The 143,434-nt window shown below is 51.6% G+C and overlaps 1 protein-coding gene across 1 annotated transcript; it reads right to left on the bottom strand.

Annotated features, from left to right (window-relative positions):
• Positions 1-37,140: 37,140 nt before the first annotated feature.
• Positions 37,141-127,645, bottom strand: BMP7 (bone morphogenetic protein 7). Its single transcript, XM_081257177.1, has 7 exons — positions 126,708-127,645; positions 94,317-94,509; positions 65,893-66,041; positions 48,667-48,864; positions 43,780-43,856; positions 42,293-42,403; positions 37,141-39,130 (listed from the first exon to the last, which is right to left on the bottom strand). The coding sequence occupies exons 1-7, from the start codon at positions 127,123-127,125 to the stop codon at positions 38,981-38,983; spliced, it is 1,296 nt and encodes a 431-aa protein (XP_081113303.1). The 5' UTR covers positions 127,126-127,645; the 3' UTR covers positions 37,141-38,980.
• Between the last annotated feature and the right edge of the window lie 15,789 nt (positions 127,646-143,434).

Here is a 143,434-nt window from a genome sequence, read left to right as displayed (position 1 = left end):
AGGTGGGGGAGATGTATGAGCTTGGTGTGTTTGCAAGCGGGGAGGTGAGAGGCTCCGGAGCAGCTGCCTGGGGAGCCAGCAGGTCGGGAGGGGAGAAACGAGCATTTGAGAAATGAGGCTGAGGACTGTGAACTGGATCCTCAGGGATGTAATTTTTGAGAGGCTGATGAATGCCAATTCCTTTTTAATAACTTCCCTGGACTGTGCTTCTTTGTAAGATACTCTGTTCTGAGACTGGGCCATGGTGGGGCCCAGCTGTTATTAGGGCTACATGGCTGATTCCTCTCAGGGTACAGAGGTCACCCCAGATGATAGGCGTCTGTTTTCTGGGTACTCACGGAAGTGAGAAGAGAAGAGAACAGTCTTACGAGCCAAGTATCACCGAGTAAGAAGCTTATTTAGGGTTCCAGATAAGTCTAGGGTCCTAGTTATACTGGTTCCCACATAGAAATGGGCTTGTTGTGTCCTTACTCTAAGGGGACACCATTGTGAGTCAACCACAGACTCCTCTTTTGAAGACTCCTTGTTTGAACTCCCTGAAATGACCTGGTTTTTTGGCCATCACCAACAGCACTGCGTGTCCCTGGAGGGCGTAGCTGTCCTGCCACCGACAGCTTCTGTTGAGATAATTGTTTAGGCCTGTAGTGGATGCCAGGATGTGCCACTGAGAGCCTCCCTTTAGGGCTGTTGAGGGTATTGGTGGCTGATTATTCTTAGCTGAGTCCCAATCCAGGAACTGCCTTCAGCCTCTGACAGTCACAGACCCCCAAGGTCAGGCCCCTTCTTGGGTCGCCTGCTTCCAATGACTGGCCAAAGAGAAAGAATGAAAGTCCAGACCCATTGTCCATGTCCATGACCATTCTATAGGGCACCCCAACTCCAGAGCTCCCCGGGGGGTCAGTGGGGCCTTTGTTGTGACCGCACCACAACCGAACTTCTCCCACACAAGTGTCCATCCCCAAAGCTCCCCCAGCGAACTTCCTGCACACGAATGCTGTTTCAGGGTCTGTTCCTCAGGACCCCGATCTGTAACAATCCCTAGTCTGGCTACTGAGAGAGGAGTGGGCTCTAGGGTTGCCAGACTTAGTAAATAAAAATTCAGGATTCCACTTAACTGTGAATTTCAGATCAACAGCGAATAATGTTTTAGTATAAATATGTCCCATGTGACATTTGGGATGTTATTTGTTGTTGATCTGAAGTTCAAATCTAACTGCGAGTTCTGCATTTTATCTGGCAACCCTAGCAGGATCATAGAGTATAGGATACGGGGTCAAGGTCCGAATGGGTTGGGGGCCAAGGCACATTCAGAGCATCACACACTCACATCCTACATGCAGACCAGCTTGGGTTTCTCTTGTAAGAAATGTAACAACTCATATGTGACCCTGATTTTGCTTAAAAGAATAATAAGAGTAGTAACTACCATATATTGACGGCAAACTTTGTCCTGGACCATGTATTATGCATTTTAAAGCTGTTAACCCATCTCTTAACCTATTTAATTTCCCAAACAACCTTTTGAGGTAAATGTATTTGTTAAGATCAAGTCCAATATAAGTGACAGAAAATCCAAACTATCAGTGGTTTGAAGAAAATTCAAAAATTCAGAAGTAAGCAAGGCAAGGCTGGGATTGGTGGACCCCTCACCCCTTCCCTCTTGTTCTACCTTGTGTGACCTCCATTCCTCAGGTCACAACCCCCCAACCATGGTCCAAGATGGCTGCTAGAGATCCAGCCATTACATAAAATTCCAGCCAGCAGAGGAAGAAGCAACAAAGAAGGGCACATCCCTCCATCAGGACACTTTCTAGAAGTTGCACAAACATATCAGTTTATGCCCCTTTTAGCCTAACTCAGTCACGTGACTTTGGTGTAAGAAAAGATTCAACAGACAGTTTTTATTCCAGCTGGTTACACGACCAGGTAATCATCAGGGTTTTTCTTGCTAAGAGAGAAGGGGAGAAGCATAGTGAGAAATAATTAGCAGATTTTGCCACGAATAAGTACTATTAATATCCTCATTTTTGAATGAAATTGAGGCTCAGGAAGATTAAGTAACTTACCCAAGGTCACTCAACTTACAGCCTGCCCCTGAGCCTGTGTCTGTAATAACCACTATCGTGTAATTCAACTTAATTAGACTTCATAAATGCCAAATTATGTAAGGAGGATCTGATGATTGTCAAACCCTGTTTTTTAAAAATATAACATTCAGACAAATCACGGACATTCAAATATCAGCACTTCATAAAACACTCTAATGATTATAGCAAATACAGAAAAACTTAGGCAAAAAAAAAATGTTTAAATGACACACACAGAGATATGAAAGAGAAAAGACCAGTTTTCACACAGATCAGCAGTCCTGCGAGGGAAGAGAAGCCCATCCCATGTCCCAGAAGTCAGTTTAACTGGTATCATCCAAAAGAAGAAACAAATGTATAAAGCTGTAAAGTGTCTGTGAGGGAGGGGAGGGAATGCTTGAAATCAGCGAGAATACAAGTTTGAGCACGTGGGTGTGAATGAATATGCAGTGGGCTCTGTGGGTTTAAGAAATGCAGTTGAACAACACCCTGCAATGTCTTTGAACTCCTGGAGCCCAGCAAAATGGCCATGGAAATGAGAAAATTCTCCAAGAGAAATATTATTTGTATTCCATGGTTGAAAAGTGAATAGCCCTCCCCCACCCGAAACCAGAGGAAGGGAAGTTTGGAACATGAAATTGAGAAGCTGGGCTGCGAGCTGCGGGGCCTGTCTCCCAGGTAAAGTTGCCTGGGGCCTTCCTCAGGCAGGTCTAGAGGCTGAGCCGCTCTAACTGTTGGGAGAAAGTTTCTGCTATTTCACAGCTTGGTTGACCTCTTTCCTGCTAAGATTAGTTCCTCTCAAAATCATGGTTTCATAGAAAGCAAAAAATAAAATAGAGCTTCAAGGCCATCTAGGCCTCTGAATTCAGCTGGGTCTCACCTTGGGGGCCGATATGGCTGCCTGGAGTGCTGTTCTGAGCAAGTGTGTGAGCTGAACTGAATTCAATGAGATGGAGTGCTTTGCTGTGATTGATTGGTTATGTCTGCTGTAGGCACAGAAGGGTACAGGGGAAGTCCATGTGCCATGTTTTCTGACTCTGAACTTGGGGAAGCCCTTCATGTTACAGAGGAGGTAAATGAGGCTCTCTGAGGGAAAGTAAATTGCTCTGAGCCTTTTGGTAGCTGAGTGGGAATAGGAGGTCAGTTCCCCTGAATTTTAGTCCTGTCTTCCTTTTACTATTAACATCTGAGGTTGGCAACTGGAATTTTCTCCAGAGCAATTCCTAATGGGCATTCTCATTCCACTCAAAGAGAAATCTCTGTCCTTCCAAGGAAATCCATTTCACTTTCCCTTGATTTTCGTTCAGGTCTGAGCATGGCACAATTGGAAGATGGAGATATTTGATGTTGGGAGTCAACCTTCCTTCCTGGGCAATAGTGAGAGTAACCCTGTGTGCTGCTGTAACAAATAATCCCTAAACCACGGTGGCTTAACAAAGGGTGGCAGGCTGAATGAGGGCCCCTCAAAGATCACCATGCCCTAATTTCCAGAACCTGTGAGTAAAGATACTTTACATGGCAAAAGGGATCTTATAGATGTGATTAAATTAAAGATCTTGAGATGGGGAGATTACCCTAGATTATCTGGGTGGGTCCGAGGGTCCTTATAAGAGGAAGGCAGCAGGGTCAGAGTCAATAAAGAAAAGTGACGATGAAAGACATGAGAGAGATTGGAAGATGCTACGTTCCCGGCTTTGCAAATGGAGGAAGGAGCCAAGCAATCCAGGCACCTCTAGAAGCTGGCAAGAGAAGGAAAAAGAGTCTCCTCGAGAGCCTCTAGGAGGCATGCAGGCCAAAAAACACCGTGCTATTCAGACTTCTGACCTCCAGAACTGTAGCACAGTAAATGTGTGTTAACTGGGGCCCTTGAGTTTTGGGTAGTTTGTTGCTGCAGCCATCGGAATCTAATACACACAGGGAAAGTTTACTTCTTATTCTTTTTTTCTTTTTTTCGGCACGCGGGCCTCTCACTGTTGTGGCCTCTCCCGTTGCGGAGCACAGGCTCCAGACGCGCAGGCTCAGCGGCCATGGCTCACGGGCCCAGCCGCTCCGCGGCATGTGGGATCTTCCCGGACCGGGGCACGAACCCGTGTCCCCTGCATCGGCAGACGGACTCTCAACCACTGCACCACCAGGGAAGCCCAGTTTACTTCTTATTCTTATCTCAGTCTATGAGGGGAGGCTTTCCTCCAAGTTGTGATCAGGACTTTTGTATCGTGAGGCTCTGTGACCCCTGGGTCTCCAGCCGGCCATGCACCAGCCAAGAGAGAGGGTGAGGGCAGGCGTCCTACAGGAGGCCAAGGCTTCCCATTTTCATAGCCTCTTCACCCTGCAGTTCAAGGCTTCCCATCACCTGGCTTTTGCCCACCGTTTGGCTTCATTTCTTGTCATTCTTCTCCTTGTCCACAATCTTACAGCCTTACTGGTCTTCTCAGTCCTCAGATATGCCGAGCACGCCCAGCACCTGAAGGGCATCGAGTGTGTAATCCCCCAGCTTCTTGCAGGAAGGCTCCTTCCCCAACGAACCACGCCCCTAAGATAAAACCTGTCCCCCTCCTGGTCACTCCTGCCACCCAGGCTCTAGTTACTTGCTGCAAGGCCCTTCCTACCCTGCAAATGTCCCTTCTTTGCTTGTTTGCTTATTCTGTTTGTTCTGTGTCTCATCAACGGGAGAGTCACCACCACGATGCAGAGTTTGTCTCTGCTTCACTCTGAGCCCCCAGCTTGCCAGAGGTCAGCGCACAGTAGATACTCAATCAATAATAGTCTGTGGATCCAGTGAATAAATGAGCCAACAGGACAACTTCTACACTGGACTTGGGATGCCCAAGACTACCGGTGAGCTTGACATCACCGAAGTTCAAGACTAATGGAAGGAAGGAAGGATCTGCCTGCTGGACGCCATTGGTAACAAGAGCTCAGGTAGATAATCTTCTGGGAGGCTCATCCGCACATGCTCTGGAGCTGTAAGCGGAGCCGCTCCTCTGGGCTGTGCAGAGGGGTGGAAAGAGGGAAGGCGGGAAGACAGAGGGAGGACCAGCATTTTGCACAGGAAGGTTCAAGGTGGAGCACATGCAGGATGTGTTTTCGCAGCGAGATGTCAGCTCCACCTCCTCCCCCCCCACCACCCCGTGTCAAAGGCCTCTTGATTCCATGGCCAAAAACAAGGCTCCTGCTAGCCTGTGACCCCAGAGGCGTTTATACTTCCCTCAAACACCCTCTTTTGATCATCCCCCTAGGGTCACAGGTCTTCCAAGGCCTGAAGATAAACTGTTAGTTTTATGGGGTCAATTTTACTCCCACCAGAAAACAAAACAAATGCATGACATTGTGCTTTGGGAAATCTGCTGGCATTTCTCATAGACGTGACTCCTTTCTGCCTGGAGCCGAGGCGCCCCGTGAGGATCTGCCCGCCGCCACTTCCTCGCGGAGCACAGGCTTCCGCTCCCACCCGCACGAGCTGCCTGAGCTGCCTTGCTCGCCGCTGCACTGCTTCTCCTCCAGGATTCCCTCGGGAGCCAGAAGAAGCAGGCGGGATGTGCGCACACGCACCCTCACCCGCGTGCGCGGGGCAGAGAACGCTGCTTTATTTATTTATTTACTTATTTATTTATTTATTTATTTATTTATTTATTTATTTATTTTTATTAGTTTCTGCTTTATAACAACGTGAATCAGTCATACATATACATCTGTTCCCACATCCCTTCCCTGCTTTTTGAACTGACGAGGAACTTTCAGAACTCCGTAAGTCACGGCTCTCAAAAAAGCTATTATTGGGAATCTCTTCATCACAGAGAGAAAACTGAGTGAGTCAGATGTTGAACGGCGTGGGACTGCAGCCTTCCTGAGGCCACTCTCTGCAGCCCTGAAATGGCTGTGGACGATATTCACTGACCTGGAAAGACATTTGTTTTGTGGTAGAGGGATTAAGGACGACCCTCGCAAATGCTGCCGTGGCCCCGCCCATACGCCCTTGGCTTTCACGCTTCCCGGGCAGGTGACCCCCACAGCTTCTGACGCCAGCACCCGCAGGCACTCCCCAGATGTGCCAGGGTGACACCCCGGGGGCGACCCTCATGCAACGACCGAGGGGAGCAGCGGGGCGGGCTCCCTCTCTGGAGAGCCCGAAGGCATGTCTGACGCTGTCTCCTGGGGGCCCCCGGCGGGAAGGACCCCCCACGTGCCCACCGCAAGAACCTGCTCACTGCCGTCTGCCCAGCTACGCTGGCCCGGGATCAACTCCCAAGTCAGTCACTTGCCAGGCCGGGCCCAGCAGTGGGAGAAAGCAGGGTTTGCAGCTGAAAGCTGAGGGGTCCACTGGCACGCGGGGAGAGCCCAGAGGGGCAGCGGGACACGTGCCTGTCTGCTGTGGGCACATGTTGGAAGGCAGGACCCTGTGCCCATGAATCTGAATTTCAGAGCTGCATCCCTGCCTCCGGGGGATTCAGAGCTCAGCTCGGGTGGAGCCCCCACCTACCAAGGCCACAGGGCTCGGCTGCAGTCGGCCCCAGAGTGTGGGGAGCTGGGGGCTTGCACACAGCCCCACCCGGAGAGTCGGATTGGCAGGTGTGCGGTGGGCCCAGAAGTGAGCACATCACACGATCATCCCAAGCAGTTCTGAGTGCAGCATGCAGAGACCACATCCTGAGAAACGCTGGGCTGCAGAGCAGACAGAGCCGCTGGACAGAGGCCACTCTCTAAAGAGAATGTGAGCTGCGTCCCTCCTCGCAGCGGCCATGGGTCACACCTGTACTCTCCCCTTGGCCACCCTGGACGTGGGAGGGAGAAATGCCATCTGTATTCTTTTGCTGCTGCTCCCCAGACAAATTCACACGAACTGAACAGCTACGGCAACAATCGCTTGTTGCTGGCAAGCTGCTGCTCTTCCAGCAGGTCAGGGTCAGGCAGGCGCCTCTCTGCCAGCAGGTCTCAAAAGGCTGAAATCCAGGTGTCAGCTGGGCCGGGCTGTGCTCCGTCCTAGAGGCTCCGGGGAAGCATCTGCGTCCAGCCCATCAGGCTGTGGCCCGGATTCAGCTTCTGGTGGCCGTCAGGCTGAGGTCCCCGTTCCCTCGTGGCTGACAGTGGGGGGGGGGCAGGTGTCTGCTCCTCGAGGCTGCCCACGCTCCTTCTCTTGCCTTCCCGGTGGCCCCTCCAGCAACGGTGGGTCAAGTTCCTCTCCTGCTTCAAATCTCTGTCTTCCCACCTGCCACACGTCTGACTCCAGCCAGAGAAAGTTCTCTGCTTTTAAGGGCTCATGGGATTAGAGTGAGCCTACCAGAGAAGCCAGGATAATCCCTCTGTCTTAATGTCCGTAACCTTAATCAGGCCTGCAACGTGCTGTTTGCCGTGGAGCATACCAACTCACAGGTTCTGGGGAATGGGTGTTGGCATCAACAATGCTATATGACACACAAAAGCTGATGCAATTCCTGGTCTCCTTTCTCATCTTAAATGATTCTCTACTCAGAGACTCCGTAATTGCAGACCTGAGACAAAGGCATCAGGAGGCAGGGGGAGTCGGGACTGCATGGAATTGAGAGCAAAGGTTTTCCTCCCTGACAAGAGCAAGGTGTGAGGGAGGAGAGCTTGCCGTGTTCTCCTGCTCGGAGTGCCATCCTGTAAGGATACTTGACTCGGAAGCTTGGCAGCCATACTGCCACCATGAAGCAGCACCAAGCACAGGGGTGGCGGGCCCAGGCGGAGGCTACTGCTAATGTTAAGGCACCAAACCGATCCTGGAAGCTTCCATCTCCACACGATTGGTGGGATTACTAAACCTATTACTTAAGCTACGTTGAGATGGGTTCTGTTCTTTGCTGATGAAAACATTTCTAACAGATATGCATGATGGTTGTGATCATTTGGATTATTGTTCAGCAGCAATCACTCCCCTCTCCTTCACACTATGGGCAGAGCATCCCTCCCCACCCAGCTGACTGTGGACTTCGCCATATGACTCGCTTTAGCCAGTGAACATTAGTGGATGTGTCACAAGCAACAGCCTTCAAAGCACGTGCATGCTTTGGCTTGGCTCTTATGCCCCGGTGACCCACCAGAAGACTATCCCCAGGATCGGCTGCCATCCCTTCAGTCTGGGCCCCAGAGCAAACACACGTGGAGCCGAGTGAGCCCGGCCTGAGTCCTGTAACCCAGCCCAGCAGACCCTCAGCCTGAAGCAGACCCCAGCAGATCCCAGCCAAGGGCAGCTGAGCCGCATTCAACCAGCTATGAGCCACTGAGTTTAGGGATGGTGTGTTATGTGGTGTTATTGTGTCAGTAGCTGACTGACACAAAGACGACTGTGTCACACGCCGGTCTGCACTCTCCCCTTCCCCAGGACTCCCAAAGTTAGGTAGAGGTGAGCGAGAGAACCTTCTGTTACTTGGAGGATCCAAGAGCACAGGAAGCCTCTGCCACCCATTTGTAGAAGAGGATCCAGGGAACGGGCCAGCTTCTGGCGTCCTCCTGAGACACACCAGGGGCAGCTGCACAGGCAACATCTGTTGGTGCGCTTGGCAGCCTCACAGAGTTTCCTCAGCTCCGAACCCCACAGCATCCAAAGAAACCTTGCTGTGGGCCCTCGGGCCCCTCTGCTAGATGTGGCCCAGGGACCCAGGACCCCTGGAGAGGCTTCACTCTCAAGATGCAGAGGGCACAGGTGCAGCTGTTGAGAACTGAGGAAGGGAGCTGGCTCAGCAGGTGCCCAGGGCACTTGGGACAGCCCGGGCCAGATACCACTCACTCACCTGGGGCTAGACGGGCCCCGTAAGCCATGCTGCAGGGAAAGGAAGACCCCATATCCCTCAAATTAAGTTTCTGCCCCCGGCACAAGGGGCTTGAAAGAGAAATTAAGTTAGAGTTACAGTGCCTGCACACCATAGACAGTAGACTCAAATTCACGTTCATTAGAGACAGAGAATTTACTTAGTCTCTGGGTGAAGTGGTCAGCTTGCTTCAATTTTATGCATCTCAGTTCCCATTGAGCTAAACCACGGTTGACAAACTAGGGCTTGTGGGCCAAATCCAACCCACCACCTGCTTTTGTAAATAAAGTTTTATTGGAACAGCCTTACCCATTTGTTTACATATTTTCCAGGGCTGCAAAGGCTGGTTGAGTAGATGCAAGAGGGTCTGGCCTGCAAAGCTGAAAATGTTTATTATCTGGCCCTTTGCAGCAAAACCTATCAACCCCCGCACCAAACTGTCACTGACTTCCTTACCAGCTCCAAATTCTAAACCCCCACCTACTGAACTCTGCTTCCATTAAAGTAATTCCACAACCGCTTGAGAACAGTGCATTAACAGGAATAAAATTGGCTTTATAAAAGCATTTATTAACAGCATTAACAGGAATAAAATTGGCTTTATAAAAGGAAACCAAACCCTTGAGTGGGCCAGGGAGCTATTTCCCGCATACCACAAAATTCTTCAGACGTCCCCCTCCAATTAGCCAACAGGATGTGTCAGGGACCCGCCTGGACCACACGGCTTTGGTACGCACTCCTGTCCAAGAAAAATGACTTTTGCTCTTAGAGTTCACATCCCCTGCCACCCAGCACTTCTTACGATCCTCCCTCAGCCCTGGGGTTTGCAGGAGAGGCAGCAATGAGAAGGGAAATCTGCTCCAGCCAGACTCCACCCAGCACCGTGGATGCCAGCAGAAATCCGATGTTTGTGTCTATTAATCACAGGCGGAATCTGCAACTCGAGCCCGTGTACCAGAAATGAATGGAAAAAGTGCAACCTGACCACAAAAGTATTATTTTATAAATAAGGCCCTTCAATAGTGGTTAATTGGATACACATTTTGCAAGATTTGGGGAACATTAAAACTATCATATACTCAAATTGACAGGCTAGGGTCGTGTTACAGCAGTGGCCATTTTCTAGACCTTGTCAGGCCCCAGGTTGCAATTCCTAGCTCCGAGACTTTATTTTTCCCTGAAAGATGTCACTTCTCCACCTCTACCCTTAAAAAAAAGATCAAGATTGGGGCTTCCCTGGTGGCGCAGTGGTTGAGAGTCTGCCTGCCGATGCAGGGGACGCGGGTTCGTGTCCCGGTCTGGGAGGATCCCATATGCCGCGGAGCGGCTGGGCCCGTGAGCCATGGCCGCTGGGCCTGCGCGTCCAGAGCCTGTGCTCCGTGGCGGGAGAGGCCACAGCAGTGAGAGGCCCGCGTGCCGCAGGAAAAAAAAAAAAAAGATCAAGATTAATTTAGTGTATGTTTAACAGCTCCATAAATCACTCAACATACTCGAATCTCATCAAAATTCTGCCAGAAATGATTTTCACTAAGGCAGATGGCCTGATTGGGAAACTAATTTGGCATATGCTTTATTTTCCACCAAATCTCAGTGAGTTCCTACTGTGTGTCAGCCCACACCGAGCATTGGAAGCAACCAAGGGAAGTTGTGTCTAATACCTGGCTCTACAGCTAAGAGAAAGAGAAAATTGCGGGAGCTGGAAGTAGGAGACGATGTTCAGGAGTACTGGAAACCTGTTACGAAGGTCGTGAGATGTGGTCGTGCCCCTGTTTGTTCTGAGGCAGTTTAAAATTCACAAATTTCTCATGGGGACAGAAGGTCAAATCCAAGATAAGCTTCGAGTACCGTCTCCTGCTCTGCTTGTCCTCTGTGGCTGCTGTGGGGACAGTGAAGGGACTCAACCACGTCTAGAGGGACAGCTAGAAGGTACGTGACAACTTGGGAGGCCAGAAACTTCATATGCTTTATTGCTGGTTCCTCAAAGTGACCCCAAAAGGCAGGTCCAGTTATTAGACCCAGTCCTCAGATGAGCAAACCAAGCTTCTTGAGTTTCTCAATGTTTCCATCAAAATGCTCCTGACGGTAGAAGAAAATAGCATGTAAGGTGGGGACTTGGAGGGGCTTCCCAAATCTATCCGCCGCAAAATCAAAATTTCTTTGACGTTCTGGTTTTTAATGTTGAGTTGTTTTTTATATTCTACTCTATAACATTGCTCAGTCTGTTTTCATATAAAAATAATGCTCCTAATTGTCTATCAGTAATTCCACAAATCGCCCCCCCTAAAAAAAAACTTCTAATAAAATTCAGTTTCCCAGAGGATGTACCTCATTTCTCCGGGGGCTTTTCCAAATCCTTCACCACTGACTTGTACCTGGAGAGCAAACACGCTCACGCCTGAGAAGTTTGGTCAGAGAGTGAGCAGGGCTTGTAAACTGGTGGCCTTTGGCCCTCTGGTTTTGTTTGGCCTGTGTAGTATTTTTAAGTTTTCACACACACACACACACACACACACACACACATATACACACAAATCCAGATTTCCAGGTTCTCTTAAAAAACGGTCTCAAAATAGCCCTTGTGTGGCTCTGAGTGGTGGCAGCCCCTTCAGGCTGGGCATGGGATCTGCACTCTTCCCCAGTCCCCACCACTCCAGTGTCTTATACCTAGACAACGTCACTGACTTATATACTCATTTGGACTTTGGGGGTATTGAGTATGGGTTCTTGTCTTGAAACTATTGGTATTTGGAGTTCAATTGTGCTGAAAAGCCATGGGTCCTCCTTGGGAAGACAGAGGGCCACAAGAGAAAGAAAGAAAAGTCCATTCACGAAAAAGCCCTGCAGGGCCTTGTCAACATGGAGCGGGGGAAAAAGCCTCAATGATGTTCAAAGAAGCTGTTTTATTTTCCACTCTACCTCTGATGCTGCTCAGGGTGATGGATTAAAGAAGCTCATTTCCTTTGGTTGGAAAAGCAAAAAAAAAAAAAAAAAACCAGAACGCAAAAGAAAAAGCCAGTGTTAAATAAAATGTGGAGGAATGACGCAATGGTGCTTGGAACCCGCGGAATGGAGCTGTTAATTGCTTCCTTCCCCGGGGCCAGGACGCTGGTTCGCCCTCTCTTGTGGACTGGGATGTGTTTGTCAAAGAAAGTATCGACCTCCCATAACTCTCTGAAATGATACAATACATCACTTGAAAGTAAGCTAGGATCAACACGTTGTTAACCGTTTGATCTCACAAGTCAGAATTAATGACAGGTATTTTGCACAAAGAGAAAAAAATGAATGTTAAAAGCCTATTTACGTTAACGAAAGACATCCCTGCAGCATCAGGGTTGAGTTGGAGGCGATTTCCTGCGGCACAGCTGTTCCACGTTTGTTAGTCTGCGGGTGGGTGGCAGCAACCGGTAATCAGAGCCAGACAGAGGGTGCGGGAGCTGGAATGATGGGGGGACACGAATGTTCAAATGGAAAATCCCAGGGACTCCCTGGAAAAAGGGGGTCCCAGGTTAGAGCTCAGAGCAAACTCCTTCAGAGCTTTGGGGAGAGTCAGGAATCAGTTTCTTCATCCGAAAAATGGACTCCATTCATTCGTTCTGAAAATACTCAAAGAGGTTGGGCTGGGCACAGGGGATACAGTGGGGAACAGACCAGGTCCCTGCCTTTGTGGATCTTACACTCTGGACAAATCTACTTTAACTAATAAGGAAACAAGTAGATTTAGAAATAATAATAATAATAATAATAATAATAATAATAATAATAAAACCTCTAGGGGCGGGAAGGATAAATTGGGAGATTGGGATTGACACATATACACGACTATATATAAAATAGGTAACTAATAAGGACCTACTGTATAGCACGGGGAACTCACTCAATACTCTGTAATGGCCTATATGGGAATAGAATCTAAAAAAGAGTGGATATATGTACATGTATAACTGATACACTTTGCCGTTCAGACGAAACGAACACAACACTGTAAATCAACTCTACGCCAATAAAAATTAATTATTTAAAACAACCCTCTAGGTCATGATGATGCTAATGAGAGAACAAGCAGGCTGAGATCTAAAGGGATCAAGATTGATGGGCAGGGAAGGCCGCTCTGAGGAGCTGATACTGGAGCTGAGCCCTGAATGATGTGAGGATGGAATGAGCCAGGCAAACACTCAGGGGCAGAATGTTCCAGCAGAGGCCGAAGCCCGTGCAAAGGCCCTGAGGCAGGACTAGGCTTGGGGGGGCGGTGTTCAAGCTACAGCAAGACGCTGGAAGGTGCTGGAAGCAAGCGGGGGAGCAGAGTGGTGGAAGAAGAGGCTGGAGAAACAAGGACAGCAATGTGGAAAGCTCTGGAGGCCAAGAGCCCGGCTGCTGTTCTGAGTGTGGAGGCTCCATTAGAGGAGTCTAAATGGAGAGTAGTGAGATTTGATTTTCCTTTCGAAAAGCTCTCCAGCTCTGGTTGGAGATGAGACTGTGGGCCCCAGTGGGGGCAGTGGAATCGGGGAGACCAGGTCCAGGCCATTGGAGGGGCACTCCCCATGTCTGCTTTGTACAACAGCATTCCCTGCTTCTGGGGAGTTGGAGGTTAGGATTTAGGGAAGGCTGGGGAAGTTTAGAAAAAGCCATAGCTGCGGGGCGGCGGGCGATGCAGAAGAGGCTCTGAGCACACACGGAGCTGCCTCGTTGGACAAGCAAGCCCACTTCTCGTGCTTCTTCCTCCCTCCGACCACGAGGGAGCTTGATTGGGGACCCTTTAATTTCTCGGATTCATCAAATTTGCTGTCCTTGTCCAGAAAAATGAGAGGTTTTCTGGAGAGGATCAGGGAGCATCAGAGAGGGTTTCAAAGCTGGCTCAGCTCCCCTGTGTGGGGTGAGTCTCTTGTCCACCGGAGAGCTTCTGGGGTGTGAAGCCTAGGAAAGGTGGGTCACGGCGGTCCCAGCCCCGGACAGACACCCTATCAGAGCTCCACGTCCCGGTGGGAGCTAGGAATGGCCGCAGAGCAGAACAGGAAGCAGCCGCTCTCATTTCAAATGTTCCAAGTCAATTCTGTTAGCGCATATTGGTTTGAATTAAGTCATATCTTGCATTTAAAATAATATTTTTATTATTTTTATTTATTCATTCATTTTTAAAAGTCTTTATTTAATTTGTTACAATATCGCTTCTGTTTTATGTTTTGGGTTTTGGGCCAGGAGGCAGGTGGGATCTTAGCTCCCCGACCGGGGATCGAACCCGCACCCCCTGCATTGGAAGGCGAAGTCTTAACCACTGGACCACCAGGGAAGTCCCATAAAATAAAATTTTTATATTGCAAAGAATTTTCACCTGTACAAGTTTATGTCCAGGTTTCACAAAGGCTGTTCTGAACACCCCAGGTGATGAGATGGTTTTAGGTAGGACACAGACTTTTAAAATTTTATGTATTTGCTTTTAACTGTATTGGCAAAAATATAACAAGTACATCAAATATATGAATTGCTTAAGTCAAGACTAAAGTGGGTACTTACATGATAAAAATAAAAGAGAGGGTGCAGTTGATTTATATAAAGTGCTGAATAATAATTTGGTTATTTTATGGGTACAGGTAAACATCGTGAAGTGGCTGAGTTTGGGGAGCACTTGCTCACAGATGGCTACGAATCCAGAGAAAGAACTTGACATGTGCAGTTGTCTCCAGGTGACAGGTGACGAAACAGAGGGAGGGCAGCAAGACATACACGTCTCAAGTTGCACATCTGGTGATGAGGAAGCAGGACCCAGATGCTGGATTTTTTAAGTCTCGGTTCAACAGTCTGTCACCTCCACTGGGCTAAGACGTCTCTATTGCTAAAATGTGATTTTTGCAAACTTGCCCCAATATAGCGCTTCTCAAGACTTCTCTAGAAGCAGAGAAAACATGATAACATGTGAGAAGCATCACTTGGTTCTTATTTTTCCTTCTATAGCAGTGGTTCTCAACCAGGGCGACTTGGCCCCCAGACGACATGTGACAACGTCTGGAGACATTTTAGGTGTCACGGATGGGGGTGGGGGGGGTGGGCGTGCAGGGGGTGGAGGCCAGGGGTGCTGCTTAGCATCCTGCCAAGCACAATCAGCCCCACAGCAAAGAAGGATTCAGCCCCAAACGTCAATAGTGCCCGGGCTGAGAACCCCGCTCGATCCTAGTGATGCCCCATTTCACATCACGAAATCAAATCTCAGACTGAAGGATTGGAAAACTGTCTCTCTCTTGTATTCCTAAAGATCCCCCAGAAATTAACACTTTGTTGGCTAAAACGTGGGGACTGTTTTCTCATGAATAGCCATCCTATCACAATATCGTTACTAAGAACAAACGTTTATAGAGCCTTCATGTTGTGCCAGACATACGCCTGACGACTTCGCATGTAATCCTCACCACCGTCTGACCAGGTAGGTACAGAAGAGGACTCTGGGGCACAGAGAGGTTAAGCCACTCGCCTGAGGCTTCACAGCCTCTGCCTTGGAGGCAGGATTTGACCCCAGGCATTCTGGTTCCCGAGCCTGTGCTCTTGACTACAATGTTGTTCAAAACAGAATAGGGCTTCCCTGGTGGTGCAGTGGTTGAGAGTCCACCTGCCGATGCAGGGGACACGGGTTCGAGCCCCGGTCCGGGAAGATCCCACGTGCCGCAGAGCGGCTGGGCCTGTGAGCCATGGCCACCGAGCCCGCGCGTCCGGAGCCTGTGCTCCGCAACGGGAGAAGCCACAACAGTGAGAGGCCCATGAACCGCAAAAAACAAAAACAAAAAAACCCCCCCAAAACAGTATATAGTCCAAGTTGTCAGAGTATATATTTTCTATGGGACACAGTTTAACGATGTTTATCATTGGATGAGGGAAAATGCCATGCACAAGACTTTTATTTTCCCTGAGCTGGTCTTCATGAAGAAGGAGGACACACCACTGTTCCAGGTTGTCCGCCTTTATTGCGGTTACTTCCCCTGCAGTTGCCCTGTTTGGCCTTAATTTCCTTTTAATCCTCGGGTGCCATGTGAACTGGATTGGAGGGGTTCATGGAGTGGGCTTTTGTTCGGCTTCCCAGGACAGATCATTGGCTTGTTTGAGCAGGATTTTCAGGCTGGGTGGTGAGAATGGAAGGTTCTAGAACTGTACAAGTCTTACCATTTACTTCCAGCGAGCTAAGTTCAGCTAGTTCTGGTTATATGGCAGGCACTGTGCACATGCTTCAGGGGTGTTATTTTATGCCAGTTTCAGCCCTTTGGGGGTAGATATTGTTTGTTTTTGTTTTTTATTGAGGTAAAGTTCATTTAACAAAATTCAGCACTTTAACCATCTTAAAATGTGCAATTCAGTGGCTTTTCATGCATTCACGATTTTGTGCAACCCTCACCACTATCTAATGCCAGACATCTTCATCTCTCCAAAAAGAGACCTCATACCCTTTAAGAAGTTATTCCTCATTTCCCCTCCCCCAGCCCCTGACAACCACTAATCTACTTTCTGCCTCTATGGATTCGCCGGTTTTGGACAATTCCTACAAATGGGATCATACAATATGTGGCCTTTTGTGTCTAGCTTCTTTCACTTAGCGTCTTAGCTTCAAGGTTCATCCATGTTGTAGCAGGTGTCAATACTTTCCTCATTTCTACAACTGAATAATATTCCACGGATATACCACATTTTGTTTATCCATTCATCAGTTGATGGCTGCTTGGGTTGTTTTCCCTTTTTGGCTCTTGTGAATAATGCTGCTATGAACACTCATGTACATGCTTTTGTTTGAACACCTGCTTTCAGTTCTCTTGGTTATATTATCTAGGAGTGGAATTTCTGGGTCGTATGGTAACACTATGTTAGATACAGTTGTTTTTTTTTTTTAAGAAATTTACTTATTTTATTTATTTATTTTTGGCTGCATTGGGTCTTCGTTGCTGCGCGCAGGCTTTCTCTAGTAGCGGCGAGCGGGGGCTACTCTTCGTTGTGGTGCGCGGGCTTCGCATTGCGGTGGCTTCTCTTGTTACGGAGCACGGGCTCTAGGCACGCGGGCTTCAGTAGTTGCGGCTCGTGGGCTCAGTAGTTGTGGTTCACGGGCTCTAGAGCGCAGGCTCAGTATCTGTGGCTCACGGGCTTAGCTGCTCTGTGGCATGTGGGATCTTCCCGGGCCAGGGCTCAAACCCGTGTCCCCTGCATTGACAGGCGGATTCTTAATCACTGCACCACCAGGGAAGCCCTGTTAGACACAGTTTTAAGCTCACTTGACAAATGAGAAATCTGAGTCACGGTGTAAACTTGCTCAAGATCACTCAGTAGTAAGTGTTAGGTCTGGGATTTGAATCCAGGCCATGAGGCCATAACCACTGGTGTCCCCTGCCGGTCATAAAGGAGGCTTGGGAGAAATTGCAGACAGATCATATGACACAAACCCTCATTTATTTATGTTAACTTTTATATTCTCTTCATTTAATTTTATCTCATTATAAAAGTAATGTGTGTTCTTTGTGACATGCCAAATGATTTTTAAAAGCAAGTATATTTTAAAAAACCCACACGATTAATGGTTCACATGCTTTAAACAGCTCTTACTTTCCAGGTTATTTTTAACATCAGTGAACACAGTGATGGCATGACACCCCAACGGAGCAGCGCTTAGCTTTAATCAGTTTAACCTTGGGGGGAGGGGCTGAGCCTCAGCAGCCAAGGGCTGTGCCGTCCCAGGGACCGGAGTGATGGGGACTCCGAGGGCCTCAGCTGAGCCATCCTGGGAAGCTGCCATGCCCTCCGCAGCCCCTGAGGTCTGGCCGACAGTGACAGTGACCCTCAGCCGACGGCATCAGATACCAGGTTAGCACATCATCATCTGACCTACGTTTGAGTCTCAGGAAAATCGTTGTTTTCCCTCGCGTTTTTTAGGTAAGGGAACTGAGGCTTGGACAGGTGGGCTGACTTGGTAAGTAGCAAGGAAGAGGCTGGTCTGGGAGCCAGTCCAGCTCTTTGTGACCTTAAAGCCAGAGAGGTTTATTTATTCTCTGCCTTTATATTCATTACTGCATTTCATTCACAGGTTCATAGGTTTATGAGTAGATACTTTCATTACCTCCATTTTGTAGAGCGGGAAGCTGAGGCACAGAGAAAGGGCATGATTTTTTTTTAAATTTTATTGAAGGGCATGATTCAACTGAGATCATCTGGCTAAAGGTAGAGTCAGGCTTGAACTCAGATGCCAAGTCTGACCTCTTTCTATAACAAGAAAGCATTTCCTTGCAATTCAGGTGTCTATGCAGTGCATTTGGCTCTCCTTCCCAATGTCAAAAGCTTCTAGGCTTCCACCTTGATTCACTCGATGGGCTTTGGTATCATACAGACAGGTCTTGGCTTCAAATCCCAGCTCGGGCAAGTTGCTTAATGAGAAGTCAAACTAAATACATGAAAGGCATATCTATTCCATGGAGAAATAATTTTTAAAAATCCAACTGGTCCAAAGAGCTGATTTCATGCCAGAAACTGGGCAAAGCATTTTCTATGTATTAATTTAATTCTCACAACAATCCTTTGATCTGGGTAGTGTTTTTATTCCCATTTCAATAGAATTCATAGATGTGGAAACTGAGGCACAGAGAGGTTAAGTGACTTGTCCAAGGTCACCCAGCTCCCATCTGCCAAGGCTGGAATTTGCAATCACACAGCTTGGTCACAAAGCCTGTGCTCTCAGCCACCACGGCTTAAAATCATGCTGTGGAACTACATCCACTAGCATGGAAAACTCCATGAGCTCAGTTTACAAAGTAGGTTACAAATCAGCACAGATGCCCCTATTTATTTGAAGTTCGTATGTAACGCTACAGTTTTTTTTTTTTTTGATTAAAGTTTTTTATTTATTTATTTATTTCTTTTAAAATTTTTTGCTTTATAACAAATTTAATCAGTTATACATATACATATGTTTCCATATCCCCTCCCTTTTGCGCCTCCCTCCCAACGCTACAGTTTTTGAGTGCTGACTATATGCTGGGTGCTACTAGAGTATACTGTTTAACTTAATCTTTCAAGCAGCCCTGCTAGGAGAGCGCTACCACGAACAGATTTAGATGCATAATTGAAGACTCAGAGGGGTTCTGTCACCGGCTATGGTCACAGAGTCCTGAGAGTAGGAACTGGATTCAAACCCAGACACTCAGCCCCAGAATGCATCCACGTGGAGGCCACCACTGACTGATGCCCACAGAGCTCCTTCACCGTGGCCCGTGGCTGGTGGCTGTGGCCTGTGGGTGCACGTGTGGCTCTGTATTGTCCCTAGAGACTCATGCCCCTCCCCCACCCTGCTCCCACTTTTGCAAAGTGCTTTTCAAAATATTTATCAACACACAGTAGGAAGATGGTGCTGGCCGCCCCACTGGGCTGATGCCAGGCTGGGGGCAGTGAGGAAGAATCTGGGGCAAAGGGAGGGATGCTCGGAGGGTTCAAAGCAATGCTCTTTGCCCACCTGCAGCTTTTCACTGCAGCCGTAGTTCTTCTCCCCCGAAAGCAGGCAGGTGCCAGGGTTTCCTGTATCTCCCCAGGAGCTGCCTCCAAGCTCTGATTCCCAAGCCCCTCCAGATGCAAAGCCCCAGGTGGGAAGACAGAATCTGGAAGATGCTGGGATCATGAACAGCTTCGGAGAAGCAGCAGAGGGGACATGGGGTGGGGGGGCGCGTAGGCCAGCTCAGATGCCCGGCCCTCCATGTGCAGGCCAGATGCAGGACGGGAAACAGGAACCACATCAAAGTGGCAGGAGCCCCAGCCAGAGTGGGAGGGGGCCAAGGAAGTGTACAGCACGGCGATAAAAACCCAGGCCCTACAGAGCCACCACCGTCTGCGGGCACGGAGCCCAGGCCAGCAAAAGGGACAGCAGTGATGTTGGCAGGTCCAGGACGGCACTGAGAACCTGGGCTCGTTGGTCAGCGGGTTCAGCACTGCAGCAAAGGGACCTGAGGGGCCATGCCCTGCAGACGTTAGGAGCACGGGCTCTGGACCCAGAGGGCCTGGATGCAAATCACAGGTTGACCAGTCTCTAGGATTGTGGTGGTGATTGCACAACTCTGTGAATATATCAATACTAAAAATACTAAATTGTGTACTTTAAGTGGGTGACTTGTATGGATGTTATATTTAAAAGCTGCTTCATAAATTCCAAAGGGCTGGACGATGTCTATTACGATGACGATCACAGCACAGTGCTCACATGCATGCGCACACACACTCACACCCACATGGACAGATGGGCTGCCTGTGTGCCAGACCTGCGTTACTCCTCTGCTGGGTTCTCCTTATTTATTCTTCACCTTTGGGAAAACACATCTGCTGCCGGTCCTCCAGGGAGAGGTCCCGAATAAATACACCAACCAGGAGGAATCCCTCCTTCCCACTGAGGCTCTGGTGGGTCACAGGATGTGGACTCTCTGGACCCTCCCCAGGGCAGGGACGGCTTTCCGACCTTATCAGGAGGTGAACAGCTTTCTCGCCTTGGTTCAGGCTGCAGATGACAGAGGGCTGAGGACAGTGGTGCCCAGATGGGGGACTCCCCAGAGCAGTCAACATTCAAATAACGTTGTGGTGACTTAGGTGGGGCCATCTCCTCCTCTCTCTCTCTTTCTCCCTCTCTCTTCCCCAGTTTTTGTGTATGTCCATCTCTGACCTTCTGATTCTCTCCCTATCTCTCCCCGGTTCTCCCTTCGTTAGCATGTTGATCACCTCATAGCTGTAAGATGGCAGCTGTGCGTCCAGACATCACATCCACGTTCCAGGCAGGAAGGAAAGGCAGAAGGAACATTAAGCAATGCCTCAAACTATTTTCCAGATATTTGTGACAGAGACACAAATCAATAAATATTTGAGTGCTCCTTCTTTTACCAAAGAATCCCAGAACCACCACAACTAAAGAGGATTATATATTTTGCTTGCTCCATTTTCTCCTTTTTTTCCTGCTCTAAATGGAGCGCCCAACCTGTTCCTGGGCTTCTGTGAAATAGACGTGGGAGAATAGTTAGAGGTAGAGGGATTGGCGAGGCAGGAGGCACAGGAAGGGGAGAGGGAGGGACTCATTCAGCTTGGGAAGTCTTGGCAGTTGTGACAGTCCCGGTCCTTCAGCCCTGTGTTTCCACCAAACCTGCACTTAGGCCACTCACAACTAGCATTTTAGTTCATTCATTCATTCTCTCACTCCCCCACTGCTTCCCTCCCTCATTTCAGCAAGAACTAAGGGGCTCCTCAGATGGTGATGTGACTGCCTTGGACTTGTCAGCCTCCCTGTGAGACTGTGGGCTCTTTGAGTTTCTTTAAGACTGGGGGGTCCAGGGGACTTCCCTGGCGGTCCGGTGGTTAAGAATCCGTGCTTCTAAAGCAGGGGGCATGGGTTCGATCCCTGGCCAGGGAACTAAGATCCCATGTGCCGCACAGCGTGGCCTAAAAAAAAACCAAAATTGGGAATCTAGTGGGCTGCCTGTTCTTTAGACAAATGAAAGAATGCAGGGCTGTGCCATGATGCTTTCCAGAGAAGGATCTTGGGTAAGAAAAGCTCAAATAATCAGAAATCTCTGGGCCAGAGGTGATGGAGATAATGAACATTGCTTTCTCCATGACCCCTTGATGTTGGAATCTTGCTGTGATACCCTGGTCTAGTTCTCCTCCACGGTCAGGACCCATGAAGCCTGACTGGACCTCCCCATAGCACCTGTGCTGTTATAGAGCCTTGAGTGATGGAGGCTGGTGGACATGCTTCCACATTGGCCGGGCTCCGCCCTCCCCCAGGATCTGCTGAGCAAGTCCTTGCTTGTTCCCCATTTGTTAATTCCCACCTTCAGAGTCAGGTGCGTCCCTCGAGAATGGCAAAATAAGCTTGATAATTACAGTAACAGCAATAATAACACCAGTCATTGTGCACTTATCATGTTCCAAACTATCATAACATGGTATTTATTTTTCTTTTTAATCTTCACACCAGCGTTATGCAGTACATGCTATAATTATACCCATTTTGCAGATAAGGAAACCGAGGCTCAGGGAGACCAGATAATACAGCCAATAAGTGGGTGGCACTGGGACTTAGCCACAGTGGTATCCACCATCAAGACACACACCTTGGTCCGCACGCTCCACCAGCCACCCTCCTACCTGCCCTCTAGCGTCTGCCTTGTGCTGGGCTTCCCTCCCTCTTTGTGTAAATTAACTTACTCGAATGTGTGGATGACTGCTAAGCTCAACTCATCATAAAAATATTTGCCTTTTAATTTTAAATGCTAGTTCATCCAAATGCATGCTTAGTTGGTGGAGTATAGCGTAGCACCGACCAAACAAAAAGGCACCTCCCGTATGCCTGTTCCCAGGGGACAGACTGGGGGTGCTGAGGAAGATCCGCCGACTCCCCTTCCATCTACAACCCCTGTTGCTGTAGAGACGGTGAGAACATCACCTCCAGCCCTGCCCTGTGTTGTGAGTAAGCCCTTCCAGGCTCTTCCAGGGAGACTGTTCCTTTCCAGCCCTAACGACCAGCCTGCTCTCTGCATTTCCAGGTCTTGTTTGGACTGGAACAATTTAAAATCCTCTCTCATAATTATAGAGGTTGCGCAGGCGGGGGCTGCACCTCCGGGCGGCCACCAGACCTGCACGTCTCCACTGCAGCCGGCAATTTCAGTAATGATAGTCATGCCTGCCGTTTATCTTTGGGGTTTCCAGAAATACAGGGACTTTTCCAGACACTTGTGAGTGTCTGTAACATGAGTGATTCGGTCCACGTCATTCTCTGAGGCTGTGAGGACCACCCCCTGGATGAGCCAGGGCACTTTCAGTGGCTGTTCAGGGAATACCAAACTCAGATGGGTTCAGACAATCGATGGGGTAAAGGAGACTCAGAAGCTACAGCTGGAGAAATTAGTTTTCCCAGGACTCAGGAATTTCCTGAGATGCAGGACTTTCAGTTTTATTTATTGATATTTAGTTTTAAATTTTTATTATCGAAGTATAGTTGATTTACAATGTTGGTTTACAATCTCTGCTGTACAGCAAGGTGACTCAGTAGGACTTTCAGTTTTTTTTTTTTTTTTTTTTTTTTGCGGTACGCAACGCGCAGGCTCAGCGGCCATGGCTCACGGGCCCATCCGCTCCGCGGCACGTGGGATCCTCCCGGACCGGGGCACGAACCTGCGTCCCCTGCATCGGAAGGCGGACTCTCAACCACTGCGCCACCAGGGAAGCCCGGACTTTCAGTTTTAAAACCAAGAAATTCCTGGACAAACCAGGATAAGTTGGTTACCCTATTCCTGGTGAACCCAGGGAATTGAACATGTGTGTTTGTCTTTGCTCCATCCAGAGACCATGCTAAAAAGGTTAACAAATGAAGTTTTTTGGTGTTTTTTTTTTAAAAATTTTATTTATTTATTTTTGGCTGCATTGGGTCTCCATTACTGCACGTGGGCTTTCTCTAGTTGTAGTGAGCAGGGGCTACTCTTCGTTGCGGTGCGCAGGCTTCTCTTGTTGCGGAGCATGGGCTCTAGGCACGCAGGCTTCAGTAGTTGTGGCTTGCGGGCTCTAGAGCGGGGGCTCAGTAGTTGTGGCACGTGGGCTGCTTAGTTGCTCCGCGGCATGTGGGATCTTCCCGGACCAGGGCTTGAACCCGTGTCTCCTGCATTGGCAGGCGGATTCTTAACCACTGTGCCACCAGGGAAGCCCACAGATGAAGTTTTAAATAAAGGTATAAACCTAAAGAACAGTATGAATAGACGAGAGGACAACAGCAGTTGAAGGACACCCACAAAATATTTGAAAATGGAAGTCAAATGGATGGGGATGACCCATGTAGGCCAGCAGAAAAGCTGAACTCTAAGAAGCATGGCCCAGAAAATTAGGCTCCCTAATTCTAGCCCCTCTCTGGAAGGAGATGGGAGATCAACCCTGCAGAGATTAAACCTGAGACTCCAAAACCAGGGATGCCAGCACAGAGAAAGAGGGGCAACCCTGTTGTGAAAATGGTATTCTTAAGTGCAAGTCAGTGTGAGAAATGGTGAGCCTCACGCTCCTCCCATCACGGGGACCACCTCCACATCAAAACCAGAAACCGCAACACACAAGCAGAAAACAACAGAACATAAAGAAACAAAGACAATGCAGAGAGAAGAAACATGCCTAAGAAAAAACCAAAAAACATGGCTAATATTATCACAGAGAGAAAAGATTGAATGGGTGAAACAAGAAGAAAGTGCTATCTAAAAATTTTTTTTCAGAGAAGGAAGAATGCACTCTTGTAAAGCTGTAAAAAGAGTGTCAGTAGAATAATTGAGAAATAAAGGTGAAGAAATACCCCCAAAACTTGGCATAAAAATATGGAGATGGAAAACTAGAAGTAAGAGATAAGAAAATTAGAGGCTCCATCCTGGGACCCAAATTCCAACTATACTTCCATAAAAAGAAATTATCATAGCATTAAAATTTTTCAGAAAATTGGAGATTAAAAAAGACACTTTGGGCTTCCCTGGTGGCGCAGTGGTCGAGAGTCCACCTGCCGATGCAGGGGACACGGGTTCGTGCCCCGGTCCAGGAGGATCCCACGTGCCGCGGAGTGGCTGGGCCCGTGAGCCATGGCCGCTGAGCCTGTGCGTCTGGAGTCTGTGCTCCACAACAGGAGAGGCCAGAACAGTAAGAGGCCCGCGTACCTCAAAAAAAAAAAAAAAAAAAAAAGTTGCCTCCCTTGTATGTCATACCAGGCATCTCCTAGAGAACCTGTTGCAATCACACAGGAGTATAAACCATGAAGGAGGAAAGCGCAGGATCCAGGAATTGGCGGCCCATCGCAGAAGGGAGGTGAGGGCAAGTCCCAGGATGTTGTGAGGGGAAGTCCCAGTGCTGCAGCAGGCCTGGAAGCCATTGACTGGGAACCAGGAGGAATAACTGAAAAATAACGAACAAACAAAAATCACCCAATAGATTACCTGATATGTTTGTGCTGAGAAAAGTTTTAGAATTCTTTTGGAGGGTTGGAGAAAGACACAGGATGGATACAAAGAAAACTAAGCAGATTATTTTCTTAAGGCAATTATAAACTCCAGGAAAAACAAAAGGTTGTGTCAGAAAGGAAATGAAGTCATACCATACTACACTGGGTAGAGGTAAACAGTATTTACAAGGCCAGAATCACATAAACACAATGTTCATTTTGCCAAACATTTGGATCAATAGATCAAGAGGATGTGGGATGTCTATATATGGAAGTGGTGTTAGGTTTTCAATTGTCGTTTTCCATGAGAGGTCAATGGTTAATGTCTAAAATAGGAAATCAAGAAAGAACAGGGTGAGCATATTATTTAGAAATACAGAGGTTTATATGAGAAGAAAGGGCTAAAAGAGTAGAAAGAAAAGGTAGTTTCTTCTAGAAGGTACTAATGTCCAGATTTAAGGTGCCCATCAAGTACCCAGGACAATAAATTTCAAAATGATGAATATTGATGTGACTCCCCACTGGGAGTTGGAGTCAGTGCTGAAGAGGCGGGTAGAGCACAGCTGCTCTTTACTATAAACCTTGTGTTAGAGTTTAACTCTTTATGTACCTCTGCACAAATAGAAATTAAACTTAATGAGTAACAAAAGGATCGTTTTCTATGGGTAAAAAGAGGGATAAGAGGAATTGACGGGTATATACATCGGCAAAGCAAGGGGTGGTGGTAGGGTGCTCAGCTTTCAAGCACAGCTGGATTTAGCAGCTCAAGTGACGTCACCAAGGGCTAGAGCAGCCAACTCAACCCACTTTGGGACGATCTCAGTTTTAGCACAGGGATGTCCACATTCCAGGGAAAGCTGTCTGTCCCAAGGACACCAGCACGGTTGGTCACCTTAGCAAGAGCCCAGTTTTTCTGTCTCTCTTCTCTGCCTTCCTCGGGGTCAGCATCTCGCTCAGATTCCCCAAGGTGGCCCCTCGAACATTTGTGTGGTCATCCCATGCCAGGGGCCCACCACTGTTAACTTCATTGTTTTTCTAAAAAAACCCTCTTACTCCAATTTTATTTTAAATCTTCCTATTTTTTCATGTGTTTAAGTTTTTTGTTAAGCCTCCCACAAAACGTTTTTGGGAAGCAGTGCATCTATAAATCCTAAATAAATAATCACTCTCCTTCCCACAGCTGTCCTGGCGAGAGCAGCGTTCCCGGCAGAGCTGCCAGCCTTCCCGATGGGTCAGGACTGATGGAGCAAGTGAATTCTTTAGCCTGAATGATCGGGTTTGTTCCTCTAGACTGGTCAGTGAGCAGGACATTGCCAAGTCCCCTCTTCCTGCTGTGCCTGGTAAATGACCAAGGAGGTCACTTGTTTTGGTTTTAATTCACCCACATACAGGTTTGGGCAATAAGCTGTCTCCCCGGATTCTGGTTCAAGTTCTCACATGGTGGCCCCCACATTTGTGACGTTCAAGGCTTGGGGCAGACGCCAAAAGGAAGAAGAAACAATCTTTGGTCTGTGGGAGTAGAATCATCTTGGTCTCCCCTTTCTTGGGCAGGGCGAGTGCCTTCACGGGTGGAATAGTGCCGGGAATGGGAGCAGGGTTTGGAGCAGGACAAGCCTGAGTTCAAATCTCTGCCCTTAGCTGTGTGACAGTGGCAAGTCACTTAGTATCTCTGGGCCAGAATCCTTTTCTCTAGTCCCCAAAGTGCAGGGACCGTCACAGCACCTCCCTTACAGCATGGACTGGAACAGTGGGTGCAATTGCCCAGACCAGCTCCTGGCTCACAGGAGGTTTGCAGTTCACGAAGCAGCAGCTAGGAGAGACCTTTTCTCTTTTCCATCCCTGGTCCTGCCCCTGCCCTTAAATACTTTTGAGTGACTGTGAATCCCCCTCAAAAAATTAATTCAAACTAGCAAACTCAAAATTCAATTGAATGGCTCACCAGCATCCGTAAAGTGAAAACAAACAAAAAAACCCAGATATATCAAATGTAGGCGAGGATGGGGACTTCCCTGGTGGTGCAGGGGTTAAGAATCCGCCTGCCAATGCAGGGGACATGGGTTCGAGCCCTGGTCCGGGAAGATCCCACATGCCATGGAGCAACTAAGCCCATGAGCCACAACTACTAAGCCCTCATGCCACAACTACTGAAGCCCACATACCTAGAGCCCATGCTCCACAACAAGAGAAGCCACTGCAATGAGAAGCCTGCACACCACAATGAAGAGTAGTCCCCGCTCACCGCAACTAGAGAAAGCCCGTGTGTAGCAACAAAGACCCAACGCAGCCAAAAAAAAAAAAAAAAAAATGTTGGTGAGGATGTAGCTTCAATCACCTTGGAAAGCAGTCTGGAAGAATAAGCTAGAACAGACATTTCACAGATCCTGTGACCCAGCTCCACTAGTCCATTCCTAGGAGGAAACCCAGCAGAGACATGCATGGACATATGCAAGAGTGTTCACAGCAGCATTTTCTTATTAGACAGAAACTACCAAATGCCCATCAACAGTAGAACGAAAAAACAAATTTGCTATGTTCACATAATGGAATATTATACAGCAATGAAGAGGAAACAAACTACAACTAAACACAGCAAGATGGGTAAGTCTTATACTGTTTTGTTTGTATAACTTGCTAAAATAGGCAAAACCAACCTATGGAGTGAGAGTTGCATGCAGTGGTTACTCTGGGGGGCAGGGGTGATGACTAGAAGGGCAACTCTGGGGACCATGATGCTATTTTTTGATTTATTCCAGGTGCAGAAACTGTCACTCTGTGTTCACATTTTGCACATCCTGCATATATATCATAGTTCAGTATAAAACTGAAAGTAATTACAGTCACATAATCTTGATCGTGTTTCCCGCATCTAAGGGCTGTGGGGACCAGGCTGACGGTGGCTCACCAGCATCCTGTTTCAGCTGAAATGTCACCTCCTCTGAAAACCTGTCCCAAAGCGGCCATTGGCACCACCACAGCCCTGTGAATTCTCTACTGACCCTGTCACTGTCTCTCTCAAGGCTGCTTTCTCTGGCTGGTGGATGGTCACTTGCCGGTCTGGTGCCGATGGTTGATGGTGTCGTGCCTGCCTCGCCTCCCAGCCTGTGAGTGCAGGAGAGCGGGATCCTGTCCATCTTCCTCCTGCTCTATGTCATTTCCGGAACAGCGGCTGGCACAGAGGCAGAGCTGCAGGAGCCTTTGTGAGTGTTAGATGCTGAACGGACTAGTCAGATATCCGTCCACAGAACAGAGGAATGGAACGTGCGTCATGGTTACATCCAGTGAGGGGGAGAACATTGGATGGATGGGTCATTTGTTACCTTTTCCCATGTGCTGTTCTTTATTTACAAATCTCTGATCAGGAATGACCAATGTTAGCCAAAGCAGCATTCTGAGGATGAGCCATAGGCGGCCAGAGACAGGCTTAAGGAATGACGCTGAAGACAACCACCCCGAAGCCGATGGTGGGGACGGAAGGTCACGGCTGGGAAAAGGCTGGGAAGAAATGCTGCCCAGATGAGTCTGCCCCGCACCCCACTGCTCACAGGCCCCGCCTGGCTGAGGACACACGGGCAGGAGCAGCAGCAGGTCTGCGCACACATGTGACTCCCGGCGGGTGTCATGAACCAGGCGTGCCAGGCTGTGCCACCACCGTCACGCCCGCGCACACAGGCCTCCAGCCTGCCGGACTATTTATACCCCTGGAATGTCACCAGGCCGCCAGGAAGCAAAGACCCTTGTAATGCATCAAGGCCACGGCCGCCGCCCAGTCTCAGCCCAGGGCATCTGAGAAGCCCCACTTGGTGTTATCAGCAGACCCCTCTGAAGATAAGGAGCCTCCGCTTGGCCCACTAATGGTGTTATTTTAGGGACCACTCAGAAGGACAGGATGAGATAGAGGCCCGGGTCATCTGTCATCCTTCCCTTCATCAACACTCGAAACAAGAATGGAACAAAGACCAGTGCTTGTTTGGAGAGCTGGAGAGGCCACCGAGCCAGAAATCATCCTCCCCAAAGACACCCGGGAAGGAATTTGCTCAGAGCGACTCTCCATCCCCCTCAGAGCACCTCTGGGCGGCCCACCCACTCCCAGGCCAAGTGGGTTGCCAGGTGGAGGCGCAAAGCCGTTGCTCCCCAACTCTGGGCTGGACAAAAAGGGTAAGATGATTTCTGCTAAGACGTCCTGAAATAGAGAGATCTGGATCTGGATTTGGTTAGGAAGGGTCAGAGCTCAGATATGCAGTTTCTCTGTTGGCTTTAGCAACTGAAACCATTTTTATCCAGCATTTCTATAGCGTGATTAGGTTCTATGTGCACCATCAAGGGTCAAGGGCAAGGATGTGGGCCTCTGAGCAAATGGTGGCCACGTCTCCCCGCCCCACCCCGCCCCTCCCGCCGGACCTCCACCTTCACCGCCACCATCCCAGACCCCCACCCCAGCTCACACGCACAAACTTTTCTCGGGAATTATTCAGTCTGTTGCTCAGCGGCTTGTTTGTGCCATTAAATAATGACATGAGTTTGGGAGAACATGGATCTCAGGCCAGAGTCATCATTCCTAAACTCCCCCAGCCCCTTCCTTTCCTAGAGCAGGAAAAGCAGAAAAGACCACAGGGTTTGGGATGCAACTCAGAGGGTCACTTCACGGCTCCATTAAAGCACACTCCTGGGTACACAGATGATCCCGAAACGCTCCCAGATGCCAACGGGGCCAATCAGGTGGAGCCAGCAGACACCCCGATCTAACCTTGATCTGAAAGGGCGAGGCCTGTGGGGCCAGGGTTAAAGCCCTCTCCAAGGCCCTTCAGCTACCAGGAGCAGAGCCCAAGCCTCCTGATTCCGGGCTTGTTAATAGCAATACAGGCATTTATTCATCAAACCGTGTCAAGGAAGCCCCGCTGTGCGCCAAGACTTGGGTTGGGCATGGGGACACCACAGCGACCAACAGAGACAAAATCCCTTGTCCTCTGGAGACCAAGACAGACAACAGCCACATAAATAAGTAAAAACATTCAGTTTGTCAGGTGGCAATGAGCTTTACGGAGGGAAAGCAAGCAAGGAAGAAGACAGGGAGGGTGCGATGGGGGTGGAGTCACCAGCAGGCAGCAAAGGAAGGCTCTGACGAGGTGACTTGGGGGAAAAGATCAGAGCTTAGGGAACAGCCTGCAGCCATCTGGAGGAACTGCATTCCTGGCTGGGGGGCGCGGCAAGTGCAAAGGCCCTGAGGCAGGAGCGCACACCTGGGATGTGGAGACCAGCAAGGGGGGTGCTGCAGCTGGAACAGAGTGTGTGAGGGGAGGGGTGGTAGAGTGGGGTGATGGAAGCTGATGCTGGCCCCCCCAAAGATGGCCATGTCCTAATCCCTGGAACCTGCGAATGTTACCTTACAGAAGGTGACGTACGTTGGTCTGTATCAACCATTTTCATTCACAACACTTCTGGCACCAAATATTGGCGGGGTGGGGGGTGGTTTCTCCCCACACCAACCAGTTCTCCAAATCTCTGGATACCAACTGGGTGTCCTACAATTCAATTCAGTTCTGACACTATCCTCCTGTAGTTAGCACAGACCCTGAGTTTAAGGGCTCAGGCACCAATTGCAAATCCCAGGTGGTCACCTGCACTTTTGGGGTTTCCACACACCCCTCCTCAGGTTTGATAATTTGCTAGAACAGCTTACAGAACTCAAGAAGTCACTTTACTTACTGTTACCCGTTTATTATAAAGGATACAACTCAGGATCGGCCACGTGAAAGAGATGCTCAGGGAAAAGTGCAGTGGGAGAAGGAGCCCGCGGCCCCCAGGCCTTCCCAACCGCCACCGTCCCTCACCTCCATGCGGTCACCAACCTGGAAGCTCTCCAAACCCTCCTTCAGGTCAGGGGTGGGCCTGAAGGTTTCGACCCTCCAATCACAGAGTTTCTTGGCTCAGTCAAGAGTCACCTCATTAGCATAAACTCAGGTAGGGTTGAAAGGAGCTAGTTATGAAAACTAGACAGTCCTAAAACTCCTATTCTTCCCAGCACTCAGGAAATTCCAAGGCGTCTAGCAGCTCTGTGCCAGGAATCAGAGACCAAAGACCAAATATTTATTTTTTATCATGTCCCGCCTTGCAAAAGGGACTTTGCAGATGGGATTGAGGATGTTGAGATGGGGAGATTTTCCTGGGTTGTGTGGGGGAGCCCGATGTAACCACAGGGTCCCTGGAAGACAGAGGAGGAGGGCTGGACAGAGGGATGTGAAGAGACCTAAAGATGCTCCCCTGCGGGCCTTGGAGATGGTGAAGGGGCCAGCCCTCTTTAGACTTCAGACCTCTAGAACTATAAATTTGTGTTGCTTTAAGGCACTAAGTTTGTGGTACACTCAGCCCTCTGTATCCATGGGTTCAACCAGCCACAGATCAAAAATAGTCGGAAAAAAATTCCAGAAAGTTCCAAAAAGCAAAACTTGAACTTGCTGGATGCGGATAGCATGTACATTGTATTAGGTATTTTAAGTAATCTAGAGATGATTTAAAGTGTACGGAGGATGTGTGCAGGTTACACGCAAATACAGAGAGGGGTCCTGGACCCAATCCCCTGTAGAAAATGAGGCACGGCTGTAGTTTGTTACCGCGGTCACTGGTTACGGGGAACTTGGTCGGGGGCGAGGGTCAGATCCTGTAGGTTCTTTTTGGTTCTTTTACTCTGAGCAGGGTGGGAGCCCGCGGGGGACTTTGAGCAGAGAATCCTTGTTTAACAGCATCACTCTGGCTGCCAAGGTGTGCTCTGCTTACATCATCTCATTTAATGCTCCCAACAACCCTAAGAGGTTATTATTGTTGTGCCCACTTTATAGAAGAGAAAACTGAGGCTTGCGGAGCTATGCCGTGTGCCCAAGGTCAATCAGCTCATAAGAGGCTCCAAGTTCATTCTTTAATGGGGCATACAAGGTTCTTTGTTTAGTGGCCCCGCTCGCTGTAGGAGTTTCCCCTCAACTGTCCCTAAAATAAACGCCCAGCTCTCTTCCCTCCCCCGTCACTGTCTCCTGCAGTTGCCTTTCCCAAGAGGCAGACACCACCAGAGGTCAGACTCCTGAGCGCCAATCCAGGGGCTGGACATCACTGGGGGGGTCGGGGGGGGTGGTCTCTAGGAGGCCGGATGTGGGTGCTCCAACCCCATTTCCTTCCCTTCCTCAGCTGTGAGTTCTTAAGTAAGTGGACCCCACCCCTCAAAATCTCCCCATAGCTCCCAGGCTTCCGTTGGCTTGATTTCAGTTTCCGTAATTCGGTGGTTCTCAACTGGGAGCGATTGTGCCTCTCAGGGGACATTTAGCAATATCTGGGGACATTAGTGGTTGTCACAAGAGGGGGATGCTACTGGAGGCTAGAGGGTGGCGGTCTACAATGCACAGGACGGCCCAACGGCAGAGAATGCCCGGCCCCAAACGCCGGTGGTGCCAAGGCTGAGAACCCCCTCACTTAGCCTCTTCCCATCACAGGTCTCCCGCTGGCCTTGGCTTTCTCCCCTGGGGTCTGTCCTCAGCTCCGTGGGCTCAGGGCCTCCTACCTGGGGTTTCTGCACACTTGGACCGCACACCTGGCTAACATCTCTTCGGCTGGTGCTAATCCTCCCCCCAGTGCTGGCCAGCGTCTGGTCTCTCCCTTGACCGTGCATTTGCTCGCCAGCTCTCTTTGCCATTGCACGCATGCGCCATCCAAGAGAGGGGGGCCTCATCCCCCCACCCCCGTTCACAGCATACCCTCGGTGCCCAGAACACTGTCCGCAGCCCGTATATGTCCCACATGTCCTTGTTGAACAGGGAATGCAGCAGAGGACGTATCGGACCCTGGGCCTGACACCAAAGTTCTTGTTCTGTCCACTGGGCACAGGACTGGCTACAGAAGCTTCAGGACCTGGAGGAAACGCAGGGCCTTCTGGAGCACAGAGCCCCGGGTGACTGCCCAGGCCACATGCCCTCGTGGCGGGGGGGCGGGGGCGGGTAGCTGGCACCATTTTACAGCACTGGCTGCTGATGCTGGGACATGACTTGTGGCCACACTGCAGTGCTCACAGCACTAAAGTAGGACCAGCCCAGGGCCTGCGTTCGTAGAGTGGGGGGCTTGAGACCCTGCCCCACTCGGCCACCTCCTCCGTCACCAGAGAGCCGTGGCTGGGAGAGAGCTGTGGTGGGAAGGACTGAGTGCCAGGGAAGGCAGCGCTGTCCTCCTGGGCCAGGTGCACTTTGTCTTTGTCCCAACAGCTGTCGCAAATCCATAGTCTTTGGAGAGTTCTGTGTTTTTCCTCTTCTATTTTTATTTCCTCAAATCTAAGACCAAGAGAGGCTGGGGCCAGAGTCTCGAAGGGGTCTGAGCCAGGAGGACCCGATCCACAGGCAGCAGGGAAGCATGTCTAGGTCACGGTCAGTATCCCTAGAAGGGGTGGACGGGCTCCAACCTGAGTGCAGGGCTGGGGCCCCGAGAAGGACTGGGTCCTGGGAGGGAGGGTAGGAAGTTGCCCAAGGTCCCACAGCTAACAAAATAAGTTAGTTAGGCTTTGAGCTGGCGCTGATCCCAGGCCCCTTTGCCCAGCATGCGCTCCCTCTGTGGCACGAGGATTCACCTCCATCTCAAATAAATATGTGTAAGAGGGCGGCAGAGGTCTTCTCCCAGGGGAAGCGAGCGTGCTCTCAGCTGCCTCCGTGTGTGACCTTGACCGGGTGCCACTTCCCATCCCAAACACCAGGTAGAGGGGTTTGAGTGCTCACCCCACCTCCAGCCTCTGCAGATGGGAGACGGGGAAGGCTTATCTGGGGCAGGAAGACTAAAATGCCACGTCCTCCTTGAAGCCCTCCCTTATTCCCTTACCCACCCCCCAGCTCTTCCCATCAAGGCCTCTCCTGCTCTTAGCACGTCCCCTGACCCCACTGCAAAGTCCCTCTGGGGCCCTCAAAGCCTTTGCCTCGCTGACTTCATTCCTGCCTGACTCACTCTGCTCTGGCCACAAGGGCGGGCTTCCTTGCTGTTCCTCCAACCTGGCAAGCAAGTCCCACCTCAGGGCCTTTGCACATGCAAATCCTTCAGGCAGAAATGCTCTTCCCCATGGGGACCCCTATCGCTCCCCACTCAGAGCCCTTCCCTGACCATGCTTTCCAAGAGCCTCTCTGCGGACACCACCCACCCTTCCCTGGCTCACTCTTTCTTCCCAGCACTCATCACTAAATGGGTCACCCCTAGTCGGCTTGTCCATCAGGCACAGCAGACACCGTGCTCGGGAACCACGGTCCTTTTAGGAGCCCACAAAAAATATTTTAATATCTTTTGAAATAAGAAGATAAAAAAATATGATGAAGCCTGGTTAATATTCATCTCTATACCAATGCAATCATGAAGGAAAATCTGTATTATTTTATATGGAGGAAGAAGCCCACGCAGCTGTGGTGTGGTACCAGATACTACTTGTTTCCTGTGCCCTTGAACATGTGCTTCCCTGAGCGGATGCTTTGCTCCTGTATCTCTGGCGCCCACAGCCTGGCACACAGAGGACGCACAAGGAACTAGTGAATGGGCAAATGAATGAATGAAGGCTTCTGGCCAAAGAGGAAGCCTGTGCAGCCCTCAGAGACACCTTTGCACCTGCGAAGGTCACTGTGGTTCAGCCATCCTTGTTTATGGTCTGCCCACTCCTCCAGAGCTGACACGGCCCGGCACTCTGTGCTGCACCTGGCTGCAGCATAACTAGGTGAAGGCTCAGAATTGGGGGGAAGCTGGGCTGGGCTTCCAAGCCCCTTTCTAGTCGTGGCATGAGACAAGGAGCTGCAGTGCTCACACAGCAGCACGGACGGCAGCCAGGGGCATTGTGAGGGCCGACAATGCTCTACGAGGTCCCCAAACTCTGCAGCAGGAAAGTGGGGGCAAGGCCTCAGGAGCGGAATGTGTAGCTTCATGAGAGTGGGCTGAATGGTGGTGCCCCAAAAGATATGTCCACATCCTAATCCCTGGTACCTGGGAATGTGAACTTATTTGGAAAAAAGGTCTTTGCAGATGTAATTAAGGATCTCAAGGTGAGGAGATCATCCTGGATTATCTGGGTGAACCCTAAATCTAGGGACAAGTGTCCTTTTAAGAGACATGCAGAGGAAGGACATAGAAAAATGGAGAAGCCATGTGAAGGCAGTGGCAGAGATTGGAGAGGTGCAGCCACAAGCCAAGGCTGCCAGCAGCCACCAAAGGATGGAAGAGACATGGAAGGTCCCTCCCCTGAAGCATCTGTAGGAAGTATGGCACCAATGACACCTTGAGTTTGGACTTACAGCCTCCAGAACTGTGAGGATAAATTTCTAGTTTTTTTAAATCACTAGTTTGTACTTTGTGATGGCAGCCTCAGGAAATTAATACACTCAGCTTCTCCAAAAGATCTGGACAGAGAGAAGGACTCAGATTGTACATGTGAGAATTTTCCAAGCAGATGGCCCCAGTGACCACTGCTGACCCTCCCAGGCTCCCAGCAAGGTCCACACACTACCGTCACCAAGCAATGAGGCAGAAATCAGAGGTCAGGCAAGCTATACTGTACAGCAGGCAGGGCTGGCGGGCCCAGCCAGTGGGGAAGCTACAAGTTCGGCAACACACTCACAGATGAAGGCCCTCGAGCTGCTTGGAAGCAGGAGGGAGACCAAAAGCCTGAGCCTGTGGTCCAGGAACTTGGCATGGATTCAGGGATGGACGTAGGGAATTGGGGAAGGTCGTTTGGAGAGGAAGGGCTGGGGGCCAGGCATCCCCACATTTCGTGAGCAGACCCAGGAGACTCTAACTCAGGGGAGCGTGGGATCGAGCCCAGGCTTTGGGTCCCAGTTCCAGCCCCAGCAATTATTAGCCGGTGACGTTGAGTAAATTCCTTCACTTCTTCAGGCCCTCTCAGCACGGCCAGCAATGACGTCAGACCAAGTGGTGGGAGCCGTGGTCCCTGACAGAGGTGCTCTGTGAGTGGGACAGGGAGAAGAGGCACCCACGCAAAATGCTCCAAGGTAACAGTGAGCGAGAGAGGTGGGAACCAGGAGAGGGCAGGTGAAGGCCAAAGGCCAAAGGCCACCTGCGGTGCTGCAGCCACAGACACGCCTGCCTACAGGGGTCCAGCTGGAAAGGGGAAAGTAAGCCAGACATGAACAAAAGGCTTCTCCTCTTCCCCCAGAGTGTGTGGCTCTTTCAGTCCATCCTTTACTTTCCTACTCTTAATAGAGACATGGGTACAAATCAATAAATACCTACAAGTTTTAAAACAGCAACTGACATTCGCACCTTCATGAGACAGACAATAGGGAGCAGTGGAGACTGTGGCAACAACTGCTCTCTGGCTCCAGCCGGGAGCTGCCATGCAGGAATGGGGCCCAGGGTGGCCAGATCTGCAGACTGCTCAAGGGAAGGCAGAATCTGAGGGTTTTTTTCACCCCAATCTTCTGAGTTTCAAAAATGTGTTGGCAACAAATTCAACCATGCAGGAGGAATAAGATACGTCTGCAGGCTGCATCTGGCCCTCTGGTTTGCAGCTCTGGTCTTCAGCCTGGAAACAGAACAAAAGCTAGATCACGCATCAGGACAATGACAGGAGGGTTTGGAAATCACAGGGGCTGGAACTTGTTAGAAGCGGCTGCTTCATTTGAGGCAACAAGGCAAGAGCGAGCAGCCGGCCAGGGAATGGGCCCAGATCCTAACAACCATCGGGTGACCTCGGCGTGCGCTTCAAAGCGGAAAGGGACCCAAGACGCTGCTCCATGCTGCACGGCTGCGTGCTGCTGCATGCACAGCGGGCCCCTGGCTACCTTCACCAGGCCCGCTGTGGGCCATCTATGGCTCAAGCCGGGAGCCAGCAGCAGCCCCCAAGCTGCTGAAATAATCTGCACTGGACAGTGTTGGCTCCGGGGTCTGTGCCACTTTAAAGTTTTGGGTGTACACTCCCCCTACCCCCACTACTATTTCTTTTTCTTTCTTGTGCCTCTGTTTTATTGGGATGACTAAATCTTTCAACTATGTTAGCAGTAAACACAGCTAATTTACCCCCTGCCTCTTTGAAACAGCTGCTGACAGCTGCACTGTAATTCAATCAAGGATCTTTGTAGTTGAGCCTACCAAATTCACATTTGTTGTTTGGTTCCATCTCTCCTGCCCGGAGCCCCACGCAGCTGCATCAAATATTGACGAGCGTCCCTCTCTCCCCAGGGCCTGAATGATAAACAGCGTGTTAACGGTGGAGGCCAAGGCAAAGAGTTCTCAGCACACCAAGGGAACTCCAATATCCAGGCGCTGAGAGAAAAAACAACACAGACATACACAGGCCCAAAACCAGAACCCTTTTTATTTTGTCTATTTATACAGCATTTTCTCTGAGGACTGCTCTATGCAATGGCTGAAGGTACATCGGTCTGACCATTAATAAATAGTCTTAAATAAGAAAATAAACAGGTTGGAGGGAAGCGAGTAAGCTCATCGTCCTGAACAAGAGATCGGAGAGGGTCTAAAATGAGCTTCAGACGGACATAAATAATTTCTTTGTTTAGTAACAACTATTTACATGCTTCAGTGTACAAATGATGCTAGCCAGATGTCGGCTGGGGTTTATGTGGTGACATAACTTGCACCAAGAGGGAATCACAGCAAAATCCCCAGATCTGTCAACAGACAAAACAAAATGTAACAAAAACACCGACTCTTCCCCACTGACCAGGCAGAGTGAAGGCTGCAGCCCAAGCTACTGAAGAAGAAAACATAAAAGAAAATGAAAGCAGGGTCCCTGTGTTTCCAGGAACCAACTTAATCAACATGGAGAAGGAGTTTCCCACTAGACCAGATCCCAGGGGCCACAGGCCTCACCGGCAAAACCCTGTTCTTTGTTCACAGAGAGCCTGGTCGTCTCCAAGGCTGCACTGCAGCTGGAGGCTGGATGCACACCATTTAGGGGACCCACCAGCTAAGGCAAGGGAGGCTCATGCCCAGAGCCACGTCAGAAATGGCACCTTCGAGTCAGGACACTCTCCCGACAGCTTCTGGAGCGTTCTGTTTGAGATTCACATCTGCACACCCTGCATCCAGCAGACCTCCCACTGTGTCACCTTTCCCTTACTTCAAGGGGCCGATTCTTGCGCAGAGTCCTCAAAAAGGGGTCTGAGAACGAAAAGAGGTGACCACGGAGGCCCTCATCAGAGCCCAGACTCCAGGACGCTGCTATCGATGACCAAGGGAGGAGCTGGCTTGGGGGGCTGACGGTCCCCCTGCCCACCCACCCCTGTTGAAGGCTAGCGTGCTTCTGAAAGTAGGGCTATGGTGGCCGGAACTCAGGATCAAGCTGCAAGTTCTGTCCTGAGCTGTCCGCCTCCATCTGCCAACCCTCACTGACTTCCTACCATGGGGAGTGTTGGAAAACCAATTCCAGGCGTCTGCCGGTGCTTCACATGCCTGTTTTAATTTCTGCCACCACGCACTCGGCTGAATGATGGAACCTATTTATTCTTCAAGGTCAACTCCAAGCAGAAAATCTCCCCTCTCCCCTGCTGGCCAAATCTTGGCTTCTGGGTGAGTTTAGGTAAACAGTGGGCCTCGGCAAGCCTCAGAATGAAACCGGAATGGCACGGAGAGGGGGCCTCCCCTCCCTCCGCCGGCCACAGCTTCTGTTTATGAAATCAGAGTAAACCAAGAAATGGGGATAAATTGTTTAGGAAAATATATCTCTACCATCCTAACCATTTTCATTCATTCGTTTTATTGTGACATTTATTACAGGGACTTCCGCGTCAGTCTCCCTCTCGCACAGAGACGAACGTGCCCACCCCTGGCCGCGGCCCCTTCCCCCCGCTGCTGGTGGCCGGGCTGAAGGGTGTCACCATTACCCCTGGGAATGAATCGGTGCACAGCTGAGACTTCACAGCCAGCAATCGGGGCAATTTTTCTTGATATGTGTTTTCCCTGTTAGGTTTTGCCTGCAGCAGCTTGTAGGATCTTGTCTGTAGGATGCCAACGAAAAACGGATCAAAAGCCATCTGCCTCTCAAATTCCTTAACACTCCTACAGCGCTGCAGCTGGAGAGGGGGACGGGAAGGCCTCGCGAAAGGCAGCTGGTCTGCGGGCTCCTCGTCGAGGTGGTGGGAGACGCTGGGCGGTGCGAGGCCCAGGATCTGGAAAAACGTGGCCCCGAAGCGTCTGACTTCCAGGAGGGGCTAGTGGCAACCACAGGCCCGGACAACCATGTTTCTGTATTTCTTCAGGATGACGTTGGAACTGTCATCAAAGTAGAGCACGGAAATGGCATTGAGCTGAGTCGGAGCACAGCAAGGCTTGGGCACCGTTTCCGGGTTGATGAAGTGCACCTGGAACACACACCAAAACGGTGGCAGTGGTGAGACCCGGTGAGTCACTCCTCCCTGGCCTCAGTATTTCTAAAAGGAACAGGTACTGCTTGGACAAAAGTCCCCGCAGGTGACACTCACCCGTCACTCCCAGTTCTAAGCGCTTGATGGGTAACTAACTCAGTTCTGGGGTTATTCTTGATTCACAGACGAGAGAAGCAAAGCACAGAGGGTCATACAGCACACGGCTAGGAAGACACTTGGGGCCAGGATGGGGGGCTGTCCTGTGCACGGCAGGATGTTTGACAGCATCCCTGGGCTACACCCACTAGAAGTCGGAGGCACTCCACCCCACCCCCGCACCGTGACAACTAAAAATGTCTCCAGACATTGTCAAATATCCCCTGGGAGGCAAAACTACCCCAAGTGGAGAACCACTGGGCTAGACGAGGCTCGGCCTGCAGGCCGATCCCTGCTCCACCACCTGTTTTTATGAATAAAGTTTTATTGGCACACGGCCACGCCCATTCATCTACACAGCATCTGTGGCTGCTTCTGCTTCTGCATTACATAGCATCTATGGTAAAAAGGTACAGTACAGACTTTCAGCTCTCGAGGTTGAAAATATTTACTATCTGGCCCTTTCCAGAAAAAGGGTGCTGACCTCTGGACCAGACCTGTCCTGTCCAAGAAAAATATCATGCAAACCACATGTGTAATTTAAAATGTTCTAGTAGCTACATTTTAAAAGGTGAAAAAGAAAGAGGTGAAATTAATTTAAACAGTATATTTACTCTAACCCCAGATCTCAAAAAAGTATCATTTCCACATATACTTAGCCTAAGAAATCATTAATGAGATATTTTACATTCTTTTATACTGAGTCTTCAAAACCCAGTGTGTATTTTGTAGTTGCAAAACATCTCGATGCAGACTGGCCACGTTTCAGGTACTCAAGAGCCATACATTTCAAGTACTCAAGGGCCACCACACAAAAGTGGTCACTGTATTGGATGGTGTGAGTCGACTATATTAGACTCTTCTGCATCTTGAGCAATAAAAATGAGAGGAAAAGAATTTGGGCAAACACTTGGGTGGACGTCAGCAAGAAAGGAGAAGGTCCAGAATGTAAGAATGAAGAAAGAAGTCAGCCAGTTGCCCAGGTTTATTGTTCCTTCTGGCTCGTGGGCTCCTACGCACCTTACAGGTGGTGGGGCTTGGGGACAAACAAATTCAAACGTCGGCAGGGGCCACGCAAGTGCCACGGAGGACCAAACTGGGCCAGGAGTCAGACCATAGGGGACAGTGAGGACTGGGGCAAACCAAAGGGAGATGGACACAAGCTGCCCAAAGCCAGTGCGATCAGATGTGTTGAGTGCTCAGGACAGGCCAGCTGTCAGTCCTGTTTTGTGTTTGTGAGAAACTTCCAGGTTTCCAACACACCACGTGGGCCAACCGAAAACCCTGTGGATGACCCTCTGCCCCCAAGCCCCAGTCTATGACCTCCCACGTAGGTCAGTGCGCTTTTTAAACTGTTTTTTATGTTTAATCTCCAACCTTACAAATCTAAACCTTCCCCCATCTCCTCCACCCTTGAAGCGAATCCCAGATGTTAGCTCACTTCCTCTGTATTTCACTAGGACTCTCTAGAAAGCAAGGATTCACCTCCTTTTCAAACATGACCTTCGTTTCAGAATAATCAAAGGGCTCATTCTGATCCTAGAGCTTTCTGGTGAATTGCAGATGGAGAGGGTGTCACAGGGCGGCCAGGCTTCTGCTCCGTGGGCCACGAAGGCAGGGCTCAAAGAAGGGGGGAGGTGTGCTCCTGGCAGCCTGGGAGACACCCTCGTCACTCTGGTCCTCGGAGCAGGACAGAACCGGGGGACGCTGGCACGGGGGACAAGTTCAGGTCAAGGAACAGGCTGGGGTGACTATTCAGTTCCAGCCTGAAGACCTTCAGTCCTGAATAGGGCTTCAGAGTTTACTGCTGTGGGAGCAGGGGTCCTGGCAAAGCAATGCTTAAAAAAAGAGGCCTTCCCTCAAAGGGCAGAGCCTGATCCAAATAAACGGAACAGGGGAGCGAGAAGTAACACACGGGACAGGGACAGGGAAGAGGGAGGCAGGTTACTAAGCAAAAGAAGCACAAAGCTCTGCAACAAGCAGACCCGCGGTACAGAGGAGATGGGCCTGGGTAGTGAGCTCTCCATCACTAGAAGCATTCAAGCCAGAGAGGATGACCAGTTGTCAGGGGAGGCCCAGATAATGTTCACAGCAAGGAGGACGATAACCAACGTCTCTGAACCTCAGATTCTAAGCTAAAGAACAAAGTCTCTAACTCGTATCACTCTTGTTGTTGGTGAAGTAGTAAAAATAACATCTATTGAGTGTCCTCTGCGCTGGAGCTTTAATTGCATCATCACACTGAATCCTCCAATGACCCCGTGAAAGTTCAAAGAGCCCCACAGCTACCCCCCATCTCTCTATCCTATTATCCTGTTTGCCATCTTCCTGTCATTTCCCTCTCCCTGGAGTTCCCGCATTTGTTTACTTGACTGTTTCCTTGCCTGGAAAATGAGGCTCTGAGTGCAGGGACCACGTCTGTGATGTTCCCTGTTTGCTGTTCCCTGCAGCGTCCCCAGCTGCCAGCGCAGGGTCTACATGTAGTAGATGCTCAATAAACACCCTTGAATGGCTGAACCACAAAGTTCAAGGCTAGGAGGCAAAGCCACGAGCTGTGGGAGGGGATGAGCCCTCAAGCCTCCTCAACCTGGAGGAAGCCCAGACGTTGCAGGGCCTGTGGATGTGGATGCTGACAACCAGGAACAACGGTCGCCTGACAGAGGCAGGGCCAGGGCGACTGCCGTCAGGCACAGCGACCTTTACCCACGATACCTTTAGAAGCCCACGAAACGGTTCTAACTGCTTTTAAAATTAGGAGAAATAAATGCACTCTAGGGTTGAAGACATACACGAAGATTATAATGCATGTTATTAAATATAATTTTTAGTCTTGTTTTATGGAGGTAGGGCCCACGAAAGCAAGAGTGCCCTGGGCTCCTGAAAGCCATGACGTGGTCTTGGCCAGAGACCTGCTGTGGCCCCAGCTCGGAGGAGCACGAGGCGGGATGTGGCAGCCCTGCTCCCCCAGCTGCCCACACCCCGGCCGGCGCGCAGGCCACTCACCAGTGTCTGCACGATGGCATGGTTGGTGGCGTTCATGTAGGAGTTCAGAGGGAAGGCGCACTCCCCCTCGCAGTAGTAGGCGGCGTAGCCTTCGGGCGCTATGATCCAGTCCTGCGGGAGAGAGCGGAGGGCGAGGCGGGGGCGGGCTCAGAACCTCGTGGAAAATGGGAGCCGCAGGGTCCTGCCCTCTAGGCCGAAACATTCCTCCTGTGGGCCAGACTCCGAAGCTCCCAGAGGTCAAAGGCACGGCCCACCTCCTCCTGTGCAGCTGGGGCTCCTACAGAGGCAGCCTTTCATGGTCCCAACAGACTGCAGAGTGAGGGAAAGACCACCGGGGGCCGGGCTGAGCCCAGAATGAACACTTGCTCTTCATCGGAAGGTGGCACGGAGAGGGGTGATTAGGGTGGCATCAACCTGACCCCTACTAGGTGGTAACCCTTGGGCGGTTTGCTTTAAACACAGCCTCCAGGCCTCACTTCACCCACCCAGGAGAAAGACGACAGTATAGCCGACCCAGCACAGTGCCTGGTACACGTGTGCGACTCAGTCACGGACGCACGTGGTCGGGTTAGCACAGAAAAAACCCCTCAGGGACTCAAGTGCATGTGGGGGCTCTGTTCCAGCACTAGAACGTAAGTACGGCCTGGCACCTCTTAGACCACGGATGTTGTCCTAAGAGTGAGGACAAAATCACAGGAGGACTCCAAGTGCCCTGGGGCTGTATCTGAGGACATGATGCCCTGGGAAGAACCTGGACCCTCCCACTGAACTACAAGCTCAATGAAGGGAGAACCACAAAACCAGTGGCCCTGATGGTCTTATGACAACACCCTGTCCGGGGATACCTGGGCTCCATGAGGGCAGGCACATTGCTATGCCCAGGGCTGCACCTCTAGTGCCTAGAAAAGGGCCCAGAATGTCATAGATACTCATAAATAGTTGAGATACTCTTTTTCTAGGATTCATCCCCTGCCCTTTGCCCTGCTCCAGTCAAATGATTCCAGAGGGGCAGCCACAGTCCTAGGACATGATCCCAGCCCTAAAACAGCTGATTGGTTCAGGAACAAGCACCTGACCCGAGCTGGGCCAATCAGCACCTTCTCTGGGAATTGGAATCACAGACGAGGGAGGGAAGAGCAGACAGGGCAGAGGGTGGAAGCCCGCCCTCCAGGCAGCTGGATTCCAGCACACGGACTAGGCCACGTCTGAGAGAAGCAGCCAGTGCAGGATAGAAATGGGGTTCACGTGGAGAATGAGGTTCAGAGTCCACATCGTTTGGGTTTCTGGTTCTAGCTTGAGTCTCAACCGTGTTTCTGCTCTTGGGTTTCGTGGGGCATCCCTGGAGCCTCTAGTTAGGACGCGATACCGGAGTCTCAAGAGATGAGAAACACGGCTCACTGCACATGTGGGACCCAGCCCCACCACCGGGGGAGCCCACACTAGAGGCCTCACACATCCAGGGCCGATCCAGCCACCGCCACCCTTACCTGCCAGCCCAGGTCCCGGAAGCTGACGTACAGCTCGTGCTTCTTACAGGCCTGCCTCTGGTCGCTGCTGCTGTTTTCTGAGGAGCAGCACCGGGGAGAGGAAAAGGAAATACACACAGATTAGAGTTTCCTCAGTCTAAGACAGTGGTGTGATCCCAAGCAAACTCTGAAAGCTGGAGGGTGACCTTCCTGACACAGAAGCCGTTCAAGCACCTGTAGCCTCAAAACTCATTTCCATCCCCAGCAAACGACCTCTGTAAGGGAGGTACCAATGCCCCCGTCTCTCTTACGCAGTCTTAGCTCTCAGCTCTCTCTGGATCCTTCTGTGGACACTGTTTTCTCTTGTTTGGATGCTGACATCTGCGTGGATTCCGTGTGGGAGTCCATCTCCATCCACATCCCACACACTGGCTGCAAGAGCCTGCTCAGAGGGGCTGCTTCCACTCAACCTCACCTTGTGAGGCCCGCCCGCCTCACGATGCTCAGCCCCGTGGAGCAGGCAGAAGGAGACACGGACAGGGCCTGGGACAAAGCCCCACCATCGAGAAGAAATGAGAGGGCCAACAGTCAAGTCCCCCTGACCTTCCAGGAAAGCACAATACTGAGGTTTCTCTGAGGAACGAAAATGATGCACTGGGGTTTTCCAGAAGTATGTAAAGTTTGTAGGAACTTTGGGTTAGGAATTGAGCCCTTGTAAACATGTAGAAGTCTGTTTCTCTATCTCTCTCTTTGTGTCTATGTCTCTCTCTGTCCCTGTCTCTCTCTGACACACACACACACACACACGCACACACACACACACACAGCTGCTACTGCACAACCTTCCCTGAACCCAGAAGCTAGAGGGATTCATTTCTTTTTCTTAACCACGACCTGTCCCTCCTCCGCCAAAAACTTCCCAGGGGCTTCCTATCAGCTTTTTTGAATATCCGCAATTGTACATGTATCTTTATATCTAGAGTTCAGAACAGCAATTTTTTAAAATGTACAAACCAATGAGGAAAGGACACAATTGATTATGACAGAATTGCATGTGTCTTTCTAGGAGGGATCCTGGCTCCTAGGAGACACTCAGAACCAGTGAGAGGATCTCAGTGAGGGGGGCACAGACTCGGGGGGAGGGAGCACCCACCTTCGGGTATCTCGGGCCCTCATTACCTTGGTGCCTGGTATGTCATTCATTCATTCATTCATACAAATTGTTCATGTCTACAGGTTTGCAGATGCTGTTTTGGGCAGTGGAGCTACAAGTGTGAACAAAACAAAGCCCTGCCGCTGAGGGGCTTATCTTCCAGCGAGAGAGGCAGATAATGACCAAATGAGGAAATGCCAATGACATTCCATCTAGATGAGCACGTGGAGGAACCAAGGGAGGAGAGGGGGACAGGAAGGGCGGGCTGAGGGGTCTGTGCCATGGGCGCTAACCGAGGCCTTCCGAGGAAGTGATGTTCCTGTAAGAACCAAAGGAAGTGAGAGGGCGGGCCAGGGAGGAATCCAAGGGAGGAGATTCCAGGATGAGGACGGAGCGGGATGGAGAGGAGGGTTAGGATGTCGGCAAGGACCAGGACAGGAGTGGCGGTTGGCAGAGGGACGGGCAGCAGGCACTAGAGCCTTCCAGGAATGAGGAGGCAGCGCTGGGGTCAGCGGCTGGCAGCGTGGAGTGGGGAGGTCTGCTTCGCTGGATTGAGCTCCACGGCTGGGGGGTGGGGAGGTTAGGGAGGGTGGAGCAGGAATGCGGAGTCCTGGGCACCCCCTTCCCCACTTTGGGACCTAGCCTGAGGGCCTTGAGATAGAGAAAACCAGCTGCAGGGATAGTAGGGCTGCTGGAGGGCCAGGTGGTCACTGATATACGAAGGTCAAGGTCAAGGGAACCATCAGAGGCGAGCCCAGGAACCTCCTGGACCATTCACTGTGCCATAGGGAAGGCACAGACACTGAGCGGAAATCCAGGAAGGCCTCCACGGCTGTGGCCATGTCTGTGGCCCCAGGCGGCAACCCCACAAGGCTTCTTCCCCTCCTTCCCTGTAGGGAAGCAGAAGGTAGAGGGGAGAGGAGGGGAGCAGCTCTCAGCCCAGTGATGTTGTGTGAAGCAACCTGAACAAGACAAAGGTCTGAGCACGTTAGCCTAGGCCAGGGATGGGGCAAAGAAGCTGTGCGTGGAGGGCCAACACTGCTGGCTGTTTGTTGCCCTGAGCAAAGAAGGATCTGAAGCTCTGTGTGGGCTCAGTGAGAAGAATGTGCCAGGATTGATTAGCAATGTCTGCCATGAGCAGAGAAAGGGCGAGTAGGGACCTTACTGCCACTTTTCCCAACCCTGTCTGCAAACAAAGCAATGATACGCGGCTTCATGTTGAAGCCCAAGGCCCAACAGACCACGGGCAAGAGCAGCTCATGAAGCTAGTTGTGGGCATATCAGCATGGGGTGGGCCCTGGCCCTGCCATCAGGGACCTCAGACACCTGGGTCCTTCAGGCCTCCTTGGAATGTGGCTGCTCCAGGAAGAAGTGGTTGGAACGCCTATTTCACTCTGACCTCTTATTAGCAGAAAGACGAGGAAAGGGGAGAAAAGAGATGCTCAAGAAGTAGAATCCTAGGCCCCCTGTCCCTCCTGCCCTGCCCACCCATCCCAGGCCGCAGCAGGCAGGCAGGCAGAAGTGGAGAGGCTGCTGCTCATTCACCTCCACAAGCCCAGCCAGAGCAGCTGACAAGTCACAACCGGTGCTGGGACTCAGCTCCCACCCCCATGGGTCATCGGGTGAAAATGGCTAATGGCTAGGGAGTTGGGTCCAGTCGTGGATGAGAAGCAAGTGGAAGGGAGGCGAGGGACCCAGTTTCTCACCCCAAACCGCACGTTCTGAAGAGCAGTTGAAGGCCTTTGAGGGGTGGGGCTGACTGCAGGACGTGTCTCTGCAGCACACAAGGGCTGCCACGGGAGAGAGGATTCTACTCGTGTGGCCCTGCAGCAGGATTCCCAGCTCATCACAGGAGGCAAAGCACTTCAACCGGGCATGTGTGTACAAACACACACTCAGAGATTCCGGTTTACTAAGCCTGCAGTGGGGCCCAGGCTTTGGTATTCTTTTAAAATTAAACTTCCAGGCAGGGTTTAGGTGAACTTCCAACAGGGCCAGGAAGTAGAAATCCAGAGCAAGGAAGTAGATCCCAGGCAAGGTAGAACAGCTGCCACGTGAGATAGTGAGAGCTCTGTCCTGTGGGGTTACGTAAGTGGAGACTGATGGGGGTCTGGTGAGGATGCAGTGGGGGAAGCTGAGTGTCTAATTTTAAGATTCTGAGACCAGTCCCTCCCTTTCACTACCTCGGTTAGACCGTCACACCTGACAGACCTCCGAGCCCCGGGAGTCTCTGCGGGGATGACGTTTGCTAGCTCTTCCTGCCTGATGGATAGAGAAAAGCCTCTCACAAATCTTCCTATTCCAACCCTCCCTGAGTGCCCCACCCTGCTCCCCACCATCCTCAGAGCAGCCAGCATGAGCTTCTTATCAACCCCACCCCGAATCATAGCTGGAAACTCCGCAAAGGCTTCCAAATTTGCTTTGGATGAAATTCAAACTCAAGATGTGGCTCCCGAGAGGACACTTGACTGTGCTCACTCCCCAGCCCAGCCACATGGCCTGCCCCCCTCCACCCTCCCTCCCAGAGCTGCCATGAAAACTCCCTCCACCTGCAGGTACCACTGCCTGCAGCGCTGGCCTCCAGCCCACCCGGCCTGGCCCCTGGGGCACCAGCTCGCCTCGGAGCTCTCAGCTGGCAAGTCTTCTCTGAACCACGCCCTTCTCTGAACCACGCCCTCAAGAGTCCCTCGTCACCACGTTCCAACTCCCAGGCCTGGTGTCAGTGTGGCTGTGGATGATGGCAGCCTCCTGCCCATCCTGAATCATCTCTGCACCACAGCTGGGCTTTCACTGGTGAATCCCAGCCGCCAAGAGCCCAGCGCAGAGGAGGCTCCTCATACAAATGAAGAGATTCAGTTGGGTTTTAATTTGGGGGATCACAGATTCCCTTTGAGCAGCAGCCTAAAAAAGAATGGATGCACCTGCCAGAAAAGAATCTAAAGATTCTTTTAGATTCAAAATCTCTGCACACAAACTCTGAAGCCACACGTACCCACTAGAATCCACCCAGCAGGATGCCCGGCTCTTGAAAACGTCACCGACCACAGTAACTGTAATTTTCTTTTTCCTCGAAAAGGAAAATGAACAGAAATTTCAAAACTGTCCAGGTAAGGCAGGAGAAGCCATTGACAATATAAGTGAATTTGTGGGTGGCGGCCCCTTTCCCACCTCGCCATCTCCCTTCTACACACCCCCATGTCCCCCTTCCACGCTTCCTCCGACCAGCCCCAGGCCTCTCCCAGCTCACGATGAGCCCAGAGCCGGGACGGCTCCACGGGAAAATCGTACCAGCCATATTCAACAGGTGTTAAAATGTGCCATGAGTTTCAAATGCTTTTCACTAGAAGAAATAAAATTAAAGACGCAGCAAACTCCGCCCTTTTCCTCCTCCCCACTCCCCGGGCAGCAGCCTCCCTCCCTCCGGAGGCTGGTGTGAAGTCTTCCCTCCATTTATCTGTAGCTATTGTTTTGTCCGCTTAGAAATTTACATGATTGGCATCCTGTTATACTCATGTTTTGCTACTTGCATTTCGAAATGAATTTATGACACAATTTATACCCTGAAGATGGTGAGCTCTGGGGAGGAAGGGATTCTGTGGGTTGTGCTTCCTGCTGCCTTGGTTCCAGAACCATCTGTCAAGCACATGCGTGGATTCTGAGTCCCACCCCAGCTGGGGTCCCACTGGGGGCCCCCTGTGGGCTCCTCGGGGTGGGAGCGGGTGTTCATGTGTTAACCCTCCCGCCCCGAGGCGTACCTGCGACGTTGGCCACCCGCAGGGCTTCCTGGTTCTTGGGTGTCTTGGAGCGGTTCTGGCTGCGCTGCTTGCCCCCCGTGGAACGGGTGCTGCGGAGGTGGACCTCGGTGGCCTTGAAGAAGGCCACCATGAAGGGCTGCTTGTTCTGGGGCCCCTGCCGCCCGATCAGGCCTGCCAACTTGGGGTTGATGCTCTGCCCTAGACAGGAAGGAGTCAAATGCACAGAGGAGCGGTTACAGGAGAGGCGATTAGTGGGAAGGGCCGCACAGACGAGGCTCACGATCCATCCGCGCGCCCAACCCTCGTCCATCGCAAGTGTGGCCTCAGCTCTGACCCTACGCCAGGTTGCTTTAGGAGTTTGGAACACAGTGGGAACCACAGAGAGAAAACTCCCTGGCCCCTGGGTGCGCCCACTGGTGGGGAAGGCGGCCAGGAAACACGCAGGGCAGGGAGCCCGTGGTGATACGTGTGTGGAGACAAACGGAGCAGGGGAGGGGTAGGACGCTGAGGTCTGCAGAAGGACTCCAGCGGGTGGAAGTTCCACTCGCACCTCATTGGCCAAATCAGGTCATGTGATCCACCTATATTCAAAGGGTGGGGTCAGTCCCGCTTGGTGCCCAGGGAGGTGGGAACAGTCACAAGCAGCCCCAGTGACTGCCACCTTCTTCGCGGAGGGACCTCTTGAGCAGAGAGGTGGGTAACAGCGAGGGAGGGAGCCACATGGATGTCAGGGAAGGGGGCACTGCAAAGGCAAAGGCCCGGAGGTGGCGGGGGGCAGTGAGAAAACTGGCCTCCTCTTGGAGCAGAGACTAAGGGTGAGAGGGCCGGGGGAGTTCAGGGGAAAAGTGGTGGGCACAGCAGGGGGCAGAAGCAACGCGGGGTCCTGGGGGCATCAGCAAGCCCTTTACCTTCATTCTGTTTACGCCCGCAAGTTCATGTCCACCCAGAACCTCAGGATGTGACCTTATTTGAAAATAGCATCTTTGTAGATGTAATTAGTTAAGATCATACTGGATTAAGGTGGTTCCTAATCCAATGACGGGTGTCCTTAGAAGGTCACGTGAAGACACGGAGATGCACACACACACACACACACACACACACACGGCAGCCGTGTGAAGACAGAGCCCAAGGGACACCGACGGCCACCAGAAGCTGGAAGAGGCCAGGAAGGACTCTTCCCTGGCGCCTTTGGAAGGAGTGTGGCCCAGGACACCTTGGTTTTGGACTTGCAGCCTCCTGACTGTGACCGAATAAAGCTCTGCTGCTTTAAGTCCCAGGACACACACCCTGTCTGCATGAAGTGGAAACCACAGGGTGTTCGGCTGAGGAGTGGGCAGCTGGAATTGTTTGTAAAAGACCAACCCAGGCCACTGCTGGAGACGGAACTGCAGGGGGCGAGGCTGGAAGTGCGAGTCCGGGCAGAGGCGACGGAAGAGCGCAGGAAGACGTGACAGGGACTGGACGGGGGCCAGTGAGGGCAGAGGCGGCCGGAAACCCTCAGACCCTCGATCGTTCGTTTTTAAGTCCATCTTTAGAATTTATTTTATTTTCACTGTCTTGTTTTGGAATAACTACGGATTCACAGGAACTTGTGATAAAAATGTACAGGGAGGCCCCATGTACCCTTCAGGAGGTGGGGAAACCCAGGCGGGGGGTAGGGGTGGGGAGAAGACCTGGGAAGTGGAGGGAAGAGGACAAGACAGTGACTGAGCAGCTCCTGTCTGAAATCCCCACCGGACGCACGAGGAAAACGGGCAGGGGACAGCAGGACATCCCAGCCCGGGCCTGGCTCCTGATCCAGGGGGAGAGACAGCCTAGGAGCCAAGACGCGCTCTGGTCCAGGGCCCGCCTTCCTGGGTTCACGCCCCACCTCTGCCACTCAACACACAGATGCTCCTCCCAGCAGAGCTCTGCACGCCGGAAGTGCTCACTAACCACCAGCTAAGGGCAGCGGTCCAGGCCGGAGTGGAGACTGGACGCATGCACCCCAGGGAGAGTGTGTAGCTGGACAAGCAGCGTGAGGACTGAGCCCAGATGCCCTGTCTCCACCTGAGAGATCTGGGGAATGCAGCAGAGGCTGTGCACAAGTGCCCGGCGGGGAAGGTTCTGGAAGAAGCTTGAGCAGGAGGAAGGGGGATGCCGAGAGGATATGGGGCTCTGGGTTCTGGGGGAGAAGGCGGATGAAGCAGTCATAGCGTCCTGTGCTCTGTGGGCAGGTCGAGTGTGACGGGGGCCTAGAACAGGCTACCAGCTCCGGCAACGATGAGACCATTGGCCAGTATATACTTAGCATCACATCTGGTGGTGATAAGTATTCCAAAGGAAGGTGAAGCAAGAGGACAAAGAAAGCCCATCTCACTCATGACAAAACAGCTCAGAGAGGCTGAATAACTTTGCCCAAGGACACCCAGCTTGGAAGCAAGGAAGCTGAATCTGAACCCAGGTGAGGCTGCTTAACCACAACAAATATGGTGCCTGCAAGCTGGGTGAGAAGAGTCAGAGGTCAGCGAAAGCAGTGCTTCTGAAGGCCCTGGGCCCATCCACATCTGGAATCAGCTTCACCTGAAGCCCTCCAGACAGGCCAGATGTCCCGAACCCAGCTTCCCAAGGACCAGATCAGCATCAGGGGGTCACTCTGGTTGTTTTAACAACAAATGTTTAAAAGAGCGAGCTCTTCCACTCACCACTACTTTCTTTACCTTAGTCCCTTTTAATGCCGGCTTTCCTGCATTCTTTAGCGGGGTTTCCTCGAGTTCACCCATCTATAATTTGAATGATTCTATAAAAGAAACCATTAAAGCTGAGCCCTTAGGAATTGTGTCCCCCCTGGAAGGCTTTTAGGGCAAAATAAAAATGCCTCCCTGAAAACCTGATGCTGTTCCAGATCCAGTAAATCCAAGCACTGCGGGCAGTCGCTGTGCATCTGAGGGAGGGTGTCTGGCTTGCTCTGGCCACTGTCAGGACAGCCACATCCAGGGACGCACAGCCTCAGCTGAGAAATGGGCAGTCAGAAAGGAAAGAAGAGGGTCTTCAGGGGTTGAAACCCACATCTGCCGCCGACCAGCCTGTGTGGGCTGAGAGAGGGGAAGTCACGTGCTGGGGCCTCCATTTCCTCATCTGTGAAATAGGGATGATGCCATTTGTCTCACCCATGCCCTCTTTTTCTTCCTACCCAACCCAATTTTTATTTAGGCAGCTGTGCCTTAGAGTGACTCCAGCCTGGCCACAGAGGGCAGGACCTGCGGTCTTATACGTGGCAACCAACCCTCCAGCTACAGCGACTGGTTCAGGAACGGGCACATGACCCAATTTAGTCAATGAATGGAGCACAGGTATCCTGGAAGTTTCCAAGTCCAGAGCAGCCCTCTCTTTCCCTGGACAGGATTGAGGGAGGAGGGATGGAGAGAGTCCCAGAAACAGCTACCATCTGGCAACCACGAGTAGACCACATTTCCACATGGAGCTGACCTGCTGGAAGGAAGAGCAGAGAGACAAACAGACACGTGACCTCTGGTGGTATCACTGAGCCACTGGACCACACCATTCCTGAAGCTGAATTCTTGCCCCAGCCAGCCAAACGAATAAACCCCTTTGATTGTTCAGTCCGAGTTGACATTTTAGTGTTGTCCTTGCCCCTTTTTTAGAGGCTGGAGAACTGGGGAACAGGGTAGCAAGCCATCTTGGGCCTGGTAGAGAGCAGGCACTCACAGGGTAGGTATGGATCATTCCCCTTCTATCACCAAGTATGAGAAAAGGTGAAAGATTTCAAGGTAAAACTGACTGTCACCACAGCAGACATTCACCTTCAACAAAAAACAGGGATATGGAAAACTATAGTGAAATATCACTTCGCTCCCACTAAAATGGCTAAAATAAAGGCAGACAAAAGACAAGTATTGGTGAGGATGTGGAGAGAGTGGAACCCTATTACACTGTTGATGGGGTTATAAAAATGCCACAGATATTTTGGAAAACAGTTTGGCAATTCCTCAAAGAGTTAAATGGAGAGCTCTCATTCGACCCAGCAATTCCATCCCTAAGTACATACCCAAGAGAACTAAAAACATAGGTTCACGAGTGTTCACAGCAGCATTATTCATAATAGCCAGAACGTGGAAACAACCCAAGTGACCATTAGCTAATGATTGGATAAACAAAACATGATGTATCCATACAATGGAATATTATTCTCCATAAAAAGACATGAAGTATGGATCCATGTTACAACACGTATGAACTTTGAAAACATTATGCTACGTGAAAGAAACCAGTCACAAAACATCCCATGTTGTATGATTTCCAGAATAGGTAAATCCATAGAAACAGAAAGTAGATTAGTAATTGCCAGGGCCCAGGAGAAGGAAGGGAATGGGGTGAGTGCTAATGGCTAGGAAGTCTCTTCTGGGGATGATGGAAATATTCTGGCATCGGATAGCGGGATGGCTGCACAACAAGGCGAATGTACTAAAAAGCACTAGACGGGGGCTTCCCTGGTGGCGCAGTGGTTGAGAGTCCACCTGCCGATGCAGGGGACACGGGTTTGTGCCCCGGTCCGGGAAGATCCCACATGCTGCGGAGCGGCTGGGCCCGTGAGCCATGGCCGCTGAGCCTGCGTGTCTGGAGCCTGTGCTCCGCAATGGGAGAGGCCACAACAGTGAGAGGCCCACGTACTGCAAAAAAAAAAAAAAAAGCACTAGATGGTACACTTTAAGATGGTGAATTCCATGTATGTGAATTATATCTTAACTTTTGAAGTACATAAATTACAAAAAAAACAGGAGTAGGAATGACCCATCAACCACACCCCGGGGGATAGTGTTTGTTAATAAACAGTATAAGGATGTCCGTCATAGCGCCCAGCACTCTTGGGCTCCTGATGACCATTTACTAAATGAACAAACATCTCCTGTGCCAACAGTGGACCGAGAGCTCACAGCCCGGCCAACCCTCTCCGCGGCCCCATGGGGCAGACATCATGATGTCACTTTTCAAAGAGGAACAAGGCTCCCGCGATAAAGGCCTTGCAGCGGGTCAGCGGTGGAACCAGTATTCGAACCCTGTTCTGCTGGAAGCCAAAGTCTGAGTTCTCAGCTTCACACCAGTGTGTCCTGGGCTGCCCCATGTGCTAAAAAGGGGTCAAGGTTCCCCAACACAGGGTGGGAGCTGCATGTTAACTCGGAGGCTCCCCTGGCCCAGGACCACATCTCAAAGAGCCACCTGGAGGTGGAGAGGAGACAGCTTTCTCCCAGGCTGGTCTTCACCTCCCTGGTATTCCTTGAAAGGTCAACTATGCGACCACGGTCATTTGGAAGAACGTGGAATGAAGGACACTGACCTGAGTTCGTGCCCCCGGCTTCCTCTTGGGGTGGGAGGGTTATAAAAACTCCGCCTGGTGTCTGCAACCGGAGCAAAGTGCAGAGAAGAAAGTGGGCCCTGCTGCTCACAGCCCATTTGGGGTTCTAGAAGATGGACTGACCTCCCAGCCATCCCCGGGCACCGGGACTGGCTGCAGAATCTGCGGGTCCTGGCGCAAAGTGGAAATGCAGGACCTCTTGACCTAATGTTATTAAAAATCGCAAGACGGAGTCAGCAGAGCATCAAACCAAGCACGGGGTCCGAGTACAGGGTCCTGTGCGGGTCACACACCCGTCCCGTCACGCACGTAGAGACACACGGAAACACGTGTGCAATTCCTCATAACTGGGATGTGTGTCCCTGCTGATTCACATAAACCTGGGTTGGGGGCAATGTACTGTGGGCATCTTTCCTCGTCAATGGAACACATGTTGATCTCGTCTCTTGCGGCCGCAGAGGGGCCTCGCATCTGGAAATCCCTTTGCCTCACCCTCTTCCGTCCCAGGCTTGAACAAACAACTTGTTTATTCATTTAGCAGTTCAGTCAACAACGATTCATGAAGCCCCCTCTGTGTGCCAGGCACCGTGCCAGGTGCGGGTACAGCAGCGAACAGGATGACAGCCCCCAGGAGCTGACCAGAGAGGGAGATGCGCTCAGGGGCAAGGGGGGACCGGTCAGGGGCCGGGTCGTGCGGGGCCTCGGATCATGTTCTAGGTCTGGCAGAGGGACGTGGCCAGAGTTCTGTGATGAGAGGACCACTGGGGCTGGTGTGTGGCAAACAGATAGGGTGGGGAGAGAGGAAGCCGCGTGGAGGTCCAGAAACCAGCCCCCTCCCACCACGTCCTCCTCTGGACCCCCGTAACGCTCAGGGTGGCCTCTCGGGGCCCTGCACACACGTTGTCTTCCTCCAAAAGCTCAGCAACTCAGGGCAGGGATGGTCCCCTTCACCCACCGTCCCTGCACAGGTGAGAGTCTAAGATGGGGCCCAAAGCACGTTCACCAAGCAGGCGATCGCAAACACAGCCGGCCTCTCCACCTGGCACCGGGCGTTTGGACTGATGATCCTCTGGGGTGCCGTGGTGGGCACTGTAGGCTGTGCAGCAGCATCCCTGGCTGCTCCCAAAAATGCATCCCCAAAATGTTTCCCGACCTTGCCAAGTGTCCCTGGGAGGCAAAACGTCCCAGGTCGAGAGCCAGGTGTTACATAAACCCTTCCTAAAGTAAGCCAGGCAGCACAGACATGCAAAGATAAGTTACCGTGGTCAAGTTTTTCGCTGCGCAACCCACAGACAATGTGGTGCTTTATTAAGACAGGATAATTAAATGAGGGGGCACAGGCATGAAATACCAACCAGCCACCTAAATAATTCACTCATCTACTTACAAATATTCCTGGCTCACATGCCCCGAGCCCAGCAAAGCTCTGCGCCCTGGGGGTTACCACGGGGACAAGACAGGTCCAGGCTCTCGTGGGACCGACAGGAGGAAGGGCTGCCAAGTGAGGAGCAGAACATGATACAGTGTGATTCCACATGGGAGAAAAGAAATTTGAGGCATATACCAACCTATGTGGATATGTATCTACATAAAGTTTATTTCTGTCTTAATACTCCCACAAAGGGCAGAGAAAGGTTACACTGGGGGAGAGGATGTGTGGGTTAGCTGAGAGAGGAATTCCTTTTCATTTTATGCTGTTACAATATAAAGGCTTCACTTAGCACTTGCAAGTATTTGTTTTGATTATTTGTATTTGAACCTCCAGAGCAAGCCACACTGAATAGGGAGCCAGGCCAAACGTACTAGGCAGAGGGACTGAGGTGGGTGAATTCATTAATCTAGGCAGCAAGAAAAGATACACGTAATATTTTAACATAGGTCTGTATCTTCGAAAAAGATTTCTATTCTAGACAAGGATTAATAGGTTAAAAAAAAACCTGAAGATTTGCCCAAGGATGGGATTATCCGATTTTGCAAATAAAAATACAGGATGCCCAGTTAAGTTTGAATTTCAGATAAATGAATAACGTTTGCAATACGTGGGACACACTTATATTAAGCAATTATTTGTTGTTTATCTGAAATTCAAATTTAAGCGTGCATCTGTATTTTACCTGCCAAGAGGTGCTCCTTAAGTCAGGATAGAAAGCCTTTCCTGGCCTATGATGGTCACTGACTTGGCTATACTGTAGTAACCATGATGGGGTCTCCGGCCCACCCAACAAGTAGGTAACAACTCTGCTGATTTCTTCATCCTTAGGATTCATGGCTCGCCTCTAGCAGAGTGAGTGTTTTGCTTCTGTTCCTGTTTTTTGGCTTTTTTTTTTTTTTTTTGCGGTACGCGGGCCTCTCACTGCTGTGGCCTCTCCCGTTGCGGAGCACAGGCTCCGGACGCGCAGGCTCAGCGGCCATGGCTCACGGGCCCAGCCGCTCCGTGGCATGTGGGATCTTCCCAGACCGGGGCATGAACCTGTGTCCCCTGCATCGGCAGGCAGACTCTCAACCACTGCGCCACCAGGGAAGCCCTGGCTTTTCTTAAATTTTAGTTTTCAAATTAACGTCTAGTAAAATTGACTTTTATTTGGTATCCAGATCTGTCCGTTTTGATGCGTGTATAGGTTCATGTTAGCACCACTTCTCTCAGGATACAGAGCAGCTCCTGCATCCCAAAGAACTCCCTCGGGCTGCTTTACCTCAGTGCATCCAACCAGGGGTGAGCCCGCCCCCACCCAGGGGACGTTGGCAACGTCTGGAGACATTTTTGGTTTTCACAACTTGGGGCAGGGGTGCCTCTGCCATCAAGCGAGTGGAGGCCAGAGATGCTGCTAAACATCCTACAGTGCACAGGACGCACCCCGTCCCAACACACACGCACAGCACGCCAACAGTGCCGAGGGGGAGAAACCCTGTTTTCTCAGTCACCCCCTCCCCGACTCCCAGACTCTCAACGACTGAACTGTTCTAATCCCTACAGCTTTGCATTTTCTAGACATTTCATATACATGGACGCACTCTTTTTCGTCGGCTTATTTCAACCCGCGTGTCTTTGAGATTCACTCGCAGTGCTGCATGTTTCACGGTCCACAGTGTGGATGCACAAAGTCTGGTGACCCAGTCACCTGCTGAAGGACACCCGGGCTGCTTCCAGTGTGTGTAAGCATGAACATCATGACAGACGTTCCCATACAGGTTTCTGTGTGGACCCGCAAAGCTAAAACATTTACTGTCTGGCACTTTAGAGAAAGAGTTTGCTGACCTCTGCTCTAACCAACCCCAGATCCACTGAATTCTAGACTTGTAAAGAAAACCATAAAATGTCCCAATGAGATAAGATGCCTTTACTGTCTATTATTTGCCAGTGAAAGTATTCCTTGCAGAGAGGGTTCTGCCCATTGTTAGTTCACAGCGAAGATTATTGAGTGTGTGCTCTGTAACAGGCACTGTGCAAAGCCCACCCCCTGCACTGCTCTCGGGCAGGACTACTGGCCCCACATTTACAGACGGGGAAAGCTGGCTTGAGGCTACGAACTTGACCCCCAAAGCTTTGCTGAGGGAAGGTGGATGGAAATGCAGAAAGGAGAGATTGCCCAGGCATGGATGTGGGCAGCCTATGGGGTAGGAAGGATCCACCGAGGCTCTGAGGGGAGGTCCTTCCCAGAGGCGAACCAGGTGGGCAGGGGTGTGGATACAGGACTCTGGGAAGTTGAGCTGAGGACAGGGTCGAGCCAGTGCATCAGGCCACCACTGGCAGGCCTGGGTGGCCCAGGCAGAAAGAGCATGCCCAGTCCAGAAGAGCCCCGGAGCAGGCAGGGAGCACAAATGGGGCCTCTTAGGGAAGGAGGGATGTAACTCGCCCACAGGGAGGGTGGCATCTTGGTTTTCTTGTGGTTTCTCTGTTTTCCAGGGCTAGAGCCATCGGATATCCCTAGGAGGCCCACAGCATAAGAATGTTCCTCCTTAACTGGGCAAAACGCATTAATTCCAGCCACTTCTCCTGATGGACCAAGGCCTGAGTGACAAGTGAGAACGCAGTTAATACTTGTGACATCCGCCTGGCCCAGTTACCCAAGGCCACCGCAGCCGCCACTGCCCACCGGCCCTGGAAGGTCCCATCCCAGCCTCTGGGTCACCAAGGCCTCTTCTTCGCTCTCTTGCTTCAGCTTCTGGACGAACAGGGTGTGAAGCAATTGCGAGGGCGAAGGCACCTGGGAGCCAGCTGCGCCGTGGGCGGGATCGCTCACCGACCTCGGCTTTATGGGGCTTAGTCTCCGCAGCCTCCATGGGCGAAGGCTCGCTCCCGGGTCCCGTCTTCAGCTGCCGCCACCAGCATCACACTTGCACGGCATACGCCCTCAATCCTTTAAATGCCTCACAATCCCATTTGATCCCATCTGGGATGATCAAGAACAGGGATACGCGCTCTCGCGGGCCCCAGAGAGAAGCCCGAGGCCCTCTTTGCATGCAGACGTCCAGGATGTGCCTGTGTGAGCCCTTCTGGAGGGAGAGGAAGGGGCCCTCCTGGTCTTGGAGCTCCGGGGATGTCGAGCAGCCGCTGGGGGCCCCCAGCGAGGGAGTGTGAGGGGGGAACTGAGGCCCCCTGGGTCGTCTTCTTGGATCGGAGAGCCAGGGCTGATGGACACCACGGGCCTCCTGAGCCGTCAAGTGATTTCTCCTGTGGACAAGGGAGAGGAGGAGGACCCTCTCAACGAGGACAAGATGTTGGAGTCCTCGCCTTGGGAACAAAGGACTAGGTGCTTCTGTATCTGCAAAGACGATGGAGTCTCCAGCCCAAAGCAGTCTTCCCCTCCCCGCCGCTTTGGGACGGGCAGCGGCACCAGAACACCGTGTGCGGGAAGCCCTCCGGAGCCGTCCTTGGAATCTCAGAACTTGTCTTCACGGTCTCGTCCCTGACCTTCAGCATATGGTCCCTTCACCGTCTGCCTCCTCCTATGAGAATGTGAGCAAAAGCCTCGTCCTATCCAAGCTGTAGCCCCGGTGCCTGCAACAGTCCTGGGTCCATCATAGCTCCACACAAATGTTTGTTGAGTGAATAAATGTGCTTTCAACATGGGCAAAAGGCTCTTGACTGTAGGAAACCGGTTCTGACCACCAGGTGCTGGGGCTGGGAGGGCTCAGCATTGCTCTGCAGGCTGGGATCTGTCAGGCACCGCGGCCAGACCCACAGCACTTTTAGTGGCCTGGGAAAACGTTATAACGTCTCTTAAAATCAGAAGAAAATACATGAACTTTTTAGTGTTGGAGAAAATGTTTTCATTTTTTATCCAGCCAGGATTATATTCATCGTTATACCAAGATGGTCATAAACCAAGTTTTAACATTTTTGAATGCAGGGAGGACCCCCTGGCCACTTCTGTGACGCTGGCTCCTCCAGTTAGCCCTGTGGGAAGCCCACTGTCTTCCGGGTCCTTTTTCAAACTCTCTTCCCAGGAAAGGGGACGTGGAGAGAAGAGCCAGGCAGAAACCGGGATGCTATAGGGTCCCAGGCTCTCTGTTTGGGTGGCCCAGCCGTGCACCCAGCAGGGGCCTGTTAATTACGCACTGCCCCTCAAGGTGTGGCCGCTGGTGACCCCATGCCTCAAAAGGCTTTCCAGCAACGAGCAAGTCTGGACTGAGAACCTGCAGCGAAGTCCAGGTCTACCCTGGGAGCAGAGTGACTTTAGTCAAGTTGCTGGGCCTTCTCGGCCTCTGTCTCCTCACCTGTAAGATGCTGGCCATCACAAACGTGCTACCTGGGCAGGGTCATTGTGAGAATTAAACACATCGATAACAGCAATAACAATATCTAACACTCACGAGTGTGGACAGGGTGCCGGCCCAGGGCTCAGCATTTTTACATGAATTCACTCTTTTCTTCCTCCCAGCCATAATTATGCCCGAGGAACAGATGAAGGGACAAGGCATCAGGAGGCTGGACCAGCCGTCCCAGATCACACGAGGCCTCCCCGCGGAGCATCAAGCTACCGGGCACTGGAGTCGGTGCAGGAGCCGCCAGAATGTCCCCACTCTGGTCCCGGACCGGAATTGAGCACGGAGCCTGGCCAGCAGCGAGGGTGCAGCTCTCCCAGCACCGCCTACGCAGCCCCCTTGCCAGCTGGCGAGCCCTCCACACTAGTGTCAGGTCCCCTCTGCTCAGGTGCCTCTTCCCTCTCCCACTGATCTGGGGGTTCAGGGGGGCGCAGCCCGTGTGGCTTGGGAGGTGGAGGGGCTGCCTCTCCTCTTGTCCTCTGTACAAGGAAAGACAGCAGACGCCAGCCCTCCTTCCCGCGGCGTCCTGTCCTCGGAGATGAGACGAGCCTCCCTACTGGGCTCCTGACGAGCCCCAGGTGCCCGGGGAGTTTACGGGCTTCTCCCCACACAGGCTCGCTGGCTGGCGGAGGCCTCAGCTGTGCCGCCCTGCTCCACTCTGAGGGGTGACCAACAGGAGGGCCGCAGCTGGAGGAAGAGGGAACAGACACGCGCTTCCTGGGTGGTCTCAGGCAGCACGTGAGACCCGGTGAGCCGGGGCTCACCTCACGCCGCACCAAACAGCAGGAAAGAGGGTCTCTGACGTCTGTGCCTCACTTAGCAAGCTGGTCTGAATTACTATCATCAACATGCCCATTGTATGGGTGGGGAAACTGAGGCCCCGGAGGTGACCTGGCTGCATATTCTGGCAGGTGCCCAGTGGCTGCAAGATGCTGTACCCTGACTCAGTGCCCCATCCCCTCCCCTCCCAGACGGGGCACTGGGAGCTGGGCACGGGTGCCACGCCCTGAAACCCTGTCTTCTCCAGGTGCTGTCGGAGTTTATGATAATGCTAGTAGGTGGTCCCAGGGCAGGGGCCAGGCTGCCCCTACAGGCAACGCAGGGCTGGCACACAGTACGTGTGCATCAGCCTGCCCATCAAATGCACCCCAGAATCCATGGACTCCCCAGCAGGCCCTGCTGGTCTTTCACCTGTGTAGGCATCCAATGTGAAAAGGTTCTGACCCAGGTTTAGACCTGAATGGAGTTGGCCAGCCCGGGCACCATCTTATAAACAGGGTACCCCAAAACATGGGGCAGAGTGTTATCACTGGGCCGGACCCCAAGTTAGAAGGAGCCTGTGAGAAAAGGCAGATTCTTGGGCCCATCCTTGGGGAATCGCCATCAGTGGGTCTGGGGGTGGAGCCCGGGAATCTGTATGCTCAGTGTGCCACCCAGGGGGACTGTGATGGACAACACGTGGGAGAAACACCATGGAGGGAAACGATTTCCCAGGCAGGAGCCTGTGGTCTCAGAAATGCTGGGTTCACTTGCTTCTTATCTCATCCCCCAAAAGATGCAAAAACTCATACGCCCAGTTGGCCATTGACTACTTTCCTCCTCCCTGTCGGTCTGGGTGGGTGGTCCTTCCCTGACCCAAGCAACCAGACGAAACTTGTTGCGTCAGCGTGCACAGCACCTGGACAAGCCGGGTCTCAGGGCGGCAGCATCCATGCCCAGCCCCCAGGGCCCCATTTAGGAGGGGAGGAGATAGGGCATCAAGTCAGGGCATGGCGTCTAATCCTTACCCTGGCTCTAGGCAGCATCTTGCGGCCACTAGGCTACGCTCCCCCCGGGTGGAGAGGGATCCCCAGGCCTCAGCACCTCTCAGGGGCCCCAGCTTCGTCACCTGTCCCTCGGGGATGTTAATGATAGCATCTACCCCGCTGGTAATGGTGAGGATCACACGAGACAATGGCAGAAAGTACTTACTTTGTGCTTAGCAGCTACCACATGTTAAGCAATTAAGCTCTTCACTCGCATGAGCTCATCTAATCCTTTGCAACCACCCTGGGAGGTGGAAACTATTATTCACCCCATTTTCCAGATGAGGGACATTAAGTGACTCACCCTGCGTCATGTGGCTAGAAACAGCAGAGCTGGGACTTGAACCTGGGGAGTCTGGCCAGCTCCTGAGCCCAAGCCCATGTAACCATCAGGCTGTGCCACGTCAATAAACACTGAGCCTCAGCCACAGGTTGGGGGGAGCAGACGCTAGAGGCAAAAGGGGGACAAAGACCCTGACTGTGGGGGAGAAAGGGGATGGCAGGCCTGGGTTGAGTGTCACTTAAGAGAAAAACCAAACCTGTGCCACCCTGAGCCAGAAGGGCAGGAAGGATAAAGGAGCACATGACCCATTGGATCAAGTTGGCAGGTCAAGCCAATACCCACAAGTTCAGGGAAATGGTCACTCTGAAGAGGTCAATCAAGTCTCCCTTAGCCTCATTTGTGCCTCATCTCCACTATGTTCCACAGGGGCTTTTAAGGACAAACAAGAGTTGAATGATTCTATCGCCAAATAAGTTTGGAATTCTTCTATGCTGTATACCCTATCAGGAGATTCACAGTGGACATCAGCAAAATAAAGGCTCTGATAAGTCCTGCAGTGAATCCTGTTTAGTTTATCCAACCTAGCATTTCTTGCACTTAACTGATCATGACTCTTCACGGAACACAGTTTGAGAAATTCTGGTATAGAGCGGGGGTTGCAAACTCCTTCTATAAATAGTACTTCTGAAAATAATATTTTCAGCTTTGTGGGCCATAGCGTCTCTGTTACAACTACTCAACTCTGCTGCTGCGGCACAAAAGCAGGACCAGGTGATACATAAACCAGTAAGTGTGACTGTGTACTAATAAAACTTTATTTATGGACACCAAAATGTGAATTTCCTATAATTCTATGTATCACAAAATATTCCTCTTTTTAAAATTTTTCTTAGCCATTTAAAATTTTGAAAACTATCCTTAGCTCACAGGCACCCCAAAACAGTCCGGAGGCTGAATTTGGTCCACTGTGCATAGTTTGCCAACCCAGTATAGAGCAAGGGGAGACTCCAGCATCTTCTAGGACCCCACTATAAAGTGTCAGGGGCATGGAAAGCGGAAGGTTTGCAGGGGTGGGGAGCCTGGGGGAGGCCATCAGTAGAAAGAAGACCAGACTGGAAAGAAGACAAGTGTGGTCCTAAACTCTGTGGCCCCCTCCCACACAGCACGTGACCTTAGGCGGATAATTCCGGGGAAAAAATTATAAAATTTATTTACGTTTTCCAAATCCACTTGGCCAAACCCAGCATTAACCACAGTAAAAAGAAGAACTAAAAGCTGAACAATATTTGCAGCTCAAATCACAAAGGGCAAAATGTCCCTAAAATATAAAGCAGAAAAAGACCGACACCCTATGTGAACAATGGGCAGAGGAGACAGAGGTTCCCAGGGAGGAAACTGCAAACGGCGTATTTGAGAAAGGGCTCAGCCTCGCACAGAGGAGAGAAAAGCAAAGCAAAACTACAAGATCCCACGCATCACCTATCAGATTAGCAAAGACAGGTACATTGGAGAGGTTGTCCCAACAAAGAAGGGGACACGGGTGCCTTCATGCATTGCCAGTGGGGGCACAAATGGAAAGACCCCTCCGGAGGGTAAATTGGCAATACCGATCAAAACTACCAACAGGGACTTCCCTGGGGGTCCAGTGGGTAAGACTCCATGCTCCCAAAGCAGGGGGCCCGGGTTCGATCCCTGGTCAGGGAATTAGATCCCACACACGTGCCATAACGAAGAGCCTGCATGCCGCACCTAAAAGATCCTGTGTGCTGCCTAAACAAATAAATAAAATATTAAAAAAAAAAAAACTACAGACATGCCACTTTCAGGAATTGTTCCTAGACCTACACCTACTCAAGTGTCCAAGGACACGTGCGCTGAGGTTCTCCACTGCAGCCCTGTTTATGGGAGCGGAAGATGGAAAAACCCTCGATGTCCATCCCGGGTGGACTGGATGAGTTACTCTTGGTGGTAGTAAAACGACAACAACGACAACAACTCCTCCTCTCATTTAGGGCATGTGTATTATGAGCCGGGTCCTGTTCTCAGCCCTCACTACTCAAAGCACTGTCCAGGGAGCAGCAGCCTCTGCATCACTTGGGGGCTGTTTGGACCACAGCCTCCCATCCATCCCAGACCTGCTGAAACAGAATCTGCATTTTCACAAGAGTCCCAGGGAATTCCTTTGTACCTTAGGGCATTATTTTTAAAACTCTTCCTGTATTAACTCACTCATTCTCAGAACAACCCAATAACCCAGGCTCTCTTATTACCCAAGGGTTGGAGATGAGGAGTGGAGGCTCTGGGACGTTAGCGAAGTTGTCCAAAAAGTCACACAGTGAGTGAGCAGCAGAGCTGCATCCACTCCACATGTACACGAAACCACAACAGCCTCTAAAGACTAAGGAAGCTCTTTAACAGTGGAAAAAAGACCAACCTCCGAGATACGTTGTCCGGTGAAAAAAGCAAAGCGAAGAACACTGTATATACTATGATAGTATTTGTGGGAGGAAAAAAAAAAAAAGGAAAGCAGAATCTATATGTAATTGCTTAGATACCCAGAAGGCATCTCTGAACAGAAAGACACCCAATAACGTGGAGATAGCTGCCGCTGGGAGGTGGAACTCAGCAGCTGGAGGAAGGAGGTCAGAGGGAAACTACTCACTGTTGCACACGGCTGTAACTTTTGAATTTTGAGCCAGGCACATGTATTACCTATTCTAAAATAATTCTTTTGTAAACTGGTGGAAGGAAGAAGTGACCCACCCTAAAGGCATCCCCACTTAATAAGAAATACGCTTTGGGGAAGGAGAAATCGGCACAGCCGGACCCACCCTAGTCCCACACCTGCTTTCCTGTCTGCCCTTCTCAGAAAAGATGGGGGCTGCCCTGGTGGCGCAGTGGTTGAGAGTCCGCCTGCCGATGCAGGGGACACGGGTTCGTGCCCCGGTCTGGGAAGATCCCACATGCCGCGGAGCGGCTGGGCCCGTGAGCCATGGCCGCTGAGCCTGCGCGTCCGGAGCCTGTGCTCCGCAGCGGGAGAGGCCACAACAGTGAGAGGCCCGCGTACCGCAAAAAAAAAAAAAAAAAAAAAAAGAAAAGATGGCATGGGCGTGGGGTGCGGGGGAGGGGCTGGGGGAGGGGCTGGGGGAGGGCGGGCAGACAGCGCATTCTCCAAGTATATGGGACTCAGCACCACATTCAGTCTCTTGGAAGAGGGTTAATGCCTCGTATCAGTGCGGTGGTCCAGTGCGGTGGTCCTTAACTGGGGTAACTGTGCCCCGCATGGGACACTTGGCAACATCTGGAGGTGTCACAAGTGGAAGAGGTTATCCATCTATCTAGTGAGTAGAGGCCGGGGATACTGTTAAACATCCAACAATGCCCAGGACACCCCAGAATGTCCTGTGCCCTGAGTTTGAGGAGCCTGCATCAGCACGTTCTATGTTCGGGCATCACCGGAAGCTCAGCTAAGTGCAGGTTCTGATGCCGCAGGCCTGGGATGGGCCAGAGAGTCTGCATTTCAAACAGGGGGAGGCCACCCATGCTGCTGTGAGCAACGAGGCCTCACCCAACCCAGCTCTGGCCAACTGTGTAATCATCTTATGCAAAAGGGGTAGGGACTGCTTTCATTTTGGATCAAAAAGCTGGACAGTGGGCTTCCCTGGTGGCGCAGTGGTTGAGAGTCCGCCTGCCGATGCAGGGGACACGGGTTCGTGCCCCGGTCTGGGAAGATCCCACATGCCACGGAGCAGCTGGGCCTGTGAGCCATGGCCGCTGAGCCTGCGCGTCCGGAGCCTGTGCTCCGCAACGGGAGAGGCCACAAGAGTGAGAGGCCCGCGTACTGCAAAAAAAAAAAAAAAAAAAGAAAAGAAAAAGCTGGACAGTAAGTACTGATGGGGGAGGGGGCAGGGGAAGCCTGGTCCTGATGGAGACCAGCACTTGGACTGTCGAGATCCTCCTCGGGTCCACGGCTGCGGGCCACACCAGCACGAGCTGGGGTGGTGGCGGGGGCTTACCATCCAGAGTCTCCACCGAGAGCTGCAGGCCCAGGTTGTGCCGTGGGTTGACCACCCAGTGGTTGCTGGTGGCTGTGATGTCGAACACCAGCCAGCCCTCCTCCGAGGCCCAGAGGGTGCGGCTGTCGAGCAGAAACAGGTCCGACTCCCTGCAAGAGAGGAGAGAGACGCAGGCTCCGGGTCAGCAGGTCATGGTTCGGTCCCCCCGTCAGCCAGCCAGCCACTGATGGACAGGAGGACCTTGTGAGGCAGGGGAGCTGGCAGGAGGTCTGCCAGTCCCCCCAAAGTGGGTTCATCAGACCAAGATCCAGCCATGGAGACCCCCAGGTAGCAGCCGTGGTGGGGAGACGGAGTGCAGAAGAGGTGTAAAGAGATACATGCAGGAGACAGGGAGCTGCTTCGAGACAGATGCGCCCTTCAGACCCATTAGGGGGGACGCCAACGAGACAGAGTACAGGAAGGCAGCAAGTACACAGCCCCCATGACGCCGGAAGTGTCAGGAAACAGAAGTCCCCTTTCGGTGGCTTAGTCACCACTTGCCAGGCGCCATCCCCAGTGTGGTACGCACATTCTCGTTCAGTTCTCACAACACTATCATCTCCGATGAACCCATGGTAAAACCATGACATGCCCAAGGCCATTTAGCCAGGAAGTTGCTAGCCTGGGGGTTTGAGCCCAGGCAGCTGAGCACCAGTGCAGACGCTCCTCATTTCCACACTATGCGACTTCTTCATGACCCAGCAAGTCTTAGGAGGTGGACCCCCATGCAGACTGACATCATTAATAGAGGGAGTCTTTTAATTCTCTCTTCCTCAGATTTGTAGTAGCAAAATGGGTAAAACCACAATTGACCTTGTAGTGGATGGAGGATGAATGGATGGAAGATGGATGAATGGATGGATAGATAGAATATGGATGGATGGATGGATGGAAGATGGATGGAAGGTTGATGGATGGATGGATGGATGGAAGATGGATGGACAGATGGCTGGCTGGCTGGATTTTTACATTCCTAGGTAGTAGAATTCTAGTATGTAAGATATCTTAATGTCTCTTTTGCACTTTTAATGATAAGGATTCAAAGTTTAAATATTTTGAGTCCTTCGATAGTCAGTGAGGACACTTGAGCTCCTACACTGTACCAGGCTGTGGGTACAATGATGACCAGCACCCAACCAGGTCCTGCCCCAGGGTACTGACAGTCTCTATGGTACCTGGAGGCATCTAATTTTCCTGGGAATTGAGGTGAATTTTCTCTGCTCACACCTTATCAGATGTACCAACTACTGATTGAGCGCTTACCACCTGCCAAGCCCTGGGTTGAACCGCCTCCCCAGATCGCGTCACTGAGTTCCTACAATAACTGTCTGAGGTGGGTAACATTAACTGTACCACTGTGCAGGTCTCAGAACTGAGGCTCAGAAAGGCAAAGCTGTTTGCGCAGGGTGACACTGCTAGCACGCAGCTGAGGCGGGACTGGAACCCCACCGGGCCCCCTGTGAGGCTTGCAACCTTACAAGAAGAGAAGGTCTTCGGGACGTTGCCTTGCTCAAGTGTAGCTGTCATCATTTCAGAGCCTTTGGCGCATTAAACCCATTGTATATAACTCACTAAGCCCTCGGCCGAAGCGAGTGGCAGATACCCGCTCCTTGAGATGAGGCACAGTCTCCCTATTGACCCCATCCCCCGCTCTCTCTCCTAAAAACTAGTGCTGGTCACCCTCTTCATCTTTCCTGTGTGGTCTGCAGACCTCCAAGTTTGTGAGGTCTCTGTTGCATCATAACACATTAGACATTTACCAAGCATATTAAAATGTATAAGACTCAGAGAAAGCATGCATGCAGAAAACAAATTGGTAATGTTACCCAGTGTCTCAAATTTACTTTCACTCGGAACCCAGGGGAAATGCACTGGGAGATGAACAGGTCACTCAGAGAAGTCTACACAGGTTGGTGAACCAGGCTCAGAAGCAGACAGGAGCCAAGACAGGTGTGAGGGTGGAGGGCTGTCTCATCAAGGCACAGTTTCTGGGAGTCAGGGAATGAATTTGAGCTGTGTTTCCCTCTTTGACTCTCTCCATCCAAAAGTCTGAGGGCGGAGGATCGAGTTGGCCTCGTCAAGCCCCTGCCCCACCCTTGGCCACGGGAGGGCTGGGCACTCCACGGTGATGGACAACATCACCAGGACCACAAGATGGAAACAGGGGTTATCCCCACCTCACGCCCCCCAAAATCCCACTTTTTAAGGGATACTCAGTAATCGCCAGAACCCAATTCAGAAAATGCTGAATTACTTTATGCCACGCATGGGAACGAGATACGACTTCTGATCTTACGGCCAGCAGAACGGAGCCACACTACAAGACAGCGCATTGTCTCTTGACCAGCCAAACCGCAGTCCCTTGTGACTGTAGGACACCTGCTGCCTCTGTAATACAGAGAGATCAGAGGGGCAAGGACGTCTTTTTAGAGCCACAGAATATTTTGAGGACAGTGTTTGACTTTCATGGCCAAACTGAATTAAAATAACGAGACAATCTTTCATGACCCGTTTACTTCTAATTCTTCCCAGTGCCTTTTCAGAGGTAGTTTCAGAACTGACTTGGGGGGACGTCCACACAGATTTTAAACTTCCAAACAAGAATTTCCACTGTCTTCATCTCCAATCTGCCTTGATGGCTTTCCTGGCTATGGAGATTTCCAAGACTGTCAACGAACCAGTTCGCTGCTCTTGATAATTAACAGATGAGAGAAGAAGCACCACTCCGAATCAAAACAATTCCCTCACTCGCTCAGGCTCCCAGGGCCCCGGTAGGAAGCCTCTACACCACAGCACAGAAGTCACAGACCTGGGTGGCAACTTCACTGGAAAATTACTTGCCAGAAAATGTGACCAGATATCTGGATAGGCCCTGATGGACAGTAAAACAATGAATAGCAACTTAGGGACTGGAATTGGGCCTTTGAACAGTGAACGCCTTGCCAAACGGTACTACACGTTCTCTTATTACAGCCGGGACACCGAGGGCCAGATGTTACAGGCAAGCGTTGACTCATCGTGAATCAACATGCGTGCGTGTGTGGACTCCCTCTCCTGAGCCCTAGTTTGCAGTTCGTTCCAGGCTTGCTGGGAAGAGCCGAACCTTCGTGGAAGGCATCGGGACAGGAAAGCCCTGTCGAGGCGGGAGGAGTGAGATGCTAACACAGACTCTGCTTTGAGACGGAAAGCCCAGCCCCAGGTTGGCCGCGTGAACGGGACAAGGGAGCAATTACCCCGCAGCCGCATCCAGACGGACGGCTGGGAAAGTGGGAGTGTCTCGCTGCCACCTCCAGCATCTTATTCGAACACAATGGTTCTTACAGCTGGGAGGAACCAACAAGCGCTTTGTGATGTTTCTATTTACCATGAACATACTGGCCTCCCTGACGAGCCCAGCTGACAGCAGAGGCAGAACGGCTTAGGGTGGGAGCCCCGGGGAGCCTAAATGCACTCCTTCCCCTTTCCCACTGCTAAGACTCTAGGTACTTTCCATGCACCAGCTCCCTGATCTCCAACAGTCAGGTTATTGTTCCCATTTTATAGATGAGGGAAGTGAGGTTCAGAGAGGGGAAGCCCACTGCCCACATGGATAAACCTTCTAAGTGACAGAGCCAGGATACAGCGCCGGAAGCGTGACCTGAGGACTTGGTACTTAAACCCCATCACCTCCTTAACTCACCCTCTGGCCAAGGGACAAGAGACCCAGGAAGTTGTTCAATGCTGCACGATGCGTGTTATTGTCACAACATTGTGTGGAGTAGAGAAAATACTAGAGGGGGGATGACGTCCAGGTAGCAGGGAATAGAGAAGGCAAGTAGGGCAAGCTAGCTCATTCCAGAGCCTCACTTTCCTCCTCTGTAAAATGGAGAGAATGCTCTCTTCTTCAGCAGCTGGGGAAGCCGACTGAAGACTAGCCTAGTGACAAACTCCCAAGGCTCCTGGAGCATCGCTATAGTTACTACAAGTCATGTAAGTGCTGGTGTACACTCCCTGATGGACGGTAGGAAATTCTGGGATGGGAACTTTATCTATCTTGGTCCCAGCCATTACATGACTGCCCAAGATCCATGGAACAACTGACCACATATCCATTCAAACAACGTTCACCTTGGACGCCAACACTCATCAGACAAGTGTCTCCGAATGTTCGCAGTCGGGAGATTTTCTGCAAATATGGCCGTCAACAATTCCTCCTCTCCCTCCCCACATGCAGCTGTCTCATAAATCAGAGAGGTCTGCTCCACCTCTGACATCTGCGCTGACCACCTGACTTGTTGTGGACTCAGTGGCAGGGAGGCCCTGCCATGTCCAGGAGGAAGACGGAAGAGGCTTAGCAGATCTGCTTCTGCTGCCCACTGCACCGGCAACTCTGACTCTTCTGCGGGAGAGATGACATGGAAGGGGAAGGGGCACAGGCTGCAGAGGAGGGGGTCTGTGAGGGGAGAGAGAGACAAGCCAAGCCAGCCCTCAGCAGACATGCCGTCCAGGGTGCTCCAGCCCCAGCCGAGCTCTCAGCTTCATCAGGGACTGCAGCAGACGCTACCAAGAGTAGAAAAACTGCCCAGCTGAGCCCTGCCCAAATTCCTGAGCAATTAAATGATTGTTGTTTTAGTCACTGCATTGTAGGTGGTTTGTTCACCACAGAGATAGAACCCAAACAACAGTCACACTGTTTAGAACAGAAAAACCAAAAACAAACCATCTACTCAGAGCGACGGGTAAAAACAGAGGGCGTATCCAAGCGCTACACAGCTGTGTCAAAGGACCATATAAATCCATACTTCTTGACAAGAGGGAAACATGGTATTAAGTAAAAAGGTGTCATAAAACAGGATGTGTAGTATGCAAATTTCTGGGAAAATACAATACGCTAAGATTGGTTAAAAAAAAAAAGGAAATAGGAAATTTGAGTCACCCAATATGCACTAACAAATTGAAATAAAAGGCCTTTCCCCACACCCAGATGGTTTTATACCGTATTTTTACCATATTATCAAGAGATAATTCCTTCTGGACTTCCCTGGTGGCGCAGTGGTTAAGAATCCGCCTGCCAATGCAGGGGACACAGGTTCAAGCCCTGGTCCGGGAAGATCCCACATGCCGCAGAGCAACGAAGCCCGTGCACCACAACTACTGAGCCTGCGCTCTAGAACCCTCGAGCCACAACTACTGAGCCTGTGTGCCACAACTACTGAAGCCCGCGCACCTAGAGCCCGTGCTCCACAACAAGAGAAGCCACCGCAGTGAGAAGCCCGTGCACCACATCAAAGAGTAGCCCTCGCTCACCGCAACTAGAGAAAGCCCGCGTGCAGAAATGAAGACCCAACGCAGCCAAAAATAAAATATATACATAAATAAATAAATTTTTTTAAAAAGAGGTAATTCCTTCTTATACAAATTGGTCAAGAAAATGGAAGAGGGCAAAGGAAGAACCTGTATTGTAAAGCTAGCATGTTATTGATCCCAAAGATGGATAAGACCAATTTGAACAGACATTTCTTTAAAGATATACAAATGGCCAGTGAACATATGAACAGAGGGTCAACATGATTAGCCACTAGGGAAATGCAAATCAGAACTACAGTAAGTTAGTACTTCACAGCCAGCAGGATAGCTAAAACCAGAAACACAGACAATAGCAAGTGTTAGCCAGGATGTGGAAGAACTGGAACCTTCAGACACTGCTGGTGGGAATGTGAAATGGTGCAGTGAATTTGGAAAATAGAACAGCAGTTTTGTTTGTTTGTTTGTTTTTTGGCGGTACGCGGGCCTCTCACTGCTGTGGCCTCTCCCGTTGCGGAGCACATGCTCCGGATGCGCAGGCTCAGCGGCCATGGCTCACAGGGCCAGCCGCTCCGCGGCATGTGGGATCTTCCCGGACCGGGGCACGAACCCGTGTCCCCTGCATCAAGCAGGCGGACTCTCAACCACTGCGCCACCAGGGAAGCCCACCACAACGGCAGTTTTTTAAGAGGTAAAACATAGAGTTACCATATGACCCAATAATTTTACTACCCACGGGAAATGAAAATCCTATACATGAATGTTCATAGCAGCATTACTCATAAGAGCCCCCCAAAAATGGAAACAACTCATATATTCATCACATGATGAACAGATAAACAAAACATGGTAAGCCCATACCATGGAATACTAATTGGCAGTGAAAAGGAATGAAGCACTGACACACGCTATGACACGGGCGAACTTTGAAATCATTATGTTAAGTAAAAGAAGTCAGACACAAAGGACCACATATTGTGTGATTCCATTTATATGAAATGTCCAGAAGAAGCAAATCCACGGAGACTGAAGAGATTAGTAGCTGCCAATAGCCGAGGATGGGGAAAAATGAGGGGAGGCTGGCTGCTAACGCGTATGGAGTTTCCTTTGGGGGTGGTGAATATCATCTAAGATTAAACAGGGTAACCTTAAATAGCACAGCTCTGAATATACTAAAGACCAATGAATAACACACTTTACAAGATTGAAATGGATGGTATGTGGAATATATCCCAATAAAGCTATATTTTAAGAGTGAATAAGCCCAAAATGCAGAGCACAGTGTCATGATGCTAACAATTTTTTTTAAGGTTAACACACCTATGCGTGGAAAGCCTAGATGCATATACTCTGAAGTCGCAGCAACAATCCCCCCTGAGGCTGTTTCTCGCCTCTACACACACACATCAATGTTGTCACAAGTCAGCAAGCACAATCTATTTCTGAAAGAAGTGAGATAGTACGAGGTCCACACTGTTTCCATGTTTTACTGGGGACAGTCCTGCCCGTTCCTCCAGGCTCACACAGGCTGGGGAAAAACCTGGTCTTCCCCCTACTCATGCTGCTTCCGATGAAAGAAACAGCAGGAGACCCAGAAGGCAGACTTCGCCCCTCCTGAAACCCAGCCTCCCCCAAAGCCCTGCTCTCCGCGAGGCGTGAACCGCCAGTGACCCCCAACTCCGTGGCAGAAGGGGTGTTAATATTTAACCACCGGCCTGGGGACACAGTGCTGCTGGGGCTTGCGGGCTCCTCCTCCCAGGGGTACCATGAGAGCGGCCGAAATCTAACCCATGGGGGAAGCAGGAGGAAGCCCACACCATCACCTGACCTAGTTTCCAGCATCTCAGCCCACCTTCCCCTGGAAAGTCCGACCACAACGGAAGAGTGGGTATTTTAAAATCTCCAACGTGGGAAGGTGGAAAGTCCTTTTTTTTTTTTGCCCTCTGGCTCCTTAGAGACTATTTAGAGACTGTGATCTCAAGGGCCTTCGCCCACGAGCCTCTCCCAGAGTAGTAAGAGCCCCACGCAGAGACGCCACCTGCTCCGACCAGGGCCTCAGAGACATTGTTAATGCTTTGCATACACTCAGCTCCCAGGGAAACAGCCCCGGGACTGAGATTGGAAGCCTGGGGGTTCCTCTGGCCCCTGGGGTTTTCCAGGCAGGAGTAGGACCCATGGGAGACAGATTCCAACGGGGTCACCCAGTGCCCATTGCCTGGTCAGCTGGGACTGTCCCTGTCCAGTCTCAGGACCCAGCTTCACTCTCCTTCCCCCTGACCCTATAGCGCTGTAGGAAGGACACCGCCTTCCACCTGCCAGTGGGGCCCAGCAGTGCAGGGTCCTCACAGCCAAAAAGGACCTTGGAAATCTACTCCAGATGCCTTAATTTTCAGGCCGGAAGACCAGAGTCTGGTGCACAGGCTGCTGGTGGCTGCATGGGAATTAGAACCCAGTCCTGGGCCTCAGTCTAGGCCAGTGTGATGGAGGCCGAGACCCAGCTTGACTCCCTCTGGGATCCCTCAGACACAGCCCATCACTGACAGGGTGCAGACGCAGGCTGGGGTTCGGAAGGGCCACATTCGGAGTCACCCAAGGTCTCTCCAGGAGGCCTCACTGGTGGCATGGGGCATCAGCACCGCAGCTCTGTATCCTGGGCACCCACTGTGCGCCAAGCCCTTGAGGGACATTCTGTCACCTAATCATTCCTCTTCCAACCAGGTAGACATAATTACAGCCCCTACTTCATAGATGAGGCAACTGAGCTGCAGGGGAGTTAAGACAGCATCCTCAGCTAGTGACCGGCCGGCCCCCGACCGGAAGTAACATGAAGCACGTGGGCCCATTCTTCACATCGGTGCCCCCAGCCAAGAATCCCTCCCTGAGGTTAGAGGAGGTGGAGAGGATCCAAGAGAGAATGTGGCTGGCCCAGTGCCAAGGTTCCCCCCAACGCCATCAGAAAAAGGGAGAAGAACTTGAGATTACGTGGTGTGCGGCATGATACCCCCCTCAAAGACATCCACGTCTAATCCCCAGCACCTGTGGATTACATGGCAAAAGGGGTTAAATCAAGGATTTTTTTTTTTTTTTTTTTCTTTTTGCGGTATGCGGGCCTCTCACTGTCGCGGCCTCTCCCGTTGCGGAGCACAGGCTCCGGATGCGCAGGCCCAGCGGCCATGGCTCACGGGCCCAGCCGCTCCGCGGCATATGGGATCCTCCCAGACCGGGGCACGAACCCGCGTCCCCTGCATCGGCAGGCGGACTCTCAACCACTGCGCCACCAGGGAGGCCCTAAATCAAGGATTTTTGAGATGGGAGATGACCCTGGATTATCCAGGTGGGCCCCGTGTAATTACAAGGGTCTTTATAAGTGAAAGAAGATGACAGGAGGGTCAGAGAAGGAGATGTCGGACAGAGCAGAGGGCCGAGTGATGTGACTGCTGGCGGGGGCCGCCAGCCGAGGGATTCAGGTGCCTCTAGAAGCCGGAAAAGTCAAGGAAACAGATTCTCCGCACAGTCTGCAGAAGGAAGGTAGCCCTGAGGACACCTCCCTCTTAGCCCAGCGAGACCCATTTCAGACTTCTGACCTCCAGAACTAAAAGCTAACAGATTTGTGTTAAGCTACTAAGTTTGCGGTGATTTGTTACAGCAGCCAGAAGAACGTAAGAATTTCCCTCCTGAAACACACTCTGAACACCTCCTATGTCTCAGGAGTTCTGCTGGGAACCAGAGGCACAAAGGCAGCCACAGACGGAGCTCTGAGTCCATGGGCCATGAGTGTGTCCCATAGTGAGGGCAAGTAAACCCTGACTAAGTGGAATGGAGGAGGGGAAGTGCCCTCTGGGTGAGCAAGACCAAGGAAAGCGCTGGATTTGGGGGGGGGGTGTTGAGGCTGTCCAGGGGGGACATTCCTTGGGAAGTGTCTCCTGAGGGAGGCCAGAGGGGTGAGCAAGGCAGATGCAGCCAAGAGGGGAGGAAGGGCATTCCAGCAGAGGGAACAGCATACGCAAAGCCTCATGAGAGAGGCTACCGTGGAGGGGGTGCAGGTACGTGGTGAGCACAGAGGCGTGCGGCGGCACGGAGCTGCAGGGGGTCCTGGCCACGGGAAGGTTCAGATGCTGGGAGAACTGGGAGGCTGGGAAGAGTTTTAACCAGGGAGTGGAAATGACTGGCTTTGGGCAAACTCTCCCTCACCCCTGCTCTGACCCTCACCCTGTGGCTCTTTGGCAAACTGCATGGCTGGACATTTTATTTGAAAACTCCTGCATGTTGTAAACCGCTTCTGGGCCTCGAGAACATTCCTCAGAAGGCAGCGAGTGATGGAGAAGCCAGAGCTTTCCCAGGCTAACATGATGTCACGGAGCGGGGCAGTCATGGCGCTGCTAAGGCTGAGTCAGGCTGGGAAGCCAGCAGCCCGCTGTGCACCTGGAGACAGCCCAGCCTGCAAACACCAGCCCTGCAGGGAAGCCGGGAAGGAGATCAAAGGAGCCGGCAGAGGAAGTGGGGCGTGGCTGTCATGAGGCTCCAGGGTCAGGGAGGACCCAGCCCAGGTCCCGGAACCCCACCTGGGGCTTCAGGGAATGCCCCACCTTCTTCCAAGTCACCCAGACACCAGTCCCTGGTGTCCCCGGGGTGGGAAGATGAAGTCAGAGAGGTCCAAGGCTTTTTTTAAACACTTTTTTTTTTTTTTTTAAGGCTGTGCCTATCCAGTAAGACTAAAATTAAGTCATCTGGGGGAGAAAGGTGGAAAAATACACAAAGAAGCACAATATTCTCCTCCCGCAGCCAGAGCACGAGTCACCAGCCCACAGCTTCCCTGCCCCAGGACCATCTGTCTGTCTGTCTGTCTGTCCGTCTGTCTCTCCCTCCTGTCTTCCCTTCCCTATCCTCCACCTGGGCATTCACAGAAGGGTCAAGAACACCCCTGCCCAGGGTCCAAGAGGCCTGTGTCACTGGAGTCAGGGAGCAAATCAGCAGCCGTTAAGGCCTGGGTCTCAATCTGGCCGTCTGCAAGAGGAAGGATTTGGAGTTTATCAAGGTCTCAAAAATTGCTTCCCGGGCTTCCCTGGTGGCGCAGTGGTTAAGAATCTGCCTGCCAATGCAGGGGACACGGGTTCGAGCCCTGGTCGGGGAGATGCCACATGCCGCGGAGCAACGAAGCCCATGTGCCACAACTACTGAGCCTGCAGTCTAGAACCCGCGAGCCACAACTACTGAGCCCGCACAGAACAACTACAGAAGCCCGTGCGCCTAGAGCCCGTGCTCCACAACAAGAGAAGCCACCGCAATGAGAAGCCCGTGCATCACAACGAAGAGTAGCCCCTGCTCGCCACAACTAGAGAAAGCCCACGTGCAGCAACAAAGACCCAACACAGGCAAAAATAAATAAATAAATTAATTAAAAAAAAAAAAAAACAGCCTCCCATGAATAAGATGTCCAAGGGGGGAAAATGACAGGGCTGAAAATCACAAAGGCTCTGTATTCAAGTAAGATCAGGAAGCACCACGTGATCACTGCTTCTTAAGAGATTTCATAATGCACATTCGCTCTTTAAAGGTTCTGAGAAATCCTGCTGCAAAGACGTGTCTCCTCCAACCGTGGAGTGTGATTGCAGAGGCTCTCAAACTTGTGTGTGAAAGCAGATCACGGGGGCAGGAGGGGAAAGGGATGAAGTCTGGACCTAAAAATGGGATGCAGCTACCAGCAGGAGGAAACAGTCAGGAGGTCTAAGTGGAGCCCAGGATCCTCTTTGTGATGAAGTCGCCAGGGTGGTCCTTGGGTCGCACTCTGGGGGGGTCAGGGATGTATGCATTACGACACAAGGCTTTGGGTCCTAGGAAAGCTGAAATCAAATCCCTGTGGAATGACCCAGGGTAAGCCAACCTCTGTCCTTCAGGTTCTTTTGTTTGTAATGAGGGGATACCAATGAGGACTGTTCTAAGGAAGCATCAACTGGGATGGTAGTCAAGATGCCAGCACAGAGCTGGAGACTCAAGGCTGAAGGCTCCGGGGTGCAGCAGATTCACTCACAACCACATCGTTCTCACTCTCGTTCGAGATGCAATGATCATAGAACAGGTCTGGCATGGAGACGGCCCGCCAAACCCTACGATACCTGAGAGGCAGGCCGGTGCTGTTGTCCCCTTGCACAGGTGGGAGACTGAGGCTCAGGGAAGCTGACAAATGCTCCCGGGGTGGAGGGAGAGCGGCCACCTGGAGGAACCTCAGAGCCTTCCTTCCACCCTCCTCCTCCCCCACTCCCTCTGTCCCCAGCAGCCGGCTAGGCTGTCAGAACCCCGATTCTGAACAGCTAACTGCCCTGCCCTAAACCCTTTATTAGGTCTTAGGATAAAAAAGCCAAAATTCACTAATGTGTTCCATGATAAGGGAGATGATGTAACTGCCGGTCCAAACTGGGAAACTCTGGGGAGAGGAAGGAGGCACTATTAATTCCAGGTGGGCACATGGGGGCATTCAGTCACCCTCCCTACAGGCTCTGGGTGGTCTGGCCCCCCTCCCTCCCCGACACCTCCTCTCACTCCACTGTCCTTCCACCTGCCCCCCAGGGCCAGCCACTCCAGCCTCCTTTCAGGCTGCCATCTATACCAGACTCTGGCCCACTCCAGGCCTTGGTACATGCTGTTCCCACTGCCTGGAAGACTGTTCCCCATCCTTTCGCCTCTGCCGTACCTGGGCATCCTGCAGCTCCTCAGGGAAGCTTCCACTGGCACCCTGATGGGTACGGCCTTGTTATACATCCTCGCAGTCTCTCCTTTCCAGAGCTCAGGCTAGAGTTTAAATGTGTTCATATGGCTCTTTGGCTTTTCCTCTTTCCCCAACACATTTTAAGCTCCTTATCGGCCAGAACCAGTCCTACTTTGCTCACCTCCGTCGGAGCCCCAGCACCTAGCAAACAACGTAGCACATAGTAGGTCTCAAACAGAAGACCTCTGAATGAATGTGCTGGTGTCTTTGGAGTTTCTATCAGCCAACGAGGTTTTCTGATATCACCCTCTGTAGTTTGTGTTATTAAAAAGGAAGAATGAATGTTTTTTCTAATGACTCAGGTGCTTCCAGAGATGGATTTGCCTCCAGTGCCCTGGGCCTCGGCCCACCATCCACCCTGTACCCACCGGGAGCCCCCTCCCAGGTCACGGGCACTAGGCTGCCTGGTCACACACACTGGTCCGTCCCCAGGCACCTCCACGCTCCCCACCTTCCACAGGTCCTGGCTAGGTAATCACAGGGTGGCCAAACCTCCCCCAGCCAACCCCCAGCTGGAGGCTGCCCGGCTGCCTGGGCTTCACCTCCTCCGTTTCTGTGCCCTTCAGCACTCTGTCAAGGTCAGCTCCTTGGTCTGCACCTGTCAGGAGAAACCAAGAGGACACAGACAGGCAGGGGGCTGCGGCTGGGAAGAAAGTCCATCTCAAGTTTACTTTGGGACCCAACTGTTGCTTCTCCTTACTGAAGAGCCCAAGGTTTGGGCTGCAGAATTTCCAGAACCCTGGAGACCTGGCATTCTGCTTACCCTGGGTGGGATCCATACAGAAACCAAACGATGAGAAGTGAGCTGCGCTGGAGATTTCAGTGCTCGGAGGTGAAACATAAAGGCCCCCGGGGTCGCCCCAGAACAACCAGGCCTTGTGGGGAGCACCACGGAGCTCTGAGGTGGGAAATCCCACGTGGCTGGGCAGCTGCCTGCATCTGGCATCGTGGAGGTGGGCGGCCGAGACGCCGAGGATGGGAGACTCATTCTTCAAGACTTTCCCCGGTTGCCCCATTTCCTCCAGCCTCCAGCTCCGGACCGAAATAGCACAAGGTAAATGCAGCCTCTTTCACGCACACTCAAGGAATAAACACACCAACACAAACCCAGTTTTTGTGCTGTGTCATCTTTCCTACTTTTTTTTTTTAAACAACCACAGGCTGTTTTAAGATTCCAAACCCAGACAAAGAAAAGTTAAGTGAACCAGGCAGACAAGGGAGAAAGGAAATGAACTCAGCAGTGGAGTCTGCAGACAGAAGCAAGTGTCGTGAGCACCACAGTCAAGGTTTTTGAAAACAAAGGCCAGATCCTCGATGCAGAGGAGGGAGGGGGTGTCTGAGACCGTGGAGTGGCGGCGGGAAGAGGCAAGGCTGAGGACACACCTGCTGTGCCAGGTGCCACAGCTGCCTTACGCTGGACCCTCGACGGCCTACCAGGTGCACACTCTCTCGTCCTCTGTCATATTCTGGGGCCCCCCAGGAGCAGATCCTGAGTCAAGGACTTGAATGCAAGTGGTTCGTCTGAGAAGTGACCCCAGGAACCACCTGCAGTGGGGCAGGAAGTGAGGCAGGGATGGAAAGGGGCCAAAACACGGAGCTGTGGGCATCTGGGGCTCACACCCGCTGGGCCCCCGGGGCGCTGCGTGAACACAGCTCAGCGTGGTGCTTCCTGGGTGCGAGGTGGCTGGGCTATATATCCACCTGCGATGGAAGGTGAGGGGCTTTGACCCTGCAGTGAGCTGCACACACTACTCCTGGGACAGAGAAAGTCCTGGGCAGGAGAGGCCGGTGCTGAGCGGAAGCATCTCGCGTGCGGCGCCAGTCAGCCATTGCAGTGAGGAGGGACGGAAGCCCTGTCCCAGGTCACAGCTGGCGAGGCCAACACGGCAGGAGTCGCCCACCCTTGGAGGCCAGACATGGGCTGCAGGAGAAATTGCAGGGACCCCCCCCTCCCACAATGGCCGGTAGGGGTGGGACCTGGGAGAGAAGACCCAGCGCTGAAGGGGAAGCCGGTGGGCGGTCCCTCTTCCAGCCCAGGAATCAAGACCATGGGCCTCACAGATTCTTCTCCTAGGAATTCAGGGTCACGGGGATGCACCCCGATCCGCTGCACGTGTAATGCCTGACAATGCAGGGCTCTGATGGAAAGCGCTGTCCAAGGAGAACCCCATTTCCTTCCCTCTGACAATGACAGACTCCCTTGCAGGCTGCTCGTTCTAACGCTCAGTCCTGCTCAGAAACCTGGCTCACAGACCAGCACTCTTACACTTCCGCAGCCTACAGGCCCAACCCTGGAGCCAAAGGTTGAGCCCAAATCCCTAACCTCACATCAAGGGGAAATAAGAAGTCTGCTTTTGGACCCAAGTGTCATCTTTATTATTATTATTATTATTTTATTTTTTTTTTTTTTGCGGTACGCGGGCCTCTCACTGTTGTGGCCTCTCCTGTTGCGGAGCACAGGCTCCAGATGCGCAGGCTCAGTAGTTGTGGTTCACGGGCCCAGCCGCTCTGCGGCATGTGGGATCTTCCCGGACTGGGGCACGAACCCGTGTCCCCTGCATCAGCAGGCGGACTCTCAACCACTGCGCCACCAGGGAAGCCCCCAAGTGTCATCTTTAAAGAGCCCCTAACTAGGTTCTGAGGAAGAGCCAAACAAATTTAAAATCCACCCCCTAAAAGGGTCTCATAATCTAGTTTCCGTTAAGAAGGGAAACCACAGGCTTTGTGCCAGGCACCAGAAGGGGGTGGTGTGCAATGGTCGAGAGCCCCAGAGGCCACAGGGCGCACCAGGCTGAGGACCCAGCAATCCTGACCACCTGCGTCCAGGTTCAGAGGATGCGGGATATGAGTTGGAGTTTGAAAGAGGTAAGATTGAGACAGACGAAGCAACAGTGGGAGAGGATTATGTACAAACGCTCTGTCAAAAGCTGGTTGAGGGGCTTCCCTGGTGGTGCAGTGGTTAAGAATCCACCTGCCAATGCAGGGCACACAGGTTCGAGCCCTGGTCGGGGAAGATCCCACATGCTGCGGAGCAACTAAGCCCGTGCACCACAACGACTGAAGCCCGAGAGCCACAACTACAGAAGCCCGCGCACCTAGAGCCCATGCTCTGCAGCAAGAGAAGCCACCGCAATGAGAAGCCCGCGCACTGCAATGAAGAATAGCCCCCGCTTGCAGCAACTAGAGAAAACCTGCGCGCAGCAACGAAGACCCAATGCAGACAAAAATAAATAAATAAATTTATTTATTAAAAAGAAGAAAATCTGGTTGACTGTCAAGGTCATCAGAAACAAGCAGAGCCTAAGAAACCCACAGGCAAGATGTGCCCAAGGAGACGTGATGACTAAATGTCATGTGATGTCCTGGATGGGGTCCTGGAGCAGAAGAAAGACACTGGGTAAAAACCAAGAAAATCTGGGTCAATTATTGACTTCACTTCATAATAATAATGCATCAACATGGGTTCCTTAACTATAGCAAATGCACCAAACTAATGTAAGAGGTTAACAGGGGAGCCCGGGTACAGCGCGTATGGGAGCTCTGTGTGCCATCTAGTCAATGTTTCTGTGACTCTAAACCCATTCTGAAAAGTAAGATCTAGTAATAAAAAGTAAATTATATTTTTCTAAACTCTGGTTTCCAGGGGTGTGGAGGGATTAAACTAGAGTGAGAGGACTGAAGAGACAGGGAAGGGAGACCAGCTGGGGGAAAGCAGAGGCCAGAAAAAAGGTATCTCTGGAGAAAAGGGGTGTGTGCGAGAGCCAAGCTGGCTGGACCACAGGTCGTGTGTGTGTGTGTGTGTGTGTTGTGTGCCTGTGTGTCTGTGTGTGTATACGTCTGTATGTGTATCTGTGTGTGTTGCGTGCCTGTGTGTCTCTGTGTGTTGTATGCCTGTGTGTCTCTGTGTATGTATACATCTGTATGTGTATCTGTGTGTCTGTGTGTGTATACGTCTTTATGTGTATCTCTGTGTGTTGCGTGCCTGTGTGTCTCTCTCTGTGTGTGTATATGTCTGTATATGTTTCTGTGTGTGTTGCATGCCTGTGTATCTCTGTGTGCCTGTGTGTCTCTGTGTGTGTATACGTCTGTATGTGTATCTGTGTGTGTTGCGTGCCTGTATCTCTGTGTATACGTCTGCATGTGTATCTGTGTGTTGCGTGCCTGTGTGTCTCTGTGTGTTGTGTGCCTGTATGTCTCTGTGTGTGTATACGTCTGTATGTGTATCTGTGTGTCTCTGTGTGTGTGTGTATACAGGCAGCAGCTGGAGGTGAGGCTGGAGCTGGACTGTGGAAGGTGTGCATCCCTGGACTAAAGCATTGGACTTTCAAGGCACAGATGAGAAGCATTCATATGTGTATAGACAGCAACAGATATTTATACCCAGGTCGCTTGCAGGGCCAGCCTCATGGGCACGTGACCTGGGCAGTCACCCAGGGGCCCACACATACGAGGTCTCCGTGCTTGGTTTAATGCCCTGCAGTCACTGCCTTGAAATCCTTAATGCATTTTTTTTCTTTGGCCGCGCTGCATGGCATGTGGGATCCTACCCCGACCAGGGATCGAACCCGGCGCCCCCTGCAGTGGGAGCGCAGAGTCTTAACCACTGGACCACCAGGGAAGTCCGCTTTAATGCATTTTTAACAAGTAGTCCCACGTTTCCGTTTTGCACTGGGTCTCACAAAGTATGTGACCAGTCCTGGGAGCTTCTTTTTAACAATTAATAATAATAATTACATACTGTATGATTCTAACTGTATGACATTCTGTAAAAAGCAAGTTTATGGAGACGGTAAGAAGATCAGTGGTTGCCAGGGGTTGGGGGGAGGGGAAGGAGGAACAGGCAGAGCACGGAGGGTTTTTAGGGCAGTGAAAATGCTCTACATAAAGATACTGTGATGATGGACACATGCCATACACGTTTGTCCAAAGCCATAAAATGTACAGCAAGAGTCAATCCTGATGTAAACTAGGGGCCCTGGGTGATAATGATGTGTCAATGGAGGTTCCTCAATTGTGACAAACGTACCATCTCGTGTGGGATGTGGACGATGGGGTGGCCGTGCTCGTGTGGGGCTGGGGGCTACAGGGGAAATCTCTGTACCTTCCCTTCAATTTTGCTGTGAACTTGAAACTGCTCTAAAAAAAAATCTTTTTTAAAAAGACGAATACTAACAAAGACTTCTGGTCCCTACACCAGATTGGCTGGGGTTAAACACACGAATCTGTATTTTCTCTTTAAACGTGGTCCCAGGGGTCCCGACAACAGCTCAGCTTGGGCCCTCCCATCCCAGACCATGGGGCCGATGGACGCGTGTGAGCAGGTACGTGGCTGGAGCTTAGTGGGGCTTTAGGGGGAGGATAGCAGTGAGCAAGGTGAATGGGAGGCAGGAAGGAGACAGGGTGGGGAGGGGCTCCCCACTCAAGCCTGGGTCAGGGCCAGCAGCACCCCCTCCGGCTTATCCACAAGCGCAGCGTCTCAGATGCTTCTGCCTGGGCTCCCCGGCTCCCGGGGGCTTTCCCTCCCAGGCGCCAGCACCCCTTCACCTGTGAACATCCAGGGTGGAAGTGCCCCTCCCCCTACCCAGGGGTCCCGCAGGAGACATGTGACAACGTCTGGAGACATTTTGGGTTGTCGCACCCTGGCAGTGCCATCTCACGAGTGGAGGCCAGGGAGGACGCTAAACACCCTATAGTGCACAGGGCAGCCCCAAATGTCCGTGATGCCAGGTTGAGAAAGCTGCCTCAAACAGCACTGGCGGATGAGGAGATAGAAGCATTTCAGCTCCTTGACCCGTGGGTGGGGGGAGGGGTACGACTCACCTCCAGAAGTCTCTACAGGACGAGGGAGCCAAAGTCACCTTCCATGGGGCTGTGCCCAGCACCATCCCCTTGCCTGGCTGCCTGTCTTTCCAGGCCCACTTCCCCATGCACCTGCTTTTTCTGGAAACGTTTTCTAATCGTTCACTTTCACACAGTCTTCATCTCAGGGTCTGACTTCAGGGAAGCCTGACCTGAGACCGGTGGCCAGCAGGCTTCACTCGATGGCAGCTTCACTCAACTAGCAGCAGCTGCCTCAGCTAGCGGAGCTGTACTGAGGATTCAGGCCAAGGCCCGGGTAGGCAGGAAGGAGCTCTGTGATCCATTAGCGATGCCTGCCCTGGGTCCCTGAGTGGGTGTGGTGGCATGCTCGCTGGACTGCAGGCCAGGCGTCAGCTTTCCTTCCTCCATTTTTGGAGTGACAGAAGGCAAAGCCTTGGACATTGTGGAGAAAAGAAGAAAATGGTGCTGCTGGGGGCTGGCAATAGGAAGACAAAGGAAGGACCAGTGTCTGGAAGAACCTTGAGCATTTACCCAGATGCTGACCTCCAGCTCGAACTTGAAATAACCAAGGGCTTCCTTAACCATGGTTGACTCCTTTAAAACGTCCCTTTCCCGGTGAGCCTGCATTTCCCATCCTTACTGAGTTCACATCTGAGCAGGCACTTTTCTTCCCAGCTACAGATGACCCACTACTCATGACCAAACTGAAAAATATTAATTCTCTCTGTCTCCTGCCAAAAAGGCTAAAGCAATTACGGGCCCTGATATGAAACACAGATGTTAATACATTTGGAAAAATAGACTCCTATGGACGAGCAGAGGTCCAAGTATGAAGTGCTTTTGGAATTAAAGCGCCGGGATCAAGTTATACAGCCAGCCCCCAATACTGAAGCCCATTCTTCCAAAATTCATTCCAGTGTAGGGAATCCAGGGCCATGGCACACACGCTGACATGTCCCCTACTTGCAGACGAGAACCAATCCACCCTTGGGTACCCACTGGCACACAAGCTCAAAATAATATAATTATAATCATCACAGGGAAACTTCCCTGGGATTGAAAAGTATTATAATTACGGGCAATTTTCACTTTTTGGAAATTGGGCTCAGACGCTGAGGAAAGGTTGCGAACGAGGCGTTCTCGGGTTTCAGCTGTGGAGGAGAGAACACATTGGAAGGCTTGCTGGGCCCAAGGTGGGAGGTGTGGGAAGTGTGAGAGGAGGGCCAGCGCTCCCCCGGCCAGCAGGGACCTGTTTCACACGGGCTCGTACCAGCCCCTGTGCTTGGTGCTGGAACTCCTCTGTGCAAGACACAGCCACAGTCTGTCAAGTCAGGAAGCCCACGGCTAGAAGGGCAGATCCTTCATGTACACGTGTTTTGCTGAGCACCTACTATATGCCAGGTTCCGGGTACTAAGGGTACAACAGTGAGCAAAACACACTGGACGCCTGCCCTCATGGAGAGTTCATCTCTGGCCCTGCTGCTGGGCCACCATCACAGTCACCATGGCTCCCACTCAGACCTTTGCGGAAAAGCCCGATGAGGCTCATGGGGGGACCACAACCCACCCAAGCTCACGCAGCTTCCAAGTGGTGGAGTGGGAGGCAAATCCAATTGCCTCCAAAGCCCCTGGTCTTTACCAGCTGTCCACACAGCATCACTGGGGCAAGCGGGGCAGGTCTTCCATCTTCTCGGCCTCAGTTTCCCTGTGCAGAAAATACGTTTCCCTCCTATTACCCGATTCCTAGGATTGCCATGAAGGGAAAAGGAAATGTGTATCCACCAGCCAAGGAGGAAAACCAGATGTGACTGGGGACAGATGCAAACTTCCTTTCCTTAACCCTAACCTGCTACTGTGCCTCAGTTTCCTTGTCTGTAAAATGGGGTGGGTGATGGTACCTCCCTCAGGGGGTTGTGATGGGAAGGACAGAGTGCTGCATACTGAGTGCTCTGAACAATCAGCTTTGTCATCGTCACCGTCAGCAAAGGCAGCCAACTCTTCTCTCAGTGCAGAGAACTGTTATCCACATGGGAGCGTGTATATTACATCGTGAATACGAAGGCATCTGCCAAGTGGACAAGATGTAAAGAAGCGGCCCTTTCTACAAGGCGGGTCTGTAAGGGGACTGACTCACGGGACATTTGGTCTCCTTGACCTTCACGGTCATTAAGCATTAAATCCATATGGAATGATGGGAACAGGGCAGACACAGAAGAAGGTCCTCATAAAGGCTCCCCAGCGTCATCACTTGTAATCTCCTCTCCCAAAGAGGCATCTAGGCTGCCATCCGCTCACCTTGGGGAATCCCACACTGGCACTCACCAGCATCATCCACATCTCACGCACTCCCGGGAGGGGACGCAGGGCAGGAGTCTCCACCCGCGCTGAATGGATGACACAACTCCTGCAAGGTCCCGCAGATCCTCAAAGGAGCAGGAAAGGACAGGGATTAAGTCCACTCTGGGGACTTTAAAAAAACCCAGTGTCGGGCTTCCCTGGTGGCGCAGTGGTTGAGAGTCCGCCTGCCGACGCAGGGGACACGGATTCGTGCCCCGGTCCGGGAGGATCCCACATGCTGCGGAGCGGCTGGGCCCATGAGCCATGGCCGCTGAGCCTGGGCATCCGGAGCCTGTGCTCCGCAACGGGAGAGGCCACAACAGTGAGAGGCCCGCGTACCACACACACACACACACACAAAAATAATAAAAAACTAAAAAAAAAACAAAAACAAACCCATTGTCAAGGCAATACCGGGACCCGTTACATCAGAATTCTGGGGGTGGGGCCCCAGCACCCGAAATTTTACTTAGTGCCTGGTTTTGAATTGCAGGGAGGGTGGGACCCTGGAGGGTCATTTGACCTCTCTGTGCCCCAATGACCACATCCACAGAACGGGAGAATATAGACGTCTCAAGGTCGTCGTGAGGACTTAGCGTGCGTGCAACTTGCAAGCACTTGACGCACAGAGTCTGTCACCACTGACCCCTGACCACCGCTCATATCTTCCCTGCGAAGCCAATTTGGGGATGAATTACGGAAGGAAACAAAAGGCACCAAGATTTTAAAAAGCAACAAGGCCCACGGTGGCCTTAGCCCGCAGGACAGGAAACCAACGGACATGTGGACATTTGGTCCCGGGCTGCCGAGCAGGGCAACCCAACTGTGATTTGACTGGCATGACGCGGGCTGGACACAGCAGATTGCCATCTGCTCAGCGGGGGGCCCGCTGGATGCAGGCTTTTTCCAGAGTGAGCCTGTTGGACACCTGAGTGGATCCCAAGGGGCCCTGGGTCCTGCTGAAGCCACTCTGTGCTGGGATTTGGAGGGGGCCTGGGGGAAGGCAGCCAGAAGTGCCTGGGTGCCCTGGACCAAGCTGCCCTCCCTGGACCTTCCAGGACATTCCGGCCGTGCCTGGGCAGCCAGTGCTCCCTCCTTGCCCTCTGCGGAGCGGAACCAGAAACTCCCGAGAAAGCAGCTCAAAACCAGAGCTCACGCCCTGGGGCGGAGGTGTAGTGATGCAAGGTGAAAGCCAGGAGACGTGGAACCGGGCACGTAGGCCTTCCATGGCAGCAGGAAGGCTCCAGGAGATTCCGGAAGCCTTCAGAACCAGAGCCCGCAGGACCTCCACCCTCAGCCTTGCCCTTCCCTGTGCCACTGAGACTGTAAATCAGGGCCTGGACCACACCTGGGGCTCAGTCCAATGGGAGAAAAACAGTGTTCTTGGAGAGACCAAGACAGGAGGAGCTTGGGGGCCTGGGCTAGAAGAAACCTCTCCCCTTCTCTCTCCTGGGTGCGTAAGACGGCCCACAGGGGAGGGAGAAGAGAGAGCTCAGCCACCTGTTCTCAGACCTGGCTACACAGAGAATCACCCCGGAGTTCAGAAAATACTGAGGCCCAGCCACACCCCAGACCCTGATGTAGCCAGAGTCGGAAAAGCGCCCCCCAGGTGATTCTAATGCACAGCCAAGGGTGAGGACCACAGCTGGGGACTCACAGTCGCCCTGTTTGAGCCTGTTTTCTCCAGGGAAGGAAATCCGTACAAGCAGGAAGCACCAGGGTGCTGCCATGGCCAGGAACACGAGCCCTGGAGTCTAAGAGACCTGAGGCTAAGTCCCGCCTCTGCCCCATTTGAGCTGTGAGATCTCAGGTAAGTTAATTCCCCTCTGAGCCGGTCTCTACACCTGTAAAATGGGGATATCAAGCCTTCACAGGGGACATGGGTTCGAGCCCTGGTCCGGGAAGATCCCACACGCCGCGGAGCAACTAAGCCCGTGTGCCACAACTACTGAGCCTGCGCGCCTAGAACCCGTGCTCTGCAAGTAGAGAAGCCGCCGCAGTGAGAAGCCTGTGCACCGCAACAAGGAGCGGCCCCCACTCGCCACAGCTAGAGAAAGCCCGCGCGCAGCAACAAAGACCCGACACAGCCAAAAATAACTAAATAAAATAAATAAATTTATTTTTAAAAAAAAGCAGTCTCGTTACCAAGTCCTTCACCTTTATCTGATGCGACAAAGACTTGGGAAGGGTCCAATGACCTGCCGCCCTGAGGCCACCCTGGGGCATGGGGACCACAATGTCCCCACAATGGGAGGCCCTGTCCACCCGGCACCTTCTCACCCGCTTCTGTGCATCGCATCCCCTGGGAGCTTGTCAGAAACACAGAAGCTCAGGCTGCAACCCAGCCACCTGACTTGGAACCTGCGTTTTCATCTGATGCCGGAGGAGCCGTGTCACTGAGCTGAGCTTTTAAAGGGCGAGGATGGCCCTGGGCTTGGGTCAGGGAAGGTCTGGATGAAGCTTCCTTCTCGAGGGAAGGCAGGAGCTGCAGCTGGCGTGCAAGTTCCTGGAGGGTGGGGACACTGGCTGAGGAGACCCGTGGCACCTCCTCTGTGCAGGGAGCTGGGAGCCCTGGGGCGGGGCTGCTGGCGGGGCTGCAGGTTACAAGGTCCCCACGTGGGCAGCACGGGCACAGCACTGGCCTCCACCCTCCTCAATGCCCGCGGCTGACTTGGGGTGAAGGGAACTGGCGATCAGCCCCTCAGCCCCCCTCCCCCTCCGGCCCGTCACGGGGACAGTTCCCTCTCCCTCAGAGTGACTCAGGCTACGGCTGATCCAATCTTGGCCCCAGAGACCACTCTGAGGTCACCCTCCTGGCAGCCAAGGTCCCTGAGACAGATCGAGGGACAGTTTTTATCCAGCTGTCAACTTCATCTCGACCTTGGCAGTGACTGACTCCCTGCAAGTGGGTTCTGCTGGCCCGCGGGCCCCAGGGTGTCTCACTGACCAGCTGGACCCCCTACCGGTGGGGCAGCCCTATAGGGAGAAAGCGTGGACCTGCGAGGAGAGGGCCGGGGCGGGGTGAGGCTGGAAAACGCCCAGCCTGAGTTCCACAAATGAAGCCCGTTAGCTTGCAGGACGCCCACCTCAAACAGCCTCATCTTGAGCTGGAACCGGAGTTAGAGCCAAGGGGGACAGAAGTGGGACCAGCTCCTGGAAGCCGAGCCTCGACTGGCCAGCCCCTGACCCAGGGTTCCGAAAAGGAGGGCAAGACTCCAATCCCTTCGCCGCCCCCCACCCTCCCCAGCAAGGCCACTGGAGCCAAGGCCACCATCCCCAGACCTGCCTCTAGGCCCCCGCTCACCCCACAGCCGGCCAAGGGCGGCCTCTCCAGCTGCAAGTGGAGCCCAAAGGCCGTGGAAGGCCTCCAGCTCGGCTCGTTATCGGAATTTAATCTGGATTCCAAGAGATCAAGAGGAGTCTGTGGAAAGTGGCTGCCACAGGGGGAGTGATGCTGAGGCCGACCCAAAGCCAGCTAAGCCCCGGCACGCCCAGGGCTTTCCTGGAGCTCAGGCAGAGGCTCGCCAGATGTCCCAGCTCCGAGCTCTGTGCAGCTGGGCGGTCGGTGTCAGGGAGGCCACGGCTCCCTTAGCAGAGGGAGCAGGGGGCCACACAGCAGGGCGGCGGGGGCGGGATCAGGACTCCTCTCGGGGTCAGATGAGCCAAAGGCCTTCTGCTTGAAGAGGATGCGTGGCCCAGGCTGTGGAAATGCAAACAAGCACTCCACCTCCAAGCAAGCTTAGGCCTCCACCCCCATCAGAAACGGCGAAATTAAGGGATTTATCATAGAGGGCAAAGGCAGTACCACCACCCAGACCTGGAGCCCTTCATTTTCCTAAGCAGGTCTCTGCATTCCCCGTGATGGTGGTGGTGATGGTGAGGATGGTGGTGATGGTGGCAGTGATGGTGATGATTCTAATAGCTGGTAAACCTTTATTGAGAGCTTACTATGTTCTAAGTAAATATGTTAATTCCCTTTATCCTCACCACAGCCCTGGGAGGTAGATTCAGTTATTATCCCCATTGTATAGAGGAGGAAACTGAGGCTCTGAGGGGTTACTACTTCCCAAGGTCACACTGGTACATAATGTTGGGATGAGAATCTACACTCTTAAAAGCTGGGTTATCCCACCTGGGGAATAACATAATAGGATCATTTTGCTTTTGGATTCAAAAACAGAACCTACCCAGAAAAAAAAAATCAGTAATTTTTTGGAAAAAATGCCAACCTTTTAACTCTTGGAGAATGAGGGCCTTGCTTCCTCCTTTCACGTATAGATAGGGGACTTCCCTGGTGGCGCAGTGGTTAAGAATCCGCCTGCCAAGGCAGGGGACACGGGTTGGGCCCTGGTCCAGGAAGATCCCACATGCTGCGGAGCAAACTAGAGAAAGCCCTTGCACAGCAACGAAGACCCGGCGCAGCCAAAAATAATTAATTAATTGATTAATTAATTAATTAAAAAAAAAGTATAGATAGGAAGTTTAGAAATCTAAAGCAAGCAGCCCCTTCCTGCCCTCCCGCTGCCTCTCGGTCCACTCTCTTCTCTGCTTTATACTTTGCACCTGCCATGTCCTCCTGCGTCTCCTCCTCTCTTTGAATGTGACCTCCTCGAGGGCTCAGACTGGGGTCTGGTCACGTCCACCATCGCCCAGCACAGCAGGTACTCAAACATTTGCTGAGGGGAGACTCGGTCTCCCAGCAAAGCCCAAAGCCCCCTGAGGCAGGAATTCCCAACGCTGGCCTGAGCGTCCCCAGAGATGGCCTGTGGCCAAGCTGCTCTTCGGGGCAACCTGCCACGCCGGCCACAGAGCCACTGACAGCTGTCCTGTCCCCGCCTGTCCCTCTTCCAACCGCAGTGACTCAGGCCTTCTCCCCTCCCAGGGCCTCTGGATCCACCCCATGGAGCTAAGGCAGGGCCGAGGAGGCAACCACTTCAAACTGTTATGGGACCAGTGCCCACGAAGTCAGAAGGTTGACACAGGCAGGAGGTTGAGGGGCTGCCGGCAGGCGCTAGGGAAGCCAAAGGCTTGTGTTTCTTCTAAGTGAGGACGCAATGGCTCACACCTGCCCCAGCATCATCATCTCCCTTCTGTCCTTCTAACAAACATGCTTGTCTCCACCTTAGGACGGTGGCCCTTGCGGCTCCCCTGAGATACTCTCCCCGCACCTCATTTCCGTTCCTTCTAGTCCTACCAATAGCCCCAGCTCAACAGGCCGTCAAGGACCACCAGTCACCTTATCTGGCCAGTGGGCCTATTTATTTGCTTATTTGTTGACTGCCCGTCTTCACCCCCTATCATGGATGGAATTGTATCTCCTAGAAAGATGCGCTCAAGTCCTACCCCTGGTGTCTCTGAATGTGACCTAATTTGGAAATAGGGTCTTTATGAATATAATTAGTTAAGTAATAAAAAGTCATGCTGGAGCAGGGCGACCCCTAAGCCAAGATGACTGGTCTCCTTATCAGAAGAGGAGAGAGGCACACAGAGAGGATGCCAGAGCCGTGTGACAACGGAGGTGGAGATGGGAGCGGCGCAGCTGAGCGCCAGGAACGCAATCGACGGCCAGCACCAGAAGCTGGAAGAGGCAGGAAGGATCCTCCCCTGCAAATTTCAGAAGGAGCACAGCCCCGCTGACACCCTGATTTCAGACTTCCGGCCCCCAGCACTGTCAGAGAGCACATTTCTATTGTTTCAAGCCACCCAGTGTGTGGTGCTTCGTGAGGGCAGGAAACCGGTACACCCCTCACACAGAGTTGAGACGAGGTCCCTGCCCCCGTGAGCCGGGCTGGTTTATCCCAGCGGTTTAGCAGCAGTGGTTGCATAAGCAAATGGCTAGGCTCCCACGGGTCTCTCCAAATGCAGCGGCCTCTGCGCAGCCCACCAGCCCCATGAGGGAGGCACGTGCATGCCACGCCCGTCTCGCCCGTTGCTGGGTCTCCACTGCTCTTCCCAGTACGTGGAGTGGAGCGGGCACGCACAGCAGGCGTGGGGCCGAGGGGTGGGGTGCCCCTCGCATCAAGGGCGGGGCCTGAGGATGCTCCAGACACGAAGCAAGCTCCCACGCACGTGAGGGAGGGGCCCACATCAGCAGCATCCCAGCTGACCCCAGAGACCACCGGCCAGGGAGGGCGAATGCCTTCCTGCGTGGAGAACTTGGGGGAAGAGCTGCACAGGTGACACCAGCCAACCCTTCCTGTCCTGCTCAGCCAAAGCCCATCGGGGTAGCTACATTCCTGAGGTTAAACCTCTGGATGGAGGTTTCTGAGGCGGGTTTGGGGAGCCTGCCAGGAGGCCCTGGGGTGTGAGCAGGGCTTGGCTTTTGCACAAGTGGACCGATCGAGTGCTACTGACAAATAGCCTCTGGGTACCTGCCTCGCCCCCAGTTAGTCAGCCTTCACGAGAAAAAAGTCAAACATGTGCTCTTGTTCGAGAGTCTCGGGGGATCTGTCAGAGTACAGAGCAAACATATGTTACCCTGGTGGACTGAACTCAATGCTTCTTACTGAAATTGGGTCTGGGGACCAGGGTCCAGCCCACCGGGGTGAAGTGGGGCACCTGAGTGCCTTTAGTAAGATTCGGAGGTGATTGCCAAGGCTGTCTGCTGCCCGCCCCCACTTCCGAGCCACACCCACATTCCAGAAAGGTACCATCCCCTCAGGGAGGGTCTGCCATCCTCTCTAGCAGGGGAGCAGTACAGGGCAATGCATTCAAGCGGGGGCTCTAAAATACAAACTTAATCCACACTGAGATGCCACGTGTCACCCATCAGACAGACTAAGATCAAAACAGTCCAATAAGAGCCCCTGCTGGGGAGCACATGGGGCCACAGGCCCCCTCTCTGTGGCTAGCAGAAGTATAAATTGACATAACCTCCGAAGGGAGCAGTTCAGCAAAATCTATCAGAGGCACCAATGTATGTGCCCCCAGACCCCACAATTCTATTTCTAGAACTATATCCGACTGATAGACAAGCACATGTGTTATACGCCCCACCCACACCGTCTATAATTCGGAAAAATTAAGAATCCACCTTGTGCACGTAGGAAACTGGCTAAGTACCTTAGAGCACAACCCACACGATTGGAGACGTGTGGTGGTGAAAAGAACAAGGATGCCCCCTGCGAAGGGACATGGAAGGATGGTCAAGGTTTACTGTCAAGATGGTCAAGGTTTAGTGATAGAAGTAGGTGCAGGAGAGACTCTATGACGAGATACCATTTGTGAAAAGATTTAAATGCACACATATATTTGCTGATTTGAGACAATGCAAGAAACTGGGAGCAGAGGCAGTTAACGAAGGCAAAACACTGGAAACAGTCAAGAAAAGCTTGGTTTTCTTAGTATTTAAGATGACCTTCCAAATGACAGTGCTTGCCAAGCCAGGTGCTGAGAGTCGCTATGTCCCCAAATGTGCTACGAGGTCCCCTTTCCCGCTGAAGACGCTAGGACAGCCCAGCCGAAGGGGGCGTCCACACCACCTTTCTTCCATTATGAGGAGTGGCAGGCGGTGCCGGTGGCAGTAAAAGTCCGACAGCCCGCGATGTCCAAAAACCCAGCCACCAGGCAGCACCACCTCGGGACTGCAGGATGTCCCTGTTAGAAGTTCCAGCCCATTCTCTTAGCCTTCTCACCTCTCAGAGGACTTTGAAATGAAATGGAAGGGTCTCAAGAAATTAAAGTCCTTCAACACAAGCTTTTAGTTCCTGACCTCAAGATTCCTGGAAGGCTGAGAGTTCTCTGCCTGTTTATTTTTGATTTGGGGATTTTTATCCCCTAGCATTTTATTACAAATGGCCACTTTCACTGGTGGCCTGACATCACATGCTGGGTTTCAGTGATGGATGGGAGAGAGGCAGACCGTCAGAAACGCTTCTCCTCTTCCTCGTTCCCTCCAAACACAGGCTGACCCAGACAACCCATAATTACCCGCGGGGGCCACCCAATCCCAGGCTCACCTGGCTGTCCCCTATTCCTAACTCGATCTGCTGACGGTGATAGTTTTAAGAGGTGGAGACATACACCATACACCATCTCTAAAAAAAGATACTCCATCCAGGGCACGTGGCTGGTGCTCCACGGGGGGAGCGGTCATGACCAGTCTGGTCGCATCCTCTAGCCACCAGCTCCTCTGTAGCTGAAGAAGCTCAGGACCTCTCCCAGGCACCAGTACAGCACCCACCTGCCCAAGTGTTCCTGCAGCACCTGGTAAACGCTGATCCGGAACGTCTCGTTACTGAAATGTTCCCGGATGTGGTCCTTGTAGATCCGGAATTCGGCTGCAGTCACCGCTTCCCCTTCTGGGATCTTGGAAAGATCAAACCGGAACTCCCGGTGGTGGTAGCGTGGGTGGAAGAACTCTTTGTCGTGTTCCACTGGAAAGGGGAGAAAACACACATCGGCACCAAAAGCTCATTAGTGACTGGGGTTCACTCTCCCAGCTCAGAGCCCAAGCATCTTGCCTAAGCTCGATGGAGACTTGCCCAGAGCCGGTGACCCCTGGTGATGACTGCCCGTTCCAGGCTGCTCTGCAGCAGACTACAGGTCACAGGCTCAGACCCCATGGTCACCTTGGACAATAAGAATAATGAACTCTGCATCAACTTGCTAGGGAGAGTGGGGTACCGACCAAGTCATCCCAGAGGCCCTGGACAGGCTTGGGTTCTGGGGACTCAGGCCTGGGCTCAAATCCAGACTCAGCCACTACCTAGCTGGGTGGGCTTGGACAAGTGCCAGGTAAGCTATCCGGACCTCAGTTTCCTTATCTGAAAAATGGGAATAATAATCCTCCTTCATGGGTTGTTGTGAGAGTTAAGTGATCTAAGTCATATATATAGCTTAACCACTGGAAGGGATGGATAGCTGTGAGCTACAGTGTAAACAACAACCTTACTATGCCTGTCATGGGTTACCTTAGGCCAGTGGTGCTCAGCCCTGGCTGCATGCGAGAATCACCGTGGGAACTCTGAGAAAACATTGATGCCCTAGCCCAGTGGGGGCTGGTAAATGTTTAATAACTGGCTCTCTAGGACCCGATCTGTGGTGTTTGCCAATTTTCATCTTGGAAGATTTTAAGCTACCAAAGCGAAGTCACTGAGGACAGTGGTGGGCAGACGGGCACAAAGTGGGCTCCAGCACCCTGCCCCTCTCAGAACCAAATGAATCATTATCTTTGGGGAGGGGGCCCAGAAACCTGTACTTTTTAAAGCACCCCAGATGTCTCTAATAGCAGCCAGGGTTTACAAGCACAGCCTTAGACAAAACGCAGAAAAAGAGGTGAATGGCAGCGTCTTGGCAGGAAGAGTGGGGGGTTTGGAAAAGGACTTCAGGACAAAACAAGGTAAAGGGACCAAGCCCTTCTCCCTTATACCAGCAGTGATACTAGACTAAGCCATTATGTCCACTTCATAGACGGCGAACACCAAGATGGATATAAGTCCAAGAACAATGTTTCTGGGAGTGGGCCCCTGGTTCCCAAGGATCATGCCTCCTTTGGACTAACATGGAGCAGCAAGAAGGTGAGCATCACCTGTGTTGCAAAGATGCAGGATGGCCAAGCCCAGGTGGGCCTGCAGCATCTGCAGATACCCTTCATTTCCTGGGAAATACAGCCCAATCTCCACTTCCTGCCTCGGGGGTGGGGAACCAGAGAGACAGGGAGGGAGAGTGCAACCAGCTTGGCCAGAAGGGAGGAGAAACATGACCACCGAGCTTCAGCTTTCTGAGCTTGAAAGCCCTCAGGCTGGGTGGGTTAGGGCTGCCACAGGTACAAGCAGGACGTGAATGCGTGAATGCCTTTGAGAAAGGAGGCTGACAGCACTGGCAGCCCAAAGGCCCTTTAAACAACCAAACATCTGTTTTAAACCTTAATCATATGACTGGCCCAGGGCATTTCCACTTTGATTTATGGAGAAGGTGAGGAGGCTGGGTCTACTGTGGCAGCCTCTACGAAGTGCCACCCGCTGGGGATCAAGTGAGCCTCGGGAGGGGACCCCAGGGCAAGGGGGCCTCTGTCACTAGGGAAATGACCCAGGCCAGTCTTGGTCACCCTTCTGGCTCATTCAGCCCTCCTGTCACCCTAGGAGGTGAGCCCAACGCCGCGTTGGTAGGGGGAGGGGTGCACCTGAGACCCAAGAGGCGTGGTGTGGCCTCCCAGGGTCTGGGAGCTGGGGCTCACACCGAGGTCCCACCCACCCCGAGGCCTTAACCACACATCTCAGTGGCAGTGCTGACAGCTGAGCAAGGGGAGCTCCTTTGCGTGTCCGTCAGAACGTTTTCACTGCCTTACAACGTACGTGTTGTACGTGCACAACCATAGGGGTGCAGTTCAGTGAGTCACAGTGAATCCACCGTGGGACCTTCTCCCAGATCAAGAAACAGAACATCACCAGTGCCCCCTTCCTCTCCCCCCAGCTTCTCAAACCAGAGGTTCATTTTGCTTGTTTCTGAACATTATAAACAGGGGATAATACAGTATCTATTCTTCTGTGCCAGGCTTCTTTCCCTCAACGGCGTCTGTGCGATTCATCCACGTTGCTGTGGACGTTCATTCCTCCGCGTTGCTGTATGATATGCCACAGTTCGATGACAGCCCTGTTCTCGGATCCATCCTACAGGACACGGGCATTTGGGTAGTTTCCAGTTTGGGGCTCTGAGAGCAGTGCTGCTGTGCACAGCCGGGCACCCGTGTTTCCGGGGGGCGGGCACACCCAGAGTGGAGCTGTGCGTGTGCGCTAGCACGCCCGAGCACTTTTATGTACGGGGGGCGGGGGTGATGGAAGAAGACAAGTCTGTCCTGTCAAAGACGTGGGCACAGTCTGGGGATAACTCCTGTTCTCCTCGGGTACTTTTCTGCAGGGGACTCTGGGTGGGGGGCTGAGGGGAGGTGACAACTCCTGGAGAGAATCCCTGCGCCCCAGCGAGCAGCCGGAGGGTGCACCCCTGACCCCCCACCCCTGAGCTCGCTCGCAGTGCACTCAGCCGCGTCGCCCCCAGCCCCAGCACCCCACCCAAGCCAAGGTCACCAGAGACCACCCACAACCAAATGGAAAGGACACCCCATGGTCACCATTTTGCTGGACCTCCAGGGAGCAGCAGCCAACACGTGGCTCTTCCAGCCCCGGCAAACCTTGCCTTTCTGCAGTGCCCTTCACTGTGAACACTTAGCTGTCTCCCGCCCACCCCACCCCATCCTTCTGGCCACTCCTTGAAACATCCCCTTAGATATTTCCATTTACAGGAGTTGACATGCAGCTAAGGAACATCAGGAGTGGCCCCCCACGCTGACAGACTACACAGACACAGTCTCCATTTCCAACCGTCTTCCCTTCTCCCTCAGCGGAGCCAAACCCCCAAAGGCCAGAAAGAACCCCTGAGGTGTGCGATGCTTCAATATTCAGCGAGCAAGCCTGCTTCGTGCCATCGTGCACAGGAGCCTTGGGCACAGTGCCTGGGACTCAGCGAGACCCCGACAGACCCCGGTCCCCCTGCTCCCAGCGCAGGGACAGACCATGCCTCACCACAGCTCCTACTGGCAACAACAGCCACCAACCCAAGCAGAGAATGGGACAGTGGACCCCCGATTTACAAGTGAAGATGGCTGAAGAACCCAGAAGTGCAAAAAGGCACGTGCTCCGTGACGGTTCTCGCATTGAGCACTCTTGGCCATCACGTGATGGATCCAGGCGAGGCAGGATTGAGCCCCATTTGACAGATGAGGAAACTGAAGCTCAGGGAGGAAAGGTAACTTGCCCAAGGCCACAAGTTAGGTGAGTGCCTGAGCTCCGAAACCCCACTCTTGACCTTTACACTCCCTGGAGCCGGGTGGCCTGAGTTCAGACCTCAGCTGTGCGCCGCTTGTGGTCTTGGCCCAGTTACTTAACCTCTGTGCGTGTCCCCTTCCTCCAGGGATATAACACTGGTCCTTTCTCATAGGGAAGATCACAGGAGGCGGCACTTACAACAGTGCCTGGCAAATGGGAAGTAATTTGCATTGGTCATTTTTATAGGGCCTCTCAAACAATGAGCTGTAAGAGTGACAGTCAGTACAGAAAAAATAATATGTGCGTGTGGGTATTTACATAGTTCAGCTATGATAAATTTATTTGAAAAAACTTACAATAGATCAAACAGAAAAGAAATGTTTGGATAAGCATGACATTAACACAGGTACAATCACTAAAGTCACAGGCAATGAAGAAAGAAAACACTGATATATAATCACAAATATAGTTTGTTGCAGCAGGTGTATATGTAACTTTTTTTAACTGTGTAAGATAAAACGTACCTTAACTGCTAAGACAGTTAAGATATCAGGGTTATAAGGTTTCTTTTTTAAAAAAAGATAAATGGATAAAGTGTCCAACTAAATTTCTTGCAAACATTTACAGGCTCTTTGGCATGGCTTCCTAAGTGAATTTCTTTCATTAATCATTTTAAGACAATGAGAGGCATGAACCATGTCATTATTCTGTTCTTCCTGAAACCTACATAATCTTGTGATTTGTCAAAGAAAAAACAGTCATTTTTTAAAAGAAGAGCAGCAACTCATTCAAAGTTCAAAGCAAATCCCAAATCTCCTCTTCCCAAGGCTTCCATTTTATATGGAAACCGCTCCACCGTGTGGAATCTACACCATTTCAGTCTCAAGATGGCATAACAGTCACCACTAAAGCAGATGGAAACATGCATGTATTTTAGGGAGAAAACTGTCTTCACACTTTGTTGTTGTTACTTTGTTGTTACATTACTGTAGTTGATAACCCCAGACTCGAGTTTTAAAATAAATGTCTAGAGTGATATCTCCCTGAGCCCATTAAGGAAAGCAACCTAAGGAAACCCAGAACCTAGGAAACCAGCTTTTTCTCCCACTGCCCTTTATATTCTAGAACACCACTGACTGAGAGAATTCACAGGAATGAACAAAGGACTTTCATCTCCAAAAGATTAAAAAGGTCCAAACCTCTGAGACCAAAAGCTAAGTCCAGGGCTTCCCTGGTGGCGCAGTGGTTGAGAGTCCGCCTGCCGATGCAGGGGACACGGGTTCGTGCCCCGGTCAGGGAAGATCCCACATGCCGCGGAGCGGCTGGGCCCGTGAGCCATGGCCGCTGAGCCTGCGCGTCCGGAGCCTGTGCTCCGCAATGGGAGAGGCCACAACAGTGAGAGGCCCGTGTACCGCAAAAAAAAAAACAAAAAAAAACAAAAGCTAAGTCCAAAGAAAATAGATTCCAGAAAAACCATCCTGACAGCAACCAGCTTCACAAGACTGTCCCCAAAGCCGATTCTGGTGTCCTTCTTTTACAAAAGCCTGAAATAATAACCCCAAAGCTGGCCCTGGGAGGGCAAATTTTGGGCTGGAGGGTGCCAATAAAGGGTAGAGGCAGGTGGAACAGGAGGCCACTGACCTGGGTATCCCCTCTCATGACCCTCTGACATGTCAGGCAAGACCTCTGCCCCACATACAGGTCAAGCCTGATCCCCAAGCATCACCCAAGAGCGTTTGCCTCCTCTCAGCACCTAGGGTTTCTCCTCCCATTTACAGTCACACGATATGTACAAGTGTGTCCGTCACTAAGTTAGGGTCCTCTGCACAAGTGGATTACGATAGCCAAAGGCAGCTTGCCATGCAGACTCGCAGAGGGCAGCAGGCATTTAAAGGGTACCTAAGTGGGGCTTCCCTGGTGGCGCAGTGGTTAAGAATCCGCCTGCCAGTGCAGGGGACCCGGGTTCGAGCCCTGGTCTGGGAAGACCCCACACGCCGTGGACCAACTAAGCCCGTGAGCCACAACAACTGAGCCCACGTGCTGCAACTACTGAAGCCCGCGCACCTAGAGCCTGTGCTCTGCAGCAGTGAGAAGCCTGCACACCGCAACGAAGAGCAGCCCCTGCTTTCCACAACTAGAGAAAGCCCGGAGCAGCAACGAAGACCCAATGCAGCCAAAAATAAATAAAATTAAAAATAAAATAAATAAAGGGTACCTAGGTGGAGGTTTCCAGAGCCATGCTTTATAGAACTGTATTTAATACCCTAAAAATTAGGGGTATGCCCCCCGATATACACATACTGATGTGCATACATGATAATACACAAAGAAAAATGAATACAATAAATTCTTATACACATGAGAAAAGAGCTATAGAAGATGCAATATTTCTCCTGCTCCCTAAGGGTTCATTCCGTGCTGAGGCACAGCTCACTGTGACGTCACAGTAGGTGCCATGTTCACGCCATCTCTTCCTCTTGGAGAGCTTCATCGTGGCTCTTGCAGTCAAGCCAAATGGTCCCAAGGGAGCTGCCATCTTGTCCCATGACCTACTTCTCCAGAGTTGAGGGATGGGAGGGAACAAGCCCCAAGCTGGGCCAAACACAAGATTGCTTTTATTTTTACTGGCACCTGGTGGGAAAGAGCCCCGTTTGTTTTCTCTGCCTTAAACCCTAAGGATGTAATGTGGCACCCTGGGCAGCCACACACCGCCGCCGCGCAGAGAAAGCTGGCCGGTGAGAAAGAAGACTCCAGGCAAGCAGGACAGAGCTCAGAATTAAGGGGGAATAAGCCTTCCAGGCTCGACCCCCTGGCCTGGTGTTCCCATCCTTCCTGAAGTCTGAGGTTTCAGCTCTTCTAATTTGTGAGTCACGTGGAGACCCTTCAGACAAGTCCCCCGTGTAAGCTAATTAGAGTCAGGTTGCTGTCCTTTGCAACCAAGGCAGTTCTGAGCAAAACAATCGAGCCCAATTATATACACACCCAGAAATGGATGGGCAGGAGACACACCCAGGTAACAGTGGGGATGTCCAGGTGACCATGTGCCGTGAAAGCTGCTTTCTTCAGACGTGGATAATTTCCAAGTATAAGATGACCCCCTGACCGAGCTCTGGGAACAGGGGCAATGACGTCTCGATCGTGAGCCTCCAGCACCCCCCCCCCAGCCTGATGCTTAGTAGGGCTCCATTCGTCTATTGGATTCAATATATTACTTCGCGTAATCCTCTACTAGTCTTTAAGTCAACTATTTTATCGATAACATACATGCAGTAAAGCACACAGATCCTACGTGTTCAGGAAGTCTGGTGAAATTTCTCAATGCAAACGCACCCAGAGCAGGACACAGCACATTCGTTACTAGCACCAAAGACACCCCCCCGGGCCCCTCCCCAACACCAGCCCCGTGCTCAACCCCAAAGGTGACCATCATCCGAACACCCAACACCACAGACCCACTGTGCCTGCCTGGGGCTTCCCCTTCTGCCTGTGCTTCCTTCACTTCGCTGCGTCCGCGCGCACCCTCTGTGGCTATGCGGAGCGGTCATTCACTCATTTCCACTGCCGTATTGGACCCCATTGTATGAATAGGCCACTGCTGATTTTTCTATGGGCATTTGGGGAGTTTCCAGTTTGGGACTCTTACAAAGCGGGCTACAATGAACATCCTTCCTTTTGGTGACCACAATTCTATTGGGGAAACACCTTGAAGCAGGACTGGGGATGGACAGAAGTCAAAGACTGGTCAAGGGCAAAAGCAGTTTGAAGAAGGGAAATCGAGAAGGGCTCCCCAGTGCTGGCTAGGAATGCCTCGTGGGCAATAATGATGCCAGTGGTGGATATAAGCACAGGAGGAAGAACTCCACAGGTGAAGGAGGAGGCAAGAAAACACGTGTGGATGCAGAAAGCTGAACCTGAGGTGACCTGTGGGAAATCCAAGTGGGAAATTTGACTGGACAACTGAATGTCCAGTTGGGGGCTGGTGAATTGCACGTATGCATCTAGTCTTGTGGGAAAAATGCACATCCAATGAGAAAGATGAGCACCGCCTCGGACCACTACTTGGGGGCTGTGGTGGGAGATGGAAAACACGACCACCGCAAGACCTCGGTCCAGGGGAAGGAACAGGACCAGAGACACAGGCAAGATAAGATGACCAGATGGTAGCCAGAGTCAGATAACAGGGATGGGGAGACCGCGCACGGGATTTGATCGTCGGCTGCTTAGAGACCCCAGGAAGGGGTAATGGTGGAGACAGCCGTGAAGAAAAGGCAAAAAGAGCAAGACCATGGCCAGTTGCAGAGGACAGACATTTGCATCGTGGAGGGGGGAATGTCAGCCCGCACAAAGCTGCCTTCATTCCCTTCTTGAGCCGGTCTCCCGTCCAGGGCTAGGAAGGCCTGACAAATAGTAGCAAGTTAATGGCCCAGCTAGCTGTTCCTTCCAAAATTTCATGGTTTTTAGAAAAAGCTTAGTTAACTTTCCAGACTCTGCGGTCCTCTCACTGTCCCCAAAAGATGCCGCCAAACTATGAGAGAGGACTAACTATTTTATAAGCAAAGTGACACTTTCCAAGTAAAAACTGCAAGTCCAGCATTAGAAGACTGCTCTTGACTCAGCGTCCGGTTTCCCTGAGCTCAGACTGGACCACGAGCTCCAGTTATGGGCTGGGAGCAGACCCCTGAACGCCTTTCACGAGGCTCTGAGAACCGACCAAAGTCCAAAATATAACCAGAAACGAGAGCTGAGTTTTCAAAGACCCTTGACTTCTTAGGATCCTGTGGCCCAGCATCCCCCCACCCTGACTTCACTCTGAAACTTTCACCCCAGGCTCCTTCCTGTCCTACGGGGATACAATTCTTCCAGAAGGTTCTGGCACACGCCAGAATTCACTGGAGCTGACGTTACCAAGGCTGCTGTCGCTCGGCGATTTATGGCTCTGCAGCTCCAGGGACGTGAAATTTGATGATGGCTCTTCATTCATTCCAAGATTTACACGGCAAGATTAAGGAGCTTGAAAAAGCCGCCAGAGGCATGCCATAAATTGGGCGTCCTAGAGAACTGAAGAGACATACCGATGACCCTAACAGGATAATGTTCTCTTAATAACATGAGCGTTGATACACTGTGCTGCTCTTACAGAAGAAGGGAGACGGTCCTAAACAGAGAGAAGAGGAAAACTGCATCAAAGTCTAACATGATAAACACTGCCAAGAACATATTTCGGTGTCTCCTCACCCCCACTGTATTCATTCTACAAGTATTTCTTGACCGCCCGCTCTGGGGGAAAGAGCCCTCTGTGGACCTGCTAGAGGTGAGAGGTGGATAAAAGCTCACTTGGATTGCACCTCTGCCACCTACCCAACCCCTGAGCTAGGTAACAGCCACCGTTTTAACATTTCTATTTTTAATTGTGGTAAAAATACACACAACATAAAATCTGCCATCTTAACCATTTTAAGGTGTACAGTTCGGTCGCGTTCAGCCCACTCACGTGGCTGTGCAAGCAATACGCAGAACTCTTCTATTCTTGCAAAACTGAAACTCTGGCCCCATTACACACCTGCCCGTTCTGCACCCACCCCATCCCCTGGCATCCACCAGTCTACTTTCGGTCTCTATGACTTTGACAGCTCTCTGTACCTCGTACAGTGGAATCACACAGTATTCATCCTTTTGTGGCTGGCTTCTTTCACTGTGCCCAATGTCTTCCAGGTTCATCTATGTTGTAGCATGCTTCAGAATTTGTTTCATTTTCAAGGCTGAATAATATTCTATTGTGTGTATACCCTAACGTTTTGTTTATGCAGTCGTCTGTCAGGGAGCACTTGGCCTGCTTCCACCTTTTGGCTCTTGTGAATAATGCAGTTACAGATATGGGTGTGCAAATCTCCCTTTGAAACCCTGCTTTCCATCCTTTTGGATATATGCCCAGAAATGGAATTCCTGGATCATATGGTACTTCTACTTTTAATTTTTTGAGGACTTATCATACTGTTTTCCATAGAGGCTGTACCACTTTACATTCCCACCAACAGCACTCAGAAGTTCCAACTGGTCCACATTCTCTCACCCCAACACTTGTTATTTTCTGACGATTTGTTTTGTTTTGATAGCAGCCATCCTAACGATATGAGGAGGACGGGTACCATTATCAAAGCCCTCCCACTGGCCTGGATACCACATCACATGTGTCACACACACATCATTTCCTCGAATCCTTATAAAACCCCCACTCAGAAGTAAGCACGTACATTGTGTCCATTCTACAGATGAGGACACTGAGGCTCAGAGAGGTCAAGTCACTTGCCCACGGCCACACAGCTGGTCTGAATGCTTCACCACTTGGCCACACTCTCTCCCTCATGCCGGGAGCCACCGCCAACCTCTTAGCCATGGAGACGATTAAATAAAGACATCCCTGAAGTATACACCAAGCTCTCAGCACACACGACGCAGTCACAACATTAATCTCCTTAAAAGCTAAACTCAGGGCTTCCCTGGTGGCGCAGTGGTTTGAGAGTCCGCCTGCCGATGCAGGGGACACCGGTTCGTGCCCCGGTCCGGTAAGATCCCACATGCCTCGGAGCGGCTGGGCCCGTGAGCCATGGCCGCTGAGCCTGCGCGTCCGGAGCCTGTGCTCCGCAACGGGAGAGGCCACAACAGTGAGAGGCCCGCGTACCGCCAAAAAAAAAAAAAAGAGCTAAACTCAAGAGAGCGAGGACTCTGCATCCCACTCAGGTCCCCCTCTGGTTTGTAAATGCTGTTCCTGCTGGTGTTAGAGTCACCCCGAGGGAGGCTGACTGCTTGAAGGTGGTGTAGCCTTAACCCGTCTCCCCATCCTCCCTACCCAGCCCCCCAAATCAGGGGGCGGGGCCCCGCCCGACAGAGGGCACACAAGCGGCATTGTCTCCCCTGAGCTGCCGCTTCAACTCTCGAACTTTCCACCAAATGCTTTGGCTGCCAGCAAGACCACCTGGAGCCCCAGCGCCGGGCCCTCCGAGAGGGTCTTCGGAGACACTGCCTCCTTGTTAGACGCAGGGGGCCGCGTCCCAAGCCGCGGGTGCGGAGGCGAGCCCGCTGGCGGCCAGGCGCTTTGTCATAAGCGTGGCAGCCGCGCAGATGTGGAGGGGGTGGAGCGGAGAATTGCTGCCCCTCGAGATTAAACACCCCGGCGTCAACATGTGTGCGCTGTTGCCGGAACAATGTTATCATTGTGAATTGAATGGACCAAAGGGTTTAGGGGATGGGGCGGGGAGTCGGAGAAAAGATGGGTTTAATTATCTCTAGGGCCAAAGCCAGTTGTTTGCCTAAAAAGCCCCAGACGCTGGTAGAGCTGAAAAGAAAAACAGGCTGTGAGCTTACATCAACCTTTCCGCCATAAATCGAGGCAGCCATCCTCCACCCAGGGGTACCCCGTCTCCCCAGAGCGGGACCTCTGGGTCCCCACCCCATCCTTAGCTAATTGAAAATGAGGGGAAAGAAAGGAAACTAGTTACTATTTCAGCTAAACTAGTGATTCTTAGCCAGGGGCACTTTTGTCCTCCCCTCCCCTCCCCAGGGGCTCTTGGGCAATGCCTGCATTCCTTTTTGTTTGTCACAGCTTAGGGAGCATGTGCTACTGGCGTCTGGTGGGTAACGGCCAGGACACTGCTAAACATCCTACAGTGCACAGGACAGCCCCCGACTACAGGGGGTGGTCCAGCCTCAACTGTCAACCACGCCGAGTTGAGAATCCGGGAGCTAACAGACACACAAGCCGCATGAGAGCCAAGCGGTTTCGGTCCCACCTGGGCTCTCAATCGGCTGGGTGGGACCCCGAGCTCCGTGGGCCTCAGTTCTTCCCTCAGTAACAAAGGATTGGATTTAATTGGTCTGAAGTTGCCTTTCACTTCTGTTAGGTTGTACCATAAAAAGTTGTGAAATTTCCACCAATTTTGACCTATATGTAGTTTGACCTAAACTTTGAATTCTGCATCTGCACGGTCCAGTAGGGCAGCCACTAACCGCATGTGTCTACTGAGCACTTGAAATGTGGCCGGTGTGGCAGTGTTTACATTTATTTCCATGTCATCAGTTTAAATGTGCCCAGGGGCGCCTGTACTGGACGGCAGATACAGAACATTTCCATCATCAGGGAACGTGCCATTGGACAGCGCTGCGCTGTAGCATCAGCGCACTGGTTTCTGATAGCAGCATGACGACATAAAGAGCTTATCACAAACCAGGGTCCAAATACGTGTTCTCAGAGAGACGGGGAGGTTCTTCCTCAAAAACAGGTTCCCAGTGTGAGAAATTCCATGGAAGTAGGGAGAACTTAATCCCGGAGCTGTGGGAGAGGCCTGCGACGGACGCTGGTGGCCCCTGGGCTCTCGGTTCCATCTGTAAAACAGGAATGACGACCCCTGCCCCAGTCACAGGGCCACCTGGGAGTTTGTCACTTGCTGAGTGACATCAGGCTGGGTAATCATCAGACCCAGCAAGTTCAAGGGCTCTGCTTCAGGCCCACCCGGCCCCGAGACCCCTTCCCCTCCGCTGAGCCGGGCCGTTCAACTCCCTCCCAGCCGCCCCTCCCCATTCATTTCTTTCCTAGGGCTTAAGGAAGTGACTGGTTGGCCCGTTGACCTGTTTATTAATCATCTTCTTTTCTAGGTTTTAACTCCCAGAGTAAGACCTGAGAGAAGGCAGGTACAGAACCTAAGAGGCTTGAACGTGGAGCCAGGCTGGCGGGGGAGTCCCGGCCCTGCCACCCACGGGGCGCTTGGGCAAGTTACTCCTCATCCGTCAAATGCGAGGATGATGAGAATAACACTGACTTCACTGGGTTGGTGTAGGATTAAAACAGACCAGGGATCCTCAAGCTCCGGCGTGTTCCAGAATCACCGGGGAGCCTGTTAAAACACAGACCAGGGCTTCCCTGGTGGCGCAGTGGTTGAGAATCTGCCTGCCAATGCAGGGGACACGGGTTCGAGCCCTGATCTGGGAAGATCCCACATGCCGCGGAGCAACTAGCCCCGTGAGCCACAATTACTGAGCCTGCGCGTCTGGAGCCTGTGCTCCGCAACAAGCAAAGGCCGCGATAGTCAGAGGCCTGCGCACCGCGATGAGGAGTGGGCCCCACTTGCCGCAACTAGAGAAAGCCCTCGCACAGAAACGAAGAGTCAACACAGCCATAAATAAATAAATAAATAAATTAAATTAAAAAAAAAAAACAAACCACAGACCACTGGACCGACTCCCAGTATTTGTAACATGGGAGATCCGGGGTGGGGCCCAAGACCTTGCACTTCTAACAGGTTGTCAGGAGATGCCGATGCCGCCGGTCCAGGGACCCCACTTTGAGAACCGCCAGAATAGATCCCGTCCGTGGAGTCCTTGGTGTGCAGAAAAGTCTTGAACAATGTCAGCTCTGATTATTTTGTTGTTCTCCACTGTTCCATCCACCATACTCACTTGCCTGGCACTTGGCAGGTTCTCAAGTATCTCAGTGAACAATCTTTGGAAACTTTCCCCCCGGGTTCCCTTAGGAGGGCAGAAAAGCCCCTCTCGGTCTCACTCAGCTCTAGAAGCAGCAGAGAATTGGGGTTGAGATGGGGCCCTATGGCCTGGGCTCAGACTCGGACTCTGCCAATCACCAGCAATGACTCAGGACAAGTTAACCCATCTCTGGGAGGCTTAGCTTCCCCTTCAATAAAATGGGGACATGAAGAGGTCCCCAGTCATGGGGCCGTCATGAGAATTCAAGAAGACAGAGGCCAGCGATCATGGGACATGACAAGGACAAGTGCCAGGCCAGAGGAGGCCCCGGGAGCGGCCGGGGGTGGGAGAGGCGGTGCGGCAGCCCACGCGCCCCTCCCCAGGACATGAGGGTGCCTGCTCAGACCTTCCCCCAAAGCAGCCAGAGACTCCTGGGTCAGCTGGGCAGGCACAGCTGGTTTAAGGTATTTTAGAAGCAAATCAAATCAAATGAGAATTTATAATCCTTCCTGAGGTCTGGGTTCCATCAACCTAAACTCATTAGGCTAGAGCAGTGCAGGTGCAGCTAAGGAAGAGATTGTTCTGCGTTTCCTTCATGCTGGACTCCCATCTCCCTTTCACAATAAGAGTCTTCTCTAAACCCCATACTTGGAGCAAAACACTCATCACAGAGGCATCAGCGTCCACTTCTGCAAATAGGACTGTAAGGAGATGCTCAGAAGCCGCCCCGGGGGCTTGCAGGGGGACGTTTGGTGGAAACCAGCAAACTTCAAGACCCTCATTCATTTCACGCTCATATTGCAACAAACTGAACTTGACTTCCCAAGCTGAACTATCAAAACACCCTTAAAACTGCATTTTTGTCCCTTGAACCTATTTCTGGTAAGTGAAGGAGAATCCGAGGTCAAACCAAACAATGGTTCTGAAATTACAGTTTGGATTCTCTGTTGAATGTAACCGGCAGAGCGGCAAACAGATTTCCAAAGTGAGTCTCCTCTGGTTTACGTGAAACAGGTCTAAATGGGGTCATCTTTCCAAATAATTGGAAATGATTGGTAGTGATTTAAGGGAACACTTGTACAATTAAATGGATAAAGTTTTAAAACAGGCAACACTAGTCTATGGCGTTAGAAGACAGGATGGCAGTCGTCCTTGGGTGAGGCTGTGAGGGGGCTTCTGGTAGCTGGTCACGTTCTGTTTTTTGTTCTGGGCACTGGTACCTGGGTGTGTTCACTTTGTGGAAATTCCTAACTGTTCTAGATTCGTGCACTGTTCTGTACACAAGTTAAACTTCAATAAACAGTTTTATTAACAATACGTATTGGCTGGCTTTATCCATCTCCCGTTGTACTCAAGAAGTATCTGTCACCATAGTCCCCCTATGGTAAGAGGTACAATTTTATACCAGCTGTTTGGGGAAAAGATACTAACACCTTTATCAATTTTAAGACATCTTGGTTTCAGAAGCATCAATAATCAAAGAAATGGGATATTATGCCTAAAGCACCTAATTGGGAAACGTGTATGTGGCATCCTACTGCCCTGACCTACGACCCTCCCGTTAGCAAGGCTGTTTGTTCACCTGCTCCAAACCCACCCTTCAAGCCTGAGGAGCAGCTCGGGATCAAGTTTAAGAGGGAGGGCTCAGTAACTGGACCTCCAAATTCAAATACACTTTCTGGGCCAGCTACTTACTTCTCTGTGCTCAGTTTTCCCATCTCTAAAATAAGAAGAGGGGCTTCCCTGGTGGCGCAGTGGTTGAGAGTCCGCCTGCTGATGCAGGGGACGCGGGTTCGTGCCCCGGTCCGGGAAGATCCCACATTCCGCGGAGCAGCTGGGCCCGTGAGCCATGGCCGCGGAGCCTGTGCTCCACAACGGGAGAGGCCACAACAGTGAGAGGCACGCGTACCACAAAAACAAAATAAAATAAAATAAGGAGGATAGTAATAGCTCCCACCCGAAACAGCTGTTATGAGAATTAAATTAGTAATATAGGTAAAGAGGATAAAGGGTACTTAGCACATAGGAAGCCCCTCACAAATGTTAGCTACAAAGATTATTATTATTTTTATGGCTAACTTAGCGATAATTAGATCGTATACACACCCCCAACTCCCCAACCCAGCCACAAGGGGCCAAAGGCTGACTCTCAGAAACCTTATTTATGTAGCATGATCTACCTTCTAGACCCAACCGATTCATGAGTGAACATGTAATTCAAGCTAAGAGTCCCTCCCGAGGAATTTTATTTGGGTGCAGTAGCTCAACCAAGTCATCAAGAACTCAAGTTTCTTCTGTCTTTTTGCTCTGCCATCGCCTGCACATTGATGTTCAGTCCTTAAGCTTGTTGCCTAATGGTCACAAGATGGCTGCCACAGCCCCAAACATCACATCTTCACAGAACCACATTCAAGGTAAGAAAAGGGAGAAAAGGATAGACTGTTCTGTTTGTTCATCTGTCACTCATCAGGAAGCAAAATATTTTTCAGAACCATCTCCCGTCCCTTTCTACTCCCAGCAGATTTCCTCTGGTGCCTCACTGGTTAGAACACCATCCCATGTCTATTCCATCCTGCTAGGGAAGCTTGTAAGGCAAGTATGTGGCTAGCCAGAGAGCTGTGACTACAAGTTGCTGTGGGTGGCCATCTTTGTCCCAATAGGCAGGGTAGCAGAGGAATCCAGTGGGGCAGAGAGGTCAGAGGGAAGCTATTCAGTGAGGGACATGGAGAGAATAACCCCTGGACTCTCTAAGGACATTCTAGTTGCTGTTATGTCCTTTCCCAGGTCTTGGGGATGCATCGATTTCCTATTTCTTCTCCTTAAACTAGTTTGAATATATTTTCTTGCCTGCAACCAAAAAATTCTGTTACATATAATTTTGTTCACACCAAACACACACTGCGCAGAAACAACACCTGAAAACACCTTCTACCTCCTTTTCCACTGATCATCTCTTCCAACCAGTGGACCTAGGGATGTACCCAGACCCTCTCACATCGGTCTCTCTTGGAAACAAGCAGAAGTAACCCATGTGCCCAGAACCCACTTACTGGAAAAAGTTCTTACAGGCTTTCAGGGTACAAACAAGGTTCTACTAGGATAGCAGGGCTTCTGTCCAAGTAGCTCTCCACCCTCGGCTTACCAACAAAGACACAAATTCTTAACATGCCTTGAGTATCTTGATCTGTTCATCCTCTACCCAGAGGGAAACAGGAGCCACCTGTCCTGCCACAAGCAGAACTCAGACCAAGCCCAACCTGGCCTCTGTTTTCTTCCATGGGACAATGATTCTGACCTTTTCAGATCATTTGCAAGAAGTTTTGCCACTTGTCTAAGGAGATGGTGATAAAATAAAGATAGTTTTCAGCAGGCAACTGGCTGTTGGCCAGAATCCCACGCAGTCTTCAAAGTCAGGGCGAGAGGTATACCTACTCACAGGTTCGAGTTTAAAGAGAAACTGAAGTTTCTCCATGGGCTGCAGAGGGTCTGTTGAATTAATGCCAACAAGCAACCCAACTTCTGCATATATTCACGGCGGCACGCTATTATTTGGAGACTTTAGAAACCAGCTTAGGGTCCCCATTTATCTGGGCGTAGTGAGGAGTTGAGTCAAATCACATGTGCAAATAACTTCTGTAAATCCACCTATACACTGCATCGGCAACAACGACAAAGAGGGAGAGAGAAACAACTTAGATTATTTGAATGTGGCTACATAACGGACACTTCCAATGCACTTTCCTTCCCCACGCTTTCCCTCCTACTGTGTGGGCCAGAAGCCAGTTTCATTCCCTTCCATCCTTCCTTGTAGCAAGATCTGGCCTTGTGAACCAGTTTGGGCCAGGGGACTTACAGAGAAGTCTTCTAGGGAATGTCTAGGAAGCCAGGAGACAGATAAGCAAGGAGAGCTCTTTGGACCCTTTCCCTTTCCCTTGCCTTGAACGTGAGATTATATGAAGATGTGATGTCTGGGGCTGTAGCAGCCATCCTGTAACCATGAGGTAACAGACGTAAGGCATTTGAGGATGGTGAAGGCAAGGGGGAAAGCTCATGGATACCTGGATGATATTACTGAGCTGCTACCCCAAACTTGGAATCACTTCGCAGAAGACTTGCTGTTATGGGAGATACTGACATGTTTTTAATGCTGAAGCCACTGTTAGGCAGGTATACTGTGACTTAGAACAAGTCCTAAATGAGACATCATTCCTCTCCACGGAAACAAGGAGCAGGCTTTGGGAGGTATATATCTTACAGCACTTCCTGTTCATGAGAGTGGTGCTAGTGTTTAAAAATAAGTATTTTCGGGGACTTCCCTGGCGGTCCAGTGGTTAAGAATCCACCTTCCACTACAGGGGATGCGGGTTTGATCCCTGATCGGGGAACTAAGAGCCCGCGTGCCGCAGGGCAACTAAGCCCATGAGCCACAACTAGAGAGAAGCCCGTGAGCCCCAACGAAAGATCCCGTGTGCTGCAACCAAGACTCAATGCAGCCAATAAATAAATAAATAAATAAATATATATATATATATATATATATATATATATATATATATATATTAAAGGTATTTTGGTATAATATGGCACTAAACTTAAGCCAACTGTTTCATCTCATGGGCCATGGAAGAAGTGGCAAACTACCCCAATGCTGGAAGAAAAACCAGCAGCAGGGACTTAGAGTGTGTCTATCTCCAACATGGCAGCTTCCTAAGGGATTCCAAGGGTAATTTTCACTCTGCTCAATTTCTGTCTGACCCACTGCCCCCACAAAGGGGCAAATGCAGCATCACACTGTTCTTAAAATGTCCAGGCCTCGTCAAAATCTATCATGGGAGTTGAATAAATAATATAAATACGATTTTTCAAACGTGAAGCTACTTAGGAAAATGCAGGGTCTTAAATGTGAGGACCCAAGTTGGACCTGGAGAGGAACTTACAGGCGCCCCCAGTGAGGACGAATCAGAACATCAGGCCATAGCCATGTTTACAGAAGGACCTAAAAGAGATTCTGCAGCCAGACTGGGCTCCAGAGGCAGTACCAGGGGCAGCCCCTGTTTACTGAGAGATGGCTACCATCATCCCATTTAATCCCAGCTGCCCTGGGCCCTAAGCCACACCATATGAGGGGGGAACTGCTATGAACTAAATTGGGTCCCCCAAATTCATGTGTTGAACCCTAACCTCCAACAGGATGGTATTAGGAGGTGGGGCCTTTGGGAGGTGATCAGGTGTAGATGAGGTCATGAAGGGATGGGATTAGTGCCCTTATAAAAAGAGGAAGAGCCTTGAGCCCTCTCCCCATCACGTGAGGACACAGCAAGAGGGCAGCCGTCTGCAAGCCAGAGAGAACAGAACCCAGCCACGCACGCGCCCTGATCTCGGACTTCCGGCCTCCAAAACTATGAGAAATAAACGTCTGATGTTTCAGCTACCCAGGAAATGGTGTTTTGTTGTGGGAGCCCAAGCTGACTGAGACAGAAGTGGGGTCCCAGAGCACTTGAACGCCCTCAGTCACCTGCATGAGGTCACACACCAGTGACCTGGGACTCAAAGCCCGACAGACCTGCTGTCCCCAAAGCTGGGCAAATGACTTGTCACCCCTGAGCCCCAGTTTCCTCACACATAAGAATAAATGTGGGAATCGTGCTATCTGAAGAATGACCGGCATGGATGGGTCCTCACTTCAGGTGGAGGTCAGTTGCCCATATCAAAACATGTCGGGCACAGGAAATGCTACTAAGTCTGACATAAACAGAGTTCAGGAAAAAAAAAAAAAGAGAGAGAGAGAGAAAAGGGTACAATTTTACTGTGAAATTTTTATTATTCATTTTCTTAAAGAGTAGGCCAGCCTATAGACAAGTGTCTAAATCTGAGGGGTTGTCTGTGCCCTAAGCTGGCGGACATACGGAGGGCTAGTCCTGAGGATCTGGAGTTTCCTTAAACCTCTGCATGGATAAACACAGATTATAGTCAGCAAGAGGTAACTTTCTAGTATAACAGGACTCATAATAACAAAACCAGCTTCCTGGTTTGCCTCGTGCCCAGTCAACAGAGGCCAGCTTCCAGCTTCATCACGGGGCATCCTGGCTAAGGGAGGACCACCCTGACCCAAATCCCACAGCGCTCAGTTGGTGGGACACGTGCCCACGCCGCTCCCATCCCCAGAAGGTGCCAGGCGGTGCATCCCACTGCCCTACATGCCAGGGGGAGTGCACGGAGGACCTGCACAGGCAGGCCACCCCCAGAGGGGTCCGAGTTTGGGCCAGGCAAGTGACAGCATTGCTGCCGGCCACTAACGTTACATATGGGGCACCAGCTGCCACGTGGGCACCACGCTCAGCTCTTCTCCCGCCACCGCGGGGGGGACGGATCCTCACAGCAGCCCAGGGGGCAGGCGCCAACACGAACCCAGAGGAGGAAATGGGGACCCAGAGTTTCATAACCTGCCCAAGGTCACAGAGCTAACAAGTAGCAGAGATGGGATTTAGACTCAGGTCCGACCCCAGAGCCAGTCTTAACTACCACCTGAGATGTTTTAGGACAATTTTTTTAAAAAGAGAACATGGGACGGGGCTGCTGGGATGAAGTAAATTTAGGAAAAGCTGTGCAGTCTACCTGATCACTTTGGTGGGAATTTGTGATGCACGACCCACATGAAAGATGCCAGGAAGTCTTCAGAGGTGCAATCTGTTTAACTAAGAGTTTGTTCAAACTCAGGGGAGGCCCTCCGACATCCGGGAAGAGAGAGGGTTGTCTATGTGTCACTGGACGTCTGCAGTGGACAGAGGCGTCAGATAAAACCCAGACTTTTTTACTACTTACCCTTCCCCAGGTAGAGGGTACAGGCAGTCTAAAGCAGGAGTCAGCAAACTTCTATAGCAGGCCAGACAATAAATATTCTAGGCTTTGGAGACCGCACCGTCCCTGCTGCAGCCACTCAACTCCGTGGATGGAGCATGAGAGCAGCCACAGACAAGACGCAAACAAAACGAGTTCCGATGAAGCTTTATAGACACCGGAGTCTGAATTTCATCTCATTTTCACATCATGGAATATTCTTCTTTTATCACCCTTTTTGAAAAATGTAAAAGCCATTCTGGCTCACAGTCTGCACAAAAATCAGCGGGTCTCCCTGCTTTATTTATTGTAGCTCTGAGCTGCTGTGAGAAATGGAAAATGCAGCTTCCTTGCTCACCGCCCCTCCCCGCGGCAAGTTACCTGCTGGAGGGGAACAAGGTAAGAGAGAGGTCTGCCCTATTACCTCCTGAGAAGCTGGCGGAGGGAAATAAAGAGAGACCAGTTCTACGTGTGTGTTTAATACGTTTTTAGTATCATCGGGCAAAAGGTGCTGTAAAAATATTTGGGTTCCTGGGAGACAATGCCTGCTCTTGAGAGATTTGACCTCCTTTTCATGTCCAGGCTGTTTCAAATCCAGGCAGAGCTGGGTCCCCAGGAGAGGGCTCACGTTTTGATTGCACTCTGTCTTCCTTTCAACCGGAAAAAGATCCATCCATCCGAAAATGCCGCTTTCCCCGCTCACGGCCATGGGCCAACGGGTTTGAAGCAAAGGCTCCCAAGTCAATTTCCAAGTTGGAGGAAAGTTACCCTAAACCAGTGGTTCTCCACCGGGGGCTCCTTTGCCCCTCAGGGCACATCTGGCTATGTCTGGAGACACTGTGGTTGTCAAACTGGAGGCCACTCCTGGCCACTCATGCGTGGAGCTCAGGGATGCTCCTCAACATTCTACAGCGCCAGGATGCCCCCGCTGCAGAGAAGAGTCGGGCTGAAAATGTCAACAGTGCTGCAGGTGGGAAACCCTGCTCTACACCTACCTGAAAAGGCCACTTCCAAGTTCCTAGGGTGTTTGAGGCACATGAGACCCAGAGGTTTCTGGATCTCCTCTCCCATCCCCCCGCACCCTCCCCCCACCCCCGGAATATTAAGACAATTAGGAGCTCCGGGTTTGAGCAGGTATAAGGCAAGTGGCTTCATTTACTGTTTCCTCCTAAAGGAAATGACCAACGAGTGCCTCTACCCTATAAATGTTTACTAGCCCTGGAAGGTTCTGAGGCCCCACTGCCATTTTTAAGGGCTTCTCCCTCAACAAATGTTAGGTCAAGTGAGTCAGAAAATGGAACCTGAGAAGGGGGAAGAGGGTGGGGGGACATTTCACAAAGTTCAGGGCCAAGAGGAAAACAGAAAGACCTAAAACGACCCCCTACCCTCTCTTTCTTGCTTATAAACGGAGGACTGCCTTACATGGGGTATCTCGTGAACCGAGGCAGGGAGAGTTTTAAAGGTCTCGGGACACTGCCGCGTGGGGTTTTCATTTGCTGGCTGAGGCCCCGTCATGTTAGTGGGTCTGTGGATTGATGAGTTATTGGCCTTTGGGGCGTGATACCCTGAATACACTCTAAGACGGGCTCCCTGGGGCCACACCACCAAGAGCCACCTCAGGGCTGAGCTTCCGGCCAAGACTCTCTTGTCTCCAGTAGGAGAGATTTCTGATTCATTGGTGCTTGGAAAAATGTAATTACAAAGAAGAATGCAGAGGAAAATGTAACTAATATCCAGGTACCCACAACTAAGAATTTGCAGGAGTTAATATCACGGTTGCTTCCTGTTTTTCCCATAAACTTTTTATTTTAGAATAACTTTATAGAAGAGTTGCAAAGACAGTATAAAGTTCCCGTGGACCCTCACCCAGCTTCCCCCAAGGTTCACATCTTCCATAACCGTGGGACACGTGTCAAAAATAAGAATTTAATATCGATGGGTTACTGTTAACCAGACTCCTGATTTTTTTCAGATTGCACCAGTTTTTCCACTATTGCCCTTGTCCTGTTCCAAGATCCAGTCCAGGATATCACACTGCACTTCCGAATGGTTTCTTATTATTAAAATAAAGGAAACTTGACCAGAACAGTTGGAATTTATTTAAAATTTCTCCCCAATCCCATCCGTTGCCTCCCTCCCCAAAGGCGGTTGGTGTGAGTCTTACCGCCGTGTTTCTATAGTGTTACCACACATATATGAGCCCACAAACGATACACAGTATTATCTGGTGCTCTTGTGTGTGTCTGTTTTGACACAACGACAAACGCTTACACCCTAAACATCCTCCTACAACTGGCTTTCTCCCTCTTGACATTCTGTTTGAGTCTAAGTTGATACATAAAAAAGAAATTCTTGCATCCCCTTCTGGTTTCTTACACCTTTATAAATAAATTTATTACAAATTTATTTCTCCAATCCCCTGCTCATGGACATTTAGGCTGGTGGTGACTTGATGCTATTACAAACAATATGCAATATTTATTCCAGTACATATGGTAAAAACCACCTCCATGATCTTTTCGATACAGCGTCTTGAGGTATCGCTATTAAAATACCAGTCCCTAGCTGCCTCTGGAATTTTCCCATCAAGTGGGTGTGGGGTGCCTGCAGGAGCCCCAGTACATGGGCACTCGGGGCCCTTTGCCCGTCGATAATTCTTAAGCCACAGAGACAGAGCAGAGGGGAGTCTCCACAAGCAGGAAGGATAATGAAGGGGAAGGCGTGAGCGGCTTACCTTTGTCTTCCTCTTCAGAGCACAGAACCACAAGGTCAAGGTCAAGGGCTTGGAGGCTGTTCTGGTGGTCTCATCACCACTGCCCTTGTGCCCCGTCTCCCCCATTCACGCACCTCCACGGGGCCAGGAGGAAGAGTGAATGGGTTTACATTCAGCAAACCTGGTTTCAAATGCCAACCCCACCGCTTCCTAGCTCTGCAAGTTCGGGGCCCTTCAGTCTCTTCCTCTTTAAAATGGGAATGATACGACTTGCTTTGCAGAACCTGAGAGAATTAAATAAGGAGCCTGATAAGGGAGGCTGTTATAAATCCATTAGTGCTACAGAAAGATCACAACCCTCCCACGTTATCACTGTGATTTACTTCAGTGATGCATTTAGATAATGAAGGAGTCTCTGAATTCAGTTTCTAGGTTCAGCCTTGCAAGATCCTGCCTGGACGAGGAAGTGCCTCTGAAGCCCAGGAAGAGAAAGCAAGACTTCATGACAAGACAGTCACCTGCACAGCCCAGACAAACACACCGGCGAGGGCAAGAGCCTCTTGAGCTGGGACCAGAGTCAGGCTCCTTAATTCTCTGGGTAGTGAACCCGAGTGCAGCTGACGTGTGCTTTTGCTGAAAGACAAGTCCTAAAGAGGCGAGTCATTTTACAAGTGGCAATGGAGAGAAGTGGTTATTCTTGTTGAACCACGTGAATACCTCAGTGATCAGGAAGATTCTAGAAACACTGGTCTCCAAAACGGGGTGCAAGCACTTAGGGGAGGCAAGAGGGATCCACTGGGACATGGGGCGGGAAATATTATAATCGCACCTAAGTGAATTTCAAGACCTGATGGACGTCAGGGAAGATGGGCATTTACTGGCTGAGCTTCAACAAACATCTCTGCATAACTGATGGATGAGATTGAAAAACACAGACCTTGTTTTCAGTAATGCAGCCAACAATTCACCTGTTCTATTTCCATCGTTTTACCTGGTGAGAGAGCCTTTGCCAACGACAGTGTGGTCGTCACGACTGCCACTTCCCAGGCTCTTTCTGGTGCTCCCCTTTCCAAGCTTGGGGTGGGACTGTCTGTCATCTCCTGCCACCTTGGGTCAGGTCTGACCATGTGATAGGCTGTGACCAATGAAGTGCAGGCAGAAGCGCCCGTGTAGCTTCCTGCTGGAAAGATGAAAAGCCCGTGCACAAGCCACACTGTCTTTCCCTTTGGGACCATAACTGGTGACATTCAAGAGGGCGGCAGCTCCATCGGCCTGGAGATCTGAACACCCTCCCGCCCGGCCAATGTGCAGAGCCCCCTGCCAACCCACGATGCAGCCATAACAAAACAACAAAAAAGCTCTGTGGTTTCAAGCTACCGAGATTGTGGGGTTCTTTGTGAACTCTTGATGCTGACTAGACGAAGGATCAAAATAATCAGAATTTAGGACCAGACCTTTAGCTTGCTGACCCCAAACTGTTGAACCATGAGCTGTGAAAGATCAAATTCCATCACACTGAAAATCTTAGGGATAGCAAAATTACATTTGTCTTGCTAATGAATTAAACTTATAATCTTTGCATTAATTACTAATGATGCATGAGTTAAAATGTGTATTAATGAACATTAGAATTTTGTATTTTTTTATCTTTAGTGCCTCCTACTTAAATTTCTATTTTAGTCTTTGTTTTATAAAGTGCACACCATCCTAAAACAGGAGTAGTTCTACGATCTATTTCTGTTTAGGGTGCGTACTCAAAGATTTCCTAGCAGGGATGCAAGATCAAAAAACACTTGAAGGGGCTTCCCTGGTGGCGCAGTGGTTGAGAGTCCGCCTGCCGATGCAGGGGACACGGGTTCGTGCCCCCGTCCAGGAAGATCCCACATGCCTCGGAGCGGCTGGGCCCGTGAGCCATGGCCGCCGAGCCTGCGCGTCCGGAGCCTGTGCTCCGCAATGGGGGAGGCCACAACAGTGAGAGGCCCACGTACCGCAAAATAACAAAACAAAACAGAACAAAAACAAAACAAAAAACACTTGAAGACGATGCCGTGTAACATCCTCACCCCTTTCACGCACGCAAGCTGCCAATGTCTGAGTACCTTCTGTGCCATGAGAATTCTGCAAGGCAGTGCTAGAACGGGACGGGGAGAATGTCTGAGAAAATAGTCAAGAAAAAGTCCTTTATCAAAGGCCAAAACACAAGCCATCGAAACCACAGAATAACCCGCCTGCCTGTGAGTGCATTGTTAAATTGCCGGGCAGATGAGCACTGGGACCATTCTAGGTGGATGGTCATGCTAACCGCTTGGATTCTTTTTTTTTCTTCAAACTACATGAAGGCAAGAGAGAGGCTGGCATTACAAGACGGTACAGGCCTAACTCCAGTGTTTAAAAACATGCAAGTCCGCAATTTTGGAAACTGTGCAGGTTTTTATTCACAGCCAAATTTAATTAAGCCAGACAACAAAAGAGTGAAACTTCAAAGCTACTCTGGGAGATAAAGATGTGAATGAATAACACGTGACCTCAAAGATGTGGGAACCTTAATACTCGCTAAGTCAGAGTTTTCTAACGGTACAGAAAGAGCTGAAGAGAATTTATGGGGAACCTTGTGTGAGAAAGCCCACCCCGAGACTCAGGCCCCGGAGACCTTCACCATCCTCTGGTCTCCAGAGGCTTCTAAAGGCACTGAATCCACTTGGGACTTTGTTATCCCAAACCCAGCTGGGAGAGCAGGGGTGGGGGGGGGGCAGTCTTGCACCTGCTCCCATAAAAAGTGGGGAAGTTGTGCTGGTCTGTTAATGAATGCTTTGGGCTTGTCACTCCCTTGAAGGAAAAGACAATTTGTACTTTGACCACCTTCCAGGAAGGGGTGGGAAGAGATATGTCAGTAATGCGAGTTTTTGAAATTAAAAGTTTTTATTTTGGAATAATTTTCGATTCAGAGAGAAGTTGCAAGGATAGTAGACAGTTCCTGTACACCCTTCATACGAGTTTTAGGTTCCCTAGTAGGAAAGTTTTAAAATAGCCATAGATGCTTAAAATCGAGAGAAAGTCAGCATTAGACTCTACTTATCCTCAAACAAGTTCGGTGTGCTCAAATTTCACTGATCTCTGAAGAGGAGGAAAATGCATGTGTCGTTGGGTGGGGGGGGAGGGATACACATATATACAAAGATATACATCTTTGGGGCCATTTTCTTCACATCTCTAAAACGACATGGGTGGCTTAATCTTGGTACTTTAAGATCAAGTACTTAAAAATGGAAATTTGGACTCTTATACCAAAGTGAATAGTGATCTGGCCATCAAAATACAAGCAAGTTTTACCATTTATTGTGCACCTACTTGGTGCCCGACTCTACCCACGAGAGATATGATTTTGTCTTCGTGAGGGTCTGTGGAGGAGGGGATACTTAACCAGATTTCTAAAACGAAGAAACAAACTCAGAGACGTTAAGTAACTTGCTCAAGGTCACACAGCTAATAGGCAACCATAGTGGAAACAGACACATGGGCTGAAGCTGTGTCTAAAGAGAATCAGTGTGGATGCCATTCTGTTCTCTCTTGCCAAGTCACACCCTCTGCTGTCACCGAGAACTTCCGTTACACGGCAGTGAAGCCCCCCAACCCCCCACTCCATATATCACCCAGAATTAGCTGCAAAGTGTCAGGAAACTTGGCCAGGCAGCCCCAAGCATCAGCGAGGGCTGGAAGCCTTCACCGTGAAGCCCTTTATAGAAAGCCGCAGTTGGCAGCCCCTGCTCCTGCATGGGAACAAATTAACATTGGCATTCCAAACACAGGAAAGGAAGGAAATTGGAAACACAGTTTATACTTGGCCAGCTCTTTGAAATACTGTACCATGCTACCGACATCAATTAATGAAAAGCAGGGTTGTGCTGAGAGGCCCTGGTTTGCAAATGCATTAACACACGTTAAACATGTTTGTACAGGAACCGGATTATAAGCACCCTGGCTCCAAAACAATAAAGCAATTTACCCTAAAACTGGTGCTCTTGGAGTTGTCATTAATTCAATCCACTCCACGCGGATCAGCAAAGGCTTTTCTCGGCTCCCAGCAATGCCTCCCGACACAAATGTTGAAAGGACGGCATCGCACATGCTACTCTGAGTTTCACATAAGTAAGTGTCAAGCTTCATGCACTGCTAATATGCCCCCAAATCATAAACACTCCACTTCGGAGAGCGGGGGAATCACACAGCGGCAGCCCTGGTATTCATCGGCACGGCCATTTCACATCGGGTTAGAGCAATTTTTCCCCGCAGAAGGTTAACTGGGAAATATCTGTTCCATATTAAGAAATACCAAGTCACATTTTTTGTCAAATATTATTTGTCAAATGCCATTTGCTGCAAAACCCAGATTTCAAGTGCAGCTGAACACACAGCTAATACCGAACGGTTCACATAATAGCTGTGGTTGTACATGGGATCATTTGCAGTGAAAGCACCCCCCTTCCTCTATAAACTGTTTCAGGAATTGGAAAGAAAAGCATCTGAAGCTCTGGAATAAATAAAGTACTGTGCCTTGAGCTGCCCAGTACAAAGGACCCAGCAGGCTGGGAGAACAGACGCAAAACAACCAGAAAGGCAACTGCCGCTTCGCTTCACAATTCTGTAAGAACACTTAAAAGACTTTACATCATGGGGGTGAATCGCAACATATCTGGCTTGCAAAGACAGAGTCGGCTAGTTTCTTGAAAGACCAGCCTCTTCACGCACTGCACCCACCGGTACAGGCACCTGCGGCCACATCCTGGGTCCAGGCGACAAACATCACTGATGTGGCCACCCTGCCCCCTCGCCCAGGTGACATCACCCCACGACTCCACATTGATCCGGGATCCATCAAGTCGGAGCACTTTGGGTGTGCAAAGCTAAATGTGTTATCATTTTTACCACAACTTAACAGTTTCTATGTAAATATTGGTGTTTCCTCACCCCACGAAGGCGAGAGGAGGCAAAATGGCACCGGCGCATTGGACTTAAACTAATTAAAAGCAGAGGGTCATGCAATTCAACGTATTGATTTTACCAGTGGGACTTAAATCTTTTATAATAAGTGTACACAGCTGCAGCGCTCTCCCACCGCCACGTTTTACAGGCTAATCCGTGCATTCCTTCTGACAATAACGTGACAGGTCCCACACATCCCTGCCTGTGCCCTAACCCCGGTGACACTGCCAGAGTGCATTAAAGCAGAGGCCGGCCAAAAAGCAGCCGTGCCGACAGCCCCCAGCTAGGTCTGAAGAGTGATCGCCAAAGAATGAACGTGGCCAGCCACTTGGTGCAAAGGGCTCTCCATTCAAAATAGTCAGCTGGTGAAATGGATGGGCAGGCTGGGGAAGGGTGGAGACTGGGGGAGTGTTAGGACACTCTGATTCTTGCAATGGGCCAAATATGACCTTACCCAATAGGGGGAAAAAAAAGATATTAAAGTGATAGGGGTGATCAATCAACTCAGATGAGGCTCTCCCTGGAATGAAGTCATCATCATCTCCGAGCTCAGTGGACATGTGATATTCGCTCACATCGCAGGCACGCTGGTGGTCAAGGGTTCGCGGGCCAGCTGTGTTTATCCCGGCAGAGGCTTGACAGGCTACGACGCTACGGAAGGCCCCGACCCGGACCCGAAGCTCGCAGGAGCTGCATCTCAGAAGCTGTTTCCTCTCTCTGTGCGTTCAGAGAAGCCCCCCCACTTCGCTTCCCTAGGCCTCCTCCCTCCTTACCCCTTCAAGGGCCGCCCCACAACCAAGTGACAACTCTGGAATAAACACCAAAACTGGCCACGCGAGCTGGCATCCAGGCTTCGGCCTTAACCTGCTCTGATTCCAGAAGGGAAATACAAAGACCCCCCCAAAGTTCAAACCTGGGTCACATATATCCTTGGGGGGAGAGGGGAGAAGATCTTTGATTTATATAAGCAGGAAAATGAGGTTTAAAAGAAGCGATGTTGAAAGGGTTACTAAAAACACAGCTGTTGGTGCACTCCTAGAGCGAAGACACTCTGCAGAAAGAGAGAAAGAAAGAAAGAAGGAGGGAAGGCTGTGTGACATCTATATTAACCTCTGGCTGCTCACCAGTGAGGGCCGGCACTCCAGTGCTGGAATGTGGGGCAGCCCCTTCCAAATTTTAACACAAGCCAGGTTACAGCTGCGAGCGCCTGCAGCCTGTGCTCCCCCGGCAAGCACTCCCTGAAGGAAATTTTTAAACTGTAACAGAATCTTTTTCTAATACTCTACAGTGGTAGGGCCTGTTCTGAAGGGGCAAGAGGAGAGATCTTAATGCCAAACACTTGTCAACAAAAAGGATCGCCAGATGGTATAAAATAAAAGTAAACCTGAACGGCTTTCTCCCCACTCCTCGGCTACATTAACAAAAGCCACTTTTAGACACTGAACCCAATAAGGATAGGTTTCCCACTTCCCCTTTTTTTAATTTAGCTTCAAAGATTAAACAAATTTGGTGCCTTCGGAACCTGGACCAGAGATAAATGTGTATCGCACACCCCCAGTGCCAGGGGCTTCTTTAGAAGATCCCAAAAGGAGCTGCTGGATTTCTCCAAAGAAACAAAGAGGGGAGGGCAGCTATCTTGGGGATTCAGTCTGCAGAACTCACATTGCCTGGGGACAGTTGAAGAGAGGGTGGCCTGTTTTGAATTCCAAACTTAAGTCGGCACAGAGGAGTTGGGGGCTTGTTAATCCAAACCAGTTTACAAATCTCGCCATTGAACTTAAGAGGCCCAGCCTGGGAAGATGTAAGTCTCCCTCCGGCAGCTCAGCTAGCATTACAGGGGCTTTATTGTACAGGCTGGTCTTTGTCACAAGGTGCGGTCTGAGGTCCTCATTCTCAGCACCTGGTTTTGTCATAAATTCTCCTCTAGTTCCCTCTCTAGTTTAGATCCCACTCAGCCTGGCCAAAAGCTTGAATTCTGAGGAGAACGACTTAGAGGAACAAAAACCAGTTTGGCTGCAGACGGAAGAATAAACGCACCAGCTCTGCAAAAGCCTTCAGACTTCAGGCCGAAGTCCCCCAGAGCACTGCAGGACAGCAGCGGTATGCAATGAGGGAGGAGGGGGTGGTGGAAGGAGGAGGGGGCTTTGAGGGGAGGAGAGGGTGGTGGAGAAAGTCAGTCTCCCTTCAAGGTCTCCCCCAGGTCCCCTGCAAGGTAACAAGTAATCGCTGCATGTGAACAAACGACGTTTCTCTCACTCTTGGTAAAGTGTGAGACTAAACGCATCTTTAGAAAACTTTGTATGTTACAGGTCAGTATGATCTGCAATCCAAGGAAAAATCGTGTGCTTTTTCTCAGCTTGCAAGCAGGTCTCCTACATGCCCCCTCCAACCCCACTGTTACCCCCCAGCCCCTCCTGTGGCAAAAATCCCAGAACCCCACAAAACGGAAGGGACAGGCGGTTTATTCCCATGCTGCTGCCGAGCAGAAATTAAAGGGCAACCTTAGAAACATCTACAGGAAGATTCTTGCTCAACTGCGGTCCAGGTCTTCACCCAACTAATCACCGAGAAAGTTTTAGGGACTGAGAAAGAAAGAAAACAAGGTCAGTGCACTCTGTTAAAAGCCACTCTGCCATCTAATTTGGAGTGATGCTCCAGAAAGCAAGACCTGAGAAAGTCAGGACTGTCCCACAAAGCCCAAAGCCAGCCTGACTGATTAAGAGGCTCAGACAAGCCGGTCTTTGTCCTTTCAAGATGAAAGAAATGGGACTAACGGGGTTGAAAGGTGTGTGTACAGCCAGAGGAGGAAAACCACCCAGCTGTGGTCTTCCCAAACAAGTCCCAGCTTGCTCCCCCCTACCAAGGGGCAGCAAACAGCCCTGCCCCAAGTTTCCCAGAGGTGCCCAGTTGGCAACCTGGTCCTTTTCTGGCATGGGAGGAGCCCGTGTCTGGCCACGCCGTTGGTCCATAAGCAGCAGGGTGCTTTCTGCACTGCATTTGCAGAGCCCTCCACAGAAGCAGGGCTTACAAATACCTCTTTAATGACCTCAGCCAGGCTCTGAAGGCCGCCACTGGGACCTGCTGGCATTCACTGGGAGTCACAGGTATCCAACAGAACAGAAGATACCATAAATCCCCAGCCAGAGAAAGGGCCCTGGTTAACCCCTGGCTTCAGGGTGGATACAGAGCTCTGCTTTAATTAATTTATTTGTATGTACGTATTTGGGGTTTTTCTTTAGCTTCTAGTAGAGGTCACAAATACACATTGAAAAAAAAATCATACACCAAACTGCAGACAATGACAAATCAGGCCGCAGCTCCCAAATCCCTAAGGCCCCAGCCCCAGTTCGGCCCTCCCCCATAAAATCTATTTCCAATCCACGGCGTCTTCCTCCAGTGGGAGAGCATGATATACAGGCACGTATGTAACCTCACTGATCTGCACCTTGCTTTTTTCCACCCCATACATCTTGGAGATTGTTCTAAATCAGGACGTATGGAGCTGTCTCATTCTAACAGGCTGCCTAGTATAATTTAAACTTTCTTGAAGTCATTCTGGCATCTAAACCTCCCACCCCTTGCTCGCTGAAGCTCGTTTCACTATTTGATTTTGGGCTATTATTAAGGACAGACAATGGAGTCCCGGGGACTCCAGGGACCTTATCTAGCGCGGGAAGCATTAAGGTTGAGCCGCGCTTCCCGGCGCCCTCCATCCACGCCCCAGGTGCCCCGCGGGGGGCTTCAGGATCATTATTTCCCTGTTGACACAGCGCCGGTGGGCGTGAGTTGGCTGTCTTGACTTCGTTCGTATTTTCGCAGCAAGTGACACTTGTAGAATGAAAGCGGCTCGGGAAACAGCGCTATCGGGGCGTGTTATCTCAGAAACCAAATATTTGATCATGAGCCCTATAGCGCGCAGTCGGGGGTTAGTCTGAGCAAGTCTGGTGAATGTGCACAGATGGAGCGAGAGCACCACCCCCGCCGCAGCGCCAGCCTCCGATCCCCGGGGCCGTCGCGGCTCCAGTCGGAAGCCGGGTCCCCTAGCCTCCCCCGGCGGCGTCTGCTGGGAGATCCCTCGCCACCCAATAGCCAGAAGCCGTGGTTTGCGCGCCACACGTGATAAACGCTGAAAATGGATTCTGCCAGTCCGGGACCTATCATTAAATATTTAAAATAGAAAGGTCGCAATGGCAACGTTTTTTCCCCAGCTCCAGCCAGGAAAGCTGAGAGGGAGAGGGGCGCCCAGTGGTCAGGAAAGGAGCCCCGAGGCGCTCGGGGCGCGCAGCACGCTACGGCGGGCGCACCGCGAGGGGACAGGTAGGGCTTGCCAGGGCGGGGAAGGGAGTGCAACGCCCGCGATGCCAGGGCCAGGCAGGGCAGAGAGGGGCTCAGAAAGGGCGGGAAGTCAGCTTCGCGGAGCAGGGCCCTTTAAATCCAGGTAGCGCGGGCCCAGCCGTACGGGCACAGCTCACATGACCGAGCCCCGCGCTTTGAACTGAGCCGCGGCCCGCCCGGCGCCTCCCGCCCCAGAGGTGCAGTCGCCGACTTAACCCAGAGAGGGCTTCAGACCGGTCCTTACTTCCCCCGAACTCCCACAGGCCAGATGAGCCCGGCTCGCCCTACCTGGGGCGCGCGCAGCTTGGGGTCCACTAAGGCAGGCGGGTGGGAGACCCTCGGCCAGGCACTGCCGTTTTGAAAACTACCGGGAGTGGAAAGATGGGCGGGCTGGATGTAAGAAGCGGCGCCCTCCCTGTCCCAAAGCGACTCCTGGCCAAGACGCGCACCCCTCCCTCCCTCCTTCACTCACCGAGGTTGACGAAGCTCATGACCATGTCGGCGTCGGTGAGAAAGTGGCTGTCTTGCAGGCTGGCCAGAGGGGGGCCTTGGGTACTGAAGACGGCCTTGTAGGGGTAGGAGAAGCCCTGGCCGTCGGGCCCGCCGCCCTCCTCCACCGCCATGGCATTGTACAGGTCCAGCATGAACATGGGCGCCGAGTTGTGCTTGCCCTGGAGGTGGGGACGCGGGCGATGGGGCAAGCCCAAGATGGAGAGGATCTCGCGCTGCATCTCCCGCCGCTCCTGGCTGCGGAGGCGCCGGTGGATGAAGCTTGAGTGCACCTCGTTGTCCAGGCTGAAGTCGGCCAGGGCGGAGCGCAGCAGGAACAGGGGCGCCCAGAGCGCCACGAAGCTGTGGGGCGCCGCGGCGCGCAGCGAGCGCACGTGCATCGCGCCGGCTCTACGCGCGACCCGGGCTCCGGGCACCCGGCACCGGGGCCCGCGCCGCCCCAGGTGACGGAGCGGGGCAGGCGGCCGTCCACGCCGCTCGGTCACTTGCTGTAGACGGGCCCCTCTGCGCCCGCGCCGGACATGGCCCCTCCCCGGCCGGCTGCGCTCTGCCCGGACCCCCGCCCCCGGCTCGGCGCTGGTCCCGGGGCCCCTCGCCCCGCACTCGTCCGGGCGCACCGCGGGGCTCGGAAACCGGCTCGAGCGAGCGAGAGCGCGAGCAAAGAGGCGGGCGCGGGTGGGAGGAGCAGCTCGCCAGCAAACCTAGGAGCCGGGAGAGCGAGCGCCGGGGTGGCAGCGAGGCGGCGGGAGAGCGGGCGCTCCTTCCTTCGGCTCCTCTCGCGCTCTTGCTCTGGGGCGGCGGGGACCCACCCTCTTCCGAACTCCGGCGCCCAGAAGAAGGGCCCCAGGTCGCTCTCCCAGCCCTGCGCGCCCTTGATCGCACGAGAGGCCGCCTCGGGAGCCCCAGAGTGGTACGCGCTGGGGCCTGGGAGGAGGAGGGGGAGGGGGAGGAGGAGGACGGGCTTCCGAGGGCCCCTCCCGCGTCGGCGGCCTCCCACCTGCCCTCGGCCCCGCCCTCCCCCCAGCGGCGCCCAATGGGTTCATTCATTCCTTCTAGTGCGCTCTGCAAATATTTACCCAGTGCCCACAGGGTGCCCAGCGCCGGGCCGGGCGCCGCGGGGATGCGGAGAGAGGAATCCGAGCCGGCCCTGCTTTCTCCGCACTCGTAGTCCGGACAGGGAAGGAGGCCTGAGCGGCACCCATGGGATTTGCGCTGCGGTAGAACAAGCTGGGGGAGTGTGGAGGAAGCGCGGCGACACGAGAAGGCTTCCTGGCGGAGGTGGCACCCGAGCCCCTCTCGCCTTTTGCCCCCCCCCCTTACTCCAGACACGCGGATCCCTCCCCGAACTTGTGGCCAGCCTGTTCCTGCACTTGCCAGCCCTTCTGCCTGGAGCTGTCTCCCCTCCCAGTCTCCCTCCCCACCCCTGCCATCTGGCCAAGCCTCCACCTCCAGGTGCCACTCAGGTGCCACTTCATCCCAGACCATCGGAGATTAGGTCCCTTCCCCTCCTCATCCCCGTGCACACCTGTTCTATTTTCCTTAACTCCTCCTCCCACCGTCTGGAATTACTCAGTTATTCGTGCCTTCTTCGTTGCCTTGCCTTCCCACTGGAAACAGAGCTCCCTGGGGGCTGAGGTGGGACTCCCTCAGATGTCCTTGAGCCCAGGGCCTGGTAGCCACTGTGGCTGCACAGTCATTATTTGTTGAATGACTGAAATTGTGTGAGCTGGAGAATTCCTCCCTACCTCCCTTCCTTGGGGGCCCAACCACTCCTCAGCCTGAGACCAGATATCCCAGCCTGGCACTGCCTTTTTTAAAAAAATATTTATTTATTTTTAAATTTATCTATTTATTTTGGTTGCGCCAGGTCTTAGTCGCAGCACGCGGGATCTTTAGTTGTGGTGTGCAGACTTCTTAGTTGCGGCATGCGAACTCTTAGTTGCAGCATGCGGATTCTCAGTTGCAGTATGCACGCAGATGCGGAATCTAGTTCTCTGATCAGGGATCAAACCCGGGCCCCCTGCACTGGGAGCGTGGAGTCTTACCCACTGGACCATCAGGGAAGTCCCCCGGTCACTGTCTGACCTTCTCCACCAGCCCCTGCCTGGCCACACCTGAGGAGCGCACAGCTGGCCTTGCATCCAGTTCACCTCTGAGTGTCTGTGCCTGAGACCTCACCAGATGCTCCTGGCCTCCTTTCTTCCCTCCCCTCATTCATTCATCCCACGAATGACACTGAGCTGCCCACTTGGGGCCCAGCTCACACTGGGCATGGCACACAGGCGCCCCAAACAACTCAGAACCTGCTATGGGACCTTGAGTAAACTACTGCTCTTCAGAGCCTCCGTTTCATTGTAAAACTGGGAGCAAAATAACACTTGACTCAAGAGTGGCAGTGAGGACCATGATCAAGTTCAATCTTGCCTCCTCCCTTTCCTGCCCCAAGGAGGCAAACTCACAAACCAGTGGTTGCCAGATGATGGGCTAGATGAAGGGTGACCAGAGGGACTTTGGGATAAAGGGTGAAGGGCTGACTTTGGGCACAGGGGTGTCCTTTGGGGGGAGGGGTCTGGCTAAGCCTCACTTGGGGGAGGCAGAAGCTCCAGGGCTGGTAAAGAGGAACCTGATCTTCTGGAGTTTTCTGCAGCATAGGTGGTTCTGCCATGCAGCCTTTTGGGGGCTTCTGGACAAGATGGCAGCCTGAGGGTCCACATGGGTGGAGACAGGAGAGGCCAGAGGCCAGGTGAGGAGAAGAGAAATGCAAGGCTGTGGGTCCTAGCCATTTCAATCACATCCTGGCCCTGTTACACAGGCTCCAGGCTGTGAGGTGGAGCAGGTCCTGGGCCCCCTGGCCCAGGGCTGGGCCTCTGCCCACCTGTCAATCAAGGCACTGTGAAAGCCCCCTCCACCTGCCTTCTTCCACTGACGCCTTCCTTCAACAAAGGTTTGTTGAGCACTTCCTGGGTGTCACGCAGGGTGGGCTCCACGGGCATGTGACCCGGTAGGTGCCCAGGCCCCCACGCTCACACCTGGCTTAATGCTCTGCTATTGCCACATTGCAGCTCTTCATGATCTACGAATAAAGGGTCCCCGCTTTCATTTTGCACTGGGCCCTGCAAATTATGTGGCCCATCCCAGTGCCAGCACAGTGCTGGGCTGGAGGGGACAGGAGAGAGTGAGCTCACCCAGTGGCCTCCACCACGAAGCTGGCTTTCAGGCCAGGGGAGACAAAGCGGGAAGCTGATACATGGTTTAGGGGTGGGAGGGGAGGCCATGCTCAGCCATCGGTTCTCTCAGGCAGGATGCAGTACGCTCATCTGCTGGAGCCAGGCCAAGCGGGGCGCGCAGGAGGGTCGAGGGGGAGAGCCCTGGGTGGGCACTGTGGAGGGTGAGAGCCAACACAGGGACCTGCTGAGGCAGTCAGAGGGGCACTGGCTGGTCCAGCGTCCACCAGAGCGTATGCCACCCAGATCACGTCGGCCTGTGATAGAGTGAAGGAGTGAATGAACAGGGAGGGGTGGAGGGAGGTGGGCAGGGGATCTCCTGGCGGAGATGCCATTGACCTGAGTCCTGGAAGGATGAGGAAGACACGGCTTTGCCAGGGAGAGGCCTCCCAGGCAGGGAGAGCAGCAAGCGCAGGACAGGCCCTGCAGAGCGAGGAACGGCCGCCAGGCTCTGTTCCCCAGGGCTGCCTGTGCCCCCGGGGATGGCCTTCCGGGGGCAAAGCCACTGCAACTGCTATGCCACCTCCAATGCCAGCTGAGATGAAGGAGGCCACTCTCTTCCAGTCTGAAAGACTGCTCTGCAGCAGCCTTTTCTGCTTTTTAATCCACTGTCAAATCTCCTGGGTCGGGGGGGGGGGGGATTTTAACAAGCAAGTGAGGCTGGGGGCGGAGGCCACAGGTATTGGTGCTACCAGTCTACATCTGAAAACAACTGATTGGCCGGCTCTGCGCTGTTCCCCCTGAAGGCCCTTCCCTTCAGGGAAGGCCCTGAAGCAAGGATTATGGTTTACCCTCCGTGCATCTCACCTGAGCCTGGCACACAGCAGGCACTCAATAAGTACCTGTTGAATGAAGAGCAGTAAGCACGGCCAATACCTAAAGAGCACAGTGGATTGAGGGCTGACTGTGCAGGCACCAGGCTAAGGCATCTCGTGGAGCCCTCACCCCGCCCCCCTTGCTCTGGTATGCCATCTTTCCCCCTGCGAGATGGAGACGATATGCTTTCCATATCTGAGACCCGGAAGAGACCAGGTTCCCTCTGAACTCCCACCACGCCCTATTTAACCTTATTTTTCCTGTGATTCATGCCGGGGGTATGGGGGCTCTTTATTTTCCCTGCTTCCTCCCTTAAAGGAGTCCCCCAGACTGCACCAGGCCCCCACTGAATGCTTGCTTGATTGCTGAATGAATGAATGCACTCATGCAAACAAGAATATCTGCCTGGAAGCACATCAGATGCTGGTTTGAGAGCAGAGGCCACCAGCAAAGGCTTCGAGATTGTTTAGAGAAAGACTTGGGTGGGAGCTGGCAGCCTGTGTTCACACCTCAGCCCTGCCACTTGCAGCCATGTACCAGGGACTTAACCTCTCTGTGCCTCAGTTCCCCCAGCTGTATAATGGGGGGGACAAATAGCACCTGTTTCCTAGGGTTGCTGGGAGGATTCAGAAGTTAATTCAACTCATGTAAAGGACTTTGCACGGTGCCTGGGGCACAGAGAAAGCATTTGATAGATGTTAGTTACCATCTGGATGAAAAGGAAAATATGTTAACAGGAAAGCCTCCTAAGCTTAAAAATAACAACACAACTTTTCATGATGGTCTGCTTTTTGGCCAGACAGAGGAAAGCAAATGTATCCTGACTAGGAGAGATCCAGGGCAGGGGCAGGGGCGGGAGAGCAGGAGAGAGCAGGGCAGAGAGGGAGAAGGGATCAGAGATGAAAGGGGGATCCCCGCATTCCGCATTCCGATCCGTCTCATTGTCCCCCAGCTCCCACCCCCCACCCCCCGCCCCATGCCATCCGGGGCCCAGGAACTTCCCTGGGGCCTATCTCATTTCCCCAGCAGACAGCCCCCAGCCACCCGACCCCAGCTGTGGTTCCCCAAGCCGGGGCACCCAGCACTGGACTCCTGGGCCGTAACCCAATCTCCCCAATCTGCTCCACCCCAGGGCCAGCTTCTCCCAGATGAAAGATGGCCTGGAAATGTGAGGGGTGTTATTGTGTCTGGCCGGCCTGGCCGAGTGTCCACAGCCCTCACTCGCCGGCCTCCCAGCACTGGGTAAGCAGTTTTCATTTCATACATCATCAGTCACATCTTGCTGAAGCGATTTTGACCAAGTCAGCATATGTCTCCAAAGCAATAAAAAGAAGAAAAGAATTCTGCTGACACGCACATTCAGCGGGAGATAGGGACCTCATCTTCATGGGCAGAACTCTTATACCATCTGCCCTGGAGGAAGCGCAGCAGGCCTGAGGGCTCCCTGGGGGGCGCCCTACACAGCCAAGGGAGCCTGAGGGCTGCTCCCTCTGTCCACCCACCTAGCCAAGGCCTGATGACCTCGGCCTCAGACCCCAGTAGGGAATAGGGGCCGGGAGCCTTCTCATGCACAGGCTTTAAAATCCTTGTGTGCAAAGAGATCTACCCGAGAGAGGAAATGATTTTAGCACACCTATAATTCAATGTTGCTTTCCATGCAGATCTCTCATTGCACTGGAGATAAACTCATGCTTGCTCATGCTGGGACTTTCTCTGCACAATTTTTTAAACAGAGGAGTAAGATACTAAACAGTTTTTAATCAGTCTTAAATACACGTGGCAGTAGCCACCGCTCCAAATGGAAAACACAGGCAACAAAGACACACACACACACACACACACACACACACACACACACCCCTCCAGAGAAAGCTGATGCCCAAGGAGGGATTTCCAGGGTCTCCCAAACAGCTAGTGGGAAGCTGCGGTTTTGTTTATTACTAGCATGGCTGTTAGTTCTTCCTCGATTGGAGGAAATCTGATTTGGTTTTGAGAACTTAACAATTCTCAATTCGGCTTTAGAGGGAGCCCTTTCCTCCCTCCCAGACATGAATAAGAGCTGCTGACAAGTCCAGGGCTTTCCCTTCTGCCAGGCACCTGCTAAGCCCAGTGCTGCCTTAGCTCATGTCACCCTCCAGCACAGAGGGGCCTATTCTGCTTCTCAGACCGCGGGAAGGAGATTGAGACTCCGAGAGCGCCTTGCCCAGAGTCACACGGCTCATCTACGACGGAAACCTCATCCAAAGCCACATCCGTCTACACAGCCCAGACTCCTCACCGTATGGTGGTTTCATGATCTTTTCCCCCCTGCTTGACCCTAAAGCCACACTTCTCCATCCGGACTGTACACACACCCCTGGGGAGCTGTCAAAATGCAGATTCCCACATGGCCAGTCCCAGGGGTGCCTGAGATTCTGCACTTTGACCCAGTCCCCAGGGTGGACCGATGCTCCTGGTCTGAGGATTCTACACTGAGGGGCAAGGCTGTACATGTCTGAAGTTACAACTAACTTTCTTCTAAAGGGGACCATGAGCACAGACATGCTGACAGGTGGCGAGGGACCCGGGGCCTAGATACAACAGGGGAGGGGTGGGGACCCAGGTGAACTGGAAACCACATTACCACGGGTGATGCCGTCCAGGAATTTGATCCCAATGTTACCAGAGAGTCCTAATTTTTAAGAGAAGCTGGAAGTTTGGGTTTATATGTGAAAACTCTCAATGTGCATTTGTTAGCAACTAATTCCATTTGTTTCTGAACTGTTAGACCAAAGAAAACCCATCTACCAGTCTGATTCAGGAACCCAGTTCGCTTCTGGCCTTATAAAGGGCTCTGCTGGATTTGAAGGACTAACCCAGCCTTCCCCTTGCCCCAAGCCAAAGGACCACCAAGGCTGGGGCATTTCTAAGCAGCTCCATTTAATTCACTGTTCCAGCAACACTGAGTGAGAGGCGGGAAAGACAGAACCTGCCACTCCCTCGCCTCCAGGCAAAGTCAGACCCTCACCCTCTCCAGAGTCCGCTTCCCGCTGGCACTCCTGCTCTAACTGATTTTCTGATAAACTCACCCTCCCGCCCAGGTCAGAAAATTCACCCAGAAACATCAAAACTCAGAATTCTTTCTTTAGGAGCAAGAGTGTTGGTCATTGTTGCTTCCAAGCACCTCCCTCCTACCAGCTACATCTGAACGCTTTCTAAAAAAGATTTTTATTTATTTTTGTCTGTGTTGGGTCTTTTTTGCTGCACACGGGCTTTCTCTAGTTGCAGTGAGCGGGGGCTACTCTGTTTTGGTGCGCGGGCTTCTCATTGCGGTGGCTTCTCTTGTTGTGGAGCACGGGCTCTAGGCGCATGGGCTTCAGTAGTTGTGGTGCGTGGGCTCAGTAGTTGTGGCTCACGGGCTCTAGAGCGCAGGCTCAGTAGTTGTGGCGCACGGGCTTCGTTGCTCTGTGGCATGTGGGATCTTCCCGGACCAGGGCTCGGACCTGTGTTCCCTGCATTGGCAGGCGGATTCTTAACCACTGAGCCACCAGGGAAGTCCCTGAACCTTTTCTTATGTTTGGGAATTCCCCATCTTGGGAAGCAGCCCCTGCCCCCCCATCCCCAAATAGGAGCTGAACACCCTGACATGCACTGTCCCAGCCTGCTTTGCAGACAAAGCATTGGCATGTGACCAAGTCTCAGCCAGTCAGAGGCATCCACCCCAGAAGCTATTATCCTGCAGAGCATTTGGGGGCCATCTTCCCAGCTGCAGAGCCCCCAAGCCTGGTTCCCTGGCCTTTCTGGGCCTCCTGTAAGCCTCTCAAGATCCTTTGGTGAGCACTTTTTCTGCACCAGTTAGCCCCAGATGGTTTCTGTTGCCCACAGCTATGAACCCTGCAGAATACAGCCTCAGGGAGCTGGGAGGGGCCATGGAAATCATGCTGATCTAAAGCTTACAGACCTTCTCTTTTTTTCAGCAGCTGAAACTTTTGGTCAAGAAGCTTTTCACAGATGCGCAACACAGAAAACAGAAACAGAACTTCTCCGGTTCAATAGAGCAAGAAGGGGGTCTAGGGTTGCTGTACTTAGCAAATAAAAATATAGGATGCCCAGTTAAATTTGTATTTCAGATAAAAAAGGAATAATTTTTAGTTTAAGTATGTCCTATGTGTTATTCGGGACATACTTATGCTGGAAGTTTATTTCTTTGCTTATTGAAAAAGATGTTTGATAGTTTAAGCCATCATATATTGAGTTTCCAGTAAGTTACAACCAAAGTCCTCCCAGTGTGTGGTTCATTTCCTTCATCCTGAAGGTAGAGAAATTGAGACCCAGAAGAAAACTGTGGCGCTGAAAACCCTACAGCAAGTCAGGGCAGAGCTGGGATTCGAACTGGGGCTCCTGGCCTCCAGGGTCCTGGGAGCTCTTCACTGCCCTGCACCATGCTTCTCTCCATCCCTGTTTTTTCTTCCTTCTCTTCCCTCCCTCACTCTCTTTCTGACCCCCCCCCTTTTTTTTAATTATTCTGTGTTCTACTTTGGGTTTTATCTTTGTTATCTCCCCCCCCAGGCACAGCCTCACTCTAAACAGGTTAGTCCTGACTCATGTAAAAAGATAATTAGGGAAGATTAACAGATTTCAGCTCATCTATCACACCATGCGAAGATTAATGAGAGTTACATTAATGACACAGCTAACACTAATGAGTTACATTAATGACATTAATTGAGCACATTACAGATTATCTCTCTTTTTTTTGGCCACGCAGCACTTCATGCTGGATCTTAGTTCCCCGACCAGTGAACGAACCTGCGCCCCCTGCCGTGGAAGCACCGAGTCTTAACCACTGGACCACCAGGGAATTCCTATTACAGATTATCTTGAATCTTCGAATGGCCCTGAAATTAGATGCCGCGTCTCCCATTTCACAGATGAAGATATGGAGACACCGACGTCAAAGACCTTGGCCAAGACCACATGGCTAGTGAAGGCCAAAGCCAGCATTCAAATCCCGGGCAGCCTGATTCTGACTCCCTTATTTCTTCCAGCCATACCTCTCCATAGAGCCAGCCCACAACTTTTATTTCCATAGCTCACACAATGACGGACCGCTGAGTAAGGTTGCCAGATTTAGCAACTAAAAATATAGGTCACCCAGTTAGATTTGAATTTCAGATACACATGATTAATTTTAAAATATAAATATGTCCCAAGCTGTGTGGGACATACTTATACTAAAACTTAGTCATTGTGTATCTGAAATTCAAATATAACTGGACATTTCGTATTTTATATCTGCCAATTCTACACTAAGGGGCTCTTCTGGGTAAAGCAAGAAGTATCAGTTGTGTCCTAGGTTCTGCCTTGTAGTAAATTGCCCACCTCAGGGCCTTTGCACTTGCTGCACCATCTGCCTGGAAGGCTCATCTGCCAATATCCACACGGCTCCATCTTTCACCTCCTTCAAGTCTCTGCTCAAGGGACTTCCCTTGTGGCGCAGTGGTTAAGAATCCGCCTGCTAATGCAGGGGACACAGGTTCGAGCCCTGGTCTGGGAGGATCCCACATGCCACAGAGCAGCTGAGCCAGTGCACCACAACTACTGAGCCCACGTGCTGCAACTACTGAAGCCCGCAGGCCTAGAACCCATGCTCCGCAACAAAGAGAAGCCACTGCAATGAGAAGCCCGCGCAGCGCGACGAAGAGTAGCTCCCACTGGCCGCAACTAGAGAAAGCCCGCACGTAGCGGCGAAGACCCAACGCGGACAAAAAAATAAATAAATTAATTTAATTTAATTTAAATAAAATTACAGAAATGGAAAAAATATTTTTAAAAAGTCTCTGCTCAAATGTCATTGAAGCCTTCCCCGCCCACCCTACCAGAATCAACCTCTCCCCACTCCTGCCTTCCTCTCCTCCTCTCAATGCTTTTTCTCTATAACACTTACCACCACCAGAAATATTATATAGTCACATGTTTATTGTTTCTCTCCCCCACTGGAATGTGGGTGCAGATTTTGGTCTGATTTGTTCACTAGAGCCCAGAAGAGCGTCTTGTATATAGTTGACACTCACAAATAATTGCTGAGTAAATGAATGTACTTGCTGAGAGCAATTCTTGGTTTCTGTCAGGAACACTGCCTGACTCAGAATCAGGAGCTGGGATTGTCGCTGGTACCCTGTCCCCGAGGCACCATCCCTAATGTCACCTTATAGCCCAGCATCACAGCGGAGGTCAGGTGACAAAACAACCTCAACAGTACCTACAGATTAGAAAAGCCACATGTTCAAGTATTCGAGTGTGGTTTCCTTTTCTCATCCAAGGGCTCGTGCCCCCAGACAACTGAGTCCTGGAGACACAAACCCTAAAAGCCAACTTTTCCCATTTTTACCCAATGTTCTGAGTGTGTACAAGCTGCCCGCCCCCAGCAGCACTGCAGACAAGAGTGTAAAGCACTTCCGTGTCAGATGGAAGGAAAACAGACTTACAGACATTCTTATCAACAATAGCTAAATAGTCTAGGTTTCCAGGCACTTTATCTGCGTGACCACATTTAATCGTCATAGCACTTTGGAAATCAGTATTCTGAAATCAGGCCTTTTTACAGATGAGGAAACTGAGGTTCAGAGAGAGTAAGCAGTTTTCCCAGGGTTTCACTACCACAAAGCAATAAAATCAAACATGAGCTCAGGTGGCCCGATATCGGGCTCTGAGCCCATTTCCTCACCTGTAAAACAGGTTTAATAACAGTACCACCTGGCTGGGATGTTGTGTGAAGTACCTGCATGACCCCGAGTGCCCACCACAGGCAACCCTGTCCCTTCTCTAGCCAGAGATGATTAGGCTAGAGGAGGCCACCTAAGGGCCACCATTCCATGCTGGCCAGAGTGATCAATGACATGGCTTAGAGCAAGACACTAGCCAGGCTTATCAGATTCACTCTCGAGTATTCAAGTAGAAAATTCCAGAAAAATGAGGCTTATCATGAGAAAATGGGAGTGAGTCCAGGTCAGGAGGTAGAAAGTGAAGTGAACACAGCCATGATGGGCTGTGAGCAAGCCGGCATTGCAAAGGAGCTCAGGGCCTCCATGTCCAGAGGTACAGGTTGTGCACTACATTCCCTTGGATCACCATTCCCATCCTTGTCTGAGAGTGGTGACCTCTGGACTTGTGCAGTGTACACCCTGAGTGACTGTACCTGGCAGCCCTGAGATTTTATTTATTCATGATTCATTCGCATATATGTATTTAGTTTCTACCATGTGGCAGTCTCTATACAGGCCCTGAGGTAGCAGCTGTGGAAAGACATTCAAAATTTCTTATATTCTAGTTGGGGGGGACAGACGAGAAACGAGTGAGTGAGAAGTTCCGAAAAGGAAAAGAGAGACAAGAGAGAGGCTGAGGGAAATAAGAGGGGGAGACCTGTCTGGAAAGCAGATGTCTGAGAAGAAGTCAGGCATGAGACAAACAGGGAATAGTTGCTCCTGGTAGCGGCAACAGCCAGTGCAAAGGCCCTGAGGTGAATCTCAAGAGCCTCTGGGCTGCTTAACTCCAGAAATAACTTCTAACTCCAGTTTTTCCTGGGGTCTGATGGTTCCCTGTGCCCAGATCCCCGGACACGAGTGTCTTTACCAACATATTCCCTGGGTTGACTTAAACGGATGCCTAATTCTTAGAGCCAAGAGAACTCAGCCCAAACCAGCCTGGGCCTCTGTCCCCAAGCAGAGTTCAGACTCGGTGTTGCTGGGTGCTCATCCATTTCTCCTGGTCTGAAGCTCAGCGTCCTCACCAGCCAGACCCTGCCCAGCCGCGTCTGAAGACCGTGTTCCCAGTTAGCTATCTGTGGTTGCAAAGCCAGGAAGCGTGATGTTCCCAGACATCAAAGTGGTTACAAAGATTGCAGTCACCTCAGAGCCAGACCTTTTCCTGCAGCTGCTGTTTAGACACTGAGTCTGACATGTTTTCTTTAGACTCCGGCGAAGGGTAGAAGCTGCTGATGCCTCCAGCCACCCCCATCCCCACCGTAATCTGTGGCTCCCATGTCCCTCCATGTCTCTGGCACTATGGCCCTGATTTTGTTTTTATGGGGTAATATTCTTTGATTCCCAAATGCCTTGTGGGAATTTGCTGGGGCTGGGAGGTGGGAACCCGAGAAACAAAAGGATGATTTACAGTGGCTCAAAAGCATCATTATAACCAGAAAATTTAATTTACAGACTTTCGGTTCTTTCATTTCCATTTTTGAAAGAGGAAAAATAAATCCTTTGAGTGTGACCACACTGAGTCCCCCTCGCTTGGAGGTTAGTTCAAGGCATCTGTGTCTTCAGAAAGCCTTCTTGGCATTAAGCAATAAACAGGCCAAGGAGATAAAACCATCCTGTGTTTAAAAAGCTGGTCTGTCTCCGAGGCAGAATTTTTATAGATAAAACAACGGAATGTGACTCAGAGAAGTCATCTTGTAAAAATGGTCCCATGTGGACACAGATCTCTTCACTCAGGAAGTGAACCCTACAAGAGGCAGGAAGGTTTGGGGGGGATTTAGATAATTCCCTACTTCTGGCTTCAAGAAGCTACCTCAAAGCCCCATTGCCCAGATGAGTTTGTATGTTGCAAATATTACCTCCACACCTCTGTTGTCTCATCACCTGGAATGCGCCGTCTCTTTCTCCCTGGTCATCAAAATGTCCGCACGTGTCCTGTGGAAAAAGGAATTTCTGGTCAAGTAAGTTTAAGAAGTGATGAGCTCAAGAAAGATAAACAGGTTTCTTCACTGCGGGCCTCCTCGGCCTTTAATTAAAGTGCAGAGTTTCCCTGAGCTGTTACAGTAAGTCAGGGGGTCTATCAAGTCCCAGTGGTATCAGCCCAATCCAAGTGGTGCCGCTAAGAGGGAGCTCTGTCTGGGCTGTACTGGGGCTTACCGTGCTTTCTTCTCTGTGGCTTAGTTTCTCTCTGTCTCTCTCTTTCGATTCAGCATCTGTCTGAATGTTCATTTTTTCCTACCACAGACAAGCTTTCTTTGCATGGCAGGGGGTCTCAGCCACCGTACAGTGTTAGCTGGTGACCCTGGGGACGGTGGGGGGAGGATCCACTTCCAGGAGAGGATGTCCAGATCTTGGCTCACCTCGTGGACCAGTTAGTGGAGCACCTGGATTTCCTGACTTGGGTCACCTGACTGTCCCTGGGTCAGGGTGGGGATCAAGGCACTGAAAGCCTCACCAGAGACCCATGCCTGCTGTGGGGCAGGAGCAGTTCCTCCAAAATGAGGGGATGCCGTCACTAGAAAAAGCGGAGAAGGGATACCAGGTGGGTGAAAATGAAACAGCAGATACCAGCACCACCTTTGATCAAAGAATCCCCTTTCTTGGGCTTCTCTGGTGCAGTGGTTGAGAGTCCGCCTGCCGACTCAGGGGACGCGGGTTCGTGCCCCGGTCCGGGAAGATCCCACATGCAGCGGAGTGGCTAGGCCCGTGAGCCATGGCCGCTGAGCCTGCGCATCTGGAGTCTGTGCTCTGCAACGGGAGAGGTCACAACAGTGAGAGGCCTGCGTACCGCAAAAGAAAAAAAAGAATCCCCTTTCTGGTCAAGCATCCAGCTGAGCTGGGGTTTTGCAGACAGACAGACACCCTGGGGAACCAGAATTATCACTGCCACGTGGTCTCTCCATCCTCCAAATTGCAGCTCTGCTTGACTGCTGGCCGAACGTTAGGAGCGGACGCCTCGTGCCCATTGCTTTCTGAGGTCCCAGAGGCACACTGGATACCGTTGTTTTATACTTTCTGTGTCTAACTCGGGACCCTGCTCAGTCAGTGCTCAATAAATACCTGCTTGACAGAGGAGATGCAGAGCCCCCTGCACTTTTTCTGCCACAGCCTAACTCACCTCGTTTCAGTGCAGCTCCTGGTCTCTTGTCCACCTCCCTCACTAAAACGGCAGAGTCCACCTGCCTTGAGCTCTGAGGACAGTGCCTGGCACGTGGTCGGAGATGCTAATTCGGGGTGGATGTCATTTGCCAGTGGTTTTTGCTCGTGTGTTGGTTAGCTTTTCCCTGTCTTTGCTCCTACCTTGCACCTTAAACTCTTTTCTTCCTCTTCTTCAAGAGCAAGGGTTCATCCTTCTAGAGGTTCAGCCTGTTTGCATGCAATAAATATTTATGGAGCCTAACTATGTGCCCAGCAGGCACTCTGCTGAGAATGGTGGGTACAGGGTGAACAACAAGGACCAAATACAATTCCTGATTTGTTGAGCTTCTATCCTAATGGGGCTGTCAGACAGAAGACCCAGTAAGCCAGAGCGTGGGTTCAGAGAGAGACAAGAGTGCTACTTTAGCTACAGTAGTCAGGTAAACCCTCCTGGAGGACATGTGTCTGACCAGAGCCTGCTGAAGGCAGTGGGGAGGGAGCTGCTCACATCCCTGTGGAAAAGCATTCTAGGTCAAGGGAACAGAAAGTGCAAGGGCCCTGAAGCAAGACATACTTATGTGTTTAAGGCAGCCAGAGGTCTCTGTGGCTGGAGCATTAGGGAACAAAGTTGGAGGGTGGTCTTTGGCTAACGGTCAGCAAGGAACTGTGTCCTGTCAACAACCACATAAACTTGGAAGCAGGTCTTTCCACAGTTGAGCCTTCAGATGAGAACCCAGCCCTGGCCAATACCTTTATTGCAGTCCCGCAAAGGACCCAGCTAGGCTAACAGAGACTCCTGACCCACAGAAACTAAAAGATAATAAAGATGTGTTATTTTAAGTCACTAAGTCTGTAAGAATGTTGAACTGATTGGATTCTGGATTCCTTTTGAAGACAGATCAACAGGATTTCCAGATGGACTGGATGTAGGGCATGGGGGAAAGAGACATTAAGGAGGATGTCAAGGTTTTTGGCCTGAATTACCAGGTAAAGGGTGGTGCCATGGACTAAGGTGGGGAACAGGGAAGAAGAAGAGGTTAGGGGGTGAGGGACCCTGTGAAGAGCTCTGCTTACTAAACTTAAAAAGGTACTGCATAGAAGGTGATGTGTTTGGGATGCGTTTGGCTGTAGGGAAACCCTGGCTGCTGTCTTAAATGATACAGCTGTTATATAATCTCGAAGAACAAGAGGTAAGGAGGAAAATGGTTTTAGAATTGGCTCAGAAATTCAACAGAGTCACCAAGGACTCAGGCTGTCTCCATCTCCCTTCTCTGCCCTCCTCATTGGGTTGGCTTTTCTTTCTCTGACTTGTTACCTTAAGGTCACAAATGGCTGCCACAGATCCAGGTATTATGCCCTCACACAACCTGCGCCAAAGATAGAAGGGATTGGGCATGGGAACCTCTCCTCTGCCCCTCTCTCTTTTTATTGGGACTGAAGATTTTCCCAGAAGTCCCCAGTGGACCTCCCTTTCATCCCATTGGTCAGAGCAGGTCACAAGTCCACACCTGGCTGCAAGGGAGGCTGGGAAAATAAGTACGAGGTTTAGCTCCTCTGCTGTTGTAAGAAGCAGGTGGAGAGGGACTGCTGGATGGACAAACAACAGTGATGCCATGGGAGTGTATTATTCAGGGTTCTCCAGAGAAACAGAACCAATATTTATCGATATTTATTGTAGGAATTGGCTCATGCAATGATGGAGGTCAAAAAGTCCCACAATCTACCCTCTGAAAGCTAAAGAAACAGGAACCCTGGTGATGTAATTCAGTCCGAGTCTGAAGGCCTGAGAACCAGGAGTGAGGATGTCCAAGGGCAGGAGATGGATGTCCCAGCTCAGGCAGACAGACTGAATTGGCACTTCCACCATATTTCACTCTATTCAGACCCTCAATGGATCGGATGATGCCCACCCCCACTGGTGAGGCTGATCATCTCTACTCAGTTGATCAACTCAAATACTAATCTCTTCCAGAAACACTCTTACAGACACACCCAGAAATAATGTTTAACCAGCTGTCTGGGTATCTTTTAGCCCAGTCAAGTTGACACTTAAAATTAACCATCATGGGCTTCCCTGGTGGCACAGTGGTTGAGAGTCCGCCTGCCGATGCAGGGGACACAGGTTCGTGCCCTGGTCCGGGAAGATCCCACATGCTGCGGAGCGGCTGGGCCCGTGAGCCATGGCCGCTGAGCCTGGGCATCCGGAGCCTGTGCTCCGCAACGGGAGAGGCCACAACAGTGAGAGGCCCGTGTACTGCAAAAAAAAAAAAAAAAAAAAAAATTAACCATCATATTGGGCAAGAAGTCTCCACCCCCAAGCCTCTACAAGCATGTGGTGGGTGAGTTGCAGGTACCAGTACCCAGGGGCACAGGGATGATTCAGACAGAGGTCAACTGTGTCTTTGGGGAAAGGAGAGAAGCAGGCACAATGATGACAGCATGAAAAATACAAAGGCGTTGCTCTTTCCACTTCTTTACCCAACCTCCTAACTGCTCACTGAATTAAAGGGGATAAAAGGCATTAAAATTGATACCATGACAAAACATGCCACCTTACCACCCTACCCATCATTCAAGATGCCCAAGAGGTCAAAGATTTCACTTCTGACATTACCAACACTGAATATCAATCACTTATTAAATACTCACTATGCATCCAGAACTGGACTGGTAGGATCGTATGTGGGTGGCTGTATTAACAGAAACCTGCCCATAATGGCTTGACCAAAAGAGGGTGTGTTTTTTTCCCATACTGGAAGTGTACAGGTAGG

The sequence above is a fragment of the Mesoplodon bidens genome (genome assembly GCF_964165515.1).
Source record: "Mesoplodon bidens genome assembly, chromosome: 15".
NCBI classification, from domain to species: domain Eukaryota; kingdom Metazoa; phylum Chordata; class Mammalia; order Artiodactyla; family Ziphiidae; genus Mesoplodon; species Mesoplodon bidens.
Note: the sequence above shows the minus strand (reverse complement) of the source record. Positions and strands in the feature narration are given on the sequence as shown.

Bases quoted from the DNA above. Each gene is read 5' to 3' on its own strand.
- BMP7 (XM_081257177.1), bottom strand. From the start codon at position 127,125: ATGCACGTGCGCTCGCTGCGCGCCGCGGCGCCCCACAGCTTCGTGGCG. The intron at 94,510-126,707 runs GTGAGTGAAGGA...TCCCCTTTCCAG, and splicing joins CATGAGCTTCGTCAACCTCG to TGGAACACGACAAAGAGTTC. The intron at 39,131-42,292 runs GTGAGTGGCCTG...TGTGTGTTCCAG, and splicing joins ATGCCATCGTGCAGACACTG to GTGCACTTCATCAACCCGGA.